The sequence below is a fragment of the Asterias amurensis genome, chromosome 1 (assembly GCF_032118995.1).
Source record: "Asterias amurensis chromosome 1, ASM3211899v1".
Lineage (NCBI taxonomy): Eukaryota > Metazoa > Echinodermata > Asteroidea > Forcipulatida > Asteriidae > Asterias > Asterias amurensis.
Window position 1 is genome coordinate 31200448 of NC_092648.1, and position 136945 is coordinate 31337392.

At 38.2% G+C, this 136945-nt stretch overlaps 4 protein-coding genes across 7 annotated transcripts; 1 reads left to right on the forward strand and 3 right to left on the reverse strand.

The window, feature by feature from the left end:
* Positions 1–5280: 5280 nt before the first annotated feature.
* On the reverse strand, positions 5281–55717 carry LOC139936681 (TOG array regulator of axonemal microtubules protein 1-like). 3 transcript variants are annotated; one of them, XM_071931559.1, is made up of 22 exons: positions 53495–55717; positions 44285–44429; positions 41696–41833; positions 39342–39404; positions 32042–32305; positions 31427–31674; positions 26603–26835; positions 24043–24338; positions 22375–22485; positions 19102–19277; positions 14969–15452; positions 14097–14256; positions 13180–13362; positions 12319–12511; positions 11886–12034; positions 10855–11013; positions 10072–10198; positions 8882–8991; positions 7556–7754; positions 6770–6986; positions 6293–6379; positions 5281–5744 (listed from the first exon to the last, which is right to left on the reverse strand). In XM_071931559.1, the coding sequence occupies exons 1-22, from the start codon at positions 55493–55495 to the stop codon at positions 5497–5499; spliced, it is 5991 nt and encodes a 1996-aa protein (XP_071787660.1). In that variant the 5' UTR covers positions 55496–55717; the 3' UTR covers positions 5281–5496. The 3 variants fall into 3 exon arrangements, with proteins under 3 accessions (XP_071787660.1, XP_071787652.1, XP_071787667.1); XM_071931551.1 differs by having other exon boundaries at positions 22375–22488; XM_071931566.1 differs by lacking the exon at positions 39342–39404 and having other exon boundaries at positions 22375–22488.
* Positions 55718–57873: 2156 nt separating this feature from the next.
* LOC139936700 (uncharacterized) lies at positions 57874–78321 on the reverse strand. The gene is made up of 9 exons (XM_071931577.1): positions 77899–78321; positions 74874–74962; positions 72687–72817; positions 71859–71949; positions 69755–69812; positions 68310–68462; positions 67646–67795; positions 65097–65909; positions 57874–63681 (listed from the first exon to the last, which is right to left on the reverse strand). The coding sequence occupies exons 2-9, from the start codon at positions 74952–74954 to the stop codon at positions 63383–63385; spliced, it is 1776 nt and encodes a 591-aa protein (XP_071787678.1). The 5' UTR covers positions 74955–74962; positions 77899–78321; the 3' UTR covers positions 57874–63382.
* A 9402-nt stretch (positions 78322–87723) lies between these two features.
* Positions 87724–105061, forward strand: LOC139936708 (kelch-like protein 28). Its single transcript, XM_071931588.1, has 6 exons — positions 87724–87857; positions 88508–88943; positions 89477–89994; positions 98604–99047; positions 99456–99664; positions 100447–105061. Exons 2-6 carry the CDS (start codon positions 88545–88547, stop codon positions 100608–100610), a joined length of 1734 nt encoding a protein of 577 aa, XP_071787689.1. The 5' UTR covers positions 87724–87857; positions 88508–88544; the 3' UTR covers positions 100611–105061.
* Positions 105062–106823: 1762 nt separating this feature from the next.
* On the reverse strand, positions 106824–127478 carry LOC139936715 (uncharacterized). Of its 2 annotated transcripts, none has more exons than XM_071931610.1 (19): positions 127403–127478; positions 125873–126040; positions 124861–125021; positions 124119–124295; positions 122479–122696; positions 121645–121727; positions 120606–120802; positions 118353–118571; positions 117499–117609; positions 116528–116686; positions 115775–115985; positions 115369–115597; positions 114571–114740; positions 113848–113937; positions 112506–112639; positions 111001–111140; positions 110635–110818; positions 110224–110373; positions 106824–108702 (listed from the first exon to the last, which is right to left on the reverse strand). In XM_071931610.1, exons 2-19 carry the CDS (start codon positions 126033–126035, stop codon positions 108466–108468), a joined length of 3033 nt encoding a protein of 1010 aa, XP_071787711.1. In that variant the 5' UTR covers positions 126036–126040; positions 127403–127478; the 3' UTR covers positions 106824–108465. The 2 variants fall into 2 exon arrangements, with proteins under 2 accessions (XP_071787711.1, XP_071787703.1); XM_071931602.1 differs by having other exon boundaries at positions 115369–115600.
* Positions 127479–136945: the final 9467 nt, after the last annotated feature.

Consider the following 136945-nt stretch of genomic DNA (forward strand, 5'->3'; position numbering starts at 1 on the left):
ACGGCAGTGAAACAACATCCTTCTCTGTTCTCTAGTTTTTAACAGTCTATTCTTTGAATAACTTTGGGTTGACCTGTTAAACAAAGGAACATTGACTAGAGCAGGAATTGAACCTAAACCTCCAGATTAACATGCCGGCGCTCTAATGACTAAGCTATCCATCCAACATTTGATTTGTACTGTCTTTCTTCATGAAAGAATTGCATAACTTAAGTCACGCATTTTATAACTTTGTTCCTGTACAACTACATGAATCAAGGAAAGTATACTGATGACTTCGTAATAATAAGACATAAGCCTGAATAAAAAGGTAATAGTTACCCAAGAAACAACACTGCTGACAAGTTGTAAATAAGACAGTACTAAGTTTGACAAAATAGAACTGAAACTGCCATTATCATATTCAAGATTTACACCAATTTACAAGCTGAAATAAACTCATCAACTATTTTTGTTTAGTAACTTACAAACTTTTTGGTACAAAACGTCTCTACAATTTCGTGAAAAAGCAAGCCTCTTTTTGAAAAACACGAGTGATTGAATGGCTTGTAACCATAAACAAATTATATCAACGCCAACTCGACGCAACTCTTCCAAGGCAAAAGTGAGTTCACAATTCAGTTGACTTTTTGGCACTCTATAGGCTGTGCAAATCATGTGCATATTTGAAATATTTACCCGCTAAAAGAGTGATTTTTTTCCCCCATTCATACCTCGTAATCTGAGGTATAAAAAGTGTTCAAATCACCTGTGACTTGGTAGCCTACTAACTAGGATAATAAGTATGATATATAACTCCTCGTAGTTCTACGGAAATTAACTTTGGTTGGACTCAAACCCTACACATGTGTCTGTGACACAGATGGAAGTTGATTCGAATCCAAGCAAACTTATACATCGTTTTACACAACACTTTTAACACTTTTAACACACCACACAGCTACAAATATGAGACTAAACGATACTAGTTAGTTCATCAATACTCACTATACAGTAATTTGCCATTTGTAGAATAAAAATATGTTTTAAATCATAAAGCGTAGATGATCTTTAATAACTCAAGGAGATGCAAGAGAACACAATTAACTGTAACTTAACAAACATGTTCACTTTATCAGGTACTGGTATAAACGGACGGAGGGTTCACAATAGTTTTGTTCGGTTTTCATCATATAACTTTTGTTTTGTCTTATTTACAGAAGTGATATCAGTCACTGGAAAAAAAATAAATACAAATAAATAAATAGCGAATACCAAGGACAACAATCAAGATGATTTAAATCAAAGATGGTGATAGTGATAGAAATTGCATTCATAGATCCCACTTCCCTGGATAAAAAAAAAAAGAAAATTAGTTTTGCGTTTCATGATGTCAAGATTGTGTTGACATTAAACGTTCCATAGAATCCTTTTAGAGATCTTTCACAGAGAAGAACTTACTAATCCTGTTATTACTGATCAATCGTCCAATGTATGACAGAATTAAGTTAGATTCATGTTTTTTAGAGACCATTCACAATTATTCAATTTTTTTTAATTTGGTGTTTTTTGAAGAAAATGTGTGTTGCTGGGTCAAAAAAAATATCACAAAATAATTTTCATTTTCAATAAAAAAAATACCAGAAAATAGAAAGAACAAACAGAAAACAAACTTGAAACTGACAACTGCGATGGTAGGTTGGTCCAACAACGATTCAGGGAAAAACATTGATATTGACATTGATGATTCTTGGAATAATACAATAAAACTGGAAGGAGAAAGAAAATCACATTTAAAAGATCAGATAACAAAAACACCAACCTTTAACATAATAGTGTCAAGTGATTTCAGAGTTAGGGAATATTTGAGGGTTTGGAAATTAAATACATTTGCACATTTAAAGAGTATACTTTCAAAAGGCGAAACAATGAAAAATGTTTTTGAAGTTGCCCAACACAATGGAATACAGTTTATGTTTGTTTTACAGTACTAATTCAATTTACATCAATAAACAGCAACAATTGGAAAAGTCATAGTAGGAAAAATCCATTCAGGAAATTATAACATATATATTTTTGATAAAATCTTTGCAGACGCTTACATTTTTCCCCCTCCATTTCCTTGTAAAAAAATAAACATCCTCAGTCCCTGATTAGAAATATCTATTTTAAAAGAATAAAGACTTGATGATAAAATGCACTGGCCTGAATAAACACTGAATGACCATCACACTGCTGCGGACTGGTAAGTAGGTCTAGCCATTCTCTGGAAGATTCTCTGTTTTGTCTGTGTATAGATAAGTCCCACTTGATGTCAAGCATTGTAAAGTCCGCCATCTTTAAAGGCAATGATCGACCAGCAATGAATGTGCAAAAAACATGTATGTGTTATTCATGATTGCCAGTGAAAAACATAGTAGAACACTTGAGGCTGCTCAGAGCTAAAACCCAAGATGCCCATGAAGATGGCGCGAATTGGGATTTATCTATACGGTGACATTCATTTACCTCATACTGGTAATCTGAAATGGAAACTACCACAAATCCACCAAAATCCATCACCTTGTCATCTCTGATCAACATGGTAAGCACAAACAAATCCATAGCACAGAAACACATTGCTTATCAGAAACAGGTTACCAGCCAAACAAAATAACAGCTGGGGTACAGTTGCAAACATGTGAACAGCATGGCATTTTGGACGGCAAACTATATCTGTTGAGCAAGCAAGGTACATTTGTGCTGGGCAAAGTTTGTGATTTTGAATCTTTTTATAAATACGGTGGATTTTGGAGGACTCGGCCAGTTCCTCGCTCATTTTATAATGCCCTTATTTGTTCCAGTAACACCCTCTTTCCGTCTCTTCCATCCAACAATCCACCTAAATAAAAATTTGCAAAAATTTATATCCAAAACACTGAAAAACAACATGAAAAATTTAATCGGTGAGACATGTTCAGACATGTATAAACGCTGGACACAAACGCATTGGGGAGAATACGTCACACTGAATCACCTTTGACCTTTTATAGACCTTATGCACATGACCTCACTGCTGTGGGGGGACCCTCACCTTCAGGTCAAAATGAGATTTCTCAGTGGCCCATCCTTTGCAATGTGGGTACATAGCTTTGCATTCTTCTAAGATGGCGTCTAGATGACATCAAGGCATAATGGTTCATAAAGCCCAAAGCATACTTCCTGCGAATGCAAAGCGAATATTGAACTGTGCGAACTATCCATTGTGATGTCAAGATTTGTATCGCAATCGCATTTGAAGGAAGTATGAACCGGGCTTTAGACTTCCACCTTTGCGCAAATGAACAGTAGAAAAATCACACGCTACAAAGTAAATGTATAATTTTACTGTACAGACCATGAAACGTTTGTTTACAAAAACAATAGCCTTGTGCATTTTAGAGCATTTTCTTGCAGACAAGACACTACAATACTCATGTGAGAAATTTTATCATTTGTATTAGAATTACTTCATCAGTTTAAAATTGTAAAAAATAGATGGGTCCCTTTTTCTTCTTACCAAAATTAGATAATATCTGTACAGTGCAATGGCTCCATGAAACTTGAGAGTTAAGGCACAGTCACACTGCAGCGATAACGAGAACGATAACGATCACGACGCAAAGAGAACGCATTGTATTGGTTGAATTGCTCCGCGCAGAATACGCACACGCTCCTTCAACCAATAGAATGCGTTCTCTTTGTGTCGATATTGCTGCAGTGGGATCGGGCCTTTAACAGGTTTTTGTACATACTGTACCTGCAGGAAGTGCATGCTCTGTGGCTCTTTTGTGAACATGTAATAGTTCAATGGCTGCCTAACATACCAGGCGTATCCATGCTGTGGACAGAACAACTCAAACTCTGATTAAGTAACAAAAGTGCGCCTCTCCTCATTTCATTGTCTTATAATGCAGTCATCTAGTTCCTCAACAACTAAAAACAAGTATGCAAGGGATATTACTGCCTAAAAATGCTTTTATATAAAAATGTTTTTCCTGCTGTGCACTACTACAAAACTTGTACCAAATACAAAAAAAATGCAAACATTTTAAACACAGTAAAAAACATTTCCACAAATACAATGAAGCATGTCACAATAAAAATGCATTAGATAACTATCCCTTGCATTTGCATAAAGTACTATTACATAATAACAAGTTGCTTAATACGACCCAACTTGGTTTGTGTTTAACGTTGCATCAGTGCTAGGCAAAGTTGATATCTAATGTTTTGTGTTAACTATAAACTAAACAGCTATAAGGCAACTGTTGAAACCCTGTGTAGATGTAATCTCGAACCAACAGAAATACAGACTCTGTTATCACACTAACAAAGCAAAATATCAAACATGACCCCAAAGCTCAATACAAATAAACGCTTTTACTGGGAGAATCAGTTTGCAAAAAATGGCGCCTAAATATGCCTATTATGTGAAATTGTATACAAACGCACATAAAAAAAATCACACACGACACATGTGAAACTATTAGTCTTTGGTTTCTGATTGACCTCAGATTCAAAGTCGTTGCAACTTTTACGCGGATTTAATTATTCAATCTTTGCGTCTTTGAAGGATTGACATGTGGGGAGACGGAAAAATCTCTGTGTTAAAAATTACACCCAAACACCAAGCATCAAATGATGATTTGACTTTAGCGGGTGATCTTTTTATTACGAGGAAAAACAGATATGGCAGTTTATGAAGTATATAACTAAGAATGGGATTGTAGTTCTGATTGGACCCCAAAAACCTCACTGTTTTGTTTAGTAAGCCTTTTCTACTGTTAAGTCTTCTGGAAAACTTAAGTAACAAACTACATGTGTATCGTGACTACTTTCTGTGTAAAAAAAAACAAAAAAAACAATGGTCCCCAAAGGAGCTTGCACACATCAAATTTACTTCCCACATTACATGGTTAATTTCCGTTTTGTTCACTATCAGTTTTGCTAAAATGCATGAGTGGTCGGTAAACCAGAAGAGGCAGGTTCAGGTACGCACCATGGTCAACTAAAGGTCAACTATTTTGAATGGTCCCCAGGCTGGTTGACTACTGTGGTTGACCATTTGGAACCAGCCTCATTATCATGGTTGCCACAGCTAAATCGCTTATAAAGACGGCGACTATTGGGAACTTTCTTCTTACAGAAAAACAGTTTACATGTCACCGTATCCACATGTGAAGTTAAGCAAAACACGGCATGGTACGAACATGGTGGCTTGGTACATGGTGGCTTGGTACTGGGTGGTGGCTAGGTACATGTACAAGGGTGGGGGGGGGGTGTCGGCTAGGTGCAGAGTGCAAATTGAGCAAGGTGACTATCACAACCATTAATTCTCACACTTTCTCTCAAATTTTCTTTCCATATTTCAATACAGGAAAATATTAAATCCAATAGATGTATTGCAATATATAAATATATTTCCATATATAAATGGTTTGATTTGTCCATTTTTTTGTTTAATACTTTACATAATTATCTACTCTTTATTTGGTGTCATACACCAATCATCTCCATCAGTGTGTTATGTTGCCGTGGTGGTAGGCTACTTGCATGCTGGAGTAAGGCATCACCCATCAGGCCATGGAGTTCAGTCGCCAGTGTATTGACAGCGCCCCGTAGGTTCAGCGTTCCCCCCGGGACAGCCCCACTCCCTGTGAGGCTACCCAGAAGGTGCCACAGGACTGGTAAGACATTGCGAACCACTGTCTGCTGTTTGCGTTGATAAACTTTAGTTGAAAGGACTGAGGTATTGAAAGAGAAAAGGGGTCCATAAATGTACTTTGTCGTTTAATAGGTACCCGCTGTTAAATATGGGATTCAAACTGCCTCTAGATAACGGGCAATCTTGTTAGTATGACACTGCTCTAGAACTGCAAAGGTCTTGGGTTTGAATAGTAATGCGAGTAATATGCCTGTTATTTTTCCACAGATCTCGGGGAAAGTACTGAGTATACAGTGCTAACACACATAGGTGTACGGGTTAAACCAAACTAGTATTCTTCCTTGTACTGCTCAAGAATTTCCGCACATAGTGTCTAATGCTTGCTAGATTCAAGTACTTGTATAAATCTTTAGCTCCCACTTAAAATATTTACTGCGGAACAGCTCTATGAAATGCGGCTCAGGTGTTATTGAGCACGAACACTTTCAAAACTATTTTGTTCAAATGAATAGAAATCCCCAAAGTTAACAAGATAAATATCTCATGTTTTGGTTTCTTTATTTTTCACTTTTCCATGGCCAAAGATATGTCTGAGTGTGAACTACGAGGCTATGAGTTGTTACTTACAAGCTAATTTCTCCACCATCTTGGGCTTGACTCTGGCGTTTCCATACTGCGTAGCAGAGGAGAACGGCTGCACTAAGACAATCTTATCTGGAGGAGGCAAAGAAGATGGTTTGGATTTATGAGAAACTTTGCCTTCAGTTAAGAAAGGACTTCAAATTTATAACATCAATATTGTACGGTTTATGGAGTAAAATCTTTGAAAAAGTCTTCGGTTCAAAAAAGCGTGTTAGTTTGTATTAGGTGGTTACAATTGTTTAAAATATCTCATTAGATATTAATTGTTGAAGAAATACAAACTATTTTTAATGAATTTTTTATTTATTTTTTTTAAACTGAGAAACCACAAATACAACGATTATGCGGAGTACCAAATATTTATTTAGATATTTCTATTAATGTCTAAATGAACGACTAGAAAATAAAGCTATTCCATAAAACTACACTATAACAAAATCCAGTAGATATCCCTTTACGTACCAACATTTGCTATAATGCTGTCTAGTATTTCCTCACTAGTTTTGCATATAACAGCATTCTTTGAAGCTAAGTTACCAGACACTACTGGTACCACTCCTGTTACGACAGCAGCTAGGTATTCCCCAAGTCTGGGTACCATACCAACCATTGTTTGCAGTGCAGCTTGGTTTACTTTACTGTTGGAGTCAGTCAGCCGTGGTGTGAAGTTGTCAAAGATCTGTTTACAAAACAGGGAAAAAAAATTCAAATTAGTCTTTTGATGGAGCTCATTTCTTGTGCAATCTGTTAATTATTGCCATGCAATGTCGAGGGACTATGGAGTTTCTCAGCCTCAATATTTGCTAAACACTTAAAAGTATTGCTTCATAGCAGTAACAGGTTCTAGTCAACATGCAATGTTATGTATTGTATGAGCATAGCATGTGGCAAGTTCCCCAACAAATTTAGCTTAGTAAATACAGTCCTTTACGGCGCTATACAATTGCTTCAGGCAGACTCCTGGTAAAAGCCAACCCTTCCCCAAGAGATCGGGCTAAGTCAGATAAATTGCAGCACGAGTAAAAGGATGCGACAACATTGAGGTAATGGTGGGGTTGAACAATATTCTTGGGTTTAGTTCTTGATAATAACAAAAAAGAATTGAACTGTGTTCAACTCCTGTGTAACACTTGCTGTGAAAACAGCCATGTGACATCAAAATTTGCTTCGCACTCTCAGGAAGTACGATTTGGGCTTTAAGCGGGTAAAATTTCTCAAAACCGGAGGAAAGGAGAGATCAAAACAAACCTTGACTATATTGGATGCTACCAGTTCCTTGTTGGTTTCAGCCATCTCTTGTAATTGGTTGATCCCCTGTAATCTCTCCGTCCAATCAGCAGCTGAGAGTGATTTGCACATGTCCTTGACTGTCTCCTGATCCCCCTCGTTGTTACGTGAATTCCGATTGGTCCGTTTCATCGAACTGGACAGTGGAGTTGGAGGATCACTGTTGATAAATACAAAGAGCCCGTCAGATGGATGTTTCTAACATAGGTTTTTTCCGGTCAATTTTGGCAAATAAGCAGTCAATTTAACCACCAAGCTATTCTATTTCGCGTGAAACCGAATGCTACTGCAAAGGGTAGTTCGATTTCATTTTATGATTTGTCAAATAATCATTCAATTTAACAATTCATCAAAGCAGCATTTAAATTCGCAGACACTTCTTGAGGCGTGTGTGTCACAAAAAAGAATGTCGATATGTTAAATTGAACAGAGTGCTAAAGGAATTTGACTCGACTCAAAACGAAATTGAATGGCCGAATTCTCAATTTGAAACACAGCAACAACTGGAGAGGCAAAACAGCTTTAATTCAAACGCATGAAAATAAAATTGGCTGCTCATTTACCGAATTTGACCGAGAAAACCTATAGCATTGTTTTGCTGTTTCATTTTCGTTTCATTTATTATTTTACAGGGTAAAAAAAAACAGTTACAAAAGAGACATTCAAATTACAAATACGCTAAATTGATTACACAAGACTGTACACAGTAAAACTTGTTAACAGCATCCCCCACCCCTCCACGCCGGATTACCAAATCAGAACTAAATCACAATCGAGTGGATCTCCTTATTATTTGCCACAATGTGCTTTAAAAAACAGTCAAAATTGTGTACATGTAGTATTTATTGATACATGCAGTTGTGGCGTTACCTGGGAACTACGTAATTAGGCCAATTATTAATCCATCTGAAGTAAAATTTTATGACTCAATCACTTATCGCAAGGAAATTCCCTTCGCCTTCAAAGTTTGCGCAAAGTACAAACCGCCCTTTAGAGGGAATCAAGCGAGGGAAAATATTACATTCTGGATGTTGGCTGACCCTACCTGGATTTAATGATGAATTGTTTTTTCCCTCTGCACAAGCTAGCGTATCAGGCAGACAAATGCAAATTGCATGCCGATTTGTGCTAATTGCAGGTGATACACACAACATCAACAAATTGTTATTTTTGCTTTGTGAAAATAGATTATCCATGTCTGAAATATTGAAAGACCAAACAGTCAAGACATAGCAACATCCAGCATAAAAGCCATAGCCCTAGCCGGAGCCAATGTTTCATACATACCTGCTGCCAGCTGAGTCGATCTTTTCCCTTGAGGAGGAATTGACACGTGGGTTGGACTGACTACGTCTCACTCGCGCTGACGACGAGTCATGCGGTAAGCCACCAGGACCCTTCAAGATTTTAAACAAACAAAAATATTGAGAGAACAATTCTACGAAGAATTATTCATTTTTAGACACAGAGGGGAGCATTGAAAAACAAGTAAAATTCAAAACTGCATTTATGATAGTGCCAACCCCTTCAGGGAAAATGTCCCTAAATGATTGAAAGAAAACAGAGCAGAGAGAAAACCTCCATGCCTTAAACAGGAATATTTTGAGAAGATTTTTTGTGCCACGTTGGCAGTCTGTTGATGCAATTGTTCCATAATTGAGATTAATTAATCCAACAAACTGAAAACTATGCCCACTATGAGATTTAATGGCATCAGTTGGAATTAAGAGAATATTTTCTTGCTTGCATAGCGGAAGTCTCTTGCCAACATGTATCCTTACACCGATGTGATTAGCACTGCACACCAATAACTTTTGCAGTACCTACTGCTAAAATATAGGATTCGAACTGCCTCTAGCTACCCGGCAATCTCATCGGTCTAGTTAGTAAGACATCTGCTCTACAAAGGCAAAGGTCATGGGTTTGAATCCTACACAAGTAATTTTCCATTGAGCTTTGTCACACAACTCATGAAAGTTCACAGTGCTTTACATAAGGTGTAAGCGTAAACCCCCCCCCAAAAAAAAAAAAAAAATGGGTTCATGTTTTCTTAACTCAGTAGTGAGACAAGCTGATGAGTTTTGAAAGTTATTGGAGCTGTTTTTTTTAAAGAAATCAACATCTAGGAGACTGAATTCAAAAGTAAGGTTGGGACTGTGGTCTGGGGAAGTGAAAGGTTTGTGGAATACACAATTGTGCTAGCCTGGGTCAAATTTCACAGAGTCGCCTCAGCAAAAAACATTGCTTGACAATTTTCTGCCAAGCAAAAATTGGTAGGATACCAGTCACAAATTGCACTTATGACATGAAACTTTGGCTGGTATTCTAATTCTAGTAAGCATTTTATTGTTGTGCTTAGCGAATTTGTGTGCTTAAGCAGCTCTATGAAAGTGGGCTCTGGTCCCAAACTAACACTTCAAGTATTATTCAACGTTCATTGACAACTTCTAGTATTTTATTTACAAATATTCCCTTACCTTCTGCCTGAGATGCTCCAGTACTTCCTTGATGGACCTCATGTCTTTGGATGGTACATATTTCTCAATCAGTTTACCAAAGGACTCGTGTTGCATCATTGAGTACAACATCTTGCGAGCATAAAACCTAGCAAATCATAAGCAAAATCAGTTATTAATTCTACTCTTAAGATTGTACCCCAACAACACTGCATGCAGAAAATATGATGAAAATCAGGAATTCTTTGTTAAAATTATAAAGAATCACCCCAGAGAATGATGTGTTGAACATCTATCTGCTTTGCGGTAATCCATGCAAGCTGCCATTTTAGCTGCATGACATACTTCAGTTTACCCCTTGATTGGTCTGGGTTTTGTTTTTTTGTCACACGGTATTGATACTCCCAAGTCCCCATCTGATATAGAGGACGTGCACAGCGGAAGAAGATAACAAAAAAACTTTTTGCAAATACCCATTGCGCAAGCGCTAACTGTTGTAACTTGATCGCTAGCTAGACCAGCATGCACCTCATTCCACACCTAAGGCACGCGTACTAAGTATTTGCGATAAGGGTTTTGTAGCCCTAACAGCCGACGTCACACATTGCTCCTTCCAGGCATGATATTTGGTCTTTCGAAAAAAAAAAAAGAGCATTTTACCGTTTACAAGGGCTGATGAACCTGGTGACTTTTAAAAAATAGTTTAAAACTTTTTAATTAAAATTTGTTCGCTTTTTCCCCAAAGGCAAAACAATCAAAATTCAACGTAGAAAGAATATTGTGCCTGTCCTATGCAAATCATACCTGGTTTCCTGTGCATTGTCCACAGCTAATCGAGCTGCTGTGGGTAGAATCTTATCAGTGATGTCCTTCACGCCACTCAGTACCCTCCCTGGTCCCATCTTCTCTACTAGCCTGTCAAGGTGCATTGCTGTGGCCTTACGGACATTCGCACTCTTGTGACTGTACAGAGAGAAGGATATATAGATAGTTTTTGTAAAAACTTGTATGTTTTATTAAAGACACTGGACACTATTGGTAATTGTCAAAGACATTGCCTTCACAGTTGGTGTATCTCAACATATATATAAAATAACAAACCGTGTGAAAATTTTAGCTCAATTGGTCGTCGAAGTTGCGAGATATTAATGAAAGAAAAAACACACGAATTTGTGTGCTTTCAGATGTTTGATTTCGACACCTCAAATTCTAAATCTGAGGTCTCGAAATCAAATTCATGGAAAGTTACTTCTTTCTCGAAAACTACGTCACTTCAGAGGGAACCGTTTCTCACAATGTTTTATACTATCAACCTCTCCCCAATACTCGTAATCAAGAAAGGTTTTATGATAATAATTATATTGACTATCTACCAATAGTGTCCACTGCCTTTAAGTCAATTTGACAGTGTTCCAAAAGAACTACTCACTATTGGCTCAATGGGCAACTACTTCATGTTGGGTCACTAGGAGGCAGGAGACGTATCATGCAAAATTAAATTGCGAGGCATTACAAAAAGTTAACAATGTATAAATTACACTTTGAAAACAAAAAACGATAACATCGCAAAAAGTGGACACATAAAAAAAAGGAGAAACAATAAATGGTGGTCTGTATTAATTGCACAGAACTAAAAAAAAAAAACAAGGAAGCCCTGCTTGAATCCTAAGGTTGTTACAAAATGCCTAAATGTCTCATGACAACTGACAAACAAAATTTACAAAACTACCATAAAGAAAAACAAAACACTGATAAAAATCTAAAGAGACAAAATAATGTTGCATTTTTTTGAAAGGAAAAGTGATACAAGAAAAAAACAGTCCATAAAATCTAACCTTGATCCCGCGTTAATGAGTGCGCAGACCGCCCTCTGTGGACTGACATTTGAAACCATGGAGTCCAGGGCTTTGTCGACATCTTCCCGGATGAAAGCGTTGCTCTCTCCTCCCTTGGGCACCAGGATCTTACAGATCTGATCCAAGTCCTGAAACAAACATTTTCATATTATTTTACTTCATTTACTCTGATCGTGTAGCCAAGGACTCAGAAAAGCAAACTTGATCCCTACACAAGCCAAGAACCCACAGTATGACCTGACCTTTACTAAACTTCTTTCAAAAAAAAAATCAAAGTCATGTCAGGATGTGGACATGCTATCATGCTTTCAAAGTAGTATAGCATGACTACAAACACAAAACCCAGAATCCGATTTACGAAAAAATTTGAGATAGTTAAAAGTTGATCTTGGGATTTGACGACTGGACTAACCTTGTCCATAGCTGATTTGAGCTCTTGGAACATTTCAGCCATGCACATAATGGCCAGCTTGGACACTGAGGACCGTAGATTCTTCACTTCGTTCATCACAGCCACGACCACAGTGTGCGTTTGATCTGTGATGACCTCGGGATGAAACTTAACAAGTCTTCGGATGAGATTCAAGCCCTCCATCTTGGTTTCCCTGCACAAATAACAAATAAATAAAACACACATATACCCTTTGAACAAACCATTTTCACCATAAGAATGCTATAAGTGTGCTATGGCAGCATCTAAAAGGTCTAAACAGTAGGAATTATGTTTTATTTTATAATTATTATATATAGAAATGTGGGGTTTTGGGGTGTTTTTTTTTTGGTGTTTTTTTTTTTGGGGGGGGGGATCAGGTTATTGAAAAAACCTCTCTTAGTTGTACTTCCACTATGCAAAGTTTCAAATCCTACTTACAGTAGGAATGCTTGTAGTACTACACGTATGTGAAGCCCAAGGATACTTTCCTTGTACACATTTACACAAAACCAAACGGTCCAGAACCTTCTTCATTATCATCATAAGCATCAGCATGCTAAGACAGCATTTAAAGTTCACAAAAGTACAACAGTAAGGATGTTTGTAATACTACATGGAGGTGAGGCCCCAGGATGCTTTCTTAAAGAACATTTATAATGTACGCAAAACCAAACATATCCTTGAAATCTTTATCATTTTCACCATCAGTATGCTGAGGCAGCATCTCCAGAAGTCAGCATTGTAGGAACACTAGAAAGATACCACAACGCCAAACCAACCACTCAATGAAACCTATTCAACTTTGGATAATGTACACGTAAATGTTTCTCCAGCACATACCAGTCCTCGTTCCCCATGTACTTGTATGCATCTTGAAGAGCCTTGTCGGGGTGGTTGAAGGGTTTCATCTCGGACGCATCTCCTTGGTTCGGTTCATGCGTTGAGCTGAGGGCGCTCGATGGAGGACCACCCGAGATACTCCGCCCAAGGGCGCGGTGCTTGGGAGATTGGGGCTGAGTGGGTCTGTTGGTGGAAAAAAAACAGAATCAGAAAACAGATCAGGATTGATCAAACTTTTTGAATTTGTTTCCACTAGGGACTCATTCATCCAGGAACTTTGTACAGGTAGATATTTGGTCCTTGGAGAAAAAGTAGGAAACGTTGAGACCAATTCAGAACTGACTCTGCGGCAGTACAGTTAATTATTCTATAAGCTAAAGTAGTAGTTCAGTCTAATTTCTATACCATCCGCCCTGGTAATAGTTAAAAGCAGGACAATTCTTTTCAGAACTGAGAAGTCTCCCGAACCTCCGTTTATCTACTCTGCGGCAGTAGAATAAAGCAAGACAGTTCCCTAAGAACAACTCTACCTGGCAAGTATATACACACACGGTGTTACCGCAAACCAAATAAACATAGGACTATTTTGTCAAGTGTAATACAAGGGCTGAACTACATGTACATAAGGTTTACCTTTAATAGACTTTACAAACCTTATTGACAAAAAAAAATCGGGTTTTTCCTTAGGGCATACAAAAGAGGAAAACAGACTTAAGTAGGAAGAATATCATGCCTGTTTGTAAAGATGGGTAAGCACAGCCCCATCCAATGCCTTATTTCACAAGAATTTAAGCAACAAATCTACTAAACGCCAGCTAAAAAAAAATGCTGGAAAGGATTTGGGGGTCTTCACGATTAGTACTTAATTGAATGGTATCTGCACTCCATTCATAAGATCAATCGACACAAATGCTTACGATTTGGTTTTCTTCTTCTTGCTTGCGATACCAGCTACTGGTGGTTTCCCTATGACCTTGGAGGGACTTTGAGGGGCTCCAGTTTCCATATCGATATCTTCAGCTTCATCAGTGGGCGATATTGCTGAGCTCCTCGGATTGGATCCAGATATCTGGAGACCTGACATCAATCAATGGAAAACAAACGTCGTTTATATTTAGATAAACACCCCACACATGTATGTAAAATTTGTTTATTTGGTTTCCTTGTCACACAAGGCAACTTTTACAGGCAACTTGTAAGGGGGGCAACCAAATGTAGTGCATGCTACAGGGCCACTTCAGCACCACGATTTCCAAGAAAAACATGTTGGCATTCAAATGTCAATGGATTCTCTTTTTGGAGATAGCGTGGAAGTGGTTGCCAGTAAATTGCCTCGTGTGACCATGGCTCTTTCACTGATGTGTGTAAAGCACTGTATACTCAGTTCTTTCCCCGACATCCTGTGATAATAATTCCACAGGCACATTACGCAAGTGGGATTGGAACCCACAACCTTTGCCATTCTAGAGACGATGCCAAAGGACTCAGGAAAAACTTAGTATGTAGTGAATACCCTATCACTACCCCTTTGTGAAAACATAATCATATTCTTCATCTGTGATGCAAACTGAGAAGTTTACATTGTTAGTAGATGTACAATTTGCATCAAAGATAAAGAATATTATTATGTTTTGAACTCATTGATGTAATACTTTGCCAGTAAGTTGAAAAACTTAGTAACTAGATTGTCAACTTCCAATAATCCACTGTCCACCCTCAAATCATTGTATTTTTACCCTACTGTAACATTTAAATAGTGATATCCATTGAGACTATATCATAAGCTTACCTATTGCATCTGTACCGGAGTTATTATTATCAATCTCCAGCTGTTTGAGTTTCTCTCTCTCCCGATCACTGGCCCTCTGTCTAGCCAGTTCCCGCTCCTCATCCTTAGCCTTTCGAAGTTCCCTCTCCTCGTCCTTGGCCTTCCGGAAAGCTTTCTTCCTCTCCTCCTCCAAGGCAACACGTTGGGCTTCCCTCCTCTCCTCCGCCTCCTGCCTCTTCTTCTCTTTCTCCTCTAAGACCCTCTTCCTTTCCTGCCTGTCCGCCTCAATCGCTCGTCTCCTGGCCTTGCCCTCTTCCTCGGCAGCTTTGCGCTTTGCTTCTCGTTCTTCCTCCATGACGCGGCGACGTTCTTCCCGCTCCTGGGCGGCCTTTTCTCTCATCGCTTGCTTCTCCGCCCGCTTCAGCTCCATCTCTTTCTTCTGCTCCTCTTGCCGTTGAGTCATCTTATCTTGAAGAGCTTTGGACATAGCGATCTTGTAAGCATCCTGTGATAGGAATGAAACCAAACCAAATCATAACAACATTTATAAAGCGCCTTTTCCTTGGGCTGCAAAGTGCTCAGAGAATGACAAAAAAAAGAAAAAGATGGAAGTAACATTTTGGAAACCAGGTAAATAAAAAACCACTGCCAGGCTCAGCCTTCAGCGCTCACACATGAGAAGGTAGTCCAGCCAAGGCTGTGCTGTCTTTGACAATCATTGAAAACCTGAATGATGAGTTTTGTAAAATACCAAGGCTCTCAAAAATTAGTCGTTAAAAGTTCCTTCTAATGTCTGATACATTAGTTCTAGAAGGAGAACATTAATTGTTTGTTTTCTAAGAAACACATCGTACAGCTAACCTATCACATTCGGTGACTCAATTGCTTGCAAAAAAAAAGTAATTAACAGTTTTATCAGGCAATATTTACTTATTCAAACAAGTGGGTTTTTATCATAAAAATTGAACAAGGTTTGATTCAGCCAATATTCCCCTGCATGGCATGGAACTCTTCAGATCAATTACTGAAGGATCTAACTCCTTTTTGGATGGACTGTTGTAAACAAGTGGTCTAGTGCACCAGACTTAAGTTCTGGTGTTGTCAGTGTTGATTTCACCATCATGGCATTCTTATGTCCTCGAGTAAGACACATAATAATAATTGCTTCGTCCGTTGGATGGCGATGTTGAGCCACAGGTGTGTGAAATCCACTTAAAAGAAACCAGTACACCTATCCTTAAAGAGAAGAGTATTGCCCTGGTGTTTCTGGTGGCACATAAGGTGCAATTATTTGTAATTGTGGCTCACAAATAAAGCAAGGGCCCTTTTCACACTCCACTTTAATCTGGAGAATCTCTGTGTGTTAAGGACAAATTTAACATGGAGACTCTCTGAGTTAAGCGCAGAGCGTTCCCACTACACATTTCAGGGCTAAAATTCCCCAGATTAACAATCCCAAAACTGGCTTAATCCAAGTAAAATCAAACCCTGCCCGGGACTAGAGTTAACCCACTAAAAATGTTGGTGTTAAAAGACGGCTCACTGCAAATTGCTCTGATAAAATTTTAAGTATGAACACACATCAGGTTTTCCTGTTTACGGTGGTGGCAGGTTGAGAGTTTCAACCACCTCCATGGAAGGTGAAGTCGAATCGAAAAATGTATAAACTCCAGTAGCATCTGCTTATGTGGTTAAACCATGGCACTCTTATTACGTACAACCATACACAAAAGAAGACTCCATTGTTTGAAAGGCTTCCTATTTCTATGCAGGCAGTGAATGATTTCCCTTGTGCATCAGAGCTAATATATGCTACACAAATTCTATCAGTTGCTACTAAAAAAAATCATCATTATGTTACTCAATTATAGACCGTATTGAATAACCCCTTTTTGCTATGAAAAGTCGCCATCTTGTAGGGCAAACCGTATGCGCATCCAAACGCGTACATCATCAAGGCACGCAGCACGCAACATTCCCGGTTTGATTTCTATGGCAGTGCACGCACACACGCACAGACACCATCTTGTATTCAATACGGTCTATAGCATTCAGTGTGCACAGAATAAGTCCAGTCTAAATTCTATGGAATGCAAAATTACTGGGCGCATTCATTGCACGGTACTTTACATTTTTCATCAGGATTCCTGGAAGAGAAAAAAACCACAAACAAAGCGGGCCAAAAACGATCAAGTGATGAACTTAAAGTGATGAGTAAAAAGGGCTATAAAAACTGTCAAAATAAAAAATTAAAAACTAAGCACTTTTAGAGTTCCTTCTGGTGTGATGAAGCTGTACAAGAACTGCGTATTACTAGCATTGTTAATATTATATTTCAAATAACAGAATTGTTCACTTCATTTCATGCTCATAGTATACAAATATTGACTGCTTCGAGCGCTATGGTTGAAACTATGACTCTCGAGGTGATCCCCGGAGCGTTCTATTTTCCCGAGGCAAAGCCGAGGGAATCATAGTTTTAACCATTGCACGAGTAAAAGCAGTCAATATTTGTTTTATAACACCCTAAACATTTCTAAATACTGTACTATTAAGTTACAGACCTGAATGCTACAATCCACGGATGACGCGAATACAGATTGCGAAAACTTTTACTGTGCTGCAGGTAGTGTTATGAAATCCGAAATGGTTACAGACTATTAATTCATCCTCGTATCATCCTCGTACACGCAACGGACGTCTGGGTACTGCACGCCGTGTGATAGTCTTCGGACTAGCGCAAGTCAAACCGATGCACTATCACACGGCAAACCGATGCACTATCACACGGCCGTCGTCTACTAAAACTAAGACATATCATGTGACGCGCTCTAAACCAATGAAAAGGCAGAATATTGGTAAGGGGTGTTATAATCAATAAAATGTTGTACTGTGACATTTATACATCATTCATGATACCTTTTCTGCCGACACAATTGGCACCAAAACAAAAAGAGTACAAGCTGCTGCCACAACAGGCTCTATGTCCAAATGACAAGTATTCATTGACTTGAATAAATATTCATTAATTTTCCTTTGAGCAGAAAACGACTTGTCCATGTGGTGCTGACATATTAAACACATGATACAAGAACAGGCCATTAGTCAAGAGACAGAGTAAAAGGGACCACTTTGCATCAGACACTTTTAAAAGCAGTTTTTCCACAAATTGTTAAGTTTTGCGTTCAGTATACTTTTGATATAGAAGAGTTTGCGGTAACACCATGTAAAGTCATTACATGGTGTTACTGCAAACTCTTCTATATCTTATTTCCACCATGCAAAGTTTCAAATCCTACTTATACTTTTGATAATAATAATTATTTTTTAAGGGGTAAAAAGCCAAATGTTACAACTTCTTGCATCATGTGAGTAGTAAAGGTGTGTTAGGCCGTGTCCGAATTGGCGACTTTGGCTACAGCTAGATCAGCGCGTCTGTCAATGTTGAAGAATGGCAGACGCGCGCGCCCTAGCTGTAGCTGTAGCCGAAGTCGCCAATTCGGACACGGCCTTACATTAGCAGGGCAGCCAACATCTTCATACGGCAATCAGGGAGATTTTGTACATTTACAACAATAATGGAGATATTTAGACTTAAATTCAACATTACAGAGAAAAAAAATTCAAATGTTTTTAGAAAAGATTTATTTATTTTCAGGGAGCCCTCTACTGCTGAATAAGGGAGAGTTGGCGGCTGTGTCACTCGCTTTAAGGCAGAGACACCAGAGCTTGATTCCAGTGAGCTCACAACGCATAAACTGTCATGTGTGATGTCTACCCGGTTTAGTTCTTGTAATAAAGTTGTATTTTAAAATAAATATTATTATCCTTTAAAGCACTGGACACTGTTGGTAATTACTCAAAATAATTATTAGCATAAACCCTTACTTGGTATTAAGTAATGTTATTGCTATAAAACATTTGAGGTCTCGAAATCAAGCATCTGAAAGCACACAACTTCATGTGAATAAGGGTGTTTTTTCTTCCATTCTTATCTCGCAACTTCGACGACCAATTGAGTTCAAATTTTCACCGGTTTGTTAATTTGTGCATGATGTTGAGATACACCAAGTGAGAATACTGGTCTTTGACAATTACCAAAGGTGTCCAATGTCTTAAAGAAGGAATAAATGCAGAGGGAACTCTAGACTTACCTCCTCATCCTCTACCTCCTCACTGTCACTCTCTGCTGAGCTGGAATACTTGGAGTCTTGCCTGTAGCTATGACCTATGACCTCGGCCAGAGGTCGCCGCTCCTCTCCGACACTCTTTTTCTTTTGGGTGGCAACTGGTGGAGGCGAGTAGGCTGAGGATTTGCCGTTGAAAACGCCTACAAATTACAAAAAGACAACGCTCTGAGTTAAATTCTGGTTTGTTTCAAACATGACCTTGAGACTTTGATGTTAAGCACATCTTGGGGTGTTTCGTCTGGGTGGGTTTCTGCAGGGGTCACACAGGAAAGGCCGGTTGTGCGCATGGCATAACCAACCATGCCAAAAACACCATGGTGCACCACAACTCTCACCATAGACCTTATCGCAAATACTCGGTATTCAAAAATTAAGAAGTGGAATGGGGGTGCATGCTGGTCTGCTAACGATCAAGTTTGGAGCGAAACACAGGTGATGCGTACCGTAAAAAGATCTATTTAAACTTGCATACAAGCGCACCATAATACAAGCTGTCAACTCGCTAACGAGAATACATCACCATAGTCAAGTTGATTGATTAGGCAATTGATTATTGATGACATCACACCTGAATAGATCATCTGGTTTTCCTTGTAAAAGGACAGGAGAACCTGACGTAGGCGGACATAAATAATTGCTTCTCATCGCTCGTTGCTCAAATGAAAAATGCTCTTCTCAAAGTCGTTATAAAAGGGTTTTTCACCACAATGATGCTAATAAGACAAAATGCTAGTGTACATGTAGTTTATTCCTAAATTAATGGTACGCCAATCAATGGCAATGCCAAAACTGTCAGAAATGCTAAAATTGATCACTATGATAATTTCACCAGCAACAAATATTGTCTCGTAACCGCTCAATCATCCAAAAAACAGCATTTTTAAGATAACTTTTATTATCAGGGTTTAATGCAATTAACTCATAATACATTATAATAGAAAGAAAATGCTATATTATATCTGAGTATAAGGCAAAAGGTTTCTACACAAATTGTTCAAAGTTTTTTTTTTAACTGCATAGTGTAGCATGTTTGGGGCAGTCAATAAATGAGCTAATGGGCACAGGTGGCTGCATTGTAAATGGATTTACCTCTGGAAAAAAATCAGACTTTAGAAAATCAGCATTTCATGATCGCATTACAGCAAAACTTATCAAGGTTTTGACTCCACTTAGCTCTACAAACCAAGGTTTGCATTAAAGGAACACGTTGCCTTGGATCAGACGAGTTGGTCTAAAAAAAGCGTTTGTAACCATTTTTTATAAAATGCATATGGTTGGAAAGATGTTTTAAAAGTAGAATACAATTATCCACACAAGTTTGCCTCGAAATTGCGTGGTTTTCCTTTTACTGTGCGAACTAACACGGTCGGCCATTTATGGAAGTCAAAAACTTGACTCCCATAAATGGCCAACCGTGTTAGTCGACGAGGTAAAAGGAAAACCGTGCAATTTCGAGGCATGTTTGTGTGGATCATTGTATTCTACTTTTACAACATCTTTCTACCCACATGCATTTTATAAAAAACGGTTACGAACGCTTTTCAAAGACCAACTCGACCGATCCAAGGCAACGTGTTCCTTTAATTGTTCAAAAAATTTAGTCCCACTTGTACTAGGGTATAGGGTAAAACTAAATCATTCTCCCTATCGGAAGCTCACATATTGGGCCTAAATGCGAAATTGCGAGCTGATATCACACATTTCGGTCAACAAGAAGGAGAAGAAAAATTACTAAAAAATATATAAAATTCTTAACCTTTTTTTTTTCTTTTCTTTTTTTTCTCTCAAAAACATCAAGAGAAAACCAAATAGAATGGCCCCCCCCCCCAAAAAAAAAAGTACAGTTGGACTTTCAAAACAAGTTAATCACCACAGTAAAAAAACATTCCAAAGACCTTGTTTTACTTCAGCGTTCTTTGAGAACAATTTTTTTAAAGAAAAATTGGTCCAGAATGCCCCATAGTTTTTGGGAAAAACCTAGGTACTCATACACAATTCTTCAATCCCGATGAAGTAATGACTATAACTTACGGGGAGAAAACAAGAAATTAAGGTAACATGCATTCAAGATTTCATACGAATTGGAATTAAACAAGAGCTTTCTTTCAGCTTCAAAAAGAGCCCATTATTTTGTGTCTATTTTCTCTTTAACTCCACTAATTGCAGAGTAGTTTTCAGTGCTGCCCAGACTCAACAACCTTGCTCTAGTTTCCAGTGTGCTGCCTTTCTAGGTAGCCAAGCAACTGACAACGGGAGCGAATTCAATCAATACATTCAATCTATAATGAAACCGCAATAAAGATTGCCAAACTGCCAACATTCAAAATTCATATCTGTCTTAAAGTCACCTGGAAGTGGTATTTTTTCAAAATAAAGCTTTTGTCACTAATATATGTGTTTTGATGAGTGGAATGTGAATAAACAGTTAACTAAGGTTTTAAAAAATCAGTTCTTATGTTATTTACAAATTTAAGAGTAGACCCCGACTCGAGAGGGCGCTGTTCGTGACGTCAATGCCGACCAGGTGTATTGCTTCTGAATGCAGAAAAACACTTTTTGAAATGTACCAACTCATGACTTGGACGTACATGTACTTTGCACGTGTGTTTACTATACGCATTGCAGGCAAAGTCTGCCTCGATTGACGTCACAAAAGGGGTAGGCGGAGTCAGCCCCCCAAACAACTTTATATATTTTTTAAACATATAAATCGTGACAAACAATTACTAAAAAAACTGTTTTATTGTTCGTAAGCATATACTCTTATGTTTGAAAAAAAAAAAATCTATTTCCAGGTGACTTTAAATCTTCCATTACCACTGTGACATTTATACTTGTAAGTTCCATAGTTAGAAGGATTCTTCCTAAAATATACTTTGGTTCATATTTTATTGTCCTTTATTTAAGTGCAAGGAAAATGGTGCAAATAATAGCATGAAGTTAATCAGTATTTAAGCGGCATGATATTTGGTTTCTGCAAAAAAGTAGGAATAATATTTTAGTATAACGGCTGACAAAATTATTCATGATATAGACTTAACCAGACTGTATAGTTTTTCTACTTCAATTTAGGTCAAAAAGAAATAGGAAATCATAAAGGAAGAACATCATGCCTGATTTTAAAAGGAAGTGTTTTTGTAGAGTAGCGTTTTTTTAAATATAGAACCTCAAAGTCTCAGAAATTTGCAAATGACAACCATGAGATGCTATTCTTGAATATTATTGAAAGTAGCTTACTCTTTCCGATGACCATAGACAAGTCCTCTGCCGCTACATTTGCCTTTTCCTCGAAGTCCACTGGCCCAGGATGGTGCATTGATGACATAGACAGGGGTGATAACAAGGGTCCTGCTGAAAAAAACGCAAAGTGGTAATTTCTTATAATAGATGTTAAATTTGCATCGGGGATGAAGAATATTAATTTTGGTTTTTACCCATACACCGATGTGTGTTAGCACTGTATACTCAGTACTTTCCAGAGTCCTGTGAAAAAATATCACAGGCATGTTACTCGGGTGGGATTCGAACCCACGACCCTTGCAATTCTAGAGCAGTGTCTTACCAACTAGACTACCGAGGTTGCCCGGCAGCTAGAGGCTCGGGAAAGTACTGAGTATACAGTGCTAACACACATCGGTGTATGGGTAAAAACCAAAATTAATATTCTTTATCCCCGATGCAAATTTAACATCTATTATATCGTTGCGGTACCCGCTGCCAAAACATAGGATTTGAACTGCCTCTAGCTGCCGGGCAACCTCGGTAGTCTAGTTGGTAAGACACTGCTCTAGAATTGCAAGGGTCGTGGGTTCGAATCCCACCCGAGTAACATGCCTGTGATATTTTTTCACAGGACTCGGGAAAGTACTGAGTATACAGTGCTAACACACATCGGTGTATGGGTAAAAACCAAAATTAATATGGTAATTTCTTGAAAGAAAAACCTTAGCACAGTAAGAGTACACCATTATTGTTATTCCCAAAAAAAGGTTTGAATGAACTTGAGTCTTGAACACTTTGCTGGAAGAAAATTACACTGAATAGTAAAAATGTGGAATCGTAAAATGGGCCAATAGCTTGGTACCCATTCTACATTTCAAAACTACAAATAGATTGGTGAAATATTTGATTTAGGATTAAGCATACATGTAGAACAGTTTACAACAACAGGATTAGAACCGGTCGTTGGTTCCCACTCTAGTCAATCTTTTTTTACCCAGACAGTTTCCCTTGTGGTTTATTATTTGATAAAGTAAAATATGTGTTTAATTTTTTTTCAATAAAAGTGCAATAAATGTTTTACAAGTAAGTCCCTGCAGAGCATTATGTAAATTAATTTTTTTTAGTATAATTTGGTTGTTATAAGTGTATTTAAAAAAAGGTATTTTAAAAATGTACACAGTAGGCTCTCCTTATAAAAAGCACTGTTAACAAGAGGCTCTGCTATATATAATACATGTAAAGAGTACATTCTGAAGTCCTGAGTCTCATTTTTCCTTTGTTTTTCTTTTCTAAAGTCCTTTTGTAAAAAAATTCCTGTTGTAAAGAGGTAATTTGGCAAGTCCCAAGGACCTTGTTTATAAGGAGAGTCGACTGTACATCAATCATAGAAATAGCAGAACGCTGAGTGTGTCATCGTGCGTGCGATTTTGTTGTGAGACCATTTTTATGGAAGTCCGTACGCCATTTTTTTGGCCATACAGTAGATGTCATGAACAATGACCAATGGAAACATGTAGAAACGGTCTATGTGGCGATGCCATTTTTACCATACACGTGTGTCACGCGATGATCATTTTGCCATACTAGCCTATTGCGCGCTATCGAAACGCCGCACCCACATCCGACACAGAGAGTAGCCAAGCTCAGCATTTTCCGGGCTATATTTCTATGACATCAACTCACCTTTTTGTTGCCTTCTTCTTTCCCGTCCATTCTGCACCTTTGCATGAGTTGGGATCGGCGGTGACTGCGATCTGACATTATGACCCTGCCCATTACTATACCCCTGACCGACGATACTGACATCCGACGTTGGCTTATCCCTGAATGTCACCCCAGATGACGGGCTGTACTCATAGGCATTAGGGTCCGACCTCTCCTCTGGGTACTCCATGGAGTTCTTACGGCTACCTTTACCAGAGGATGCCCTGGCCATCCTGGGCTTGCTGCTGAACGGGAGCTCAGAGTTGGGCTTCTTTCTATTGATGGGGCATAAGAGAGTAAAGATTGAATGTTTTAAACTGGTACAAATGTTGATATGATGTTGAACATATAAATTGTATACTCCCAAGGGAGCTGAGAAAGATTAAAGGAATGTTATTGGCCCAATGACAAGGGCACTAATGTTAAGCGCATTCACACAGTTATTGTGAAATGCCCTTTATTTATAGACCATGAAAATATCTTTCTTTACAAAAAGAGTGACCTTGACCTCCATGGTCTTTCTGGCAGGCAAAACACTGGGATTGGTCATAATGGGAAATTTTACGATTTCCTCATAAATTCAAGTGTCATACAGTAACAGGTGCATAAGTTTTGAGGTAAGCCCCCCCTACCCCTTTCTTCATATCAAAATTTTATAAAAAATCTCCATAAAATATGAAACTTCCTGTTTTCTTCAGCTGGGCTGTGTACAAATTGTGCCAATAGGGAACTTGACATGATCTGTGGCTCTTTAGTAAACATGTGATGTCACAGGTCACATGGTCTATATTCAGCCATCATAAGATACTAATAACTCAACAAAATAAGCATAAAGTCAGAAATTGAAAATTCAAGCAATTTCAAGAAAATGTACACCATGCTAAATATGCAGGCAGAGAGTATCTTCCCAATACTCCCATAACACTAATTTCCTTTTTTATAAAAGTACATGTTTTCAACCCCCCCCCCCCCCTCCAACCCTCATGAAAAACCACTCAAGAATTCCAGATATGTCCAGTCCACATCGACGACACAATAACAGGGGTGTGCCACCATGCCTCGTATTGAGCAACAAATGAACAAATGTTGTTATGGTAGCAAAAAATTAGTTTTCTGACGTACACATTGTCATTGAGTTTGTTCATACAAGATTGTACATGTCCCTGAGTGCTCTTAATTTTAATTGGCAGTCAAGACACGAATTATTACAAAAGCACTCGTAACCTTTTCCATCACTCTCTAGGGCTAAGGCCCAATTTCATAGAGCTGCTAAAGTTGAAAATATTGATTGACGACTTTCTACTAAGCAGTAATGAGCAGGATACCAATCACAAATTGTACTTGTGACATGGTAGTTTGGCAGGTTATCTTATTCTGGTAAGCAATATGTTTCGATGGCCATTTGTCGAGGTAAATGTACACCAACCAACCAAACCCAACCCAAACCAAACCCAAACAAACCCAACCAAACCCAATCAACTGCAATCAATGTCAGAAGGGAAAACCAAGTTCAATCACAGCATCTTTAATCAATTAAATCAGCAGTGCATTTTTCTACAGATGTATTTCGTTATTTGATTTTTTCGTAACAGGATCTACAGAGCTCTTCTTGAACTTGATAGAAAAAAAAACATATAATAATAATCTGGACTTTTGTGAGTTTTAATGTAAACTAAGGTCCAGTACATGAGCCATGCTATTCAGAATCAACTTCCAAGTGCCAGATTGGTTACAAGATCATACATTAATGCAGTTAAACAAACCAGCTGCAACCAATGCTAGCATTTTAAACTTCAATATTTGTAAAAATATTCATGGCAAAAATCGGGCTGGTTTTTTTTCCGGCTGTGTATTTTGAATCACAACAAAATTGAGTTAAAACTCATAAATATGAAAATAATTGTGTAAAGATTTCTCACTCAAAGACTAGGAGGACAAATTTGATGAGTTAATTTTCTTTAAAGAAGGTCACTCAATAAGCTTTTTTGAGATATGGCGGACACAATGCTACAACACTATTAGGTTTGGGTAAATTGGTGTGTAAACACCCAAACTAAACAGTGCACTCCTGTTGCGTCCGCCATACCTCAAAAAGGCATATGGTCCTTGGATGAAATTTATTTTCACGTAACAGATTTTAATTTTGTTTTTTAACCCACAATCTGCTGATCAAAAACACCAGAGCTCAAGTCCACTAGACCATGACATAAGTCAAAACCGGTTCAGACGGGCATTTCAGGGTTGCGCCGAAACCAAATATCTTAGGAGCGACTACAGGTCGAACCAAATACATTTTGGTTTTATACAGGCGAACTCAACTGTTACATTAGGTTTGTCTCATAACAAGATCTACGTCTGAAATCAAGACGCTTCAGAATCATCAAGACGCTCCAGAGCGCGTTCAAACTTTACATGTACTTTATTAAATAATTTGGTTCGGCGCGACTCTAGAGTGCCTGTCTGAACCAGCCACAACGTCATCACTAAAAGCCATGTACAAAATTATTTCAAAACTTCATAGTGGTCCCTCTCCACTCACCCTTTCTTCTTTGATAGAGGTTGTCTCTCCAATGAGTCCTCAACCCCACTGTTCATCGTTGAGAACATACTAAAGAAGCCGCTCTCATCCACCTTAGGGGAGACCACCGAGGATGAAGAGAGATTGTTGTTGGATTGAGAGTGTCTATCCAAGTCCCTCGTGATGTGTTTCTCCGCTCTCTTCTCAGCCCGCTTCTTGGCAGCGCTGCTGCGCACTTTCTCCAAGGAGCTCATCTGTCGAGAGAGAAAAAAAATTGATAGAAAATAAAAATTACTACTGCTCGGTAAGGTTAAGTTCTGTGTGGTGTAGTATGTACAGAAATGTATTCAGTTTGTGGTGGAGAAACAAACGAAATTGATCTCTCTATTAGAAAAAAAATTTAAGTAAAAAATTAAAATTAAAAATAGGATTTGAGATAGTTTTTGGTCTTAGCATTATGAAGAGTACACTGTACTCAGCCTACTGCAGCCTGACAGCATTGGAGCACTCTATTGTTAATCGCCGAAGGATCAGACCAATACACCGTCCGTTATTTTACTGACCTAAAGCATGTCATTAATTCCCTGTTCCCTTCTCTTGCCTCAACATTTCTCAACACAGTACCAGCATGAGAAACTGGCAAGAAATTCTGGACTGGTAAGAGTTTTTTCTCAGAATAGCATTTGTTAGTCTTGAGGGTATGGCTCAGTATCTGCTTCCTAGTAGTGAACAAACACTGTGTACCAGCTGCTGGTTAGTGTGAGGTCAGTCCTTTCTCAACGCTGGACAGGCCTCAGGGAAAAACAACAGATTTTGTTCCTTTGTGAACAGTCATTCGCAAGAAAACAAATACACTGCTTTTTTATTTACTTATAAACTGACAAATCTTTTCATGTGAAATGGTGGATTTTATGGACATTTGTCTAAAACTTTAGGATGATTTTGGTTGCTGTCTTTGGGCGGATGTAAGAAACTAAGTGTAAAATTATCAATATTCATTAAATAAACAAAATAGCTGTGTTTTGGGGTTTTTTTCCCAGCAAGTTGACTAACCATTTGCAACCACTCAACTGCAAAGCTTGTGTATGGTAACAAACAACTGAGGTACCAAATCGCATGTGTATTGTGAAGACTTATTCACCGCATGATAATTAATTGCAGGTTGACAAAGTTTATTTATCATTCATAAACTACAGGCGATGACAATTGAGTGGTACAACAAGTAGGAGGGTTGAGTCTCTGTAGATGCATTTACCACATGATATCATATTGCACGCTGGGCTAGTTTATTTATCATTCAAAACCTTGACTGTGTACTGTGTACATAGTTGAATCCACCACAGCGTGGAGTTAAAACAGTGCAATGGACTGGGTGTGATAAAAGCCATGCAACACAGGTTTATATCAACCTCTTGTTGCTATGGGCCGACCAATCAGAATTGAGGATTCAATTTGGCTTAAAATAGTTATTATCATTATTATTTTGCTACATTGACTGAAGGAATAAAAAACCTGTTTCCTTAAATGATTTTCCATATCCAGTCATTTGTTCACAAGCGTTTATTTCACCGCTGTTCTTGTCCAAGTCCAAAAAAATCTGCCAGAATTGTAATTTACGATTACAATGTAACTTGAGTGCCCATGATATTGGTTCACCTTAACCCTGAATAGAAAATAATTGCAAAACCAAAGGGCAAACATTGTTCTTTTTATATTTGGTTTGCAGAAACATCATGAGTGTATCTACACTGAGAAGTCACGTGAATTCCGAAAATCTACTCAGCGGTAGTACAATATAAAGCACAATAGTTCTCTAATAACAAACTCTACCTGGCAAGTAGATACACACATGGTCTTACCGCATACAAATATATATATTGTAATTGATACCTCACCAAGCAAAGCCTCAAATCCCATGGGTACTTTTTGCTAAAATAAATCAAAGCCCTCATTTATAAACATTGTTGAAACTGTCTAAAAATACACCACTTCCCCAACAGACTAAAATAAACAAATACCTTTTATAACATCTGCATCTATATGATCTTAATCACATGAATTCGGTTATATATCTTCTAACCCACATTTTAATCAAGTCCACTTCCTGCTTGAAGCCCAAGCAGTTTGATAACGAATCTTGCTTGGACTAATTAAAACAGACAGGCGTACGATATCACACTACAAGATCTTTCCCCCCGGGGGCTAAAACGCCAATCCTGCCGGTCTTGTCAGTATCATAAACTGACCTTCCTGATCCTCCCTACATGACTTCACAGATCAGAGGATATTTTGTAACAAGCTGAAGAAGAATTATGAAAGTGTGTCTTGAAGGAGGTGACTCAACTCAACCCATCAGCGTGAATCACTTTTTTAGATCATTAAAAATGCAGGGTACATTCAAGTATGGTTCAATAACCCTTCATTCAAGTTCTCATGTTTCCAAATTGATATCATAAAACCAAACCTGTAGGTTTTGATTTGCTTGTTGTAAAAAAAAATAATAATAATAATGACCTGAGGTTTCGACCCAGCACAGTTGTTCACAAAGACACAACACAACAAACAAGAACAGCTATAAAGTGCACTTGTAATATCTAATGCATCAGCTAATTCTATTTTCTTATTGTAAAAGCAAATGAACAATGTTGAAATAAAATTGTGTATTTTGTTCTCATCAACCTAAGTGAGCTTCCAGCTTAGTACCATTTGATCATTCAGGAATTGCCTAATTTCAGATGTCATACCTTATCTTATAATCGAAATAACTGCACTAAAGACACTGGACACTATTGGTAAATGTTAAAGACCAGTCTTCACAGTTTGTGTATCTCAATGTATGCATAAAATAACAAACCTTAGAAAATTTGAACTCAATTGGTTGTCAAGCTGCGAGATAATAACGAAACATCCTTGTCACACGAAGTTGTGTGCATTTAGATGGTTGATTTCTAGACCTCAAATTCTAAATCTGAGGTCTATAGATCTAATTCGTGGAAATTACTTCTGTCTCAAAAACTACTCCAATTCAGAGGGAGCTATTTCTCACAATGTTTTATACTACCAACTTCTCCCCATTACTCCTTACCTATAAAGGTTTTAGGCTAATAATTATTTTGAGTAATTACCAATAGTGTCCACTGCCTTTAAGGATAAAGAATAGAGTGTCGACATTTATATATTTTGTCCCGATAAAACCAAGTGGGCCTTCAGCTTAGATCTGTTTGAATAAAATGAAAATATATAATTTCAGATGTCATTCCTAATCTTTGAATGAAATTTGGTTTTAAAATATTTGATGTGTGATAAGCACTTTATACCAGTGCTTCTCCAAGTTCCACAAGGAAACATCCACTTAAGCTTCTTGGATGCATTCTACAGCAGATATCTTATACTAATATGTTTTGTGCCCACTGACTGCTAATATTTAGCAATCAAAGATGATTTCTGATAGCAACTGATACAGTTAGCGCAACACTTTGTAGTGTTACACAATGCTTTACTAAAGCAAATGTAGCTCATAAAAATGCTCCTTATATTCCCACTTGTTATGATTAATTGTTTGTTTTATTACAGCACCACACCTTAACCCCTGGGCAAGCATATCCTGGTTGACTAGGGGGGGGGGGGCACACGTTCTGATCAGTATTGAATTTATTCAACCCAGAATCTTGTTTCCAGAAGGAATAAAAAGGGATAATAAAACCATTAAAGTATCATTAAAGAAAAATCTGGGGGTCAGGCTTGATACAGGCATGATATTTGGTCCCTCCCAGGCGAGATGAAGTTCATGACTTTATGAAATTCCAAGAATGTTATGTGCACCCGGTGTCGACTTTAAAAGACTATTCAGGCTATTTCATGACATTTATTTTTATTTTTCCAAGGGTAAAAAAAAATCAGAAATCAGACTATTGTATAAAGAATATCATGCCTAGCTTGAGCTGTTTTCCATGGAAACACTTACTTTATATAGAATGGGCTGACCTATGTACACACAGTGAGGAAAGACTGTTCGGGCTAGTGATGATTTTTTTTATTTTTATTTTTTTTTTCAAGAGGAAAAAAATAATCAGAAATCAGACTACATATACATTAGGAAGATTATCATGCCTAGATGCCTAGGTTTCCATGGAAACACTTACTTTATATCGAAAGGGCTGACCTATATGTACACAATGGTGTAGGCTTTAACAGCGTTCTCAGGCTAGTTTAAGCTAATTTTCTGATATCCCAAGGTCAAACAAAATCACGAGTCAGACTACAGTAGGAAGAATATCATGCCTAGATTCAGCTGGTTTCCATGGTAACAATTACTTTATATATATTTCAGGTGTAATGTTCAAGTTTCTGGGTAGTGTTCAAATTTGCGCGGCTGATTAAATTAAGTCAGTCAGAGATACAGTGTACTAGCTAACCCCTACCTCAGTAACAGGGTGTTGCTGACCCCTAAACACACCTCTGATTGAGGATAATTTCTCTCCAATTACAAGATGAAGTTTCCAATTAGGGTAGCACTTCATTCTGATCGGAGTATAGGAGTAGTTTGGATGTCAATGACTCTGAGAACACGCAGAGAGCTGCAGTACTTTCCTGATAACTTGACTGAACGCCTCGCTGTCTTTAAAAAAGGTCTCCCGATTGGGAAGAGCTAATACCCCCATTGGGAGTAGAATTATATAACGTTATATCTCGCATAAAAAATGTGCAAAAACAAAACTCGTTGCAAACTTCTTTTGTGAGAAAGTATGTGCTATTTTGAGAAACTCGCATGTAGATAGAGCTATTTTGGGAGAAACAATATTTCAGCACTGACACAACAATAATGCTTGTCGACAAAGTACTTACATCAGGTCCGATGTCTTCATCATCAGACATTTCAAAATCATCAGTATACGAGAGGTCTGAATCAATGATGTCATCCACCCCTTTGAATCCTTGGTTCCGCTCCAGTGGGTCTAGGATGGGCCTCCCTTGTCCCCTTCGACCCGCTGACCTTGCAAGGGTGGGTTTTAGAGGGATGGGCGAGGCTGGGACCACACCCTTAGATTTCTTCGGCTCGTACTCTGGGGACCAGTCACGCCGAACTGCTGCATCTGAAAACAGATGAATGATTAAAAAATGACACAGACTGTATGTAGAGAAGAATTTTTTTAGAAATAACGCATAAACTGACCACCAGGGATTTTCCTTAAAACTAGCCTGTGTACATTGTCTAGCAGACACCACTTCTCAACTTGCCAAAAGGGCTACTAAAAACTGTGCAACCTACTTGCCTGTAGGCCTCATACATCTTTCTTTTCAGATGATATTGCTACCATTGACTCATCTTATATGTACATTTATGACAATACAAGCTCAAATTTGAGCTACTAACACTTCCCAGGGGCAATTAAAATGCAAAGCTTACTAGCCGTGTGGGCTACTTTTAAAAAGGCTCAAGCGCAAGGCCTGCCTACTTACCTGGTAGAGGCTCAACCTTCTTCTTGCCCTTTGACCCGTCATCAAAATGCGCCTCTGGCCATGAGCTGGATAGATTCTTCCTGTAACCTCTTCCTCCAATACTGCCGTTCTCCTTGACGTTAGCAGACCCAAAGGAACTCACGTATTTATGGTCTGCATGTGGCTGTCGCACTTCGGGGTCCTCGGACTCCTGTCTTATTAAACTGTTACTGTTACGCTTCTTGAGGATTGTGGCTGTGTTGCCAGCAAATGGGTCGTGACCTCCTGTGAAACAGACACAGAAAGTATATATATATTCTAAACCTTTCATTTTGGCAGCATTTTTAGTGTGTATTTTAATCCAAGAATTGCGTCGCAGGCCCGTTACTTCACGAATGCAATGGAGGCAATTGTCCCCATGCCCCTGTTCACCTCCGCAGTGCCCCTTGAAATGTTCCAGTAGAAGGTTACATTTCCCCTCAATGAGGTGCCCTTTATCACAGAGGAAGAAACGACCTTGCCCTTTCAAGAATGAAGTGTCAGGACTATAGGTGAAATAGTTAATAAAATAGTAGTGTGTTGTACAGTATGACAGGAGACGGAGTAAAATGCACCACTTTGCATCTGTCATATAAGCAGTTTTTCCAATGGTTGCCATTGTTTTGTTTATCGGAAACCACTCAAAAAGAGATTCTGTATGTGAATGGACATGCAGGCATACTGAAAATAATATATTAACTTGATTTATTTTAACAGGATCACTATTTCGTTAAATTGTTGATTGAAATTTAAAGGTGATTTGAAAGTTAATCAACTGTAATCATTTTCAGTAAAAGTCTGCATGTCCACTCACATGTTGAAACGTTTTTTGGGGGAAGGTAAAAATTGCAACTATTGGATAAACTGCCAACATGACGGATGCAAAGAGGTAACCGACTCCCCTTTATTGTCATATGTAAAAGGAAAACCATGTATGTATACACAGGTCTTTAAAAGCATGCAAGGGAACTTTCAATTGAAGTGGCATTCCCATTTAACAACACAAACAATAGTGCAAAAACATCAACCACTAACTTGAAATCCAATGTGACATAAACTCGGCACACTCGCGTAACAATGTCTGATTTTTGGTCAAGTTATTGATGCATACTACAAACCTGGGAATCACATAAAACATTTTGTTCTGTATCAATAACAATGTTGCAATCTGGCTTTATATTACCAACAAGGGTAGACTCACTATGGTTTTATCTCCTTGCCAAGGTAGATGCACAAATAAGGGAAAACTTATTAACAAATGTTCAAAGACTATGTTTGAAAACGTGCCTCATTGAAGGACAACTAGACAATTATTCCTAGTTTGGCAAGAAATGACTCTTTGGTTTCTCATCCGTAATGAAATATTGATACAGGAGATGTCAGCTCTAGTATATACTTGGTACCATGGTAACTAGGTTGGCATTAAAGGCAAAGTGTACCTTTGTTTTTTGGAACCGTTCAATTTTTTTAATCCTGTAAATTTAGGTATACAGAAAAACGTGGTAACATTTTTGAAATATCACATTGAATTGCGGAGCTATTACTGATCCATACAGGAAGAATAATTTGTAACTGGAATATGCAGTTTGAGAAATCTTACCTTCTCAGATTCAAATTTTGAGGCATAAAAACTTACTCTCTTTTTACACAAGCACATTACCTTGAAGTGAAATGGTTTTAAAGGGAAGGTACACGTTTGGTAGAACTGTCAAATACCAGTCTTCTCACTTGATGTATCCCATCATAAGCATAAAATAATAAGCCTGTGAAAATTTGGGCTCAATCGGTCATCGAAGTTGCGAGAAAATGATGAAAGAAAAAACACCCTTGTTGGAGGAATTTGTGTGCTTTCAGATAGGAATAAAAGACTTCTGGCTAGAAGTCTTTCATTATTTGAGTGAGAAATGACCTCTTTCTCAAAAACTACAATTTTTCAGAGGGAGTCGTTTCTCACAATGTTTTATACTATCAACAGCTCTCCAACGCTCGTTACCAAGTCAGTTTTTAAGTTAATATTTGTTTGGAGTAATTACCGAACGTGTACCTTCCCTTTAAAACATACTTTATACTATAAAAAGCTGCTGTAGGCTTCAAAACGATTACCAAACGATACCTTCCCTTTAAATGTCTTTAATTGCTCACACACAAAAGTCTTCTCCCATAACTTTACCAACAAAATGTGCCAAACCTGCAGTCTATCAATTGTTAAGACTTTGAAAGGAAAAGAACACAGCACATATTATATTGATCTTTTCTGGAAAATGAAATCACGCTCCAACAAATTAGGTCTCGGTATGAAACAGAATCACCATGGCAACCGCATCAAGGGAGATTACAATACAGGCAAGTGAACCGGTGCTTTGCTAATAGGAAGGAACCTGTAATATCCCGCCGGTACCACGCACTGAATTTCTCATCAGGATCTTCTTGACAATAGTTATTTGATACGTATGTGGGGAGGTCGGAGCAAATTAAACTGCATGAGGCTCGTAATAAAAAATGCAACACCAGGTACATGGTAATTTCATCTGTCTGTAAAAGGGTTGTGTTTTATAAAGTCAATTTTGCAGTAACGATTTTTTTAGTCTAGGCGGTGTAAAATATGTCTAAATTGAATGAGAGCATTGAAACAGCTGCAGTCAATGCAACACATAATATGGTACTCCCATTAATTTTCGACAAATCGATGTTTATTTTAAAGTGAAGAAGGCAACATTGGGATAAATGCTCTAAAAAGGTAATAATAAAAACACATATCTGCATAGTCTCTGGAGACTTAATTCTCTTATCATAATGAATGCACATCAACTGGTTCCGTCTTCAACAGTTTAGAAATAATTTATATATAAACTGTGCAATTCTTGTGCTTATTTAATTGTTCAAGAACCAAGCTGGTCCCAGCCATATGGAGTTTTAGGCGTGCGTCATTTAACTTCTTCAAATATTTCAGCTTAACATGGTTTATGGCTATAACAATTATACAAGAATTAGGAAAGAAACGAAGAAACCTGAGATTAAGACTTGACCCGAGTTTCTGGTTATTTGTAAAAACTATTACAAATTTGCCCAACTGATGTTCAAGTTTTCATTAAACCTATTATGTAATGGTCACCCAAATTCAGGCGTGATTGGCAAATGGGGTATCTAAAAAACAACCACCCTCATTCCAACTTCGAATTTTGTTTCAATGTAAATTTGAACACACTCATTGTAACATAGATATTGAAATTCTATTTATGTATTTTTATTTTCAAGATTTTAAATAGAACTAAAAAAAAAAAAAGATTTCAGACTATATTTTTTGTTTGAATGTTTTTTTCTTCTTCAAATTTGATACGCCCGAGACTTGCACAATTAAGTGGCATTGGCAACTTGTTAAAAAACAATCTTTTCTTCTTTTGTTAAGCAAGAACCCCATTTAGTTTTTGCTCCCACAATTCATTATTAAACTAAACATAATAAAAGTTTGAAAACATACATTTGTCAACAAAAATAAAAGAGTACATATACTCACAGCCTGCATACTCATGCATGCCATATAGGCCTAAGGGAACAGATGTACTGTAAGAGGTTTTTGTTTTATCAGTCAATAAAAATATCAGCTTATTTTCAACCCAATACATTCTGCCGCTGAGAGACAACTCTACAATTTATCCTGGTAGCTTCCTCAATCTTCTTGCCCCACATCCATGGAATCAGGTCAAACAATACACAGATACAACATCCCCCCCCCCCTCTCTCTCTCTCTCACATTGGTAACCGGCAAAACTGTCACCTCAAATTAAATAAAAAAGCTTCTCCAGTGGGGAACGGGAACGGGGAAGCCACCGTGAATACAGAATAATTCTGGAGATGCCGATGGATGAAGGAGCTCTCTGTCAGTATCAAGAACCTGATTGTCTGAAGGACTTTTTTGGAGATGTGATAGTATCAGAAATAGTTTCTGTGGTTTTTATACTTTTATTTTTAGTAGTTTTAGTACGAGATACAATAAAAGATCGTCATCATTGTCAAGAACCCAATTGTCTGAAGGACTTTATACAGAGATGAGATAGTATCAGAAATACTGTCTGCGGTTATAACATACTTTTTAAAGTAGTTTTAGTACAAGCATGGAGGTAGAAAGATACTTCACAGATTCAAAGATATCTGTCGGGGTCAAGAACCTGATTGTTGACAGAGACGAGATAGTATCAGAAATAGTGTCTGCGGTTATAACATATTTTTTTAAGTAGTTTTAGTACAAGCATGGAGGTAGAAAGATACTTCACAGATTCAAAGATATCTGTCGGGGTCAAGAACATGATTGTTGACAGAGACGAGATAGTATCAGAAATAGAGGTCTGTGGTTATAACATATTTGTTTAAGTAGTTTTAGTACAAGCATGGAGGTAGAAGATACTTCACAGATTCAATGATATCTGTCGGGGTCAAGAACCTAATTGTTGACAGAGACGGGATAGTATAAGAAATAGTGTCTGCAATTTAAATTTTTTAGTTAGTTTTAAAAGTAGTTTTAGTACGGAATACTTTATAGAATAAAAGAGCTTGCAGTGTTTGAATACAGAGACGAGTAAGTATCAGAAATGGTTGTGTGCGGTTTTTATCTTTATTTTTTAGAAGGATAAAATAAGTTTTATTTAGTTACAGCAACAAAAGATGAGTGAAGTGTGAAAGCATTGCTGATGAAAGATGTTAATTAGTTTGGTATTTACAGACTTCTAGTTTAAAAGGGTAGCTGCAGTGTTTTTTAAAATAATTTAAACGATTAGACATGACTTTTTAAACCTGAAATATTTTTTTACATTTTTTAAGTAAATGCGCAAGTATTTTAAAAATGGTTTTCAAGAGATTAGGGGAACCCACCCTGCCCCTAAAAGGGGCATAAACGTGACGTCATGTCGGGAAACCGAGCCGTCGGGCCCCCTGGCTGTGTGCATATAGAGACGTGTGCACTGTGTGGCCTGGTACCTAGGCGCGTGTAGTTAGGGACCAGACTCTTTTTGCCGACGATATGTTTGAATTCCCGACGTGAAATCGATGGTAGGGGGGGGGGGCGGTAACAATCCACAAAAGGGGGGCATGACTTATTTGCTAATTGCGCAAGTGAGATATGTCGGGGAAAAAACAAAACACATTTTATTGAGGTTTAATACATATATCAGAAATAAATGACAGCAAAATTAACTACACAACACTCAGTACATGTATAATGTAGGCTTATGTTGTCAGGATTACCATGCTCCAATGTATTTCAACCTGATGCAAATTTGAAGTCCCTGTTTAACTGGTTATAAATCCAGTTCAACAGACTAACAAACTGGTTGTCACATTACTGTAGCTGGTTGTAAATCCAGTTGAACTGGTTGTAATTCTAGTTCACTTGGATGATAAACTGGTTGTCACATTACTGTAACTGGTTGTAAATCCAGTTGAACTGGTTGTAATTCTAGTTCACTTGGATGTTAAACTGGTTGTCACAATACTGTAACTGGTTGTAAATCCAGTTGAACTGGTTGTAATTCTAGTTCACTTGGATGATAAACTGGTTGTCACATTACTGTAGCTGGTTGTAAATCCAGTTGAACTGGTTGTAATTCTAGTTCACTTGGATGTTAAACTGGTTGTCACAATACTGTAACTGGTTGTAAATCCAGTTAAAATTGTTGTAAATCTAGTTCAATTGGATGTTTTATATATATAACTTTATCATGTAGATGTAGGATGCCATGCACAAAACCCACTAGTTGATCCATTTCACCAAATGTCATCTTATCCGCAAGGTTGCATGATTTCGGGGAATCCGATTCCTCTTTGTGCCGCACATGTGCATTTACATGATTTAGGTGACTTTCATGTGGTGAAATGTGCACCGTGTGTATTCACATGCAAGTGATAGACCATGTGCAGGCAGCAGCCACCTGAGATTGTGACGTCAGTGTATTGAGTCTGTACCTGTGATACAACCTTCAATTTGCCGGTTTTCTTAAATTATGTGAAAGAAAATCCCATGAAAGCTGCCGCTCAAAAAAGTCTCAAGGAAATTTAATTTTTTTTTTACTACTGATCAGCAAACAAGATGTTAGCAGTGTGATACATATTAGCATAATATGTGAAGACATGTATTCTACAATTCCAGATACCCAAACTTTGTATTCCTTGACAGGGAATTGTAATATAGACAGCGGAAGATTACGTTTATTTCGAACTCCATGGTTTTAGGGTGTTTTTTTTTTTTTACTGTAGCAATGATATACTGACTTCTTAACTTAAAGACCATAGATCATGCACTTAACATGCTTAACAGGGCTCGGTTGAGTGGAATCTCGTGGTAAACAGTGCCATAAAAATGGGCCCAGTGCTAAAACAGGGACCAATTTTGTTGAGCTCCTTGCGGCGATTGTTTTTATGCTTATCTGTGCGATGTCCATTTCATACCACTTCTAACTGTGCGAACAAGAGAAAGCAACTTACTTTCCCATTTATTACCATCAGTAAATTTAAAAGTAAACCATTCAAATCCACAGTAAAGCGAAGTTGGCCACCTTTTTTTCTTGCCAACATGTGAAATAAGCTAACGTTGCTAAGCAGTTAAGATTTATACAGAGTTAAGGTCAATCTTAGCGCTTGGTGAAAATCGGCCGACAGGCCCCAATTTCATGGCTGTGCTTAAGCTGTGGGATTATGCTCTTAGGAGCCCATAGATCACGCACTTAACAGGGCTCGGTTGAGTGTAATACGGTGGTAAGCAGTGCCATGAAACTTGGCCCAGTATTGAGCTGCTTCACAGCTGAATTTTTGCGGAGAGGGCAGCTTACATGTATATACCTTTTCGATTTGTTGCATGAAAAATTCATGGTAAACGTGCCAAATTGGGTACTACAGTTTAAAGCATTTTTTTTTCTGCTATAGTTAACACAAAAACTGTTCATACCGTTAAGCAGCACTATCAAATTGGTCCCTGATATAAGGAGAGAGAGGGGGGGATGGGTGGGGGGAGAGAGAGAGACAGGCTTGGGGAGGAGTGTTGGGGAATGAAGGGGGTCCATGCTGAAGGGGGTCCACGCCTAAGAGAAGCCCGGTTCACACTTCCTGCCAAGCGAATTTTGGTGATGCAATAATCGCTATGCACTACCCTTCCAAACGGTCGCAACAAAAATTTGCTTCTGCTTTGCACGAAGCATTCGCAGGAAGCATAAACCTGGCTTTATGTGTTAATGGAAAAGAATCACACAATGATACACGGCATTGGTTAAGTCTACATGGTAGAATGAGAGATTACCGAACAGATTGTGATCTTCCTCCGCCCTGTTCATTTCTTCCTTGATGCGCCAGGGACTCCAGTCTTGGAGATACAATAAGAGTAGTCATGGAGAGATCATTGGGAAAATTGTTAAATTAAACTGTGTGTCTGGGGTTGTTATCTTACACTAATTTAGTTAGATTATAGGCCTGTGGTTAGGATACATTCAACTCAATGGGAGAATTAACAAAGATGGCTCAACAGAGTTTTCATAATAAAATCCAGTCACAAATCAAATTTTGTGGGGAAAAAAATAATAATAATAATTCATACAGTTGTTCAAAGTCTTTTTTTTTTTTAACAAATGATTAATGAGTATAGCAATATGTAGTTAAAGGTTTAGTCAGTGAGTTTTACAATCTTCAGAAACTCATATCTTTCTGTCTGCTCTGATTTTTCATTTTTGCTTCCAGAAAAGCTGCTTATCCTGCAGCCTGATTTCCTCAAATGCCCAAAAACCTGTCTTGAATGAGCATTTGACAGACAAGCGAGTTTACTCCAGACAAGCACATGATGTTGATTTATTGGGAAACCACTCCACTTTAAAACAAACTCCGGTTGAATCCCAAGTGTACTTGTGGAAACCAAGGGGGAAAGGGACATTTTACAACACAATGAAATAAACTAACTACTGAATCGCTCCCATGTACAACCCTTAAAAACGACACTCTTTGCATTCTCGTCTACAAGGAATTAAGCCACTCAGTTTACAAGTGTAGGAACTTATGAATAGCGAGAAAGCAACTTCCTATACAGCGCAATTAACACCTATGAAGGTTACAAACAGATGGACTTGAAGTAGGTTGCCCGAAGCTGTCAGTGATTTTAATGGTTAAAATCGATTTGAATTCTGAAGCAATCAAGTATTAAACAAACAACCTTCAAAATGACAGAATGACAGGCCTTTGGGAACAGCCGCCCCATACAGTTCCAGGACACAGTGATTTATCACAAATAGAAAAGCCTGAGTTTGAAAAAAACTCACAGATGTATCAATGATCATTTTTGGAATTGCGTTATAAATATGAGAGCTGTCATTATTTATAACTATTATTATTAGCTTAGCATGTTGCCATAACAGTCAAAGACCAAATCAGAGTCAAAAGCAAACAGAATAATCTGCACTTTGTGTCAAGTGGCAAATAGAGACAAAAGAAAATAGTGAAAACATGTTTTAAATCAAACCCCGGTTTCACTTTTTTCGAATATCAGGTTTTGAATTTACAAATTCAATTGGTTTACTAATTTCCTAAAACTAAAGCATTTTATGCAAACATATTTCAAAGGGAGTTTTTCACTTTGACATCCCTTATACCCCGTCCTTATACATAAGGACGCATGTGTAGGTTTAAATCTTTAAACAAAAACTTTAATTTTACCATAGTTGTAACACAACCTTTTAAAGGCACTGGACACTATTGTTAATTACTCAAAATAATTGTTAGCATAAAACCTTACTTGGTAACAAGCAATGGAGCAGCCCCACTTGTGTGGCAAAGGCTAGCTGAATCCACACAAGTGGGGCTAGCAATGGAGAGCTGTTGATAGTGTACAAATATTGAGTGGCTCAGAGTGGAATGGGAGGAATATTATCACAAGGTAAAATTTGGACTGTTCCATTTCACGAGGCGAAGCCGAGTGAAATGGAACAGTCCAAATTTTACCGAGCGATAATATTCCTTCCATTCCACGAATTAAAGCCACTCAATATTTGTTTTATATAACTGACATATATATAAATCCTTGTCATTTGATGTATTTTAAAAGTATAAAATTATGAAAAATCACACAAATTACTGACAACCAAAAATCATATAGCGCCGCGCAGCGGCAACAATGTACAAATCGGATCACAACCTTTTGCACAGGTGCTCCTTTGTTTTAGCAGCGGCGCGGCGGCGCTGTACTGCTCAACAACATTGGGAACAAGGATGATCCTAACTGTTGAATGGGAAATGCTATTCCCCATGGGCGAATAGGTCTTTTTGATCGCCGGTGCGGATGGGAGTAATAGTGAATGTCATGTGAAGTAACATAGTTGTGGAGAAAGAAGTCATTTTCCACTAAAATATTTTAATTTGATTTCAATACCTCAGAATTAGATTTTGGGGTCTCGAAAACAAGCATCTGAAAGAACACAACTTGGTTTGACAAGGGTATTTTTTTTCTACTTTTATTATCTCGCAACTTCGCAGCCAATTGAGCTCAAACTTTCACAGTTGTTATTTTGTGCATATGTTGAGATCCACCAAGTGAGAAGACTGGTCTTTGACAATTACCAATAGTGTCCAGTGTCTTTAATACACAAGATTTATAGCAAAAACAAAACCTACCTCTGTCTGTGGCTGGAGCGCTAAAGCTGCCCTGCTGCTGGTCATCAATAGGGCTCCCTCGTGAGCCAGGATACGTTGCCAGCGACTGCCGTTTCAGTTTATCCAGATGAATTTGCCGATAACTAGTTGGTCCATAACCTTGAAAATAAACAATGGAAAAATATATCATTATTCATACATAACAAATCAGAGAGACCCACTGTCGTCAACCTCTCAAACCTAGCTGTAATTTGGAATATTTCATTTCAAAAACTAAAAGGCCATCAATCAAATATACAAGATGATTGCCATAACTTACATGTAGAACATAAATTAATCTACATGTTTTTTACTTCTACAAATACAACCAATAATACCAATCACAAGCACATATATGAATTGCAAGTACAGCATATATGAGGCAAACAATATTAATTTTCAAACAATTTCTGTCCAGATTTGATGCATTTCATGTTTTTTTTTTTTTTTGCGTGTCCCCACTCTATAGTTCTAATGACACAAGTAAAGACACACAGTACAATTATAATGAACACTAGCTGCATAAAGTGACTGAACAACAAGGCAGTAAATGTTAATGAACATCAATGACAGCTTAGCGACAGCTATCTTTTTCACAGTACAAATTAGTGTAACTTCAACAGGCAATCTCTATCGCTACGAGGAGCAGTATCTCACGATTAAAATGGCGGAATCAGAATGTCCGCCTGGCTTGTCTTGAGAAATTATAATTAGCTTGATTTATTCCGCCCAGACTTAGGGTGTTATGCTTTCTGCCAATTGGACACAATTCTGATGTGCAAGGTTTTTCATGTATAATGAGTTGAGGTTTACACTGAGGTTGGGGGAAAGGGTTGCAAATAACAAAACTATTTATTTCTAAAACACTGTAAATATCCAAACAGATAACATTTGTTGATTTACCAGTTTATTATAATTAGGAATATTTTTGTACAGGAAAATGAACATTCCAGACAGAAATTATGAGCCAACTTTGACTAGAGCCGGATTTGAACCAATGACCTTTAAATCATTGTGCCAGTGCTCTGCTGACTGAGCTAGTCTAGCCCTATGTTGGCCGTCTCCCTATGCTATATGTTCCAGGTGCATGTCTGATAGTTCATCAACTTGAAACCATTCAAGTGAAAAGGGAAAAAAGCAAAGGAAACTTCTATGATTGTTTTAATTCTTCTGTTAAAGTGTTTGTCCCAAATAAATGTATTGTGGTTTTGCAGAGATTTTCCAGGAATTTGAGTTAAGTGCCTAATCTCATGGCTGTTTGTCCTTTAAAATGTGGAACTCTGTGCTTCTGACTCAGATAATCAAATGCTTCAGAGGGCACTATACTAGCACAGAATTCTGTGATAGCAAGTGCCATGAAATTGAGCCTGGATTTCTGTACTTGTTTGTGATGATAAAAACCAGTTTAAGTTGCGATAGCATGCAAAACGTATCTGGTTGTGTTTCAGTTCAGTGACGCCGGCAACAGCTACATGTACGGCGCAGTTGCAACATCAGATAATTGGTCTTGTAAGTGATCTGGCCATAACGAACCCATTAATTCGGAACATGGCCTTATCATTCAGTATTTATGTATATAACACTCACACGTAAATCAGCTGGAAAACATATCATCTCAGAAACTACACACTCTCCCAAAGGGCAAATGTATGTATTTAACCTTTTGACACCCCAAAACACCATTCGCCAATCCTAAAACACGTTTTTACAAGCAGGTCAACAGGAACAATGTTGACTTTACAATTTGAACTTTACCAGCCACAGGACAGCATTTAAAATTTAAACATAACATCCACATGAACAACGTCTTTTGCAAATACCAATTGCCATAATTCGTGCAGTGGACAGATAAAATGACCATTTTGTCAATATTTGAATATTCTCTCATATCATTATAATAATAACAGTCTAGGCCCTACCCATACAAAGGCAAAACAGCAGTCTTCTATACTAACTGCATGCTTTGAATACTGACAAGTTGTTTCAATAGTATGGAAAACTATTTTCTAAATGGGAAAAAATATTTCAAAATACACTTTTCTCTTCTTTGCAAAAAGCACAAGTATGATAAATGGATTTATTATTGTGCAAATGAAACACACATTGTTTTACTTATTTACATATAAAAAATTTACTTGACACTTCTTTATATTCTCCAAACTACATATTTGTTGCCATTCAAACAATGACTAGGCCTTGTGTCGTGACAGTACATTTTTATTGCAGTTATAGTTCACATCAAAAGGAAACCATGGTAAAAACAACAACACAAATCGTGACAAAACAAACCAAAGGTGGTTACAGCGGATGGTCGAAACTCCCAAAACCATTGGTCTGTTTTTTCATCAAGGCGCAGGGCCCAATTTCATGAAGCCTGTAACCACAAAAACTTGCTAAGCACATAACAGTCTTGCTTAGCAGAAGCAGGTTACCAGCACAAAATTACATAAATGGTTCATTGGGTGACTGGTGCCCCACTCAATAATTGCCTAGCAAAGATATTTGTCAAGCAGTATTCTGCTTAACAGCTTTATAAAATTTGGCCCTGAGAGGAGAATGATAAGAATTTACCTGTGTCAGGCGATGGATCTCTGGGTGCTAACTGTAGGTTAAGATTCCGCCGTCTGTCTTGATGTGGCACATCGGCAGTATCCTCCCCTCCTTCCCAGGTATTACGAGCTCTGATGGGAGGTGGTCTCTCTTCATCTCGTTTCTTCTATAAGACATATCATGAAGAAGGCAAAAAGTGATAAGTCATGCAATTTTAACTGTCACAACAATTCTGCACTTGAACACACAATCACACAGAAATAAATTTAACGTTGAATACCAAATAATCACATTGAGAGGTACGCAATATTAGCACCCAAATAGCTTGCATACTAAAGCCTGTTTCTCACAAGGTCTCTAATCGATCGTGGTTTGGAAAATCCATGTACACTTTAGTGCCCCTGTCGTGATTCGAACCAGGGTCCTAGCGGAGGAAGGCATGGTAATTATACCACTACGCCATGGCCAACCCGACCACCCTAAAAATGAGTGCTTGAATGTTTGAGACTTCTCTACACATGATGTAACATAGATTGTGGAAGAGAAAATATTAAGATATTAATTGTTTAAAGGGAAGGTACACGTTTGGTAATTGTCAAAGACCAGTGTTCTCACTTGGTGTATCCCATCATAAGCATAAAATAACAAGCCTGTGAAAATTTGGGCTCAATTGGTCTTTGAAGTTGTGAGAAAATGAAGAAAGAAAAGACACCCTTGTTGGACGAATTTGTGTGCTTTCAGATAGGAATAAAAGACTTCTAGCTAGAAGTCTTTTATTATTTTAGTGAGAAATTACCTCTTTCTCAAAAACTACGTTACTTCAGAGGGAGTCGTTTCCCACATTGTTTTATACTATCAACAGCTCTCCAATGCTCGTTACCACGTCAGTTTTTAAGTTAATATTTGTTTTGAGTGATTACCAAACGTGTACCTTCCCTTTAATTTACCAAAATATATGTGCAATATCAAAATATTAGGCCTATTAGTTCTGTTCACTTGAGACTCTTGCTTTTGTTGTCGGTATAAAAAGTTGAATTATGTAAACTTATAGGACAGTAACCATCACTAAAATATCCCTTTTAAGGTGGGCCTGTTCAAACACTTCCTTTGTTTGACATACATTTTAAGAATGTTATGTTTGGATACATTTCCCCTGCATCATTGCAATTTGACATTTCAATGGACACAAGTTCTACTATCTTTTGTCATCTTCAGTTAGCCTGGTTTAATATTCTCTGTATTTTGTCATCAGCATTTTGTATTGTCATTGTGTGTTTGTCTTGTCCTTGTTTCTTCTTCGCTGCTGTTTGTTTGTTTGTTTGTCTGTCTGTTGTCTACAAGCCTCGGCTTACTCTAACAGCCTCATGCTCTCGCTCCTCTCTTGTACATAGTTAAATCCTAGTTATTTATTTATTATTTCCTTTAAGGTTATATTGTTTCTTGGTAATTAAATGCGCTTTAGATTTTGTTACATTTCTATGTGCTGTTTAATTCCCACAATTGGTTTTTTTCTTCAACAATCACAAGAGTAAGGAATAAACGTATTATTGAATTGAATTGAATTGAACTGAATCAACAAGAGGAAACCTCCACAGCAAGTAGTACCAGTATATAAGCTACACTATGTACAGTGTATACAGCTACCACTGGATACAATGCTCCCTCCCATTCAAGACACTCAATAAGTTAAGCAAATGGTGGAGAATACACTAAGGGCTAACAAGAGATCAACAAACCATAGCTACGGGTAACTAAGTGCTGCTACATGTACTTCACAATTGGCGTTTACATACCATTAAGTCTCCTGTTTGTGACAGTGCTTCCAATACTTGCATTGCAATCATGTGCATAATCACCAGTTTGTATTCTTTTAAATTATGTTAAAATACAAAATCAAAGTAAAGAGGGATAAAAGGAAGTACACTGATATTATTCTATTTTTTTCAACTATGGAACTCAAAATTTCTTTCTTAAATAAAAGGGTTTTTTGTCAATGAAAAACTTCTAATATGAGGACCAGTCAAGATTCTCTCCAATTGAAGTGGTCCAATTGACTATGTAGTTCGGTGTAGAAAAGGCATTCCCCACACGCTTAGTGTAAAAATGCTGGTGTACTAGTAAAGTTGCAAGCTAACTGGTCCATGTGGCTGCATGTTGTAATGCATGCTGCAACATTTCAACGTGAATCTCACAACTGTTTGATCCCATTGTTAAACCGAAGCACACTTGACATGTTTTGCGACGTTGTTTGGCAACTTGCAGTGTAAACTACACAGCACTCAGTGCGTGTATAATGTTGGCTTATGTTGTCAGGATTACCATGCTCCAATAAGCACTTTTCAAGGACTTTGATCAGCGAGGCATTTTCCTGGTCATAAATTTGAAAATATTTTCTGTGTTCTCCAGAAAAGATTGTGGACTTTTTATCAATTTTAAGTTTAACAAAATTGTGAAAACTCAAAATGTATCCTCAAATATATTAAAATGTGAGCAATTTTTACTTGCATGGAATCAAATTTAAAAGATAACAAAAGCGGTCTGTCCTTGCATCGGACCATGCATGATTTTGTATCTAATATATAATTTTCATATAATTCCCATATAATACTAATTGCGTGGATTCAAATTTACAAAAATAGTATATAAACAAAAGCGGTCTGTCCTTGCATCCGACCTTGTTTGATTTTGTTTCCAATACATAATTTCTAACAAATGTTTCTTTTTATTTTATATGAACAATTTAATAGAGGTATAGTACGTATCACAGTGCATTGACTCAGTGACTTAATAGACACTAACTAATGGACCAAAGCCAAGGCTCTGGCCATAAAACCAGTCACCCCAAAAGCCATTAGCTGCTGGGCAGTGAGAACAAGCTATGCAGGAACACCGTAGGGAAATTACGTTTTGTACAATTACACTCATTACTACAAAATTGTAAACAGAAACTAAACTTCTATACAGGCATGGAATTGTGCACAAAGGCCAGGAGGCCACGGCCTCCGTTGCCCCTGGTCTTTGTCTTGGCCTTGGTGCCCTTCAAAAGCTTCCCATTGACTTTAAGGTTTTCCAGTGGAAGTGCCCTTTGCGAAATGGAATTGACCTTGCCCTCTCAGCATGTTCAAAGATGAAATTCAAGGCTTGTAAAAAGGTAATAGAACATCTATGGAAGTGAATATAATTCAAACTTTCAAAAGTTGCTTTAACAATTCAAATGTTTGAGATAAAATTTGAGGCCAATGAACAATTGTGCCTACCCATCCTTAGGCCTGACTTCATGGAGCCCCTTGGTCATTGACTTGGTGCCCTTTGAAAAGTGGCATTAAAGTAGTGGATTTCCCTCATACAAGGTGCCCTTTATGAAAAGAAAAACTGCCTTGCTCAAGAACAAGGTTTCAGGCCCTGCCTCCTATCATCTATCTTTTAAAACTTTGCATTCAACTCATACATTGTAGGCAAAAAGAAAGATTCGGCTTGCAAATAGTCAAACATTTTGAAAACCAACATTCATACACTGTTTAATGTGTGAATATTTCTCTTAACACTACTGTCAGACATATTGCATTTCTGATGATATGTACATGTACATGTACATATACATGTACATAATATATGGTAAATGTTAAATTGTAAACAGCGCCAGCAGCTAATAATGTAGCATTTAAACTGATCTCTTCACCAGTCTTACTTTGTGGTTTCGCAGTACGTACATTGTAAGACATCTGCTCTAGGGAATGCAGCTGGGTCAAATCCCACCTCAGGAGCAGAGTGGCTGGCCCTGGTTTTCATAATGTCCCGAAAATAAGACTGACACCTTCATACAAGTTTGTAACAGAACTCATTCAACTAAAAGTTGCAAGCCAGCCAGAAGCCTCTGATCATCTAATTACACAGAAACCAAATGTACCTGTAATACCACTTGTGAGAGCATGCATACAATGCTGTATTATTTTTAAATGATTTAGTTAATTTTGTTCCTGTGTCCCCGAAAGCACTGAAACGCAGCGCATTAATCACACGCTGGTTCTTTATCAAGCAATTTTTACATCATGTACCTGTAGAGTCACGTGTAATCTTGTTCATAAAGTTGAAAGAACTACTTCATACTACAAGATACCCCCATCAATTGATATCCCCAAGGATCACGAAAATCAATCAAGTATTTGCTTGGCCCTACTGGTGCCTTCAATTGCAAAAGGTCCTCAACTATTGTAACTTATCTGCGTGTAGTGATCCCTAGATCTAATCTCTATTGATTGACATTGTGTACAGCGGAACATGTCTGTTCAACCCTTTACATTAAATGTTGAGTTCAATACATTTATTCCTTGTTTTTTGTATGCAGGTCTCTCACTAAGCTAAAGACATGAAAACACAATTGATCCACCTACATGTACATGTACCGTGTGCACTAAGTACAGCAAATGTTTTACCAATGTACATGTACATGTAAAATTAGAGTCAGTATTAATCCAAACGTAAAAATGTTTTTGTTATGCAAATTTATTCATTCATTAAATACATGTAAAGGAATGACAATAGGTCTGGGCGATTAATTCAAATATCCGGTTAATAGCTTTTCCTAACCGTAACCGCGAATACCGCTTTTGACCAAACCGGATATCCGCAAGGGGCGAGGATACCTATTAATAAACCAGATAGTCCTCTAATTACAACCAAGTAACCGGACTCCTAATATCCATGATCATAGGAAACTTCTATTAGACAGCATAAAACATCATAAAATAAGTATTTAACTATATATGCTAACCTCCGTAAAGAGTTAAAACAGTTGGACATTTCCGATGTTTTTTAATGAAAGATTTCAAAAGTTTTCCTTCTATAGAGTCAATCAAGATATCCCTAAAAAAAGTAACTCGCCATCTTTAAATTAGATCCGGTTAAAGCCATTGGACACTTTCGGTAAACAGTATTGTCCAAGGCCCACACTTCGTGTATCGCAACTCATATACATACGTATACCCGGTTTCTTAGCACACGAGTCAATGGGTAACAAGATCTCATTCAAAAACGAACAACCACAAACAAATACCACCCTCTAGCGGCCGAAGCACTCACTACCTCAAGCACGTAAGTACTGGGGAAACAAATATTTGAATATCCAGTTAATTTTGGATAGTATGATAGTTGGCCAGCAGTTAACCGATTACCAAATTTCACTATTCGCTTAGCACTAAATGACAACATCTGCTTTTTTTGGTACTGCCATCTTTTTTTTCCATACAATGAATATCATCAAGGTTTGTACATAATTTCTACAGTAAATGTATCATAATAATATTTTTCAATTGTTTTGCACCATTTTCTTGAAATTATAAAAAAAAACATTTTTAAAACACACAGAATGGAAGGAAATGATGAAAAAAAGCTAAAAGTGATGTGTCCAAAATGGTCCCGCGCTCGTGTTGTTTATTCTACGAATTTGCACAATTTGCAGATTTGGCAGCTCGATTTTCAGTTTTCACAAATAGTAACAAAGACCTTTCTCTGTACAGCTGTGTACATTAAGTATCAATGTTATGAAATCATATTGTACATTAAATACACCTCACAGTAATTTCAACACTAACTTTACTGACACAATCACCTGCCCTAAGTTAGCCGAAAAGCCCAAACGTGACTACTAGCCTTTTATTACCTTCATACATTTTGCAATTATTAAAACCAAATCGATTAATTTTCAGCTCTCTCCAACCCAAGGTCGTTTTGTGTATAATTTTGGTGGCTGTTTCCATGGTGACCACCAAAGCCTGCATTTCTGTGTCATGGCAACACACTTCATTACACGTAGCCTTGCGCAAAGCAATACTCTAAGAATATATTGGTCATTAATTAACATTAGACAATTACAAGGCAGTAATGAATTTTGACGGGCGTAATCAGTTTAGATGCATGACCCGGTTGTTTCATTCACTTTACTTTCAAAATATTTTCTTCAATTTTAACTTTTCATGAAAATTTGTCATGAAAAAACTCCACAAACAACAAGTTTTACAGTAGTTTTTTTTTTTTTTACTTGGGCTTACGTTTTGTCCATCATGCACTTCAGTAGTTCTCAACCAATAGAGTAGTATTTCATATTGTATGTAGACTTAAAGTCTTAAGGGGGAATAACTATTGACTAAACGTAGAATTGTGATTGGGAGAATCTTTTTAGAGTTTATGGACACAAACTGAGCACATTTTAATAGCCTGCATAATATGTGGGTTAAGATGATGCATACTATACATGGTACAGGGTCTTACGTGTATAATTCACAGCTACTTACAAGTACCACTCAGCACACAAGAAAGAGGTGTCTGTGGGATGGGGGGCGTGGGGTTGGGGAGTTGTGGTATGGGGGAGGCGTGGGGGTGTGGAGCGGGGAGGCGTGTGGTTGGGAAGGCATGGGGGGGGGACATTAGTAGGCAGAGGTGTGGAGTGGGAGAGGCACAACGTGGTGTCGGAGGTGTGGGACAAGGGGAGCAGAAGATGTGGTTTTGTTTAAACAATATCAATTGTTTGCAGTTTGTTTACAATTGATCATTGCTTCAATGGTTGCGCAGGCCAGGTACATGTACTTTGTACTATAGACCACCATCTTGTGATTGACTATACGACAATGAAAGTCAATAAGTCTAATGAACTTACACAGTATGTATCTAGTACAAAAAGGTTCTTTTTCCCCATGGGATTTTGAATGATGTTATGATCATCAATGATTAAAGTGATCTTTCTAATTGAAACACTGTTTGTTTGTGGAATTGTATGCAGTTAGTGTTTCTCTGAACAACTGCTACCATAAAACAGTTTTAAAGTATTAGCATTCAGATTAAATAAAAAAATAATAATCTGACCAATCCAGTATGAAAAGAATTCTCAATATTTTTCATACAATCATCTATCATCTATACAATCTATAAAATGTAACTTGGTGACATAAATATTATAGAAACTTGTCACTTGAGGTTCACTGGTGATGTTGTGCTTAAAAGTTGTAAGGATTAAAAAAAAAAAATTGTTTTGTCTACAATTGTAGCACACATGATGTACATGTGGAAACACATACATGTACCTGTCATAAAGTTTCCTGACTAAAAGTTTATTTATGACCCACTCTGTGAAAATGAGTCGGATGTTGCTCAATGCATTTTAAGCTATGAACAGTTTAATGTGGAAAGTATAAAATATTTTTAAAATAAAATACTTTTTTTTTTTTACTTTTTAAGATCTATATTTGCATGGTAAACCTTTAGAACACTTTTAGGCAATAAAGCTATGAATACAAAAAATTTGTGACCATACTTATGTCTAATTTGTATCCTTTTGCACAAAATGGTAGTTGTAAACATCACTTGCAATTCGTTTTTCACAAAAATGGTGTATTGTTGGCTAATTTCAAACGGGAGTAACTCAGCAACACGATACACCCCAATTCTTAGACATCATACCAAATTACTGCTGCTGGTGTGTTCTTTCCAGCCATGCATATTTAACTCAATTCTTGAAATAGTCAACATCTGACTCATTTTCACGTAGCGTGTCACATTTGTTGTCATTCATTGTGTACATGACATACATCATCAACTGGTCATAATGTCAATAGTTTTGAACACACTTTTTACTGTACATATCTTTTCTTGTTGGAAAATATTTGCAGGCCGTGGTTTGCCTGAATTTTAGAGCAGCCATTGAACACGTTCTAAGAAAACCACATTTATAAAAAACATATATTTTGATCAAATAAGGCTTTGAGACGAAACATCCCAATGATTTGTACGATTAAGTAAATGCACTTGACACCTTTGGTATTACTGGGTAAATCTCAACATGCATAAAATAAAAAAACTGTTAAAACTTGAACTCAATTGGTTGTTAAAGTTGCGCATGGAGGAAAAAATACCCTTGCTTGTCGTACAAGTTGTGTGTTTTCAGATGCTTGAATTCAAGACCTCAGCTGAGGTCTCAAATTCAATTCAAATCTTTTAGTGAGAAATTACTTCTTTCTCAAAAACTACCTTACCGGTACTTCAGCAGCTTCTCACAATGTTTTTTAAACAGTAGGTATTTCCAGGACCTTTAAGTGCATAAATATTTATATTTGTGTACAACTTGTGTGAGCTGTGTGAAGTGTCAGTAGGTATCAATGGAGACCATTGGACTGTAAAGTATAATCCAGCAAGGTGTCAACAATGACATGTGATTGTGAAAGTGAACATGTTGTTGTATGAAGTGTACCTTTGAGGAGGTATTTTAAAATAAATATTGTACAAGGCACCAATTCAAAATTTTTACAGATCGTCGATGCAGTTTGCTTTAGTAAATTCTTGCAAAATATGCAGAGTTAAATGCAAACAACAATAATAATATATTATATATTTATACCAATTGTATGAAATATTTTTTTACAGACAAGCTTGACTCTGGGAATAAAAAAAAAATTACTTAAAGTATTACTTTATTATTTTATTATTTTACTTAAGTTGCCGTTTTGGACACTCAATGGGCATGATGGGTCTTTAACATCCATTACTGCTGGTCAGTCAGTCTAGCTCCCGTCCGTATTGATTGTCTGCAGGTGGTGGTGTGAATATAGGCGCACTCGCTGTCCAAATATTTGAATGTCTGCTTGTTTGGATGGTCATTAATTTCTCTGGCAATTTTAAGATCAATTGCTAGGCGAGTGTTGATAGATTACTTTTATTTTGTTAGTCAACTAAAGCCAGTCAAAACTTACAGTTGGTGAGGCACGTAGGTCACTAGTTAACGATGCGGGATAGTGGACAGGGAGGTCCTGTCAATAGTACATGGATTGCAATAGACGTCACCGGCCACCATACTTGATGAATTGTGAAGAGCTACCATTGGCTGAGAGTCACACGCAGCATGTATACATGTTGGCGTGCATTTTTCCTTACATTGTTTTTAATCAAAGATGGTGGTCAATGACTTGTATTGCAACCCATCTATAGTTAGTACCCACACTCTTCAGTCTTTCAAAACATGTTGTCACTTTAAAATAAAACAATAGTCAAACAATAATTGCAAATCTCCTTCCTTAAAAGATCTACGACTGTGTGGAGGATACACCCCTTAGGAGGATGGAGGGTTACGACAATCGCAACTTGGTAGTGACTTTGTCTCCTGTTTACAAGCCGTCTACAAGTGCGGGTATAATTTCTTTGCTTGGTAAATTCTTTAATTGTGTTTAAAAATCTTAAAACACTGACCTGTGTCGGCGCACTGCTGATGATGTGCGTTCGGCTCACACTGTTAGTAACTGGAATATTGTCCTCATGTTCTAGACTGGAGTCTAGCTCATCCTCCCAAGGGAGTTTAGATCTTCCCTTCCCCGCACTGTAGTATCGTTTCGGAGGAGAAGATTCTTGATTTGATGTTTGCGCAGGAATGGCACGTGTTGGTGATGGCTGTGATAGTTCTAGACTCCGTGGATCTGCGTGACTACGCTCTCGGGCACTACCGGTAGTTATGCTTCCGGTGCCTTTCATTATCCATTGAACATCATTTTCTTTTGATACTGTCGGATTGTTTCTGCTCGTTGCCGATGTAGGAATCGGGGTTGCATATTCCACTAAGCCATCGTCATTTAGTCTTGGTAGGCGTCGGCGGGCGAGTCTTGCCTGTACAGCCTTCATGACGCCATCCTCTTCCATGTTGAGTTCCACCTGATCGACAGCATGGATGAGGGGACTTATTCTACTCGGTCCCATGGCCTGTGCAAGAACTGCAAATGACTCAAGGGAAGCCTGCCTTACCCTTCGTTTGACGTCTTTAAGTGTGGGAGCCAGCATCTGGCATAACTGTGCAAGGTCAAAGTCATAGCTTGGGAACGTCAGCAGCGAGGCGATAATAATATTAAGTGCCTCTTCACGCACACCTGATTTGCGGTGTTTCAGACTGTCACCAATCGTGCTGACCACTGCTTGTGGGGTCAGGACATGCATCAGTTGCATCAGAACTTTCATGTTGGCCTGTCTGATGACCACTTTATTGTCCCCGAAACGTTTTGTAAGAGCAGAAATCAGGGGTTTCAGAAACTGCTTCACCCCTGTGTTCAACTTTGAGACTAGCACACCATAGATTTCAAGAGTGAGTAGAGTTACCTTGAAGTTGACATCGTCTAAAAGATTGCAAAGAAAGCTAATAAATGCAAGCATGTGTGGTACAATACGAGTCGGATCCTCCACCGACAAGATAATTGACTTCAATTCCTGTACCCCATTGGCCCTAGTTTTCCACTGTGTTTGGTCCAGTAATTGGTCCATAACATGCTTTGGGATGACACCAAACTCAAGTCTCTCCCCATTTTCATTGTCCCCCTGCCATCTTGAATTAGGGGTAGACCCAATTTTCTGATCCCTGCTATAACCAGAGTTTGAATCTTCACGTGACGGTTGGCTGATTTCTGAGCCTCTCCTATCTGCACTGGTGACACGTTTGTTATATGCATTTCTATCTCTTGAGGGTAGCTGTTGTATATATACATTAAACTGTTGTTTACCAACTAAGGTCCTTATTCTTTCTAAAGAAATACCAGCCGTATCGGTGAGGGTTTCGTCGTTATCGTTGTTGCAAAATCTCTTTGCAAGGGCATGTGTAACCGTAGACAAATCTGCTGTTGCAAACTCACGAGTAAGCAGTACCGGCAGTTGAATCGTTGCTTCCATGCGCACCTTTGGGTCTCTGCTCTGCAGACCGTGATTCACTAAGATGGAGAATATTTGTTGTACGTTGGTCGTGTGCTTCATATGAATATGCAACGTCTGAATGACGGCTTTTCGTATGGCCACTTTCGCATCTCCTAAATTTTCCACGATCTTTGGAAGGACAATAGCCATGCAGGAGTCCAGCTCTGGTCCAAACTGGGGGATGAGTTCGCAAATGAACTGGATGCATTTTAATCTTACTTCCCAATTCTGATCCAGTAACACAAGTGTCAAGCCCCTGAAAAGAGCATGTCTGTTGTCAAAAGGCAGTCGGCCACCATCTCTTCGAACTTTCTGGGTGAGATCATCAAGAATGTAGGCCCTCTGTTCAGCAAACCTGTCATCTTCTAGCTGTGCCAGAATGTCATCTTCATCCATTCTTTGCGAGGATGCCCTTTCAGTATGCTCGCTGTATTCTCGATCCCCTTCCCTATTTTTCACCGATTGGACTTGGAGGTCATGACTGAAATTGTGTACAGGCCGCTTGGCAACCGTCCCTGCCATCCAAGCGTAACTCGACCCAACGTTCTTGTTCTTTCACGACGGTTCTGCCCTAATAACAAATCCACTGGCACTTCAAAGTTCTGTGGATATGAGCATGATCTCTCACATAACGAAAATGGCATAACAACTTACGGAATCACGGACACAACAGTACGAAAATGAAGCGATAAAATGTTGTATTTGCTGGCCGTCGTATGTAGCCGGTCGGTCCAGTGCACAAGATGGCCGAGCTATCCTCCGTGCATTGTATTGTGATCACGTGACACCTCAGTCGATTTATCGATGGTTTCCCGCTGATTGCTTATGTTGTATATGATACAGTGGCAAACCCACGGAATGGATTGGTTTTCAGAGAAAGGGAATTCCGCCCGCTACAGTTTAAAACCAGACATTGCTACATGTATTACTTTTCAACAGAATTGTTAGAACTGGGGGCAGGAACAGGTGTATACATGGAGGAATAAATTATTCCTTATTGCTGGAGGAATAAATACATACATGGAGGAATAAATTATTCCTCCATGGTGTATACAAGCGTGATCAGTTTCGAACTTCAATAAACCAATCTCACCCATCATACATTTTATTATTATATTATACATGAGTTCCAGAGAGGAACTGGCAAACTAATCTCGAAATAGAATCAGGCATGCAAACTTCCTATTTTCAGCTGATTTCCTCTTTTGGGGTTTTAAATTTTCTCATATTCCTTCACTCGATGTGTACAAAAGAATATTGTCTTTTCCTTGTTTTTTGCTTGCCTGATTTCTCTTTTCCTCGTCTTTCATGAATAGTTACTAAAATGCCTGTGAATTGATATGCAGGACGTGAATATGGAGTGTGTTTTTTTGTTACAATGGCTATTAAAAACAGCTGATCACAATGAAGACAAAAAGGAGATAACAGAAAAGGTGTATCACCAGAAGTTAATTTATGCCATAGGGGAATGGTTACTCTTTGTAGAACAAATCATAGAGAGAGGAAAATCATTTGGAAACTATACGGATATTACGTAGATTGGTTAATCACTGACTGGATGAAAGTGGTGGTCAGTGCATGGGGGTAGTGATTGGAATAGAATGGAAGCTTCATAATGGGTAGCCTGAACATCTGACGTCATACTTCGAGGCTCGTGAATAACGCCAGAGACCGGCCTCCAGTCGCTGTGATCCACCTTTGACCCAGTTTCAATTCACAGTCAAATTCTACACAAACATTACATGCAAGTACATCAGGCATGTACATGGTATAAATAATGTGGACGCAGTTGCAGACAACCGAAAGTAGGCTTTCCATATCTGTGTTTGGATTGGTCGTCCGAGGTGACCTCAGACCAATCAAAACAATACGGTAGTTTTTACTCACTGCATTTATCCAATGATATCATTGTATCCAATGGAATCACTGGATCTGAGTAGCAGGTACCTGTCTTCATGCGGATAAAGACAGGGGCCCAGTCTACATAATGGGAGACTTTAGAACGCTAGGTGGCAGCAGACTTACCAGGTAAATTTCCATTGTTTACCGAGTTCTGAGCATGCCCACATTACCAAGAACAATAGAATTACATAGACCTTATCATTACAAATACACAGTACGCGCTGTAGGCGTTGAATGAGGTGCATGTGCTGGTCTTGCTGGCACTCAAGTTTGATTCCTAGTTAGACCAGCATGTACCTTATTCAACAGTTTGCACTTTGCGCACTGGGTCTATGGTCAGTTTACAGATGCTGCCACCTAGCGTCCCAAAAATACCCCCATTGGAGATCACTGCGGTCATGGTTGGATTAGGGAGGTTTTGTTTCTTGGAATTTTTAAAATAAAACAAACATGGCTAATGACAGCTGGATATAGGGGAATACACTACCATGAAACTTCTCCTGAAACATAATTTATTTTCAATACCAGTGTGAGACATGAAACAATTTCTGCCAAGAATTTGTAAAACAGTCATAATGTAAAAAGTAGAAGTACTGGTAACTCGGGCTGTTTACAAACGGCTTACAAACCAAAAGGACCTAATGGGATGAATGCAAAAAAAATAATCAAAGGCCTGCCGTCGATTTCACACAACTCTTCCCAACTTAAAGGAACACGTTGCCTTGGATCGGTCGAGTTGTCTTTCAAAAGCGTTTGCAACCATTTTTTATAAAATGCATATGGGTAGAAAGATGTTGTAAAAGTAGAATACAATGATCCACACAAACATGCTTTGAAATTGCGTGGTTTTCCTTTTACCTCGTCGACTAATACGCCGGCCATTTATGGGGGTCAAAATTTTGACTCCCATAAATGGCCGACGGTGTTAGTTCGCACAGTAGAAGGAAAACCAAGCAATTTCGAGGCAAACTTGTGTGGATCATTGTATTCTACTTTTAAAACATCTTTCCAACCATATGCATTATATAAAAAACGGTTACAAACGCTTTTGTTTTGACCAACTCGTCCGATCCCAGGCAACGTGTTCCTTTAAGACTAATCTTAGGACTTAGGACGAGTCCCAACCCTGCACTGTAGCATGCAGAACTTAAGATTGATCCTAAGTTAGGACGAGTTACTCGTCCTAACTCGAGATAAGACGAGTCCTAACTCTTTGTGAAATCGACGGCTGACCTTTCCTAATACCAGTGTGAGACATGAAACCATTTCCGCCAGTGGAAACTAATTTTGTTTGCACCATAATGTAACAGTCCTGTATGACTCACAATTTTCTTAACATTTGATTCACATCTCTCCTCTATTCTTTACTATACTATACTGTTGAAAAAAAAACCATGAAACATTAAACTTCTACCTTGTCACTGGGCAGGATCCATAAGATAGGGCATAACAATGAAGAGCAATTAGAGTAGAGTGTCTTGCTCAAGGACTTAAAGATGCTATGTCAGATTTTTGGCCGATTTGACCCAAAAATTTTGATTTCAAATTCAATAGGTATTTTGATGGGGGTCGAGAAAGTTGCAAGCTTTCATTTGAGCCATTGCTCGAAAAAGTCCGCCAATTTTTAGTAGCAGTGAAATGAAGTGCCGACAATATATCACGTGACCAATTCTTATGTGTTTTATAAGAAACGTTTTAAATTTTTGTCATGGTGCCTGACCATTAAAAGTAAAAGTTAAACTTTTTTTCGTTAGAGCGGGTGATACTAAAATACACAAAGATAGAAATGTAAAAAATAACACAATTATTTCTTTTTCCCATAATTGTCCAGCAATATATACATAAGCAATGCAATCAATCCTTATATAAAAATATTTGTTTGTGTAATTTAATGGGGGTTTTTCATTAATTTCATTTTTTATTTGTTTTAAAACCCATGTCCTGCCAAATTCAAAACTGGGTTTATTTTCTTATAAAATACATGACAAGAGTTTTCAAATAACACCTTACTGGGGCCTTTAAGGTGTGTCAATAGAGAAAGGACTCACATCAGATAGAGTCCCAACTTCACTTTAAGTACCCAAGGAGCCTCAACAATCCATCCGACTAAAGGCCCGGTCACACAGGCCCCGATAACGAGAATGAAAACGATAACGATAAAAAAGCACGCCCTCGATTGGTTGAATGAGCGTGGGCGTATTCTGCGTGGAGCAATTCAACCAATCGCGAGCGTGCATTTTTATCGTTATCGTTTTCGTTCTCGTTATCGGGGCCTGTGTGACCGGGCCTTAGTACAGAAAGAACCTTTGAAGTTCTACAGTTGCGACTCTCTAGGTGGTTCCTTACTCTATTGTATTATTCAACAACAATTGTACACATTGATATCAGCTGCTTAAGAAGGTGAGGGCTAGCCCCTCGCTAAGAACCTGTAACTCTGCCATCCAACAAGCAGACATGATGAGTGGGTTCGAATCCCACCCGAGTATGAGATTTGTTTTCACAGAACTCGGGAATGTACAGAGTATAGGGCCTATAGACGATGTGACCTATGTTTACATTCAAACCACCCTCTGTTGACAAAACACTATATACGTCATGTTTCGCCGGGCACTGAGTTGCGTAGTCATAGTAAGATTGCGTACACTTTCTAGCTGGCTGCCAAAACACAAAGGTTTTGCCCGGCGGTATGCGCGCGAATCATGTTATGGTTTTCGTGTGACGTCCGAGGTCACATCGTCTATAGTGCTCACACACATCAGTGTATATGGGTAAAGCCAAAATGAATACCCAGAAATAAGATTGATTTAAATAAGCACTGCATATCAATCAGTACTGTGTAAAATCCCAAAGCAAAATTAGTACTTTTTATGCAAATCTATTTGTGAACTTTACAATCCAATAATAAAAGATGAGACATAAGGCACTAACTGGAGTTTCCAGTACCCTTTTGTGAATACTGTGGTTCGGCAGTGCAGGCTCACTCAGGTAAAAGTGTTCTATAGCCCAGATCATCAGGTCCATATTGTATTAATTTATGTCTGGTTCAGTGCTTCATCTAATATGCATTGCAAATAATTTGCAACATTAAAAACTCCCCCATCCCAGACAACTCCACCCCAACCAAAATAAAAATGTCTTATTAAGCTTTAGACCATTATATTAATTTTATCAAGGCTGTTGTCAGTTGCAATGCTAAAGCCATTTCAGTTTTTTTGTGAAGTATTAAGTACTTTCATCTCAAGAAGGCTGGACCACTGTCCACTTATTAATAATTTAAGCATTGGGTCATTACAAAACTAAAAAATTCCTCTAAACACCCACTGTTACAACTACAAAATATATATATTCCAAATCTAGCAGTCTAACAATCTGTGCAAGATAACAAAAACTAGTCTGTATTGCTTATAAAACCATCCTTAACCATATAAATATTTTTGGCAATTTTCTATTTACAAGATTTCAGTTTTCAGTATATAATACAAAATAAAACTCTTCATTGTTTACGAGTAACGGGAAACTGAAGCGTGCATGTTATTTTAGTTAACAAAGTTCGTTCTGGTTTGGCAAGGTGTTGTGCTCACGTGAGTAACTTTATGAAACAGCCAACTCAAGAAAAGAAGTATTGTCTTTATTGGAATAATTACTGTTTGTACACATTTACAGGAGAAAATATTTTATATTCGAATTCCATTAAATGACAATTACAAGGGGGCAATTTATGTTTAAATTCCTTAAAATTGAAAAAAAAAACTTTTAAAACACGGCTGACCGCTAGGAAAAATAAAAACAATGATTTTGGTTGTGATTAACACCCAACCTTTGTATGATAAATAATCAAGCACAAGGTCAAGACCAGGGCAAGGTGGTCATGACCTAATTTGATGACCTTTTTGAGGACAACCATTAACATGTCCAAACCAGTGCCCAATTTCATTGAGCTGCTTTAAAAGCACAAAAAGTAGCTAAGCACAACAAAATTATGCTCACCAGATTATGGTTACTTGTCATTTGTCACAGAAATTTGTAAAGCCATAAACAGAATCTCTTTGAAATATGGCACAGATTTTAGAGCTTTTCAAAATTACTAAGACGAGAGATATATATATATAGGTAGGAAATATACACACAACATAATAAAAAATTGCAAAAAAATTGCACTTGGCATAAAAATACAGCAGTATTTGCATTTAGCAGAATACATTAGGGGCTAAGGTTAAATAAGTTTTGTGATCCATTAGACAAAAAAAATTGTGTAAAATGCTTTATTGTATTTTATACCCTTCTGACCAAGTTCAATCTTTGTCAAAATCCCAAACCCAAAAATGGTGTCACATTACAAAAATACGGTCCCGTACACTTTTGTACGTTTTTTCCCAGCTCATTCCTGTTATTAGATGTTGTTCAATCAAAACAGAATTGAGTTTGACCTTGTGACTGACAAAAATTTCCTCTTAGGCAATGTACAGTCCCATTTGTTTTTGAGTTCCAATGACATCTTGTTTCAAATGTGCCTCAGAAATGGTGCTAAATAAAATGACAAAACAAACCATTTAACATGAGGTAAGAGACTGTTCAACACTTTTCAACACTTTGATTCGATGAGTAAACGCATACACGTACTTATACTTACACACAGCTGAGGTGGAAAAGTAGCTAGAACGAGTAGAGTAGCGCAAACAAAAATGAAAACGATCAAATACAAAATGTGTTTAATATCCTCCAAAGCCTTGATCAAGGCTAATGCAAGTCTTGTATGTATTTGAACTTTTTGGGGATCACTTTAGTCTTGAAATCTAGACTACACTCTGCAAGCTACCAGAGTGTAGTCTAGATTTCAAGCCGTCCACGTAACTAAATCATACCGTGGCAGGTGCGATTTGGCGATTCAACCGCGCGTAGTACACTATCCAGAATCAAGCACCATTGTCTTGGGCCAAGACTAGGATCACTTTGGTCCCATGCACATTGTTTTAATGCATTAAGGGTAAAAAATAACGCACTTTGAAGAGCCCAAGATTAGAATATGCACAAATCGTTTTTCTTTGAAAGCGTCGAATCGATGGCACAAATGGCTCGATATCTCATAAACATTCTGCACCCCTGAAAACGCGCACCACACAATGAGTGCAGTGATACAGATAGCCATTTTAGTCTGATAGATAAAATATGGAAGGCAGTAATAGCAATTAAAAGACTAACTAATTACATGCAAAAACTGCATAAGCTTTTGCAGCAAAGAAGTGGAAAAAAAAGCTGCTGAAATGGCTCTTTGTTCTTCATCTCTGCAAAGCTAGAGTGTATGGTAGCCCTAAATAGGACTCTTTCTCTGTACACAGATACAGAGTCCTAACTATTAAGGCCCGTTTCTGGGGCGGAAAATTTTCAAAGCTTCACAACTCAAATCTTGCCTGCAAGAAGCCACTAATTTCAACAGATTCACATTACATGGCAGCATACATTTTTCTGCGGTGGGTTTTAATCCTCATATATTCCTCACAAATCCGTCATTTTCGTGAAATAATGCAGCTCCCAACGTTAACAAATTCCTGTTTTGATCGTTTTCTCACAGTGTTGTCTGTTGACACGTATATATTCGCGTGCAAGATGCATGATGCAAGATGCATGCATTCTTGGTCACCGTATCTTGACTGCACAGCGTTAACACGCAAACGCAACGCACGATTTGCGCGTCGTGCGTCTTGCGTACACACGGCAGACTGTGAGAGTACGATACGAGGATCAAAACCCGTCGCAAAAAAATATATGCTGCCATGGAATGTGAATCTGTTGAAATTAGTGGTTTCTCGCAGGTAAGATTTGAGTTTTGAAGCTTGGAAAATTTTCCCCCACAATAATGTACCCTGATATCCAGGGCGTCACTTTAGTACAAGACAAAAGTGTAAGGCCGCCAGGGCTAGAGTGAATGGGTGAGAACAAGCGGATTTGACTGTGGAGCAAGCAACAACACGTTTCCTCTGAATGTGATTAGCATATTTCATGGGAAGGGTCCATTCCTGCGCAGCCTAATTTTTAACTCTCCGTGAGCAGTGCTCACCCAATCATAAATTATTGTTGGACTTTTTGGTGCCATATGAAAGTTCAGACCATAAGCTATCCATACACCTAAACCTTTCCCCACAGAATCATATACTTTTACTTCAGCAGCCATTTCAAAAGTGTATAGTTGTTTTTGAGACACAGGGTATATAAAATTCATATCAATATCACCATAGTGAGATTGTGACATCACACGTCTTACCAATGTAGATTAATTTTAGCTCTTAAGTCTAATGGCCACTAGCTAGTTCCTATTCAGGTGGTAGTACGGCCCAAGAACCAAAACCGACAATATCTAACATGGCTGAAAATTGGCTTGTTGTCTATCATATTACAGATTATGTCGTTTTAAACATAATAATTTATGTTAAGCATCACTTTGTTGTATTTTTCTTTCAAAAGCTGTGTCCTTCTGCTGATCTGGTCTCAGTTGAATCAATATTCTTCCTTTTACTTAATCTGTTTCACATTAAATTTCTTCTTAAACTCTCTGATGACATCGGCATTTCCGCTCTCCTTCAAAGCATTGAATATCTTTACTATTGGTTGTTCCTCCTGTGATTGCACCCACCAACGAAGAACTGCTCGAATTTGTTCTCGTATGCTGTTAGACCTACTATTGTCATGGAATATTTCTTCAACTTTTTTGCTTGGAATGTTCAGCTCGTTAAAAAAACTTGTATGTTTTGAAATAGTGACTTTGTCGCCGACAAAGTTTGTATGCGATTCTTCACAAAAGGTTGTCCGGCCTGTGGATAAACAAAGAAATAATCATATTAATCAACATGTTAAAAGACATGGATTGCCTTTATGGAATGCATGTACTGTCCCTTCCAAGGTTGTTCCATAACCTTGGGTGTTATCCCTTGCTATATGGCACTTACGTGTACAAGTTGTATGGCTTCTAACTGGTACCCCCGAACAAAAATATTGACAACAATATGGCTAGATATCTCAGTTGATACTGAGTTATACCCATAGAGCTATATATATTTACTAAAGCGCTAACACCCCGCTATACCACGCACTGAGGTTTTGAAGCCGTGTGGGCCCATCCATGTTTATGTACAAACCAATACAAAAGCTTGAAATTTTGTATGGCAATTGTACGGCTATTTGCATGATAGTGCGTTTGTTTTTTTCTATGTGTCATCGAACCAAAAAATGCAGCAAATGTGAACGCACAATCTGCTGACGAGCGTACAAACTGTGAGCGTCATGTGCATCATGTTAAAAAAAAAGGCGCATTTTGTTTTTTTAAGTACGTCAATCAAGTCAAACTTACGGTTTTCGTAGCGCGGACAGATGCGAATTGGCAGTCGCGTATGAAGCGCACACGCCGAATGTAAAAAAAATGCACCAATGTGAATTAAAATCGTTCCATAGTCAGGCAACACATCAAACATTTCTGCACCTAGAGTGGCTTCAAAACGCAGAGCAAGTTAGCACTCTAGTCAATATAGCTCTATGGTTATACCACAGAGTGCTACATGGCACTTACAAGTTGTATGGCTTCTAACTGGTACCCCCGAACAAAAATGTTGACATCATAAGGGCTAGTTATCTCAGTTGATACCGAGTTACACCGCACAGGGGTCACTGTGTCCGCTTTGTCCTATGATATTTGCCGGTGCATGACGCTTAACTTAGCATGAAATAAAGTGCAACATTGTGCCTGGTTTTTTGTGTTGATTTTTTTCTTTTCATTTGATTTGTATTTTCACTTTTTATTTTTTGTTCACAACCTGTGGGTGCCTACACTGAGAGCCCTGAAACACACACGGTTTCATCATTCCAATAAAGTTTTCAATCCAGCACTTAACAGAGCCATCTGTGTCTAGCCTTGAATCACTCCCAGAGCTGTTATTGTTAATTTATTTTCACAAAACGAAGAGAGTATCCTCATATTCAAATGTTTTATCATCTCACACCAAGCCCAAATTTCATGGCAATGCTTAGGCCTATAAGAAAATTCTGCGCTAAATAAAATTCTATGGATCAAACGATGAAACTGGACCAACTTTCTTTCTAGATCCAACACTTCTTACTAGAATAAATAAATTATTGCGTGGTCATGGTTGCACAAGGTAATTTTGCATATTGATACAATATTTTTAAGGACTTGTTTGTATTTGTAATTGTCATTCAGTACAAAAATCCTTACCGCATAGTCTTTTTGTACTTTCATCAGCTTCAATAACACATGAGCTGTCATATCTTGATATTGGTATACTTGATGCATCTTGTCGTCTTGACACTGAATCTCCAGATTGCAAATCATTTGTCTCACAACTAGAGTTACTCAGAAGTGGCTGCATACTGTCACTTGGCTTTGATGATCCCGTATTGCGAGAGCCTTTCCGTCCATTCTCAGTCTTAGCGTTCCTATTGGAACTCTCAAGGCGTGGGGAATGTTTTAAAAGTGGCTTTGTACTTGGTGTGTTTCCGCTGGTATCATAACTACCACTGTCCTCATTGGATGGGATACTTTGAACATTCTTAGCTGGTTCTATAGACCCTGAACTCGGACCAGGATTTAGATGACCTCCAGCAGAAAAAGAGTTGCTCCGTGGCTCTGGCGCTTTATCCTCCCCTGGGGAAGATATCCCCGAGTCATTAAGTCTTTGGGCTGCAGGCTGAACTTCACCAACGTCCATCTCATTTTGTCCATGGGCTTCATTTTGCTCTTGCCTTCCAAGACCATTTGGGGGATTTCTATTCTCGATCTCATTTTGTTCGTGAGCTTCATCTAGTTCTGGCCTTCCACACTCATTTGGGAGATTTACGCGTGTGTTGTTCATATCATTTTGTCCATTATTTTCGTCTGATTCTTGTCGTCTATGCCCATTTATGGGATTCAAGTTACCCAACTCGTGACCTTCACCTGGCTCATTTCTCTGACCCTCATTTGGAGGATTTCCAATATTCCTTTCAAGTTCTCCATTATTGTCTTTTCTTTTACACCGTTCACAAACCTCTGTTAAACAAAAAATATTATGATTCAAAAATACTCTGTATGGAAAGGTTTGCGGTAACACCATGTAATGACTATCTCTAAATGAGTTGAGGTGGTTCTGAAAAGAACCAGCGGTTTCAACTTGACGTTTTATTCTGTGTGCTCTGATCGTCTTCTGGAGCAAGAAAAGTTTCAAAGTTTCAAACCCCACTTAAAAATACTCTGATAACTTCTAAACTTCTTGATATTTCAACTGTAACAAAACCTTCAAATAAAACAACTTGTTAGTGTAATTTTCAGAGCTTACCTATTTATTAAAAAAAAAAACACTGTTGCAAAACATATTAAGTGGCCTGATGTTTCGACCTTAACAGAGTCTTTCTTAAGGCTCAAGTTTTCCTAGGAACCAAATCTGAACCAAATTTCAACAAGATTTTTATACTCTGACATAGTGTGTGCTTGTCACAATAGATTTGTATAATTTTAAGATGTCAATTACAAATCACTAGGGAGATACTGTCAACTCAGGGCTTGAAGTTTACACTGACCAAGGCAGGACCAAGGCAAGTGTTATTATCGACATCTAACTGTGCAGGGATGAAAACTAGCAGTCGCCAGGCCGCCAAAAAGTCACCAAATGCAAGTGAAAACAGGTTTGGGTGAGTCCAAACCCTTCCTTTACTAGTCTGTCGGGCAAGTCAAAAAAGGGTTCAAAACTTTGCTAGAAATTTTAAAACTCTGGTGTCAAAATTTTACAAGGTTGTCCAAAAGACACCCAGACACCCTCTGGATAACATTATGCCAATAGCCACTCTTGGAAAGGGGTACAAGAAAATATTTAAAGGGACACACCGGCTCACCGTTTACGCAATTTAGGGGTGTAGAATCATAAATAATGTTTTTATCATAGATGGTTGCTGTAAAAAAAAATCATCAAAATGTCACGTATTTAGCGAAAAATGATTTTAAAAAACCAAAGCGGCCATATAACAAGCTTCCGTTACACGGACTCTTTGAATGTGAATATTACGTTAGATTTTTCACCATTATTTACATTTTGCAGCGATAATTTGAATACATGATCTTTTTCGTCAATTATTCATAAATAATTTTGTAAAACAAAGATTTAAATTTGGTTAAGTAAGTTACTTTTAGACGGCTGAAAGTAAAACTAGCCCGGAAGGTCACATGATTGTTTGTACCACTTTTTGGTTAGAACAATCACGCGACCTGCGTTTTTGTCTTAAAATGCTCAAAAACGGCTAAATTTGATGATTTTTTTTAAGACTGTTCTTCTTCATTCCTGGAAGACCGTTGAAGTCATATCTTAGTCTATTTTGTAGCCCAAATAGCCCAATTCGGCCGGTTTGTCCCTTTAAGATGAAAATAACTCGGGGGAGCTGTTAAAAGAACATGTTTAACAACCAGCTTCCCTAAAAACAGGGAAGCAGGAGGGGCTTTTATTTTATTTATATTTTATATTTACAAGACGGGTGCCTCTCCATTCCACTTTTTTCACAAAAATAAATGTAAATGTGGAACACAACAATAAATTGTTAACCGTGTAAAATCGTGTTTTACTTTCTAATGTATCAATTTCATTTTAAGGTTTTTTAAAATCTCATTTGAATTGGTAAAATAGAATTGGTAAAATTTGAATAGAAAAAAAGTTGGCGGGGACACCAAACATGTATACTTGTTTACTTCAACCTTCAACAAACATGCGCCAGGTAAGAAGTTACTCAAGAAAATGTTACCTTGTTTTCTCCCTCGTCTTGTTCTACATATTATGCAGATCAATGCTACTATCACCAAAGCAGCTACCACAAACGCAATGCCAAAACCGATGGCCATCCACTTCCAATACTCCTCAGCCGCTGTCCGAGGACCAGGCACCATTGCTGTATCTAACAACAAAAAATAGACATAAATTATCCACAGAAAAAAACACGATAACAATCTACCCTTCAAAGGGTTTGGGTACTTCTTGCATGACCCAGATTTACCTTACACACTTTTGGAGACGCATGCTAAACTGACATCCCTATCAACTTACCGCAACCGTGATGTAAAACTAACAAAGCCTTCTATGCAGCCACCGTAACTCTCAGGGTCGCAAAACAGTTGGGAACAACTACCTGCTGTAAAGCTACCGCGACCACGCTGTAAAACGTTGCGAAGTACAAGTCCAGAATAGAAGGCACTGTACAATTACACTAAAGTCCAATGGGAACACGGCTTTACCGTGTGTTATACTGTGTAGTTTGAGTTATTAGGCAGCACAACATGTACACGCTTACTTTTTGACAATTTTTGTGCATACAAGGTTTACACACACCAGTGAAAGGATAAAACAAAATCAAACACAAATCTAGTGTATCGCCGGTGCAACTATGATAGAAAACTGAATTAAAATCGTACTTGCTACAGATGACATGGCAGTAGTTGTTGAGCTGTCACTGATTTCCTGACCACTGGTGTGTGGGTACACGTCCGACGGACATTGTGGGCAAGTTGGGCAAGTTGGACATGGTGGGCAGCTGCTTTGTGTTGGGCATTGAGGAGCTGGAGCAGCTGGAAAAAAACATACAGGTAGTTTTAATCAGTTTTGCTACTCCTACATGTATTGGTGGATCACATGGGGGTGTTTATAATGACCAGCTGGATATGTTTATAACTGGCTGGCTTCCGCATATCAGGCGCGCAAGATTATCACGCAGAACACAATTCATAGCTATAAGTAGCAGTGTGTAATCTATTTCTAAGCGTGCACGCGTATTACACATTCCATGCGCATCAAACAGAATCTTCACAAAGTTTTTGAAAAAAAATATTTCAAACCTCAAACTTTCATTTGTCAAAGTGTCTATAATTGTAATGTTTTTTAACAAAAGGGCATTTATGAATGGGAATAAAAGAGTAGTGACTCGTTCTTAAACATCCGTTTAAAACCTTGCAGGGTCGTTGCCGTGCAGTTAAAAGGCTCTTACCTTCGGCTCGGGCCTTTATTACAAGGCAACGACCCTGCCGGTTTTAAGCGGTTATTTAAGAGCTCGTCGATACCCTTTTATTCACTTATTTAAACACAACAGCGTGATGTGCTCTCCACCAATAGGAATAGTGAAACTGTGGGGTATTTATGAATGAAGACTTCAATTTGACTGATCCCCCCCCCCAAAAAAAAAAACAAGGCGTATGAGTTTAGGTTCAACTACACAAAGCAAAATTCCCTGCTTCCGTTAGTGCTGATTCTTTGCTTACGGTAAGCAGAGCCATGAAATTTGGCCCAAGTCTTTTGCTTTGCACAAGTGTTGTGATTGTGAGCAATCATTGCCAATCTGGGCAGTACAACAAGTGCTTTATAGACCTTTATCATGGGGCAGCCATCTTGAATTATTCCAATTGATATCAATCAATTCAAACGGAGGCTGGAAGAACAAAATAGCCTGGTTTACGTTTGCAAAATGATTATTAGCATTCATTATTTCTATACAATACAAGGAACATGACCAAGATGGAGACATCATAATAAAAGTCTATTGTCTGTGGTTTCCCACAGTCAGTGTGTAGTTTGGCCATTAGGTAGGTATCCCCATTTGATATAGGTATCCCACTTCATAAGTACCCTACAATGACAATTTCTGATGTGAAGTCTAATGCAGAAGACATAAGAAACACTTGATAACATCACAATGACATCTGCTACTTAGATTCAGGATACAGAGTTTAGCATTGACTATTCGGAGCATTTTACTCCTTTTGGAACAACCAGATTGGAGTGCTCACAAACATTGTAAATTTCACAGTTTTAGTGTATTTAGCATTATGTAGATTGACAGAATGCACAATTTAGATTTCATACATACCAGTGGTGGGTTTTGGAATGCATTCTCTGTCAGAAGTGGAAGTTGGTGCTTTACTCTCCTAAATTCAGACAAAATAGTTTATAGCGAAATAAATTCCTTTTAATGATAAAAAGAAAGTCAACCGAATAAATTGAAAGCGTATTAAGATACATTCTGCAAGTTTCTATTTTGTTTAATGTAATATTTGGCACTCAAGTTATACAGTGTACCCAATATACACATATTGACTGGCAACGAGGTAACTAGTATACGTCTATTCCCACGAGAGACTTTGAGTGACCAGAGGAGCGACCTATTTACCGAGGCCGAAGGCCAAGCGAAATAGGCCCCTCTTCTGATCACTCACAGGCCCTAGGGGGAAAAGACGTACATGTACACTAGTAACCGAATTACGCCAGTCAATATGTGTTTTATAACACCAGTCAATATGTGTTTTATAACACAGCTCGGTCTTAAATGTCAAATAAGAACAGAAAAAGGAATGTTGTAGTTGTTGTTCATGGTTCAAGTCAAGAGAGGGCGCTGTTACCGAGGGGCACTATATTCAAAGACTATTGCCCGCTCTGGTACTATTCCCGCAAAACACGCGCGCGCGATCACTAGCCTGTATTAGTTCATCCCACGTAACCGTGTTTCAGCCAACCAGAATTGTGAACAAGCAAGAGGTGTGTTATAACACATGTTATCCCATCTTTTGAATCTACTGGTCAATGGCTTCAGTTTTTAAACCCTTTAAGAGTAAGATAACTATGAAAGATGTACTTCAAGTTATAGAAAATTAACTCTAAATTTAAAGGAGACATGAAACTTTGTGTGGTGTGGAGACAGTTTTAAGTGGGGTTTCTGTAGCATGAACCTTTAGTTCCCATGGTCTCTGACAAACTCCAGTGGGGACAAAATCTTTACCTATTCACAGGATCAAGTCCATATTTGAATCATTACAACCCACTAGACAGTACTTGGGTAGATGACAAAGATCAGAGTAGAATATTTGTAATAGTATGAAGTTTTACCAAATATAGAAGTTTATATGATTGGAGGCATTGCATGGTGAGGTATCAAAATAAATTTGGTTTGCGGTAACACCATGTGTGTTACTACTTTCTAGATAGAGTTTGTTCTTTAAAGAATTGTCTTTCTATATTGTACTACCGCAGAGTAGATTTATCAGATTGTTTGGGAGACTTCTCAGTTCTCAAAAGAACTGTCCTGCTTTTTAACTACTACCTGGGTATTGGCCCATTTCACCTGACGTCATCAGCAGAAAAATCTTGAATACGCCATACTGGCGGGCAATTTCACTGTGCGTTTTTATATATAACTCTATGCTGCACGTTATGCAGTAAAGTGTGCATTTTAGGCGACGCGGCGTTAATACACGTAAACCTAACTGCCCACCAACATGGTGAGCGTGGCATTGGTCGCGGCGCGTGATGCGCGTGCAAGGGGTCAATAGAAAATTGGCTGGGACTTCAATTAGCTTATAGGATCGTTATAAACTGCACTATCGCGAAATGAGTTCTTAAATTTGTCTCAACGTTTCGACTAGCTTGCTCTAGTTATCGTCCGGAGGAACTTTTCTAGGTGCTGAAAACCTCCGATATTAGTCAACATTTTTCGTAATAATGGTATTTTTTGTTTGTTTAATCCTTGCAAGGTGAATGGTTCAATTGTCTTATAAACAGAGTAGAGACAAAGCAACTTAAAGGAACACGTTGCCTTGGATCGGACGAGTTGGTCTATAAAAAGCGTTTGTAACCGCTTGTTATAAAATGCATATGATTGGAAAGATGTTTTAAAAGTAGAATACAATGATCCACACAAATTTGCCTCAAAATTGCGTGGTTTTCCTTTTACTTTGCGAACTAACACCGTCGGCCATTTATGGGAGTCAAAAATTTGACTCCCATAAATTGCTGACCATGTTAGTCGACGAGGTAAAAGGAAAACCGTGCAATTTTGAGGCATGTTTGTGTGAATCATTGTATTTTACTTTTACAACATCTTTCTAACCATATGCATTTTATAACAAACGGTTACAAACTCTTTTCAAAGACCAACTCGACCGATCCAAGGCAACGTGTTCCTTTAAGTACAAACTTACTGTTTCATTATCCTTGCATTTAGTTGTTATTAGGCATGTTGTACAATAGTTGTAATTAGGCATGTATGTTTCCTCCTCACATGGTTTGCATCTAGGGATACAAAGAAATAATTTATCAAATATTATTTCTAGCAGAGATTGGGGTTAGGCCTATAACAGACCATTAGCAAATGATGTCACGTGAGTAGGGCGCCCTCGTCAAGAGGTCAAAAAGAGGTTGACAAATCATCCTGTAAGCTACAAATCTGAGGGTTTTATTGTTTGATAATCGGTTTACCCTATTACATCAATGATGCCAAACTAGAAAAGTAACACCTGTTTCAGACAGACGTGCCAGAGTCGCGCCGAACCAAATAAATTGGTGAGTGACTTTAGGTCGACCCAAATATATTTTGGATTCTTAACATAGCATTTACATTAGGGTTCGGCACATGACAAGATCGACGTCTGAAATGAGGCTCTCCAGAGTCGTTCGAACTGACTGCAACAGTCCATCTTTCGACTTGAGCGCACCATGTCGCTTCTCCATGTAGCTGTTTCAGACATCAAATCTCTCATGTATTTAATTCAGAATTTGGTTCAGCGCCGATATAGAGGTCCTGTTTGAAACGGGTGCAATCGGGTGAACAGACGATATTAGCTTGCCTCACTTCGCTTCAAAAACTAGTCAACCTCCAGAGAAGCTAATGGACTGTCCACTTTCAATCAAACATTGTTATGTAATGTGTAAATTGTCCATAAAATTCACCTTGGTAATTTTAGAGTAAGGGCTAGTCCACAGTGCTGTTTTTTGACATGACAATCGGACCCTTGTTGATAAGAACTTACGTATCGGCAGCTGATCCTAATCCTTCACAGTGAATTGTGGACACCTGTAAGTACTGTCCTCTTCTGCATAGATCTTTCTGCTCACCACCACATCTATCCTCATATGTAATTTCCCCATCCACAGCTTCACACTGTTACGAACAATCCAAACAATACACACTAATTAATATTTGAAAGTAAGTAAATCACATCCCCTTAAGGTGATTCTCTGGCTGCGGCTTCCCAGGTTGTATCATAATTTGGGTGTGATCCCTTGCTACAGGGCACCAACAGTTGTATGGATTCTGGCTGCCACCCCAAACTAAGATAACGACTAAAAAGGGAGACCAAGAGCAAATTCGGGTGGCGACCATTTATCAACCACTGGTCAATGTTCCATGGTTACCTATGCATTCAATACATCCTGGGTACCAGGCAAAATCAACCAATGGTCTACTATAGTCGACTATAGTGCCTCACCCAAACTTACTCCTAGTTAGTAGAGCGCTGGCACCTTAATCCAGAGGTCATTGGTTTATAGTCTTTGTTCAATCCTAAATCATAAACAATATACTGATGCACAATTTATTTGACGAGTCAATAATACTTTAAATAAAAGCCATTTCTGAAAAATAATATGGCTTATAAATGTTGGATGCCTTCTACAAGCTTTACACTGGACAAAAAGGTGCATTTTAAACTTAAAACAAGTTAGTTTGGTAGCATAAATTCACAAAGCTAAATTGAACTGACCAATAGTTTGAAACCATTCTATAACAGGTTTAGCATAGCTACACACCTGTTCACCAATTTCATAGAGCTGCTAAGCACAAACAATTTTTTAGCATTAAAAGATGTTTGTCTTGATAAAAACAGGGTAACCAACCAATTTTTGATGTGATTTTCAGGATTTACATTTTCTTTTTTTTAAAGTCATTTAAGCGTCAGTTTCGAATGTCGTTTTGACAGATTTTAAGTGACGATCGCCCAAAAATTGACAGATTTGCATTGTTCCAGAAAATAGACAGAGTTAATTGCAAGATGACATTCTAGACTTTATTACCTTTGCGCAATCCACATCAAACGTACTTGAACAGAAGTTGATTTAGTTTCCAAAAACTAGCGTTCGGAAAGAAGGTATTTCCATCGTAAATATTCTGAAAGACGTTGGTTTTTTTTCATCTGGAGCTGTCCGATGGATTCCCAAACGTTAGTAAATGCCTCACGTTATTTTCTTGACAGATTTATTTTGCATGAGTATAAGATTGCGCAGAAAAACATGTGCTTATCGTTCGTTCCAAGAAAACCCAAAGGGTGCCTGACTTCATGTCAAAGGGTAACTTACAGGCCAAGCGGAAAATTCGCGAACGTACTGTTAAAACATTAACCGCCAAGGAGACCGCTGGAGATTTGAAACACCGATTACTCTTATTGTTGACCAGGTATCACATCAATCATTGTTACAAAATAATTATTATTCAAACGTGTTTTCATCGCATTTTTTTCGAACTTATTGAATGTTTAAAAAAAAATTAATTCACATGTTCCTTATTGTTGACAGAGAAAAATTACGATAGGGATATTAACTTTTTTTTTTTTTTTTTTTTTTTTTTGCTGTTAAATTATTTGTCAACATCCCCACCACCTGCACATTCAAAAGATAATATACCCCTGCAAATATGAACATTTGATCATTTAAATACATCAATTATCTATGAGGTTGTTGAGGTCTGTCAAAAATGCTACTGTTAGGGACTCAAAATCTTCTACCTTGACTTATTTGTTTGGCATGATATCTTGCAAGGTACCTCTTAGTTTATTACAATATAAATAAACAAAATAGCTTTCAGTTATGAAAATATCAGGTTCCGAATTTCAGACTTACAAAATGGTCAATATAATGCCCTAGAGAAGCAAACAACAGCTGAATACCAGTAACAACGCAACAAATGGAACCCTGTCTTTACCAAGGAAGAAATTTTATGCTAAGCAATTTTGTGTGCTTAGCCCCTCTATGAAACTGGGCACTGTGCACAGAAGAACTACATATTGTGCAGATGCATTCACCACTACAGTGAAGTCCTGGCCCATTGCACCTATCAATTCATTCAAAACCACAGTTGGATGATTTTGAATGGTTACGACAGTAGGAGGGTTAACTTTTTAAACTATGTAACACTATATAAAAAAAAGGATCATTACACTTACCAGTTGCTGACTGTTGCATCTTGATATACATGCAATTGCAAAAATTAATGTAACTCTCACACAACCCAAGGCATTCATCATTTCTCAGTCTGAAATTACAAAATACATTAAACAAATAATTGTGAATGTTATCCATCTCATTTGTAAACAAATCCCAAAGTTACCCAAATCAGCCAACTCTAAATTTAAGCACAATCATCAATTTGAAATCATCGTCGTTACACATTTTGAAATTGAAATTATGTTTACGTTGCATCCAAATTATAAATTCCTGAACAGTACTAACACTTGCTTGGTTCTTTTCAAGTCAAAAGTTTTATTTATTTTGTAGGTAAGTTTATGTTATAAAAAATTATAATCTTATAATGATTCCTTTACCACCCACTTCACAGGTTGCTTTTATTTAAAGGCCGGTTTATAGTCAGTCGCGCGATGGATATCCTGACGCTTGATCCTAAAAAAACACAGTTTATAGTCATCGCTGAGGCTGCAGACATATAAACTGTGTTTTTCATGGTGTGACCATCGCGCGACCGACTATAACCCAGCCTTTACCAATTTTGCGTCATATACCTTTTAGCAACCCTTCTTGCTAACTCTCGAGCAAAAGTATTGACAAAACATGAACACATAGGGGCTTAGTGCTCAATAACATAGTTGGTAGAGCACCAGCATGCACGATAATTTTTACTGCTGTTCGTTTCACTATTTTTTTGATGTGATATTTGTATCAATCCTAGTATTGGTGCTTGCACTTTTTGGATGCTGTAAATAAAAAATTGAAAAAAAAAAACATAAAGATAAAATGAAAAAACCTGAGATTGCAGGGTCAAATCACGTTTTAGCAAATTTTGTTATCTCAAAATCAATTTAAATTACCCTATACCATGTGGTTTATTACATGTATTTGAGGTTAAAAATGATAACTTCCCAGGTTAATTTCTTTTTCTTTTTCGGAATGGTTATAAGTCTTAAATTACGTGTACAAACCATGAGAGATGTCGTAATCTAACAAAACAGTAAACATGACTAAATATGACTCAACCAGAAAAACAATATTTGTCAAGATCATTCAGCCTGATTGACGGAAATAGGAAACAACCACGTCCATTTCCAATAGGATTTGCAAATGGTACAAGTTAACAGCCAGGTATTCAAATACTAACATTAAAGGATTCTATTGTATAACACACAAATTAGCTCACATTTTTCAGTTGACTGTTTTTAGTACAACCAAAACTGTATAAAATCATGTCGTGCTTTTGCCACTTTGTACCTTGGTCTCACTTTGGTCATTTCGTACCGTCAGCCCAATCACTTTGTACTGTCAGCCGAGTCACTTCATACCTTCTGTAGCTGCTTCCGTCTACAGTGGGTAATTAAATTTTGGCGGTGTTATGTCACTTTGGCGTTGTGATGTGACTTTGGCAGCATGACAATGCGTTTATTAGCGCTACGATGTTTTGTCAAAGAATTTCTACATGTAGCTCTATACTTTGATTGATTTTGATTTGTTATGATTTCATCAACATCTTCTCCCTAACAGTAACACAATATAATTGCATGAACCCCACAAAATTGGGTCAAAGGTAATTGAGGGCCTACAAATTTGTGTTAGTTTGTTGCATGAATTTTGGCCTATTTAGTGTAGCCTGCCCCCGATTTTATCAAACTCATCGCAAGAAGCAATACACTTTTCAGACACGTTGCGGCTTTGATAAGTTCTACAATCCGTTTCACCATATACACAAAGAGGCAACTCAAAACCAATTTCCACTCTTAATAAAAACAACTTTTTGGCAAGGATGAACTGCTAAAGTTGTGTGGATGTTTTGTAATGTTTAGGCCCTAGGCCTACAACTTGGTCGGTCATATCCATGAAACAGTCATACAGTTCACGAAGATGGCAGACACTCAGTGGCGTTTCACGCACAATGGCATATCGGCGAGAGATCATGGCAAATGAGTTATAGACAGACAGACCACTCTAGTTCTTCCTCCATGGACAGACCATGGAGAAAGACAATTTTCTTCCTCCATGGACAGACAGACAGACAAACAAACTACTGGAGAAAATGACAATGACAAAGTATGCAAAAACTTAGAGAACTGTTGCTGAATGATCGACCAGAAGCCAGCATGAAACAGAAATCCGAGAATGTCAACATTTCGAAAAAAAGGAGTACAGCGCCCCAGTTACTGGATCTACTCATGTCATACTAAGTACGATGGTACGATACTATTACTAGTCGTAGAAGTGAGAACTATGAGGTTTCGTTCCGCTGGCACTATCGTCTCCCGAAGAACGAAACCTAGGAGTAGTGGCATCCGTTATATAGTTCTATGGTCACGGTGGCATTACAAATCAGACTGAAATGACCAAGCAGCCGGAAAAGTTTCCGTATGGCACCACCACTTTTTCATTCGATATGAAATAATATCTAATTTACCTCAATGAGATATCCCTTTTTGTAAAAATTAGTGAAAAAGTGGTGGCGCCATACGGAAAATTATCCAGGCCGTGTCACTGGGGAGCCTTCAGGAAAAGTTTCCGTATGGCGCCACCACTTTTTCATTCGATATGAAATAATAAAGTATCTAATTTACCTCAATGAGATATCCTTTTTTGTAAAAATTAGTGAAAAAGTGGTGGCGCCATACGGAATCTTATCCAGCCTTCATTTTGTAAAGTTTCTAGTTAGAAGTAATGTTTCCAATTAGACCCAGTAACTGGGGCGCTGTACTCCTTTTTTTCGTAATTTTGACATTCTCGGTCGAACCAGTACGACTGAGAGTGTCCAAATTTCGAAAAAAAGAAGTACAACGCCCAATTTACTGGGTCTAGTTTTCAATATAAACTCACAACAATTGTCAACAAAACTTCAGCAGAAACCACCGATCCTGCTTAATATAATTAAATCATTATCGACAACACTCAACCATACAACAGACGTTGTCTAAAAAAATACATGAAAGAAGTCCAACATGTCCAATCCAAGAACAACAAAAAGGTAATACAACTTACCTTATTATTTTAGAAAGACACTGAAAAATACTGGACAACTCCTCGTTGCCCTCACCCTCTCTCCTCCAAAGACACTTTTTTTTTAAAGATACCGCATGATATATATATACCGGTATGTCGAGCACATACCATGATGGTTCAGCCTACTAGCCTTTACCCATTGCTCTATGCAGTAATGGAGATCAATGCTTTTGTAGCATATCAAATTGCGCAATATTCCGGGTAGATGTTTCCAAACGCCCCAGGAGTCGATCGTTACACGTGAAAAGGACAATTGGTGCAAGATATGTGAACAGATTTCCTATGGTACATGTACGAGTAGGATTCTACTCTACTCTACTCACTACATAACTGGTACTCTTCACATGGCTGTGTTAAACCAATGCAAAAATAACTGAGTACCAGCATACACCATACCATACACATACACACATACACACATACACACATACATAGTGTACATTACATGTACGTCCTAAGAACGCTTTTAGACTTGACCAAGTCCGTGCAGCATTTCTCGTGTTGCGAGTGCAGGGGTACATACGTATCACTCTCCACGTTGCAAAACTTCTCAACACAAACGTACGTTATCATTCAAGTTAAGGCCAACCAAAGACTGGTCCATTCCCTTTCAGTACACAAAAGATTCATCTAGTTCTGCTGATTTTAATATTTAAGACCGAGAGTCCCCCTAAATTGCTTCATATACTGTGGCAAGTCACTTTGCCGTGCGTACAGTTTAAGAATTCATTTTATCATAGTTTGATAAAGCTCCATTGTATTTATTTGAGATTTTTAAAAATTAAAGACCACGCGTGTCCCTTTGCAGCTTAGGCTACTGTGCGTGTGTAAACAACGTTCACCGCTGTGCGCACAATTTAAGATTTCATCAACGCCACGGGTCGATTTGAAAAACGGTTTATCAATACGTTATCATTCAAACGAAGCCAATCAAAGACTGTCATTAACCAAACAAAGCATTCATGTAGCATTACTGATTTTATCATGATTTTATGAGGCTCCGTTATATTTATTTCAGATTTCTGAAAATTACACACCACGAGTCCCTTTGCAGCCTAGTTTGCCTGTTTACACCGCTGCTGTGCGTACAGTTTACAATTTCATCAACGCCACGGGTCGATTTGTAAAACGGTTTATCAATACGTTATCGATCAAACGAAGCCAATCCAAGACTGTCATTACCTAAACAAAGCATTCATGTAGCATCACTGATTTTATCATAATTTTATAAAGATCCATTATATATATTTCAGATTTTTTAAAATTACAGACCACGAGTCCCTTTGCAGCATACTGTGCGTGTGTACAACACTGCTGTGTGTACAGTTTACAGTTTACGACGCCACGGGTCGATTTGTAAAACTTTTTATCAAAAGGACCCGCCCTTTGATGGTTCTTTCGGTTATGTCGTCCTACAACTTACACGAATGCAGAAAAAGATAGCTGGTGATGGACCGGGAGCAATGGTTTCATGTATTCAATTTCAAGTAATGAAACAAACAACTTCACTTATATCTAAACTGAAGACACGCTTGGTTTAAAAGTTGTTTCCTCTATAATGTAAAGGCAAACACTCTTCACACCTACGCAGTTGAACATCTGCCAAGACTTCTGTCACACAATACAAAATCAGGTCTTGGTCAGTTTCCAATACATGCCCCCCCCCTCCCCCAATGAATAAATATAGGTTTTCTCGGTCAAATTTGGCAAATGAGCAGTGGAATTAACTTTCATGCACTGGAATTAAAGCTGTTTTGCCTCTCCAGTTGTGACTGCGTTTCAAATTTAGAATTCGGCCCTTCAATTTCGTATTGAGTCGAGTTATTAAAATTCCTTTAGCACATCAATTTAGCGTATCGTCATTCTTTTTCGAGACACACAAGCTTGAAGAAGCGTCTACGAATTTCAATGCTGCTTTGTTGAATTGTTGAATTGAATGACGCTGTCCCCGCAGCATTACAGTTTTTGACTAATCATAAAAACGAAATTACCCTTTTCAGTAGCTTTCGACTTCGCGCGAATTAGAATAGGTTGTTGATGGTTAAATTGGCTGCTAATTTGCCGAAATTGACCAAGAAAATCTGTAAATAAATAAATAAATAAATAAAATAAACAAATAAAATATATAATGAGTAAGGTATAAATGGCCTTAGCTTTCGATCCAAACAGGACCTTCTTCGGAGGCATAAAGTACAAAAAGAATTAATAATTAAATTTAAAAAAGAAAAAGAGAAAAAAAAAATAACACCGTATGGGCAGGGGTGTGATAGGTTGTTGACATCGAAAAATAAACTATGTGCAAAGCGTGAAGCCTGCGAGCGCGAAAGCATCCGAATGCGAGGCATTCTTACATTCATTTTCTTTGGTTTTGAAAGCCCACAATCTGGGGTGTTTCATGTGGTTTTTATCTAAGTTAATTTTCTCATGAATTTTATCTTAGTTATAAAATCTATTAATTGAAATAAAAGAGAAAAAAGAGGATAAATCACACCCTGGTAATGGAAATATAATAAAGACAATCAGATTTAAAAGAAAGTACGGAACAGTTGCCTACAAGTTTTTTTCAGTCAATTTTAGGCCATCACGACAAAAAAAAATCGTCTGCTTATTTGTCAAAATTGAGTGACTTCACTAGTGACATTCATACTATCGCTCTAAATATGTTAGTTTTTACAGAGAAATTAGCAACTACCTGATTTTTTCCCCCAGATGTACTTATGGTAGTCCCGAATAACATGTGAAAGTCGTCAATGGTAAAACTTGCAAAGTACAAGTTGTTTTAATTAGAAAATAATTATTGGAAAATAGCGAAACTGGATAACTGTGCACAAACAATGGGCAAATCACCATGCACAAAAGAATTGGGAAATTATTTAACTGTTTAAGTTATTTTGGTGTCTTTCACGGTTTACAGCACTTTCCGCCAATATCTCAATTTAATTAATACCATTTTAATTAATTTTAGGCCAAAACTTTGTGCTTCAAATATTTTATTACCGCTATGGACAGTCAGGCGGGCTTGTCGCGGGACCTGTGTGCTCAATCTGTCACCGGTCTGGCCCGGACATTGTTTTATTGCCTCGCCGTTTCGTCCAATTGAGTGCCTTGCATTCCTTGATAGCCGGTCTGTGCTGGCTTACTCACTTATATCATAGATGAAGGACAGCCTTCCTCTATGCTTTATCAAACCAAAGTGTTTCTGTGTCGTATGTGAAAACATTACTTCATTCCCCCCTTAATTTTAATTCAATTGTTTTAATACTGTCACCAACAAAACTTTCTGAATCTAATTTTGGTCATTTACTAAGTTTACGGAGCTAAGACAGGCCATTTAAATTTGAACTAAATGAAGAACATTTAAGAGGATATTGTATGGAAGAGCCACACATTTTTATTTCTCACTGATTTTTGTTTGTTCCTTCCTTCTCTAGATGCCACTTTCTTATGATACAATATTCAAAAATCAGAAATAAACAGAAAGGAGCATTATACAAATGGGATAAAATCAGTAATGCTAAATAAATCCTTTGTTATCGTATTGATAAACCGTTTTACAAATCGACCCGTGGCGTTGATGAAATCTTTAACTGTTCGCACAGCAGTGTAATACACGCGCACAGTATGCTGCAAAGGGACTCGTGGTGTGTAATTTTCAAAAATCTGAAATAAATATAACGGAGCTTTATAAAGTTATGATAAAATCAGTAATGCTACATGAATGCTTTGTTTAGGTAATGACAGTCTTGGATTGGCTTCGTTTGAATGATAACGTATTGATAAACCGATTTACATATCGACCCGTGGCGTTGATGAAATCTTAAACTGTTCGCACAGCAGTGTAATACACGCGCACAGTATGCTGCAAAGGGACTCGTGGTGTGTAATTTTCAAAAATCTGAAATAAATATAACGGAGCTTTATAAAATTATGATAAAATCAGTAATGCTACATAAATGCTTTGTTTAGGTAATGACAGTCTTTGATTGGTCTAACTTAAATGATAACGTGTTGATAAACTGTTTTACAAGTCGACCCGTGGCGTTGATGAAATTGTAAACTGTACGCACAGCAGTGATGTACACCATAAAGTATGCTGCAAAGCGACGCGTAGTGTGTAATTTTCAAAAATCTGAAACAAATATAATGGAGCTAATAAAAATATGATAAAATCAGTAATGCTACATGAATGCCTTGTTCAGGTAATGACAGTCTTTGATTGGTCTAATTTGAATGATAACGTATTGATAAACCGTTTTACATATCGACCCGTGGCGTTGATGAAATCGTTGACTGTACGCACAGCAGTGATGTACACCATAAAGTATGCTGTAGAGGGACGCGTGGTTTGTAATTTTCATAAATCTGAAATAAAAATAACGGAGCTTTATAAAAATATGATAAAATCAGCAATGCTACATGAATGCTTTGTTTAGGTAATGACAGTCTTTGATTGGTCTTATTTGAATGATAACGTGTTGATAAACTGTTTTACAAATCGACCCGTGGCGTTGATGAAATCTTAAACTGTGCGCACAGCAGTGTAGTACACGCGAACAGTATGCTACAAAGGGACTCGTGGTTTGTAGTTTTCAGAAATCTGAAATAAATATAACGGAGCTTTATAAAATTATGATAAAATCAGTAATGCTACATGATACTTTGTTTAGGTAATGACAGTCTTTGATTGGTCTAATTTGAATGATAACGTATTGATAAACCGTTGTACAAATCGACCCGTGGCGTTGATGAAATCGTTGACTGTACGCACAGCAGTGATGTACACCATAAAGTATGCTGCAAAGGGACGCGTGGTGTGTAATTTTCAAAAATCTGAAATAAATATAATGGAACTTAATAAAAATATGATAAAATCAGGAATGCTACATGAATCCTTTGTTTAGGGAATGGCAGTCTTTGATTGGTTTAATTTGAATGATACCATACAGATAAACCGTTTTACAAATCGACCCGTGGCGTTGATGAAATTGTAAACTGTACGCACAGCAGTGTAGTACACACGCACAGTTTGCTGCAAATGGACTCGTGGAATGTAATTTTCAAAAATCTGAAATAAATAGTTTGGAGAGTTATCAAATTATGATAAAATCAGTAATGCTACATGAATGCTTTGTTCAGGTAATGACAGTCTTGGATTGGCTTCGTTTGAATGGTAACGTGTTGATAAACTGTTTTACAAATCGACCCGTGGCGTTGATGAAATCGTTAGCTGTACGCACAGCAGTGATGTACACCATAAAGTATGCTGCAAAGGGACTCGTGGTGTGTAATTTTCAAAAATCTGAAACAAATATAATGGAGAATTTTAAAATTATGATAAAATCAGTAGTGCTACATGAATGCTTTGTTTAGGTAATGACAGTCTTTGATTGGTCTAATTTGAATTAAACCGTATTGATAAACCGATTTACATATCGACCCGTGGCGTTGATGAAATCTTAAACTGCGCACAGCAGTGCAGTACACGCGCACAGTATGCTGCAAAGGGACTCGTGGTCTGTAATTTTCAAAAATCTGAAACAAATATAATGGAGCTTTATAAAAAATATGATAAAATCAGTAATGCTACATGAATGCTTTGTTTAGGTAATGACAGTCTTGGACTGGCTTCGTTTGAATGATAACGTGTTGATAAACTGTTTTACAAATCGACCCGTGGCGTTGATGAAATCTTAAACTGTTCGGCAGCAGTGTAATACACGCGCACAGTATGCTGCAAAGGGACTCGTGGTGTGTAATTTTCAGAAATCTGAAATAAATACAACGGAGCTTTATAAAATAATAATAAAATCAGTAATGCTACATGAATGCTTTGTTTAGGTAATGAAAGTCTTTGATTGGTCTAATTTGAATGATAACGTGTTGATAAACTGTTTTACAAATCGACCCGTGGCGTTGATGAAATCTTAAACTGTGCGCACAGCAGTGTAGTACACGCGCACAGTATGCTGCAAAGGGACTCGTGGTGTGTAATTTTCAAAAATCTGAAACAAATATAATGGAGTTTTATAAAACGATGATAAAATCAGTAATGCTACATGAATTCTTTGTTTAGGTAATGACAGTCTTTGATTGGTCTTAACTGAATGATAACGTGTAAAAATATGATAAAATCAGCAATGCTTTGTTTAGGTAGTTACAGTCTTCGATTGGCTCCGTTGGAATGAGAACGTGTTGATAAACTGTTTTACAAATCGACCCGTGTCGTTGATGAAATCTTAGCGGTGTAATACACACGCCCAGTATGCTACAAATGGACTCGTGGTGTGTAATGTTCAAAAATCGTAAATAAATGTAATGGAGCTTTATAAAAAATATGATAAAAACAGGAATGCTTCATGAGTCCTTTGTATAGGGAAGGGCAGTCTTTAATTGACTTCATTTGAATGATAACGTATTGATAAACCGATTTAAAAATCGACCATGTTTAGTTGATGAAGAGTTCGTATCCTGTGGATACGCATTGCTTTGTTAAATCTTGAAAATAAACTTTACAAATCAGCAAAAAAACATGACCTTTTTGTATATTAATGGTAGTGAATAAAAATAAATTAAACAAATGTCTGAACTAAAGAACGAAACTCCAAAACATCGATTTATCTACCATACAAAAATACACAAACAAATCTTAGGGAGAAAAAGCTCAAGGAATTGTAGCGAGTCTATGTATTACTGCTCCGTTTGACGACTACCGATTACATCGGATCCTTTCGAGAAGCAATCGACTCCTGGCGTTTGGAAACTAAGGCCGTGTCCGAAACGACGACTTCGGCTACAGCTACGTCTAGATCAGCGCGTATACCAGTGTTGAAGAATAGCAGACGCGCGCGATCTAGCCGTAGCTGTAGCCGAAGTCGCCGTTTCGGACACGGCCTAACATCTGCCTTGTGCCCGCCGGCCACTATTTTTTTTTAAATAGCGCCTGGTTACAGCGCCCTCTCTTGACGTGAACCGTGTCACTAAAGAAATTATTTTCTTTTCCAAGTGTCTTTACCACCACAGTGTGTTAATAAAACACATATTGACTGGCATTCGGTATGTCTATTCCCCCGGGCCGCCTGTGGGTGATTAGCGTCCCCCGAGACACAGTCTCCTATGATAAACTTGTCTCTTGTTATAGGTTCCTGTCCGCCGCGCTCGGAGAAGAGATTTTGTGTTCCAAGATATTGAAGTATACGGTTGGTTACTATGGGGCGCCGTCTGTCAATTAACTGTTTGGCATTTTAAGGCATGTTTTTACCATGGTTTATAGCAATTAGATGTAAACCATAGAAAGTGTTGCCAAATCCTTTTTATGGTTTACATACCAGTAGTACTTGTTGTGTGTAAGTTTATGGTTTACAAACCATGAACATGCAACAAACATTTGTAAATCATGGTTCATAAAACATGGTTTATAAACCAGAAAAAATAAGCATCAAATTCATGGTTTACAAATCATGGTTTATAAACCATGAAAATTGGGTCATCTTAAAAACATGGTTTATAAACCATGAAAATTGAAGCATGAAAATTAGCTTGAAATAACTTTGACCCCATGTTAACCTTTACTTCCGGGTCAACCGGAAGTCACGGTGACCATATCTCAAAAAGTACACAGCCAATGTTCAAACTTTTGTCAGTTATATACTCTTAGGCAATAAATATTAACTTTGAAAAACGGTGACCCCAGGTTGACCTTTACTTCTGGGTCAACCGCCGGAAGTGGGACCATTATACACAACCGATTTTTAAACTATTTCAGTTATAAACTCCTTGGGCATTGCAGATTAGTCTTTGGTAGCTCACGTGTCGCCATGTTGACCTTTACTTACGGGTCAACGTAAGTGTTACCATATATATCAAGGGGTACCGGACACTTCGGCACCTTGCAAACTCGGCACCAGCAAACTCGGCACCTCGCAAACTCGGCACCTCGCAAACTCGGCACCCACTCGGCACCAAGAATGTCGGCACCAAACAAACTCGGCATCGGCCTGTTTTGGTCCATCAAACTCGGCAACAAACAAACTCGGCACCGGCCTATTTTGGTCCACCAAACCAAACTCGGCACCAACAGCAAATACCACCCGAAGAGTAGTATTAACACCGTAAAAACTGTTTGAATTTAGTTGAAATAATTAGTAGTTATTCTAGCTTATATGACCATAAACGCTTCCGAACTTTCGAAAAATTGGCATCGGAGATTATATATTTTTTTTCCCGGAAACTTTACGTCCGCACGTTCAGTTTTTTTTTTTTTTTTTTTTTTTTTCAATCATGTTGGTGAAAGTGCATCGCTATTCGTTGATGTATTGGGCTTTGAAAATGTTCGCGTTTTGTTGACAATGACTTTTTGATTTTAAAGAGAGTGTGATTTAGGAGCGCGTTTTGCCTACATGGCGGCCGTCGGCCGTGGGGGACTTTTGCCCCACCGCGGCGGCGGCAGCGACAGTTCAGCGTGCTCACCTGGTGTTTAGTGGAATCGTGAAAAAAAAAAACAGTGCACGACATTCTGTCACAGAAATTATTTACACGTATCTCTTTATTTTGAATGAGTGTTTTTTTACTGGATCAAAGTGAGTTTCGTGTAAATGTTCCCAAAAAACACTTGGACATCGAAATTACTAGTTGCGATAACGTAACCCTCCTGCCGTCGGCAGGAGGGTTTATATCGCAACTACGAAATTACGTACTTTCGACTCAAAAACGTCTTCAAAAGTTTACACAAAATACATATTAATTATTTTGATACAGATCTTTGAAAAGGGCGACCTCACCACGACAGTGAAAAATACATATTAATTATTAGGTATGTATCGTCGGTACGACGTCGAACCCGCCGATACACACGTCGAGGATCGGGCTTTATTTCAATTTCCAACTGGGTGCCGAGTTTGTAACCGTGGCAGATTGAACGTTTTCAACCAGGTGCCGAGTTTGTGGTTGTGCATGTGCCGAGTTTGTGGGTGCCGAGTTTGCAAGGTGCCGAGGTTGTGGGTACCGAGTTTGAGAGGTGCCGAGTTTGCTGGTGCCGAGTTTGCAAGGTGCCGAAGTGTCCGGTGTTCATATCAAGAGCTACACAACTTTTTTGAAAATCTTCTTTCAGCAAATCCCAGCAAAACATAGCCTTGCTCAAGGCAGTCGAATTATTCACTCCGAAAAAAGACCGCCGCTGTATAAAAACCCACCCGTATTCACTGTGCGTAAAACCCACCCGTATTCACTGTGCGTGACACGATGCCCTCGTACACTATCCGCATGTGGTGGCCTCCGCATGCGGTTAGTGGTGTACGAGTGCGATGACTTGTGTGAACAGTATTCGTGCGATGTGACAGTGTGTATACGGGTTGGTCATTCGGTGTGATCGCACACACCATGCACAGGGTATACGGCGGGTGGGTTTACGGCTGCGTCTTTTCGGAGCGAATAATGCGACTGCCTTGAGCAAGGCTAAGCAAAACAACACGGAACAGCTTCGTGTTTGTTCACAAACACTAATGTGTACTTTAACAATGCACAATATAAGAACTGCGTACAATACTGTTGCTCTTTATGTACCGTTTTTGCAATGGTTGTAAAACCATGAAGGAAGTGGTAAAACGTAACCCGCCGCGTAATAAAATGGCAACCAAAAAAAGAAATATTGATAATGGTGGCGCACTCACAGACGTCCGGTTCAAAATAAAAAGAGCAAGTCTACCAAATCCCAAAACAGAGCACCAGACTGGAACAAGTTTAGGCTTTAGACGGGTTCTGCTCTACACATTGGAATGGTTCATCGAACAACCGGTACACACCATTTCGTTGCAATTCGTTGAGGTACATGACCAAATGTGTGAGGAGCAATAGTAAACACCATTTCTTCCGTGCTGGACCGACCCGCGGCCGGCTGCAGCTTGTTGTCGAGAACCCATAAGATCCCATTACTACTAATAAAGGTGAGTCATCTACGAGCAATAGCCTAGCAGTCATAATTCTGACATGAGGACGTTTGTAGTCGACTTTCAAACAATCTGATCAATTTAATAATAATGAATTTTTATAATAATTATTAATTAATTGATAAAAAAAGAAAATTAATTATGTTTACTAAATTAAATCTAACAACAAGTATTAACATGTAAACAAACATTTTGTGCACACTCTGAATCTGATCGACATCATAGATATGTTTGTAATGTACTTTGATTTTCAGGATAACTTTCCGTATGGCGCCACCACTTCTTCACTAATTTTTACAAAGAGGGATATCTCATTGAAAAATTTAAGTAAATTAGATACCAGATTATTTTCTATCGAATGAAAAAGTGGTGGCGCCATACGGAAACTTTTCTGATTTTCATGTGTAAAATAACATGCAACCTCCCTGCGTGTAGTCTTGGTAGTTTGTTTGTTTGTTTGTTTTCCTGTTTGGGTAACTTTCCGTATGGCGCCGCCACTTTTTCACTCATTTTGTATCTCCTTGAGGTAAATTAGTAACTATATTATTTCATATCGAATGAAAAAGTGGTGTTTGTGTTGGCTTTTTTTCTTTTTCCTTTCTGAAGTCTAGATCTGTCCATCTTTCTTTGATATGCTTTTGAAACAGGTCTGTTCATCCCGATAATGAGGTCGCCTTAAGATAAATGATGGACAACATGAATTCTGATGAAGACGCTGCACAAGGAGTGACTGAAGTTCCAATGTATGCCAGTCAGATCCTCCAGTCCCTCAACCAGCTCAGAAAACAGGGTGAACTCTGCGACGTCGTCCTTAGAGTAGGCATGTGCAGGGTGTCCGCCCATCGGGCCGTGTTGGCCAGCTGCAGCCAGTACTTCCGTGCAATGTTCACTGGCTCGCTGTGCGAGAGGGAGAAAGAAGAGATTGAACTCAAGTCAGTGGATGACATGGCGCTGCAGACCTTGGTGGAGTTTGCGTATACAGGGAAGGTGAGGGTGACGCACGCCAACGTGCAGACTCTGCTAGCCGCTGCCTGTCTGCTGCAGCTGAAACCAGTCATCAAGCTATGCTGTGATTTTCTCCAGGTACAACGCATTTTGTTGTTGGTATCTTGTAAAACAACGGGCCTGTCGTGATCACTTTCATATTTTGTTTTGGTATTGCATTGTTTCTCTTGTCCATTCAAACTGTGGCCCACCTTACAACTTCTAGTGACCAAATTGTGAATTTCACGTAATTGTTAGGCGGGTTTAGAAGAATTCAGGTTCTTTGGGCTTTTACTCTTCACTCCCCTCGATAGATTGGGGTTATGTGTAGAAACTTACATGGTATACAAGTACACGTGTAGTTAAATACTTTGCAGAATCTTTTTTGGCTGAAATTATGCAGATTTCATGTAAAAGAATGTTAGAGTCCAAAATCAAATGTTTAAAAACAGTTTAGGAGATTTCACTTTTTTTATGTGACGCCAGTGTTCGAATCAGCTTAACTTTCACACGCTTTTTCTTTATATGCTGGGTCTCACAATAGCTGATACTTGTTTCTGACAATAAATACAACTACCAGTACAACTTCCCTTAAAATTGTTTTTGTTTTGTTCTTTCTTCATGAACACTAGGCACAACTTCACGCAACAAACTGTATTGGCATCTCATGTTTTGCGGACGCTCATGCCTGCACGGAGCTGTACCGCACAGCGCAATGCTTTATTGCACAACACTTTGAGGAGCTCAGCATCAGCGAAGAGTTCTTGCAGTTGGAGCACACCGATCTTGCCAGCATCCTGAGTCGGGATGATCTCATCGTTGCCTCTGAGGAGGCCGTCTTCAACGCATTGGACAGCTGGGTGCGATACGACCCCAATAAACGGCGCTGTTACATGGGCAAACTTCTCCACTGCATTCGACTCCCGCTGATGACCCTGAAGATGCTGACCAGACTCTACGAGGCTAATCCATTCATCAGGGATAATCCGTCGTGTCAGGAGCAGGTCAATCGCGCCCTGAGGTACCACCTGCGGCCGGAGGAAAGACTACAAGTTGCCAGTAAGATGGGATCCAGAGTGAAGACCCGGGGAGAGAAGGGTTTACTGTGTGCCATCGGTGGAAAGAATGGCCTCTTTGCAACTCTAGATAGGTAAGGTTTTTACAAATATTGATTATCAACATTTTAAGAGCTTTTGAGACTTTATGTTATCATTGACTAATCCCTCGCATTGACACACAACATGGCTTAATTACATGGCTCCATGGCCTGCCATTTTTTAGTTCAAATTTTATAAAGCTTAGGTGATCACATACAGGCGCGTACATAGACTAAACTACAAACTTCTCAGTAGAACCCAGAGGGAAACTGACTCCCAAAATGTGGTAATGTAATTGTGTGAATCAGGTCAATACACAATTTCATCAGCATTAGGGCCTAATGGATTTGTATGCTCTAACCAGGGCCCAATTTCATAGAGCTGCTAAGCACAAAAATTTGCTTAGCATGAAATTTCTTCCTTGATAAAAACAGGATTACCAACCAAGCTTCCATTTGTTACATGTTGCTTTTTACTGGTATTCAGCTGGTGTTTGCTTGTCCTGAAAATCGTGTGAAAATTAGGTTGGCATTTCTGTTTTTATCAGTGGAGAAATTTCATGCTTTAAGCATTTTTACTTCCTTCCTCCATGACCAGACCAACACCTCTGTCATGGTTTGGTCAGAACAGCTACTTCACCGGAACCAATGACAGAAGCTTGAAGATGTTTCCGGTAAAGGTCACTAAAATGCAACCCCAAGGCTTTTAGAGAAAATGCAATGTACGTAGTCAAGGAGTCTGGCTTCCTTTTTCTTTCCTTCTTTCTGTACGAGATTTAGGCCCTTTGGGAAATCAATGCTTGGGCTTAGGTTCAGGTTCTGTCTGCCTAGTTGAAGCCCTTTAAGGAAAATGCACATCATATATAGTCTAAATTTAAGCCCAGACTCAAGCTAAAGTAGTTTTTTTTTTAAACAGCTTTGGTAAGATTTAATAAAATTATGGATATTGCATGTTTAACTGAATACATTACACACCAGGACTCTGTTTAATAGATCTGCTTTTAAAAGCAGGAAATAATGCTTACAATTTTCTACTAAGGAGAAATGAGTGGGATACCAGCCACACATGGTAACCTTGTTCGGGTAAAGGGTTTGGGTACTTTTTTGGGACACCAAACACAGTGTGCACAGATTTACATAAAACTTACACAGTTTGAAGATAAAGATAGTAGAAAGCTTCCCTTAAAGCAATCACACAACATCGGTAAACAGTAATATTGTCCAAGGGCCCACACTTCATGTATGACAATTTTGTAAATTTCATCTTTTTTGGTGAAGTCACATTTGCATGCCTGACCTTTCCAGGCTACCTGTCAATTAAAGCCATTGGACACTTCCGGTAAAAAGTATTGTCCAAAGGCCCACACTTTATGTATGACAACTTATAAATATAAAATAACAAACCATTGAAAAGTTAGGCTCAATCGGTCATCGGAGTCGGGAGAAAATAACGGGAAAACTCACTCTTGTTCCCGCACTTTTCGCCGTGTCATGACCTGTGTTTAAAATAAATCTGTTATTTTCGATATCGAGAATTGATAATTGTTTTAATGTTTTTTCAAAAAGTAGAGCATTTCATGGAATAATATTTCAAGGGAAGCCTTTCATCATTACCTTCTGTAAACCCTGTAAGTTATTTGTAAATCTGTGAACTTTTAATTTTTGTTTTGTTCAGAAAGTGTCCAATGGCTTTAATATTACTTGATGATGGGTGCTGTAGCTTTTGAGAAATGAGTAAACTAATGTCACCCAAATAATGTTCGCCTTAGGAGATATCAAACACATCAATTTGTGTTCCAAATTGATATTAGTGGGCAACAGTATGAATATGTTTTCTCTAAATGTCACTCTCATCTGCCGCAGATGAACCAAACTGAAACTGATGACGCACTACATTTTTAACCAAAATATGCGAAAAACATGTTTACTGCACGCTCATGGTGCAATTTCACTATTCATTGGAAGTCTGCTGCATGTGTACTCCCAGCTCCGGAAACAAACCGGTTTAATCAGGAATCCACTAACGGGGATGAATGAGGCATTATTTTATGTTGCCATGGTAATAATGCATAATGCCAAGCTTAAGGCATTGCAGCACCAAATTATTACGATTGGAGAGAATCAGACGTTATCGAGAGATTTCTTTAGTGCTTGAAGGCAATTTACATGCATATAAATTTACATTTTGTACGATAAAAGGAAAGAGCTACATTTTTAGAGCCAGATTTGAAACACACAAACTTTGCAAAAAACACATCGACTCGGCATGTAGTATGCTACCTACAGTACATTGAATTTTACCTTCAAATAAATAAAAGGTCTCATCTGGGTTTTTTTTGGCAGAAAGAAATTATTTGAATTTAAGAATTTTCTATCAGAACAAATTTCGACGTATGATATCATACATAAATTGAAGCTTGTGTAAACAAAGCCGTTTACACAATGCCAGAAATACATGCAACAAGCTGTATAAAGCAAGTATACATGATTTAATGGCAGGATCCCGACAGATTGTAAGTCATTATTAGTTTTTTAACTGACCATGGCCAGTACCTTAAATGAAGGCTTTCAACAGCCTTGAATCTTTAAACATTGAAAATTCAAACCTACACATAAATGAAGCATTTAATGAGATCTACTTAACATGGTAAGTTTATAATAGAAAGAAGTTTGAAGCAGATTGACTAAAATATTCAGTTGTTAAAAAAAACTGACCGTGGCCAGATTTTGTGTGTGCAATGCCTTAAATGAAGGCTTTCAACAGCCCTATCAACAGCCTTGAATCTTTAAACATAGCCATTTAAAATTCAAACCTACACGTAATATGAAACATATGAGATCTACAGGTTTCTAATAGAAATAAATCAAAGCAGATTGACTATAAAACTGTTCAGTTGTTAAATACCATTAGCTCCATCTCTGCTTAGACTTAGGCTAACTATCCATATCTTTGTACATGGTTCTACCATAAATTTGATGACTGTCAAGGGCTGGGCAGTTCTAGTGAATGGCAACTCCACCAGCCGATTTCACAAAGAGTTAGGACTCGTCTTATCTCGAGTTAGGACGAGTAACTCGTCCTAACTTAGGATTAATCTTAAGGTCTGCATGCTACAGCGCAGGGCTGGGACTCGTCCTAAGTTCTAAGATTAGTCTTAATTCAGGAAGAGTTTTGTGAAACCGACGGCAGGGAAATACTACATTGTAATTTCTACTGTCAGTAATATTTCAAGGGGCACTAAGGCAATGACCAGGGGCATCCTGGATGCAAATCAAGCCTGCCATGGTAAAAGCCACCTCATTGAAAGAAATTTAAATTTGTACCTGAAATATTTCAAGGGGCACCTAGGCAAATACGGCCTACCATAGAAATTTTACAGAAGTTTAGGCAAATTGCCTCAATGAATTACATTTAATGCCTACTCAGGACTTGAATGGGTTTCATCAAACTGCCTAATTCGTAGCTCCTGGTATATGAAGTTTATTTTAATGAGAGTGGTCTCCAAAGTAATTATTGACATTAAAGAAACAATCAGTTTGTAAGAAGAACATTTTTTTGGTGGCTTTTGATTCATTTTTTCAAACAATATATATGCATTTTTCGCTTTAAACAAGCTTTTGGTTATTATGAGGATGAATTTGCAATTAATGACCTTGTAGTAGTACTGAGCCGATGATATGTGTATCACGCCTGTTACCATGAACATCCCCTGTCAATAATTTCATGGATGCAAAGATTCATTGTGGCAGTGAGCTGCCGTAGGTTAACTGAATGGTACAGAGGTTAACAATGATGCAGAACTTCCAAACATCTCTTTGTATTCAAATCACCTCAGATTTCCATTTTTTAAAGGCACTGGACACTATTGGTAATTATTCAAAACAATTGTTAGCATAAAACTTACTCTTAATGAAGAGCTGTTGGTAGTAAGACATTGTGAGAAACAGCGCCATCTGAGGTAACATAGTTTTTTAGAAAGACGTCATTTCTCACACAAATATATTTGAATTGATGGTGTGACCTCAGCTGAGGTTTCAAAATCAAGCATCTGAAACTTATATAATAGATGTTAAATTTGCATTGGGGATTAAGAATATTTATTTGCGTTTTTTACCCATACACAGATGTGTGTCAGAAACTTATGCGCCAAGGGCGTTTTTCTGTTACTATTCTTAAGGAAAGTACAAAATGCAGTAACTTTACTTAGTGACAACACATTGGTGTAGGGCAAAAGCCAAATTATACATCACCTAGAAGTACACATCTGTTCCTTTTTTTTGGGGGGGGGGGGAACGTCATTGAGCCCGTATACAAGGAAAATTTTCACCATGTGTCATTGTACATGAAATTCATGTCCAACTTCAAATTACATGTTAATGTACATAAAGCCTGAATGTCATTTTATCTGGATGACAATCAGGAACCTTGTAACAACAAGTTTTATTGGCACAAAGGTCTAAATATAGTCCAATTTCCCAACAAAGATAAAAACCAAGTGGGTCAGTAATGTTGACTACAGACATGACAGGGGGCAAATCCAAAGATTTCTAGAAACTCTGGATTTCTGCACGTAGGCACAGCTGTGCATCATGGTCTGATTGTGGTATTGTTGATTTTGTCTGCAATATGGCTCTAAATTCAAAGGGATTTTAGTAAATTTATATCATTTGGGTTTTTTAAGAGACAACCGCAATCGTTTCAGGAAAGACTTTTATGGGATTGACTGTTCATGATTGATTTCAAGGGTTCTCCCTATTTTTTTTTCTCTTCTCGCTTTGTTAAAGGCAGTGGACACTATTAGTAATTACTCAAAATAATGATTAGCATAAAACCTTACTTGGTAACGAGTAATGGGGAGAGGTTGATAGTATAAAACATTGTGAGAAACGGCTCCCTCTGAAGTGAAGTAGTTTTCGAGAGAGAAGTAATTTTCCACGAATTTGATTTTGAGACCTCAAATTTAGAAATCGAGGTCGATTGAAATCTGAAAGCATATGAAAGCCCTCAACTTAGTGTGTCAATGTTTTTTTTTCTTTCATTATTATCTCGCAACTTCGACAACCAATTGAGCCCAAATTTTCACAGGTTTCCTATGTAATGCATATGCTTAGACACACCAAGTCAAGGTTGTTTTTTCTTTCATTATTATCTCGCAACTTCAACGACCAATTGAGCTCAAATTTTCACAGGTTTCTTATGTAATGCATATGCTTTGACAATTACCGATAGTGTCCAGTGTTTTTTGAAAACATATTCTATGTTTAGCTGAATTTTGTTTGAGCATGGGGAGAACTGTATTTGTTTTTTAAAGACACTTCTTTGCGGGATGTTACTTTGTAACGTAAACAAGCTTTCATAAGATTTGGAAGAGTTCATTCATTTTAATCTAGATTTCATTAAACACATCATACAACCAAACTGTAACAAGCAGGCATAGTACTTCATCATGGAGGCAATTGCCTCTATTGCCCCTCTGGACAGGTGCCCTTTACCAAGGAAAAAAGACCTGGGAACCGTTGCCCTTTCAAAGGTGAAGCATCAGGCGCTTGAACATGTCATCAAATAGATTCAACTTGTTTTTTTTTTATAAGTATGTGGGTTTTTATGTTTTGTTGTTGTCTGCTTCTTTTTTTGCCCTTAAAAAAAACCAAAAAAACATTTGGTTTACTGTCAGTATTTTGTTTGGAACGTCATTCCTGTGGTGCTGATAAGCAGCATTATGAAATGGAAATGGCTCAGTGAGCATAAAATCGGTCGTCAAGCAGCTCTATGAAATTTGGACCCAGCCCAGCACACTATCTAGATACAATAATGTACACTAATCTCTGGCCAAGATACAACGTTCTGAATTAGAGTGCAAAGGCAGTAGGCTTTTTTTTTGATTGCATGATTTGGTTTTGTCTTGGCATGAAGTAAAGCAATTAAGCCCTAATGGACTCATGCTATTATTTCCCAACAGTCATTCCGATAGCAGCCCTGGTCTATTTATATAACCCCGGAGCTAAAAATAGTCTTGCGATAATTACTCTCCTAGTGGCAACAATAGTAGGTTGGCATGGATGATGGATGGGGGATGACATTTATCTGCACCAAGCCTTCACACAATCTGACATTATCTTTCCCAAGCACTTTCGTTAATGGCTGCTAAATTTAGAAAAAGAATAGAGTATGAATGCAAAGAAAGATGCAATTAATAGAATTACAAAACAGTTCAAGCTTTCCATTTTGAATGACATATTATAAGTGTACATAGAAATCATGCGGTTAATACTCATACATGATTGTGTGATACAAAAATTTGAGAAAAGAAATCTTTTTGTGTGTGTGAAAAGACAGCAAAGCTTGGCTTTAACTTTTAATACACTCAAAAAAATCAAATTACTTATATTTTGCTTACTTAATATTTTTTTGTTTACTATTTAATACATTTTTTTTTAATTACTTAAATATGTATACAATATTTTTTTATTTTTTTAAATAGTCTTAGCAATTTCAATGACATAAATATTTATACATTTTTTATTTGTTAAAAGACGTGGACACCTTTGGTAATTGTCAAAGACCAGTCTTCTCACTTGGAATGGTGTATCACAACAATTTATGCCTTAAAAATAACAAACCTGTGAAAATTTGAGCTCAATTGGTCGTCGAAGTTGCGAGATAATAATGAAAGAAAAACACCCTTGTCACACGAAGTTGTGTGCTTTCAGATGCTTGGTTCGAGACCTCAAAATCTAATTCTGAGGTCTCAAAATCAAATTTGTGGAAAATTAGTTTGTCACTTCAGAGGGAGCTGTTTCTCACAATGTTTTATACTATCAACCTCTCCCCATTACTCATTACCTAGTAAGGTTTTATGCAAATAGTTATTTTGAGTAATTACCAATAGTGTCCACTGCTTTTGAATAATTACTTAAATCTGAATACAATATTCATTATTTTTTTAATACACACAACAATATGTAATACACACTCATTACATTTGTTAAATATTCATACAATGTTTATAAATTCTGAAGATAGTTATCTGGGACAAATCCACATAGTGATCAAAACAAGCAACTGTGCTTTCTAGCCCCCCGATGATGAGAGGATAGTTTGAATCCTATAAATGGGCTACTGTGTTATTTCGCACAGTAAAAGGAAAACCACGTAATTTTGAGACAAATTTGTGTGGATCATTGTATTCTACTTTTAAAGCATCTTTCCAACCATATAACAAACAGTTATAAACGCTTTTTATAGACCAACTCGTCCGATCCAAGGCAACGTGTTCCTTTAATGTTCCTAAAGTAGACTAATGTAATAGAGTAGAATGCAGTCAGAAACACTCAAGGGATGAAAAGTGAAAAGGGAACAAAGGAGGGGGGGGGGATATTTATATCCACATCTAAAAAACTTGTTTTATCAATTTGAGTCAACATAGTGCTTGTTTTGATAACATTTGTATTTCATTCGTGAAGTAGAACATTGCTTTATTTATGGAAATGCTAGTTTAAAAATAGTGTCCATATCTAAGGTATAACAGCCCATTTACAGGGGCTATGTCTTCATGTTCAATGCAGGCATGTGGCTGTGCTTGGAATTATCATCTCCCACCCAGATACTGTTTATTTTTGAAACTAAAGTCCACTATTTGAAATATGCAGGGAGTATATTTTATTCAAACAAACCCGGCTTTCAAATAAAATCTTGTCATAACTTGGACAGATTGTGATAACATTGTGATAATATTGTCTTGTGAAATATTTCTTGGCTATTTTTAGACCACACTTTGAAGTACCCTGCAAGGAAGTTGTTATGTTATGTTCATAAAGCACCTTTTTTTAAAGGGAGTGTTGGGTTTGTGGCATTGCATGGTGACTCGGTGAGGTATCAATATATATTTGGTTTGCGGTAACACCATGTGTGTATCTACTTGCCAGGTAGAGTTTGTTTATTAGATAGCTCTCTTGCTTTATTCTACTACCGCGAGCTTTATAATTATATTGTTTTTGTCCACATAATGCTAATTTGTACTAGGCCAAACTAAAAGATACACAAACAGTCACCTGTGAAAGTTTCAGCTGAACACTTGTTGAGAAAAAACAGCAATATAGGGCCCTATTTAGATTTTTTTTATCAAGAATGCGAATCCATGCAAGTTTACAAAGTGACAGCAGGTAAAACATCACGAACGGACACAAACCCTCAGAAAACTTAGACATCGATTCACAATTTTTTTCTTCTTAGACATGCTTGAGTAAACATTATCAAAAACCATAGGTGTGTGTGTGTGGGGGGGGGCTATTACTTGGAAGGGACCCTACCTTTAAGTTAAGATTTAGCATGGGTACATGTAAGTGATGATAAGATTGTGGCTGAAAATTATCATGTTTGTACAACCATGTAGTTGTTATTTCGTTTATTTTGGATTTTCTAAAAACAAAAATGTCAAAGTATTCATATTTAAACTTTAATTGTCCAGGGTGGCTTTGTGACAATTTAACGTAATATTACCTTGATAGATAAATTGTTAAATGTTAATGTAAGAACAAAGTTGTGTTTATTCACAAATTTCATAGGTCTGTGATATTTGTCAAAGTACGTGTACTGGAAGTATTGTCAGAAACATTTCTTCAGAAAGTGAATCTTGTCCATTTTTTCTTTTCTTCCCTTATAGTGTTGAGGTGTATCACCGAGACAAGGACGTTTGGACGGAGGTTGCTCCACTAAGCTGCCGGCGTCAAGAATGTGCTGCCGTGGTCGTCCAACAAACCCTCTACGTCATCGGCGGTGTCGTCTCTGAGCTCCGTAACGGCTCCATGTATCGTCACCATGACAACAGCACTGAATGCTGGACCCCCAAAACGAACTCGTGGAGAAAAGTGGCGAGCATGCACTTAAGTCGTAGCAACCACGGGGTGGCCGTGCTGAATGGGAAGATCTATGCATTAGGAGGGGTTACCGGAAAGTTGTATCTACGGAGCGTGGAGTGCTACGATCCTATGACTAACCAATGGAAGACGGTGGCACCAATGATTAACACTAGGAGTATCTTTAATGCTGCAGTCGTAGATGGCAAACTGTATGCGATCGGAGGGTATGGGCCTAACTATCTCAACAGGTGTGTTACTTTAAGATTGCTCCTGTAACACCTTTAAAGGTTCAGTTTTCTACAGTATCAAAACAAAATAACATTATCAATCACAAGTTAGGGGTACAAAGAATACTACTTTACAAGAGCTAGATGAAAACAAATATGACACTGCAGAGGGATCCATTTTAGTAGCAGTGGTCCTTAAAGACATGCATTTGCATTGAGACGAGTAAATTAAGTGAAGGAGGTGCATGGTCGAGTCGGGATAAGCACAGAAGACAGTACAAATTGTCAGTTTTTACTATAAAGTTAAGTAAGTTAAGGTAATTAAAATAGTTTGTTCGAAAAACACAACCCAAAGTTGGATGGATTCTTAGCTGACATTGACAAACTCCTCACTAATGATTTTTTTGTTTTTGTGCCATTGTCTTGAAGCGTTGAAAGGTACGACCCAGACTCGGACACCTGGGAGATGGTGGCACCCATGGCTGACAAACGAATCAACTTTGGCGTCGGGGTCATTCATGGTTTCATCTACGTAGTCGGAGGCCACAATGGAGAGACGCATTTAAGTAGCGTGGAACAGTACAACCCAACGCAAGAAACGTGGACAACGGTTGCATCCATGAATACAACCAGGACAGGTTTGTATAATTTTATTTATTTGTGTATTTATTTTAAATCTTTAGACATATACATAAAGATTGGTTATTCCTCATTCCTCAAGAGTGGGCATTATAATTACTGCATTTGCTAGCCATTGTAACTGGACCCATGACCAATTTTATCAAGCTGTTAAAGACACTGGACACTCCTGGTAATTGTCAAAGACCAGTCTTCTCACTTGCTGTACAACTCAACACAAGCATAAAATAACAAAGCTGTGAAGGCTTGTGCTCAATTGGTCGTCAAAGTTGCGCGATAATAATGGAAGAAAAAACACCCTTCTCACACGAAGTTGTGTGCTTTCAGATGCTTGATTTATGATGTCTTTAAACCAAATTTGTGGACAATAACTTCTTCCTCAAAAACTATGTTACATACCACAGAGGGAGCCGTTTCTCACAATGTTTTATACTATCAACAACTCTCCATAACTCTCCATTAATAGTGTCCAGTGCCTTTAAGCAGAAGAAAATAATAACCAGGCAGAATAAATCGAATGTATATTGTTTGTGACTGGCTCTCTGCAAATTTGTGCTTTGCAGAACAATATTATTTCCTAAGCACAATTTTCTGCTTTCATGGCACTGCGTACCACTGAATTCTGTGCAAATATTGTAGTGTGATCTAGGAAGACCTGGTAAATTGAATTATTTTGAGGTAGCCGCATAACTGAAATACTGTTGTCCATTACGAGACTCTGATACAACCCAGACTGATTTATAAATATCATTCTTTGTCAACTCCTCCAATCAACTTGCAGGTCTGGGAGTAGCAGTTCTGAATGGCATGCTCTACGCAGCAGGAGGCCACTCCGGCTCGGCCTACCTTGATTTAACGGAGTGCTATGACCCCAACAGCGACACATGGAATGTAATGCGCAATATGATGAACTGTCGCTGTAACTTTGCATTTGCCGCTCTCTGATACAACCCCGATTACGATATCGCACCTTAGCACATTGCAAGGGAGTAACAACTACATGAATTTTTTTTTTTTTAAAGCTTGATTCTTAATTTGAAAAAGAAAAGCAATTTAAAGCTAAAATGCTAAGTGTGCAATGTTTGATAGAGTCCGTTTTGTAAATATTCATCGTCTGCAACTATTGCCATGAACTTTCATGTACTCTTAGCAGTTTCAGACGAAGCATCCACCGAGTGACCATTCCATCTTTAGAATGCATGACAACAACGGAAATAGTTTATCTCGGAAAGATGTGTGTAAAGAAGTTTCAGACATGATACCTACACCGTCCACAGCAACTCTCATGTCTCATGACTTTCATGTTCTCTTAGAAGTTCAGACGAGGCATCCACCAGAAAACCATGCCAGGTTTAGAATGCATGAAAACTATAGAAATAGTCCCCCATGATAGAATTTTGCAAAGAAGATTCAGACCAACAGGCCCACAGAAATTTGTGTGGCTCTTCACAGTCATGTACTCATAGAAGCTTACATGAGGCATCCACCGAACGTCCATGCCATCTTTAGAATGCATGAATACATCAGAAATAGTCCCCCAAGACAGAAGTGTGTTAAGACGTTTCAGGTATGAGGCCCCACAGCATCCACAGCAACTCTCATGTCTCATGACTTTCATGTATTCCTAGAAGTACAGACGAAGGTGTCCATCAAGAAACTATGCCAGGTTTAGAACACATGGGAAATAGTGTTCCTGGACAGATTTTTGTAAAGAAGATTCAGACCAACATGTCCACAGAAATTCTTGTGTCTTATCACTTTCATGTATTCTTAGCAGTTCAGACGAGGCATTCACCGAGAAACCATGCTAGATTTAGAAAACATAAAAACATTGGAAATAGTGTTTCTGGACAGAAGGGTATAAAGAAGAATCAGACATGATGCCCATAATGTCCACAGCAATATATATGGCAAACAACAACTTAATTGCAATTGTACTACAAAATGACTGGTCATATCAACTCAAGACAAAACTAAGATAATGAAAATTGTACCACCATGTTTATTTCCATCATGTAAATACAGTACTTTTTTTAACTCCCTTGTTGAGTTGTCCTGTTTAGCAGTCACCAGTTTGCTTTTAAGCACAATGGTTGGGCTTTTTGGTGATTTGGTTTGCAAGCGCTGTGTTTATTTTCTCTTGCCCGTTGATTAAAGCTCTAAGCCTACTAGGCAGCTCAACTCCTAGGCTGATTGATCTATGGTCACTGCGGTCCAGTGGTTAGACTGGTGGACCTGCAATCGCAAGGTTGTGGGTTTGAATCCTACCAAGCTAAAGTACTAGAACAATTATTTTCTAGTTTTTAAATCACAATGTCTTGATTTGTGCAATTCAATAATCATAGAAGTTAAACTAATGTTTGTCAGAGAGAGAATGGCTGTTGCCAGCTTTGTGTATATATTCCCTTCCTTGGAGTTTGCGGAGTTCCCTTGATGTGAAGATCATCTTCACAAACAAAAAACATCAGTGCCATCATTTTTAGATTCATTGCAATAATCAAGACCAAGATTCCTGCTTTAATAAATGCTTTCCCTATAAAAAATCGAGTGCAGTTTCATTTAAATTTGTGTAACAGTGGATTGCCAATGTGGACATTTCCTTGTAAGCGCTCAGTACAGTTGCATCACTGAATACTAAAGTGGTGAAGGCCAATTAATGGTTAATTGTACTGATTTAAAGTGATTAATAATATTTGAGGCTTTGCATATTTACAATAGAATGAAATTGCAGCAATACATACATTTTTAAAGTGTTAAATATTAAGAATTGTAATATATCTGTAGAGGATGAAAGTGTATTTATTTAAACCTTTGACACTGTGCATGGAGTACTGTGGGTAAATTTTACTAGGAATGAAAAAAAATAATCGACTGGAACGAGATTTGAAACTGTGACTTCCAGATTTATCTCCACATACAGTTAGCAGTCTTTCTATTTTGTCAATATCCTAGTCCGGGGTGCTAAAAGTTTGACACTGCTGGTCTATTTGGCAGATACGATCTGTTAATTGACAAATTGGGTGATTATTCTGCTGGAGGAAGACTATTTATTAGTGAAAACAAAATGAATCTTGCAGACTGTGAAAGTAAAAACCAGTGTTTTATAAATAAATACTTCAATTAATCGTCTAATTGGATAAAAGGTAATTATTGTAAACCGTCGCCAATATTTATGCTTGCATTTCATTTACTGACATTTGTACTGAAAGACAATGGGCTTTTTACCGTTTGTGCCATATATAGTTTGGGTTGTTTTTGCTTCATATATTTGTCCGTTTGTTAAGTTATAAAGGTTTTAGTTGACAGTCAAACCTTTTTGGCTGAATCATTCTGAAGTCATAAGCATTTAAGTTAATGAATTCACTTATGTTTCATTTGTTTAATTATATAAAAGGTTTTCAACTAATACAAAAGCTTGATATGTAATGAATTATGCTTATAGTGTTTTGCTGCACACGTTGACGTATATCAACGAAAACACACACACAACTCCTTATGTATTGGCTTACATACACATTATTATATTATATTAATTCTTATATTTAGAGAAATTATTTATGAGGCTTTAATTTGAGCTTATACATTGTATTTTATGTGTTATAATAAACATAGGAAGAGGAGCAAATGACAACTTGGCATTGTATGAATTGCGTAGCAACGGCAGCGCTGAAATATAAATAGAAGCTTGTCATTATCAACCCCCCCCCCCCCCCCCTGAACATTGAGCAAGTGCACTATGCATGATGCAGCAATCCAAACTGCAGCAGTGTGTGGTTTGCTTTTTATTTCAACTGAGATTTCACTTTATTGGACTTTAAGGGATTTGAGACTGTTTAATATGTATAAGAAATTAGAAAAAGCTGTTCCAAAATTGCTTATCAACCAAAAGGACCTACGATAGAAATTGCAACAAAAAAATGAATTTCATGGCCTGACATTTCAATCATGGCAGAGTCTTCATCGAGGGCTAAATAGACACACAGCACAACACAAACAAAGCAAGTAAATTAGTATATATACACATGTACCTGTTTATGTTGCAATCCTTTGAGAAAGACTCTGCTAGGGTCAAAAAGACAGGCCATTATCAAAAAGTTGTTTTTGTTTAAGATGTACTTATAAAACAACCTATCCACCTGACTGGTACTTAACCCATCGGGTCCTTCCTCGATGCATAACCAAGTAAAGCCTATGTAGAGTTTATTGCTGCATTACAATAAATAGTCATTATTTACTACCTTGCAGATGAACATATATCCCAACAAAATGTATAGTGTTGAAAAGAGTGCCGTATTCTCATTTAATGTAGTATAAATATACACTTTGCCAAGTTTCCCATCTCAGATCACTAGTAAAAAATAAGAATATAAAGAAAGTTGGTCAAGCTGTTGCAAGAAGCAATTATAGTGAGAAAGGATATACTATTTTTATGCTGAAAGGAAAATGAAATTTGAGTTTTCTGCAGGTATGTAAGTAGTTTCCCAGCATTATTGGAGCTACTTGGGAGACGATTGACTGAAATCTTAGCTTCAAGAGACAAACGGGGCCCAATTTCATGACACTGCTTACTGAAGAATTCTGTTTAAAGAAACTGGACACTATTGGTAATTGTCAAAGACCAGTCTTCTCACTTGGTGTATCTCAACATATGCATAAAATAACAAACCTGTAAAAATTATAGCTCGATTGGTCGTCGGAGTTGCAAGATAACTATGAAACTTGTCACAGGAAGTTGTGTGCTTTCAGATGCTTGATTTCGAGACCTCAAATTCTAAATCTGAATTTACTTTTTTCTTGAAAACTACATTACCTCAGAGCGGGGGCCGTTTCTCACGATGTTTTATACTATCAACCTCTCCCCATTACTCGTTACCAAGTGAGGTTTTATGCTGATAATTATTTTGAATAATTACCAATAGTGTCCACTGCCTTTATAGGCGACGCTGTGCACTTACAGCCCATGGATTTACCGGTACATGCTTTACAGGGTAACATCAGCACAGAGTTCTGTGCTTATAATACAGCTAGAATCGTATGCTTTAGAGGGTGATGTACAGCCCATGGACATACATGTAAATGTATAAAGCATAAGAGTTCTGCGGCAAGCATTGCCATTTAGTTGGGTCCCAAGTTTTTAGTGCAGGTAACCAGAGTGATTTGGTTCAAGTGGGATCCTGGAGTTTTTCTTTGATTTTGGTTGATAATTTTATATTTGCTTGCTACTACTCAAATGTCAGTTTTAAATTTATTCACAGTGGTAATTTCCCCATGTATTAAGTGCCATATTTAAATCATGTTTTTAAAATAAAGTTCAAAGTACTTTAAATTATGAGAGTGATGAGTCCAATGGTTTGCTTTATTTTCAATGTATGGTTTGTCTTTCAAGACAGTGGACAGCGACACTATTGGTAATTGTCCAAGACCAGTCTCCTCACTTAACCATCTCATCAAATGCATAAAATAACAAACCTGTCAAAATTTGAGCTCAATTGGTCATCATGTTGCGAGATAATAATGAAAGAAAAAACACCCTTGTCACACGAAGTTTGTGACCTCAAATTCTAAATCTGAGGTCTCGAAATCAAATTTGTGGATAATTACTTCTTTCTCAAAAACTACGTCATTTCATACTACTAACCTCTCCCCCATTGCACGTTACCCAGTAAGGTTTCATGCTAATAATGATTTTAACTAATTACCAATAGTGTCCACTGCCTTTAAGTGAAGCCCCAGGCTTGGTTGGTTCATCAGTAAAGGACTCTGATCGTATTTTTTACTCGAACCTTTTATCTAAAAGTAGCTGTAAACATTACAAGCTCTTTACAAGAGCATAATTAACGGGTGTGCACAACGTCGATAAGAATGAAGAAAAAAAATGTTCACAGATTTCTGGTCATGGTGGGAAAACTTCCCTTGAAATATTTTTGCCTGAAATTATGTAAGTTTTGAAAAAGGGGGTAAACCAAGCACTTTATGCGCTTACAAGTACCATGGGATGTAAGTGCAAATTTAAGCCAAGTACACAGCAACTTAAAGCCATTGGACCCTTTCGGTACAGAAAAACAGAAGAGTTCACAGATTTACAAATAACATACAGGGTTTACAGAAGGTGGTGGTGAAATACTTCTCTTGAAATATTATTCCATGAAATGCTTTACTTTTTGAGAAAACAGTAAAACAATAAAAATTCTCAATAACAAGAATTACGGATTTATTTTAAACACATGTCATGACACGGCGAAACGCACGGATACAAGGGTGGGTTTTCCCGTTATTTTCTCCCCGACTCCGATGACCGATTAAGCCCAAATTTTCACAGGTTTTTATTTGATATAGAAGTTGTGATACACGAAGTGTGGGCCTTGGACAATACTGTTTACCGAAAGGGTCCAATGGCTTTAAATGCACAATTTCAAAGGGGAATGCATTGGACTAGGGAACTCGCAACTTTTGTGAAATTCGCCAAACAGTGTCTTGGAGGTGCCAACTTACAAAGATTGGACAAAGTTAGCTGCAAGTCCATGAAATTCCATAGACCCATACAAATATTCTTATTCATTTATCCATCTGACAATATAACCAGTTCTCAGCAGCCACTGTGATGTCACCTTTCCAGTAACTTTCAGGCATGCAACTTTTCCACGGATCAGCTGATATCCTCTCTTTATTCTCAGTTTTACCATTCAAAATTGAAAAATACTAAACAAAATTTTGTAAATTTCCTCTTTTTTGGTGAAGTCAGATTTGCATGCCTGACCTTTCCAGGCTACCTGTTCATTAATGTCATACGTGTTTGTCTAGTATCTCTTCTTCACTTTGATCTCATAGATGGCCTTGTGCATCATCCTAGTATAGCTATATAGCTCAATAAGATTATCACCATTCAAGACTGAATACCTATAAACAAATAAGTCTATTTGTTTACTGTCAAGATATTCAGTTTGTTATGTTACCGATTGTATTGAACGTAAGCAGTAATTATTATTATTATTTTTTTTTTTTTTAAAGCAAGCGATGAATATTGCCCGTCATGCAGCATGATCATGTTATTATTGTCACTTGAAATTATGTGGAAATTTTGACACAAAATAAAATTTTCCCATAAGACCGGTGTAGCATCTTGTCAGGAATGAACAAGGCTACTATTTTTGTAAACAAAGTATATATGGTTTATTGATAATAGTAAAAGTGACAGTTTTAAGGAAACAAATATGTAAAAAATATATAATATAATTTCAGAGTATATAGATAGCAAAACCCTAACCCGTTTTCTGTTAAAGAATGAACTTCAAATATACAGTATATTGATTTTCATGGTAGTCAAAACACAAGGCAAGGATTGAAGTCACTAACTACATGTATCATTACAATGCATACAAGATTTGTCAGAATTTATGTGCACTTTCAGTGCAGGTAAAAAATCTCACCGGACTTTAGTGGTACAAAGAATGGCTGCAACACAAGTGCAAACCAGCAATTTAGCCTTACTCAAGTTGGGCCTGTGTTATTATATCCAACAAAGTCAGATGATGTCCTGAATTGGATTTTTGAGGATTTGGTAATGTTTAATTCAACATGAGACATGATTATACAATATAGCAATACCCTGAATACTTTTAAAGCATAAATTTGTGGATTGCACACGAAATGCATCCTTTTAAAAAAATACTTTAGAAAAAGAGATACACAATTTAAAAAAAATTAAAAATTCGTTTTTGAAACTCTGCTACATCTACAGAATGTTTTACATTTAATTAAGAATACATTTGATGTAAATAATGTTTTTTTTTAAACTCAGCCTGGTTTTCAAACCTGTATGTGTATACAAATAAAAGAAATTTAATTTAGTTCATTTTTTATTTAATGCTAAAAAAGTAACTCTTGGAGTAAATACAAAGAATATGAATAGGAAGAGAAGGAGCTCGAACGGCCCGCCAAACTGCAGAGTAACAAAAGAAAACCCTGACAATGCCCCTGTCTGACCAGTGGGAAAAGATAGGGGACCTCCTGCAGGACGGCCAATTAGTGAGCGCGATTAGATCTCTTTGTATAGAACGTGCCGTACCGCCACTCTGCATTGTTTCCTGATGATGAATCATTGGAGTCAAGAATTGCAAAAATACACAGTTTTTGCATGTGCAGATGTGTTTTCATTGTCTTTCATGGATGCGCACATGGTACAAGTGTTTGCGTTGTTTTTTTCCGGTTCTTTTGGGGTTTTTTTCACATGAAATCGGAGTTGTAGAAGGTGAATTGTGATTGACTTCTTCATGTTGCATTTGTGGTGTTTTCATGAAAATATCATAGCATTTTTTTACATTTTTTTGCTATTTTCCGGTGGTGGCGGTGGTTCAAAATTAGTTTTTTCTTTATTATATCCATCTGATGCCATAGTTGTGTGAAGAACCAAGTGGACACGCACAAACTCACATACGCCAGGTCGCCCATTGTTTGTTTAAGGAATGTGAGTGATTACGAGGTGTCGTTAAACGACCGCGGTACCACGGGTTCAGCTTTTGAAGGCCCTTCATTCGAACTCCTTCTCTTCCTTCCTCCATGGTCGTACCAACTAGACCACTGGGATTGCCAGGAAGCTAGAGGCAGTTCAAATCCTTGAGCAGTGTCTTACCATTTAGACCACTGAGATTGCCCGGTAGGTAGAGGCCAATCGAAATCTAACATCTATTAGAACGTATTGTTTCACACAAATGTCCCTCGAAAAAGTGTGGTTTTCCTGTAGCTTTGTGAATTATAGCATGGTCTGCCATTTTGTACAAACAAATTTGTGACTTAAAAAAACTTAAAGAGGAAGTGGAATTGGATGATGAGACGTATATTCAGCAACTGGCTTAAACTCAAGATCATAACCAAATGCACGAGGACCAACTACTTCTAAGGCCCTCTGCGTTCGTAGCAGTGGGGGTGAAGCCAGGACCAAGACGGCAACGTGAAGACCAAAGCGAAGCTCCTCGGTGCTGATTGGCTGGCCAGAATCTGCATCTACAATGGTGATGAGGTCAGGGGTCGTTGCTAGGACCTGAAAGAAATGATTTAAAGGGTCAATGTCTATTTTATAGCTTGTAATTTTAAAGATTCATATAATCATTACCAATACTATTATAATTACTATTACTATACAGTTTGTTTAAAACAAATTTAGCAAAGTTAATAGGATAAACAAATTACAATCAATTAAAGACAGAACGGGTAAAATATAAGAGTGTTGAAAGACAGATAATCAATAACAAAAAAAAAAAAATGTACAGCATTAAACATCCTACCAATTCCCATCAAAATAGTACATCAACATCATCGACCTGTACTTCGAAAAATACTCTTAAACTTACGAGTGGAGAAACACTTTGTCAGTAAATTGCACTTCAATTCAATGTAACGTTTATTTTTCATACTCACAATAAGAAAAGACAGAATCATATGAATAAAAATAAAGTATTACAATACAATTATTAAAGAGTAAACATGACCAATGAAAATGATACTGAAAACAAAAACAGTAATATTAAGTTGTGAGTAAGGAGGCTGTTCAAATAAGCCAGGGCTTGTGGGGAACAGCCATAGAAACAATACAAAAACAATAAGCAAAGACATAACAAAACAAAATGTAGACGGGGGAGAGAATGCAAAGGATGCACCGCTTAAAACTGGGGTGTCGTGGTTCAGTGCTCAAGTGCACATGGACTCAAGTTCTAGTGTTGTCTACAATTGAGTGGTTTGTGTCAAGCAAGTCATGGCAAGACACTTATTCATTGTTGCTTCATCCTTCAGATAGGATGTTAAGCCGTAGGTTCTGTGCATTGTGTAATGCATGTAAAAGAACCCAGAATACACTTATTGCTAAGAGAAGGGGTTCACCCCAGTGTTTCCTGGCTGCTGATTGCGCAGCATCACAAGGTGCTGTATAAATGGGTCTCATTATTCAAACATGGCTCTGTATACTTGTCATTAAAACAATGGAGCGTTTTAATATGCCCATCAGGTCTGATTGAGTGCTATATGAGAACTGTGCATTCATACCATTACTAAAACTGTCATGTTAATAAGTACAACAAGTCAAATTGAAAACACATATCAAACAAATAAATTAAAAACACATTTCAGAAAGTTAAATTGAAAACACACATCAAATCAGAGGGACGAAGTGTTTACAGTAATAAAAGAAATATTAAATTCATGTGTATATAATAAAATACAATGTACATAACATGATAAACAACTTATGTGTACGCCACATGGGACAACAGCAAGCAAATATAACAACCACACAACAACAACCATAAAAACAACCAGCCACTGTGTTGTTTGACTCATATTGAAAAAAACAAGGAACATTTTTATAGAGTACAAAGGCTTACCTACGTAGGCCCACACACTGTGTAGGCTCTTATAGCCTCTTTATGCCTTATAAATAGTTTTCAAAGGCCAACAAATCAGAAAACAGTCCACAGTAGGATGAATATCGTGTCTGTCGACTGTAGATTTTAATTGCTTTCTATGGTGGAATGTTTGTACTACATCTAAGATACTTTGTAACTATTACCTCATGATCTCCGTTGTCCATTCTTCTTGCCACCAAGTTCTCGTTCTGAAAGTCCACCTGTAACTCTTGTCCTTTACTCTCTCCGGTTCCTTCAACCCTTAGCTGTCCTCTTGAGAAACCCCCAGTTATCGCAGTCGAAACATCCACAATCTACCAATTGACAAATTATAGTATAGGACCTTTCTTCTGTGGTTTTTATTCAAAAGAAGGAAGCATTTTACAAACAACATGGTGGTAAAAGCTTTTTGAGGTGCGATAAACAAGGGTTATTTGGTATAAACAAACACTGCTTTTAGTCTGAGAAATTCACCACTAAGCATTCACAACTGACCAAAGAAGTCTCTGTACCAGACACATATATTCGAACTTATATTTGCAAAAAAAAACTTTTAAGGTTCTTAAAAATAATACCTTTCCAGTGATGAGTAGAACTCCATTCTCATGTTTCAAGATGGCGTCAATCGGTGGCGTCTTGTCCCTCTTGGCCCGCAGTACGGCTTGACCGAGCTGGCATGCACGGCTCACTGAGTGAAGAACAGTGTGACTCAGGACTGCATCTCGGCTTAAAGGAGATAAGGCTAATGCTCCTTGGCATCTGAAAGAGAGGAAGATGATGATAGGAGTTACTTAGGGTTGGGATGGGTGTAGGGGTGGGTACAGGGGGGAAGTCAGACTTAAGTAGGAAGAATAACCTGCCTGCAAATCCAATGAGATCTACATTTCACAAAGATAGTTCCTTAAGTACGAATCATGGTGACATAGAGAATTTATCCTTACCCCATCTCTCCAACAACTCTCCTGAAGTGGTTCTCTAAATCTTTGCTTGTCTCTGCTCTGAAGGTGACGGCTCTCCGTCTCTTCTCGTCCGTTAAGACACAAGGGTATAACGGATGGTTGAAGATGGCAGGGGCAAACATCTGCAAAAAAATATAAGTATTGTACATGCTAAAATTTATTTTGGTCTCCCGAGACAACAATTATTTTTGTGACATTGGTTTAATCATTCCTCAAAAACTACATCACCACATCAGCAAATAACCTTAAGGGAAGCTTTCTACTATCTTTATCTTCAAACAGAGTAGGTTTAACGTAAATCTGTGGACGTGTGTTTTGTGTCCTACAAAAAGTACCCCAACCCTTTAAAGTCTCAAGTGTGTCCTAGTCATTTGACATCTGCGAAAAGAATGGCAGCCATTTAGAAACAAAGAGCTAAAATAAAAGAGATTGGTGGAATGTCTCCGTAAATGGTTTCTTTCCTCTAGTGGCCGAGCCATTTAGTGCATCGGACTCAAGTTCTAGTTGCTGAGTCATTAGGGTGTGGGTTCGAATCCCGGTCATGAAACGTTATTGTGTCCTTGAGCAAGACATTTAACTGTGATTGCTTCTCATCACCCAAGGGTAAATGGGTACCTGTGAGGGCAGAGATGGTTCTTGTGATTGATTTAGTGCACTACATTCGTGGCAGCACAGGCGATATATTCTCCAAAGAACTCAGATGGTGTAAGGAATGAAATGTTTGGCCCAGTGACCAGGGGTGAAAATGTGTGAAGCACAATGATCAATTGCGCTATATAAGAGTTGATATTATCAATATTATTACAGCTTTTTAATTAGGCTTTATTCTCTGTGTTTTTTAATTATTGATGGTTATGTACAAATTCTATATTTTTACATGTTTACCTTATTTCCTCTTGGGTGTTTTAACTGTATAAATTTTAAAAGGTTTTCTTTAAATTGTTCAGCGCCTAGCTCATTATTATTATTTATTATAAATAGGCGCTGGTCAAGATGGAAAAGAGGGAATTCTCAAGTGGTAGGGAAAGCAAGAGTGAACAGGTGTGTCTTAAGTTGCTGCTGAAAGATGGAGATGTGTATTTCCCAGAGGTTTTCAGAAAGTGAATTCCAGAGCCTTGATGGGTGCTGTGGTGGAAAAACCCCTATTCTGAAGATGGCTAAATCAGACGAGAACAATGAGCATGTTGCTGGTAAATCTCAGACCGGGTCTGTAGGACGGGGAGTCAACAGGTTTTGAATATAGAGTGGGGCTGAACCTTGCAGTGCCTTGAAAGTGAGAATGATTACTTTTAATTTGATGCTTTGTTTGATGGGAAGCCAATGAAGATGATAGAGGATGGGAGTGATAGTTCCAGTCAAGAGACGTGCTCCGAGATGGCATGAGATGCTCTGCACCGTCATAAGAATCCTGGTGTATCGACCATCAAGGAGATCCTGAAAGGAGGTACTCTTCCCCCCAAAAACATTGATGTATTCTACCCTTTTACCTGAAGCTCTGGAAAAGCTCTTCCCATGCCGTCACAATCCACAACCGGCAAGTCCAACTTGGCAGCAACCATAAACGGCACCATGGCATTGGTACCACCAATCTCACAACTCATCACAGCGACCACGTTAGAGACTACAGAAGAGAGTGGAAGGAAAAGCAAGATCAATCTTCATTTTATTATGTTGGTACCACCAATCTCACAACTCATCACAGCGACCACGTTAGAGACTACAGAAGAGAATGGAAGGAAAAGCAAGATCAATCTTCAATTTATTATGTCAAGGTTAGCTCTGTATTTTATAAAGTGTTGTCTCAGTCTACTTTATATTTTGTTTTGCTGTAATGGCTTTTTAGCATGTTTGTAAAATGAGGAGTTGTTTACAGTTTGAATAATTAATTTTTCCTGTGGGAAAAAAAGGGGGGAAACAAATCCTGATCCAAAGAAACTAGAGGAAGCTTGTAAATTTTCATCACAAATTGTCACTTTGTTGCTTCAATCAGAAATTTGTAAGGAAGACAAAGTACAAAACTTGTCAAACTGAAATTTAACCTTCAACATGGTTGTAAAAGAAACCTATTTCCTTTCTTTTTGTTTCATAAACAAAACTGCTTTTGAGAAATGCATAATTATTTTAGTCATAGACTAGCAATTTTCAAAAGAAACAGATTATTCCTTTTGTTTAAAGTTCTTGATTTCAACAGATAGACATTTCTTCTCACTCACAGTTTTCAACCCAGTAAACCAAATACTTGAAATCAAAAACTTGAAATCAAAACCCCTGAATCCCTTTTGTTCTAAAGACCCTGGACACTATTGGTAATTGTCAAAGACCAGTCTTCTCACTTGGTTTATCTCAACATATGCATAAAATAACAAACCTGTGAAAATTTGAGCTCAATTGGTCATCAAAGTTGCGATATAATAATATGAAAGAAAAACACCCTTGTCACTAGAAGTTGTGTGCTTTCAGATGCTTGATTTCAAGACCTCAGATTCTAAATCTGTAGTCTCGGAAAATAACTTCTTTCTCGAAAACTACGTCACTTCAGAGGGAGCCGTTTCTCACAATGTTTTATACTATCAACCTCTCCCCATTACTCGTTACCAAGTAAGGTTTCATGCTAATAATTATTTTGAGCAATTACCAATAGAGTCCACTGCCTTTAAAGCCCTCAATTTCAGAACCAGTAGCAAACACCTGCCGTCAGGGACCATTAGTTTTGTACAAACTCATCAACAGGTAAACCTATTGCCCTCTTCTACTGCTACAGATCCCCGGTTTGAATGTGAATATCAGCCCACACACAATCTATAATTTTTTTTTTACAGTTACACTCACCTGCAGTTGGCCTGCTGCCTGCACTAGCAGTCTCAATAGGATAGTCATCAACATATACCACGCCATTGTCTCTCTTAACCTCAACACCATCTTAAAAAGCAACATAAAAATTAAAGCATTTTAAAACAAGATTCCAGCATACAGGACTGTCTATTATTCCCTCTTGCTTTGTTTTTTTTTGGTATGTAATTCAGTACAGGTTTTGTTATTTGATTTCTGTTACATGTAACTTAAGCATTGATTAAAACAAATAATAAAAAATATAAAATAAAAATTGAGATGCAAAGTCAACAAGAGAATTTAAAACAGTTTTAATAAAGAGAATTTTTGCATAAAGGGGACCATTTTGCATCTGTCACCATAACAGCAGTTTTCCAGTTAATGTTATTCTTTTAAGTGCCTGCAATTACTGAAGCGCGAAGGGGATATTGAAAGCAAAAGTAGCCAGAAAGAAACATGCATGCATAAATCAGATAAAATTGAATATATCGAGTAATAAGCCAGAAGGAAAACTAACTGGGTAAATTTTAAATAATTTGGGGTCGAACAAAAAAAAATTGACAAGAGCAGGATGAGAACCCTAATGAAATTGAGAAATTTGTTCTCTAAATAAAAAGTCCCTTCTTCATACAGTTAAATCTAAATCCAACTCACATCACATCCCCATCTGTCCATAAAGAAAGAAAACAATTAAATGGAAGAAAAGAGGCAAAGATTTTTCACCTATTTTGTCTGGAATCTGATCCATATATCCAGCTTGAAGGACTTGGCGCTGGCATTCTACTGCATCTGTATACTCGGTCCCTCTCTCTAGCTTTTCTATCATGATGCCAGGAGCTCCCATGAAGCCTACAGGACTCACCAAGCCTGTCAGGGCTGGGGTACTACCGATCCTGCAAAACATCAAACATGGAAATAATAGTAACAATAATAACAATAATATGGATTTAAAATGCGCATTTCACCAGAAAACCGATCAAGGCGCATACACAAAAAGAATTTTTTTATAGATATGAAATGATGGATATTATATACTTGTAGTTAAATTAAACCTATGTAAACAGGTGTGACTTCAGTTCCCTCTTGAAGTTATCGAGTGATGTTATTTTGTGGAATGTGACAGGGAGCTTATTCCACAGGACAGGAGCAGCTTTGGCAGAAGCATGGTCTCTGTATCGGATTGTTCTTGGTCCAATCTTGGTTCTTCCAACAAGTGAAATCCTGCAGACCTCAAACCACTCTTAGTCCCTGATAAATGAATACCTACCTGGGCCCAATTTCATAAAGCCTGTAAGCACAAAAATGTGCTTAGCATGAAATTTCTTCCTTGATAAAAACAGGATTACCAACCAAATTGCCACGTGATTTTCAGCTGAATACCAGTATCAAACAACATGCAAAAACAAATGGAAATTTGGTTGGTAATCCTATTTTTATCAAGGAAGAAGTTTCATGCTAAGCAAATTTTTGTGCTTACAGGCTTGGGCCCTGGTTTCAAGTTCCTGACAAATGAACACCTACCTGGTGGGAGCTATAACCCGAATCTTCTTCCCTTCCTTCAGTATCTTCAGGGCATTGAGGCGTCCCAAGTTGGGGCTGCCACCCCCGCCGCACCCTAAGATCCCTGCCCCTATGGCAATGCATTCCACATCGTATTCAGAGAGCAACCATTCACCGGTGATAGGATCAACGTTGGGTTCAGGCAGTTTGCTGGAAGGTGCTGGTGAGGGACTTGGTACGACTGAACTGGCTGCTAACGAATGCATCAAAAATAAACAATGGAAGGATGAATTGTGATTGGGAATTTGAATGAAAAATCAGTAAGCAGAATGAAGTAAACAAAGGCACAAACCATCTGTCTTCTGTCTTCAGAACAAATGTATTTGGAAATGTATAAGCTACATACACCACTCAGTAAATACCTTACCTTGCTTGATTGTTGCATCTTTAGGAGTAGCAGCCTTGCTGTTAGTGTCTAGTATCTTCTTGAGGGACTCAGATGCATTAACTAGTGACGCGGTATCTGTCATCTTCCCAGATGACTCTATGCCTGTCATGAGATCCCCAACTGCTTTGACCTTGATGCGTACTGCGCTACCGGGTAAGTATGCTAAGGGTGTCACGGTCACCTGGGTTATCTGGTAAGATTGAAAATCAAGTAAGTTATGAGTAAGGGGACTGGGTTATACCCCGATCACACCAAACTCATTCTCACTACGTTCTCAAAGTAGTAGTCTTGGTGCAAGACATGGTGATTTACACTATCGCTCAACTATCGGGATCAATCTCCGTTTGCTCCCTACTCGCTGTGCACACTACTATCATCTTGCAACAAGACTACATTTTTCAGAAAAAAAAGAGAACAAGTTTGCTGTGATCGGGGTATTAACAGTGAAGCATTGTTGTACAAGAACTTTGTCAAAACTGTAAATTTTTCACAGGAAACTTTGAGGATAACGGTTTATATATTGTGTTTAAAAAAGCCCTTGGAGCACTAGGCAGCCCAGTTCTATATACTCCCCAGGGAGCTAAGAAATATTACAGGAATAATATTGGCCCAATGACCAGGGCACTATTGTGAAGTGCGTTGATGCGTTGATATGTGATTGTAAAATGCACTACATAAGTTATTATTATTAACCGCAACAATAACACCTGAAGAGAGACTACAGATTCTCACCTTCACAGAGTCCGGCTGAGCACCGTGCTCAACTGCAACCAGTTTGGCTTGCTGCTTAGCCTCCTCTAAAGCCGCTTCTCTGGTAGTTTGATCAAGACTGACCACTGTGTCTCTCACTCCGCTCACTTGACTCAAGGCTGCCCCTACAGCATTTGCTACCTTTGAATTCAATCACAATAAAAACAGAAACAAAATTAGTATAGAGCCCTTGCATAAGACATCACAAGCACGGACAGCGCTTTCACAAAGGTCAAAGAAAGATCCGTCATTGGCAGAGAGTTGTGCGCGGTGCTTTTTTACCGTTTTGCTTCTTTTCTTCAAAGGTATCTATTCATGGGAAAAAAGGTTGGTGACCTTCAGCTCGGTCCATTAACAGCGACCAGCTACCAACCTGCTCATTACCACTGTTATTCCCAAATCATTATTGTATACAGTGACTTCAAGATGAATTTTTAAGGGGTAGGGCTCAGCTATGGCTGAGAGTGCTGTTAAGGATGCGCATGATGATGCGGAAATCTAGCTGTAGCAGCCCTAGCTGAAGCCACCAATTCAGACACAGCCTTAAAGGAACACGTTGCCTTGGATCGGTCGAGTTGGTCTTTGAAAATCGTTCTGTAACCGTATGTTGTAAAATGTGTATGGTTAGAAAGATATTGTAAAAGTAGAATACAATAATCTACACAAATATGCCTCGAAATTTCGTGGTTTTCTTTTTACCCTGTCGACTTACACGATTGGCCATTTATGGGAGTCAAAATTTTGACTCCCATAAATGGCCGACCGTGATAGTACGCGGCGTAAAAGAAAAACCGTGCAGTTTCGAGTGATACTTGTGTGGATCATTATATTCTACTTTTAAAACATCTTTCTAACCATATACATTTCATAACAAACGGTTACAAACGCTTTTACTAGACCAACTCGTCCGATCCAAGGCAACGTGTTCCTTTAATGCTTCCCTGTCTTGTTACCTGATAATGAGGTGGTTTGATGATCCTAGAGACTCCTTTTATTTGACGCTTCTCATCTACAAGAACACTGCCACCACCAACAATGATCACAGGTACATCATCCGGGCTCAGCTGGAGAACAAACAATCAAACATAAAGAGGGATAGATTAGCTCAACTACATGACTGGTGCGCTATTTAATCACAGTCTTGTAGTGTTGATTAGAGCAGGCTAATCAAAACATTGAGATCAATGATTTCCCACTGCATGGCAGTACCCTTGATCCATGTAGCAAAAGTAGCAGTCCTTGGTTTTTCCCATTTACTCCAAGGTTGTAGAAAAACAGCAGGAAAATGTGCTTTGAGAACTATGTCTCCCAGTTGTACTCCACTGCGTTAAAAAAAAAATAGCAAGACAAATCCTTGTTTGCCGATTCCTCAGACTCTCGAAGTAACTGTGCCTCAAACTCAAACTCAGACTCATACTTGGAAAAACAGGACTCAGATTCAGTGAGAAGGACTTCAACTCAGACTCCGGCAACTTGATTCAGGTGTCACTTTTGAATGATTTAAAGATTTAGCCCTTCTGGTTATTTTCAAACCATTAAATCAATGGGTTTCGCCATCAAAATGATCACATGATCATCATATGACACATAAGTTCTACTTTTAGACCTTGGGTTGGAAGCCCTTAAGGCCCGGTCACACAGGCCCCGATAACGAAAACGAAAACGAGAACGATAAAAATGCCACTCGCGATTGGTTGAATTGCTCCACGCACAATACACCCACGCTCATTCAACCAATCGAGGGCGTGCATTTTTATCGTTATCGTTTTCGTTTTCGTTATCGGGGCCTGTGTGACCGGGCCTTTACCTTGACCTGGTCTATCAGATCTTCAAGAATCTCATGAATCCTATCCACAGCTTTATTTATCAGGTCATCGGGGAGGTCAGCTACTTGACCTGGGTCACCAAAGGAGGTCAATCCAGCGGCCACTGCAATGTCACTGCTGGTCAATGTAGCACCACCAAAGACTCTAGACTCCTTGTTGAGCAGGTAGCCTACACTGTCTGGACCAATGGTCAGAGAGATCTACGGAGGAAACCAAGAAAACAAGAAAGCAAGAAAAAATGTATTAATTTTGGTTTTACCAATAATACACTGATGTGTGTTAACACTGTATACTGTACTTTCCCAAGCTCTGTGAAAAAAAAATCACAGTCATATTACTCCGGTGGGATTCGCACCCACAACCTTTGCAATTTTAGAGCAGTGTCATACCAACTAGACCACCGAGGATACCTGGTAGCTAGAGGCAGTTTGAATCCTATATTTTAGCAGCGGGTACCGCAACGATTTAAAAGATGGAAATTTGCATCGGGGACAACAAATATTAAAAATTTTACCCATCAAATTTGAAATTAAATCTTTTATGGATGTATCAATATAATTCAATTTAAAACTTTGTACCATCATGAAGCCAGTCACTGTGACAACACTTCACCACTTCTCAAGAAACTACAACGGCTGCATACCACTCATAGAATTGACATTAAACTTTGTCAACATGTCTTTGAATCCATTGTTCACTAGAGTCACCATCATACAATATCTGACACTCTACAGCCATTTATCTTCAAGCAGTTGCCCAATAGCAACATGAGGTGTTGTATAAACTCACAACACCACGTCCTGCATATTGTGCAGGTTCTAACTCCACATATTGCGCCATTTCAAGGCAACCATATGCAAAACCTCATACACAGCATAGTGCGTTAATCAGTACGTCAAGTATTCTTGAAAAGAAATTCGTGATCACCACGTGCTCATGGAATACAGAAACTATAGGGCAAGTCTGCCTTCAATTTTTACTTTGTAGAAACCTTGATAATTTACCAAGAGAAGTAGGCATTACAAACTTAAATTAAGGTTATCATTATTGCAGCTGTTGTTGTTGTTAGTTCCAAAAATAGTTTATTGCCTGACATTTGGACCCTAGCAGAGTATTTCTGGAAGGCTAAAACAACTCTCTCTTTTAGCCCTCGAGAAAGACTCTGCTAACATTGATACGTCAAAAGCCGAAGGAAACTATTGTAGACTTTAGAAGAATCCAGACAAAGTTGAGCCGCTAAATATTAATGGATCCAAAGTGGAAATTGTTGACTCTTTTAAATTTCTAGGAGTGCACATATCAAATGATCTTAAGTGGGTGACTCATATTGATTCAATTGTTAGGAAGGCCCAGCAACGGTTGTTCTTTCTTAGAAGATTGAGGAGTTTTTGTGTCAGCCAAGATTTGCTGATTAAGTTTTATGGGGCAATTGTTTTGACAATCTCGATCACTGTCTGGTATGGCAACACCATGGCAGATGACCGAAAACGCCTCAATCGTGTAGTCGGCACTGCTAGTTTTGTTATTGGTCGTGAGCTTCCTGCTTTGGATAAACTTTATGCTGCACGGGTTCTGAAGAAATCTAGATCCATTATTTCGGATGAATTTCACCCTGCGAACAGTTTGTTTGAGTTGATGAGAACAGGTAAGCAATTAAGAGCGATCAGAGCCCACTCTAACCGCACTCGCACTAGTTTTTATTCCAGTGCAATAAGATTACTTAATAATTAATACTTTTTAATTTGTTATTGGGAGTTTGCAATTGTTTTACTGTAAATGTCTCTATGCATATTGTGCGCATACTGTTCATTTGTTCGTTATTGTATGCCTATGTGGTTTAAGGCTTTTCTGTATTTTTTGTAATTTTTAATATTTTTAGACTCACAAGCCAAATTTAATAGGCAAGTCTATTAACCTTTTTTTGCTTTTATAACATAGGTCCTTTTAGTTTTTTGCAACAGCTAATTTTATGACACCCTTACAAAAACTCTGCCTTTTCATTTGTTTAGAGCACATCACATGGTAGGCCTACATGTATGTGTTAGTTTTACTAGAAACCTGGCGGTTGTGTGATCTCCGGACCATTCCATTTTCCCTCGGCTGTGCCTCGGGAAAATAGAATGCTCCGGGGATCACCTCGGAAGTCGTAGTTTTAACCATAGCACTCGAAGCAGTCAATAATTGTTTACTATTTTCTCAGTATTATTAGCTATCACTAAAAAAAAGTAACTAACAATTTGACCCTTCTCTTCCTTGTATCTGATACAAGATCCTCCGCCCAGTCCCTCGCAGATAATGTCTGGCATCTGGAAGTTGGTATTGACTCCTCCCACTTTGACTTTGGTCGACGCCTCCTTGGGGAAGCCACCCTGGAGGTAGCCAGCATCAGACGAGGTCCCACCGATATCCACCACTATACCATTCTCAATGCCTGCCTTAGACATTAAATGTTATCAGAAATGCATTTAAAGGCAGTGGACACTATTGGTAATTACTCAAAATATATAATAAATAGATTAAAACCTTACTTGGTATTAACGAGTAATGGGGAGATGTTGATGGTATAAAACATTGTGAGAAACAGCTCCCTCTGAAGTAACATAGTTATGAGAGAAAGAAGTAATTTTCCACAAATTTGATTTCAAGACCTAATAATTAGATTGTGAGGTCGCGAAAACAAATATCTGAAAGCACACAACTTCGTGTGATAAGAGTGTTTTTTGTTTCATTATTATCTCGCAACTTCAACGACAAACTGTTATTTGTTATTTTATGCATATGTTGAGATACACCAAGTAAGAAGACTGGTCTTTGACAATTACCAACAGCGTCCAGTGTCTTTCATAATAATAATAATAATCAGAACAATATAGTTCTTATATAGCACATTTCACAATAATCGTATCAATGCGCTTTACATTAGTGCTTTGGTCATTGGGTCAATAACATTAATCTTTCTCAGCTCACTGGGGAGTATACAGCCACATGGCGCTAGTGGCTTTTCCATACACAATATCTGACGTGCGCTCAGAAGGCTTTTTTAAACCCAATATCAACCTCTACCCTCGCAGGTACCCATTTAGACCCCCGGGTGAAGAGAAGCAATTATAGTAAAGCATTTTGCTCAAGGACATAAGTGTCATGACCAGGATTCGAACCCACACTCTGATGACTTAGCCACCAGAACTTGAATTCGGTGCTCTTAACCACTTGACCATGACAGAAATTTGTCCATAAAAAATTAACAATTGTCATAGTAATCTGAAAACACACCTGATAGTCTTGCAGCACCTCTCATGCTGTTAGTTGGTCCTGACGAGAAGGACAGGGTGGGGTATCTTAGGGCTTGTTCCCAGCTGAAAGACGACAACCAATGAATAATAATTCAACGGCAATTGCCGGATTCTGTTTCTGCAAGAACAACATACCTCTTGCAGTGCCTTCCAACAAAGCCAAGAAATTCTGGTTAGAAATATGTGTTTATCAAAAACGAAACAAGGACACCTTACAAAAGCGTAAGAAATTGTAAGGACCTCATTTCATGAAGATTTTAAAAGTGCAAACATTGCTTAGCAGAGATACTTGCTTAAAGGAACACGTTGCCTTGGATCGGTCGAGTTGGTCTTTGAAAAGCGTTTTGTGACCGTTTATTATAAAATGCATATGGTTAGAAAGATGGTGTAAAAGTATAATACAATGATCTACACAAATATGCCTCGAAATTGCGTGGTTTTCTTTTTACCTCGTCCAATAACACGGTCGGCCATTTATGGGAGTCAACATTTTGACTCCCATAAATGGCCGACCATGATAGTTCGCGATGTAAAAAGAAAACCGTGCAATTTTGAGAGATACTTGTGTGGATCATTTTATTCTACTTTTAAAACATCTTTCTAACCATATACATTTCATAACAAACGGTTTCAAACGATTTTTATAGACCAACTCGTCCGATCCAAGGCAACGTGTTCCTTTAACAGAAACAGGTTACCAGCCAAAATAAGTTGTATACCCCCTTTTTATGAACTGGCAGATTGCAAGTTCAGAGTTAAAAGATTTGCACTCCATAAATTGAGGTCCAGGGTTTCTCATATTCTGAATATTCACCTGAGGATGGTACCATCATTCTGGGTCAGATAGATGGGACACGTCAGTCCAAGCTCCTCCAAGGTGCTAGCAAACGTTGTCACGGTCCTTGCACACAGCGTCTTAAGACACTCGTTTAGAACGGATGCATTCTCTCGCTCTAAGATGCTGAGATGACCCACTGTGTGTGAGAGAGTGACACTCACTGAGGGATGATGGGCGTGCAGAAGCTCTCCGACCTATAATTAAATGAACATAACAGAATTTTGTTTTGCTAGCAAAACAGTTGCTGGTAGTGTAAGCCCATTATGTAGTCCACCATATATACATAAAATGACAAAGCTGTAGAAGTTTGAGATTGATCAGCCATCTGGGTCAATAAAACACTCACTGAGCAATAACCTAATAAGGAAATAAGTTTTGTTTTGCTTTTTTGTCTATAGAATGTGCAAGAGTATAGAGTTTTGCATGTGTGCAATACTGTTGCTTTAATCACACAAAACATGAACACTGTCTGCGACTATTTTGTCAGTTTAATAGCAATGCATCTGTTCTTAAATCACTTTATCACACCAGGGGTCGATTTCACAAAGAGTTAGGACTAGTCCTAACTTAGGACTATTCCTAGGAGATATGAAAAACGCATGGCTAGCCCTAAGTTAGGACGAGTAACTCGTCGTAACTAGAGATAAGACTAGTCTTAACTCTTTGTGAAATCCACCCCAGTGTCCGAAAGAGCTCATTGTTTTATGGACAGCTACACATATGCAAAGCTTTGTTAGAATAATCAGACGACTTTTATGATAGCACCTTGTGATAGTTCTGCAAAGTGTTGTGGCTTGATCTGCAGCCAACCATGCCAAAAAAACACCAGGAAAACCAACTCTTATGGGATCTTTTTTTTATGCTTTACACAATGGGCAAAACATATGGCTTTACCACCCATGCCAAGGATGAAGTAATTATAGTGACAACATGTCTTGCTCAAGGACAAAAATGCTATAACCAGCACCTAAACCCCACACTCTGACAACATGCCAGAGTTTGAGTCTGGTGCACTGGACCGTTCAGCCATGACACTACCACTATTGTGTGAATCATTCAAACTAAAGAACTGAATTACTACAAGCTGCGTTTAGCTTCCTGTTGGTTAATCAAAGAATAATAACTAAGCTTTGGATATCGAGTTACCCCTGAGAGACCAAACTGGCCAAATGATTTGACCCACTTCCACTCAACCCAAAAATGATCTCGCCAAGGTCATGTCCTGAACTGACATTTTTAAACGTTTCGTTTGTTTAATATTTTTCCAGGCATTTTTCAGTTAAGAAATGAATTTAAATTTCGTTGAAAACTAACATGTGTGCAATTCATAATCGTACTCTCATAGACGTTAAACCAATTTTTGTACAGGAGAGACTGGCTGTTGCCATCTTGCTGTTTAATTACCCTTGTGGGAGTTTGGCGAGTTCCCTTGATAGAAAGATCATCTACACAAACAAACAAACAACCATGGTACAAATGGGAACTTGCGAGGTCTGAGGGCGCAGTGTTTATATGGCATGTTTAAACATGACCACGTGATCTCCTCTCGACTAATCAGAATGGAAAAAACTGGCCTGTGTATTAAATGAATAAGGAGTTAATAAAAAGAAACCTACCCTGATTTCTTGGGCAGGGTTGACAGATGAGAAGATGCCACTCACAACCACATTATTGATGCCATTGGCTCTTAGAGTTTGAATGCAGCCAATCAACTCGTCTTCATCCAATGGCGTTATCTCCTCTCCATTGAATTGGTAGCCGCCGTTCACAAGATGAGTTGAGGCACACAAAATCTGAAGGAATTGAAACGTAGTTTGTTGGTTTAATTCTGGCAGTCTATCAATGACAAATGAAGGCTCTTACTTCCCTGGTATGAAATTGAAACCTTGAAAGTTGTAAAAGTCAGGCTTCAAGGTCAAAACTATAACTATCGCACCTTTTGACCTTTCGCACCATCGTTGCAAGCAGCTACTGTCTGCCATGCTTGCCATTTTGAAAGTGCTTATTACAGTTATGGTAAGGAAGAATTCCCTCATTGCATAAAACACAACTACAAATAAAACACAGGGGTATAAATGGGTAACAGTGGCTATTTGTAAAGTGCCATTGTCTGGTTGAACCATTTTAGAAATGGTGCAACAACATTTATTGCGAAGGTGACCTCAGGACCCATTTAAAGCTGTTTAGTAGAAAATACCACTTAGCGAATTTCTATGCTAAGCAAAAAATGGGTGGGGTACCAGTCACATCACTGTCAACTTAACAGACTTTTGGCTGGTAACCAGTTTCTGCTAAGCAATACTTGTCTGTGCTAAGCAAGTTGTTGTGCTTACAGGCTTTATGTGAATTTACACACACCTGTTTAAGATCTTCTGGAAAATCAATGAATGGTTCCATCATGAGAGACGCTGTGCCACAGAGTCTGATAACAGCCACCGGGGTCAGACCTTTCCTCTGGATGACTGCGTTGACAAAGTGTGTAGTTCCGATGTTCACACGACTAATCAAAGCATCTGGACCTGTGTGTCATCAATAATCGGGGGTGAGATTTGCCAAATGTAAACATTACTAAAAATGGCTTAGGCGCAGGCCTGGGGTTGATTTCACACAGATGGTCCTAACTTTGTCTTAGTATATTAAAAATTTGAGGCTAGTCCTAAGTTAGGACGAGTAATTTGTCCTATCTCGAGATAAGACTAGTCTTAACTCTTTGTGAAATCCACCCCTGGCTCCCCCCTGATTTTAGACCTAGACCCATAACCCTCCCTCCCATGTTACAAATCTGTTTGTGCATTACCAGAATCACTACATATACAAGTTTGCACACAATTAAAATGTGGTGACTGCTTTACTTCTGTCATGAAGTTGGAAACTTAAATTTAAAAACATGAAATCAGGAAAAATCTTTAAAAATATATGCAATATTGTCGTTGAAAAAAAAAACCATTCATGAAGGGAAAAGTAAAATAAACTTCATGAAGTGGATTCTTTCTTTATGTTCTCTAAAAAAAAAAAAAAATTAAAGAACACAACAGACAAAAAAATGCACGTCCGGTCTCTCAAGCATGATATTTGGCCTTTGGACTAAAGGGTTAGCTGAGTACAGGGGCTGACCTATGCTGGGATTAAAAAAATAGCAGATTTTTTCTGATTTCTAGCATCAGAAACCCCAGATGTCAGTTTAAAATACAAAGAATATCATGCATGAATTCTCCACACTGTCCAAAATCCTCAACCCACCTCACTACTTTGAGATATGGTGGACACAATACTACGACACAATTGGGTAAACGTGCATAAAGTATACATCCAAACCAAAGTGCACTCCTATATTGTCCACCATGTCTCAACAAGGCTAATGTCTTCTTACCCAGAGAGTCCTCAACATCTCTAAGAATCTCAGCCAGAGCCTGTTTCAATCCTGAAGTCACATTCTCTGTCGTTGGTACTTTCCTCGATGCGACAACATCGATTCCTCTCAAACACACAGCATCTGTGTTTGTGCCTCCCACATCCACACCTATCACCAGCATCTTTCCTGGGAGAAACGATGATTAAATCAGAATTTAAAGCCAGTGGACACTATTGGTAATTACTCAAAATAACTATTAGCATAAATCATTTCTTGGTGACGAGTAATGGGGAGAGGTTGATGGTATAAAACATTGTGAGAAACGGCTCACTCTGAAGTGCCATAGTTTTTGAGAAAGAAGTACTTACCACAAATTTGATTTCAAGACCTCAGATTTAGAACTTGAGGTCTCAAAATCAACCATCTAAATGCACACAACTTCGTGTGACCATAGAGTGTGACAAAGGTGATTTCTTCTTTCATTATTATCTCGCAACTTTGATGACCGAGCTCAAATTTTTACAGGTAAGTTATTATACATATGTTGAGATACACAAACTGTGAAGGCTAGTCTTTGACAATTACCAACTGCCTTTAAAGGGTTTTGATACCTTTTGTTGTAATCAAGTTTTTGGCCATGACATAAGTTCCAACTCACTGTGAATGAAGGATGAATGAATGTGGTATTTTAGAGGGATTAAAAATCATTTCAATCTGAGAAACGTTTTTGCATGAAATGTTTCTCAGATTGTGTGTTCCAAATTCATCCTGCGAGGAAATCACATAACCGCACCAGATTGTCAACAACACCAACACATTTTGAAATGAAGTTTCTGTAGGTTAGTTTTTATTGAGGAAAAGTTTCCGTATGCACCACCACTTTTTCATTCATGATTCATGAAATAACAGTATCTAATTTACCTCAATAAGTATGCCTTTTTGTAAAAATGAGTGAAAAAGTGATGGCGCCATACGGAAAGTTATCCCTACAGAGTTGCGATAACGTAACCCTCCTGCCGACGGCGGAGCCGGAGTCAGCAGGAGGGTTACATTATCGCAACTAATCCCTACACAGCTTTGGCTAGAGTTCCCACCCGTGTTCACTCTACCCCCATGGTTCACTCTACATCGGTCGCGACTACTCCTATGAACTAAATTATTTCGGTTTCGTCCGGCTATCGTCTCCCGTAAGCGATAGCCGGACGAAACCGAAATAGTTCTAGGAGTAGGTCGCGACTATATAATGAGTGACGTTCAATGACAACATGACAAAGAACTATAAAGTCTGTGGTGTTTATCTTGTGAAAGGTTTGACATTCATTACAACATATGATTTCAAGCCTGAGTATAATATAGGGATAACTTTCCGTATGGCGCCACCACTTTTTTACTCATTTTTACAAAAAGGGATATATCAATCATGTAAATTAGATACTATATTATTCTATTTCGAATGAAAAAGTGGTGGCGCCATACGGACACTTTTCCTAATATAGCTCATAGTTTGCTGATAAATAATTGCGGCAACAGCTTAAAAACTAAAGTTACCTTCCTAGAATCAGCTGGACCTGTTGTTCTTTCCCCCGGATCCCCACCACAAAAACACAAGACCAATTTGTTGTTGATGATCCTGTGTGAGCGCCCCCTGTTGTCCGTCTACGTCCTACTTTATTAACCATTCCCAGCCTCCCCACCGCTCTGGTTTCATCATTTCGTGGGCGGGGGATGCGTGACCGGGGGGGGGGGGTTACTGAGCGAACATTTTCAACTTTGAGAACACATTCAGACACTGTCAGGCCACCCATTTGTACAATGCCAATTAGTCAACACAAATAGATGGGGGTTTTCAGACAACATTTTTTAATTGAGTGAAATCTTTTTGGGTCTTGAGGGCACATAGGACAGTTTTTGCTTTGCCCTTCGGGAAAGTATGCCCACCGAGCATGGGCGTCACGCGGGGGGGGGGGGACATGCACCCCCCCCCATCTTTTGGAGGGTGGGGGACACAATATCAAATGCCCCCCCCCCCCCAATCTTTTTGACCACCTTTATCATGAAGCCGAAGTATTGCACGTGATAGACCAAACCCTATGTCCCACATGGGCATTAATCCTGTGGCAAAGGATGACACAACGTTTTGAAGGGTGGGGGACACTATATCAAATGCCCCCCCCCCCCCTCAAAATTGGCCCTAGATTGCACCACAGAGCATCTAGAATGCAAAATTTCCCGGGCCCTTAATCGGGCCCGCACTCAAACCGTAACGGCTTTTCACGCGCATGCTCCATCGTTGGTAGATTTGCACCTCCCCCTTAAAAGAGTGGAAGGGACGTGTCCCCAACCCCCACCTCAGAAGGTTTTACTTCTGTTCACATTTTAAAGGCTTATGTTCTGTTCCATTCTGTTTGCCTCTTATTGGCCTAAGATTGCACCACAGAGCATTTAGAACGCAAAATTTCCCGGGCTTTTAAGCGGGCCCCATGCCACAAAGGTTTCACACTCGCGTGCTCACTCTTTGACAGATTTGCCCCCTAAAACTTGTGTCATAGATCGGCATCTGAAGATGATGTTCACCCAAAAGGTTCTACTGCTGCTCACATTAAGGCTTATGTTCTATTCTATTCGTTTTGCGTCTTATTTGCCTAAGAACGCACCACAGAGCATCTAGAATGCAAAATTGTCCCAGGCCCTTGGGCGGGCCAGGACCCCATAGGCCGTAAAAGGCTTCGCGTTCAGCTCTTTCAGGCTCCATCTTTAATAGATGTGCCACACCCACCCCCCTCCCCTAAAATTTCTTGTCTTGGTCCACCATTGACGACGCTGGTGATGAAAGGGATGAAACGCCGTCTGAGTATTATAATGCAGAAACAAAACGGGTAGTACGAAGCTATATTATTGAGTTGTTTTTTAGGTACAATAACCATGATGATAGCAAATAGGTGCATCATAGCTTGAAATAGGCATTAAATTCCAACATAATGAGAGGGGGCACATCACCTCTCAGACTCCCTAGATTGCACCAGAGAGCATCTACGGCCTAAAAAGGGTCCCGGGGCAACCAGAAAAGGCAACCAGAAACTTGGAAAAAATCTCACAAGAATTGTTCAAACCCTATAATGTAGGCCTACCCCTGAAAGTTGATACCCTTGTTTTGGCGCTGATCGTGTACATGTCGATGTAGCTTTCTACTAGTGTACAGATGTTGTTAAACTAGAAGTTTATATAACAAATTAATATTGTTTAAAAGTGTTTCACAGCCTCAACAAAACAAAAAACACTGTGAGGGGCATGTTGTTCAGTGAACCAAGAAGAAATCATGATTATTAGGCTACAGAATATGAAAATAGGGATCGTGATTGGGTTGGGGCGGGTGGGATATCAATGTGTCTGGGTTTTTTTCAATCCGGGACATCGGACGCACTCATCCACACTGCATTACAAAAAGGAACAGTTTGATGACACAATAACCATTTTTTTAATTATATATTGTGTCTTTTTTACTTTGGCCATTATTTCGTAGAAGCTTAAACCCTGCAAGGACGTGTCAACGCATGCTGACATAATTGCTGGTATTTCCATTGTCTACATCGTACATAGGCCTAATGGTCAGCTCATAATTCTAAGCTGGAACCAAAGCCACGTGATATTCTTGAAAGTAGACCATCACGTCTTATGGGGTGTCAACCAACATTAGAAGGGGCACAACAAGACTCTGCCGGTGTCAGATGCAGTTGTGTCCGCCATGCAATACTGTCTGCTCCGGACACTTTTGCATATGCAATCGTGTCCGGGACTATGCAAAAACCGTCCGCCGGACATGTACATGTGTGCGCTTAAGCGAGCGTGCATGCACTGAACCATTCACGTATTTTTATGATTGCAGCGAATAGGCCTACCCAACGGCCGAACATTTCCCATGGCATTCATGACATGCATTTAGCTTGTAAAAAAGGCGAACGTGTTCCGTCGACCAAGGGCGTTTAATTTACTGCAAGGACGGTTTTGCAAGTGGGTGGACAAAAGTGCATATGCAAATGTGTCCGGGCGGAAACGATTGCATATGCAAAACCGTCCGGCGGAAATTACTGCATATGCAACACTGTCCTCCGGACAGTATTGCATACAGGACATAATTGCATGCGACTTCGGCACCCTAGTGTATATAAAAGTAATAGGTATTTCGGTGAATTTTCAAAGGGTAGATGAACTTCTTTAAAGACAGTGGACACTATTGGTAATTGTCAAAGACTAGCCTTCACAGTTGGTGTATCTCAACGTATGCATAAAATAACAAACCTGTGGAAATTTGAGCTCAATCGGTCATCGAACTTGCGAGATAATAATAAAAGAAAGAAACACCCTTGTCACACGAAGTTGTGTGCATTTAGATGGTTGATTTCGAGACCTCAAGTGCTAAACCTGAGGTCTCGAAATCAAATTCGTGGAAAATTATTTCTTTCTCGAAAACTGTGGCACTTCAGAGGGAGCCGTTTCTCACAATGTTTTATACCATCAACCTCTCCCCATTACTCGTCCCCAAGAAAGGTTTTATGCTAATAAATATTTTGAGTAATTACCAATAGTGTCCACTGCCTTTGAAACGTGGATAACTATATGCAAACAAGTACAACTTAATTTAACCCATTACAGGTAATACCTTGACATGTTAACAACACACTTATTATAACAAAGCATAAACAAACCCTATTTACCTAAGGGGGAAAACGTACCGAAATGGAAGTAAGAAAAGCATAACAATTGTTCCTGCTTACCATGAAAGTACCCAACAATGTCACTTTTACCGTTGTCAGCTGGTTTCCTGTTAACTTTGGCTTCGAGCTGGCAAAATGTATGCAATGTATGCTTCTAGTAAGCAGCTCTATAAATTCAGGCAAGGGGCTGGGTTCTCTTTGTGTCTCGTACAAAACTGTTGATAGTATCACTGTCAGCCAGACAATCAGAAATACAAGTTTTCAAATTCCAAATCTCGTTTTTAAATTGTTCCATTCACCCACTCCAACTTTTCAATTACCTCGATTTGAAAACTTTTTTCTATGTTTGTGTGGGGGTTTCCCCCCCCCCCTTTCAATTTTACTTTACTTTATTTTCCTTGACCAACCCACCAACATAATCGAATTTGGTAAGTAGATATATTTTTTGAATATTGATAGTTTATATAAATTAATAATTAAAATAATTAAAAGAACAATGTATGTCAGTAAATTAACCGCAATAACCTCTCACCCCAACCTTAACTTCCGTTAAATTATGAAGATAACTGCCCACTGCCACTCAGTCCATCAGGCTAGATGTTTTTTTGACTAAAAAAAATAACAAAGTTTGTTAGCCTGCTGAAATAATTTCACATAAAAACATACACCCTTTGTGTTCAAGAGAGTCGAGAATTCCCATCGAACCCATACGCATATTTCAGAGGGTTTTCAGCCCGCAGTGTAATAAAATAAACTTAAAGTTAATTGGCCTTAAAATCCAAATGTCATAAAAGTTTACACCACGCAGTGTCACACGACGACCGTTAGCGTGTTTACCGCTGCTCTTCCGTGCGCAGTCAGGCCTTGTGAACTATGTGTGTGTGTATCATAGAGCTTGTGTGCATAACAAAGACTTGGATTTCATAGCGCAAACGAGTGTTTTTGTCTGATGAATCAACTTATCAAAATGTTGTTCATTTTTTTTGACGTAGGGCTAAGAAGTCAAGGCATGGGTGGGAATGATCTTTCAGAGGAAAGGTCAAACTTTAAGGTCACCGTTGCCTGTATGCATTTATACTTACTTTGAGCATCTTTGAGGAATTGTATTCCGGTTCAAATTCGAATAGGTTTGAGTGATTGATAGAACGCAACACCAGAAGAAGTAATTTTGTTTTTGTGAAAAATTAAATAATTTGATAAATACATACAAATAGTAAAGTCCATTCATACACCAAATCAACTTCCCATGCAGAAAAAAAGACACACGATTGAGAAATACAAATAACTCACAATGTCCGATATAAAAAAAAAATTCCCGCAAAATAGAAGTGTCAGTTTCGACCTTCACCTAGAGTGCTTGAGTATATACACCCGTCTCAATCTAACGGGGACTTTGGGTACATAGGGAGTGTGCAACGGATCAAGATTACGACTGGGTTTATATAACGGTCCGGGGCAATCAAAAGGGGCCAGCACCGGTCGAAACAGCTGTATGTTAATGAGAGAGACGTCCAATACACGGACGGGTCTTTTCATTCATTGCGGTCTATAGAGCACTCAGTCCTGTAACAATATCAAAGTACCAAAACTTCAATAATTATTCCTGGTGAAATCAGTTTTTAAAATGTATAAAATAAACCGTGCTGAAGCTGTGAATTGGCTTTCGTGTGTATGCTCAGCCAGCGGAGACTGCGCTCGATAAACTGGAGATTTTAAAATCAATACGTTGGTTTTTAAGTTGATTCCAAAACGATCTTTTCTTGTTCGTTTGGAATCGATTTTCTTCCTGACTGAGGAATTCAAGACCGATAAATGGAATGAAGCAACAAGTGCAAATGACAGTTTGGTTTAAAGAACAACAATAATATGTCTTACGTATTTGGAGACTCTTTTAAAAGATTCGACAACGAGAAATCACCAAAGGATAATACAACATCATAACTTGCCCTAGTTATTTTACCAATTAATTGTTCGTGAGACGGTGTTAAATATTGTTGTTAAAAAAAATAAACACATATGTAATATATATATATATATTTAAAAAAATAAATAAAATCAAACAGTCTAAAACGTTACAAGTTGGTCGAGTATATTGCAAAAGAACAAGCAGAACTTCACAACCACACGTCAGATGCGATGCACCGCCCTGAACACGCACTTCACTTGATATTTCGATAGTTTTCCCAAGGCTATCGTTAAAACCCAGTTCCCGCCTCTTTTTACGCAGAAACAAATTATCCTCCTCATGTAAATAATAGAAGGCCCAGTTGTTACGTAATGACGTAATTATTATGTAACCGTGTTTTCAAGACTTAACTTGGCGCGGGATAAACATCGCCTTTTTTGTGTCCTTGCCCATTTTCTCATTTCAATCCCAAGAACGAATTCGGTAGCGTCAACTAAGTGCCATTTTTGGAAGGACCTAGACAAATCGCAATTTCTTACTTTATACAGCAATTGAAGTGTTGATGTTTTATAATGTTAAATACTTCAATCCTGATATTGACGCTCGTGCTGTTTGTTTGGATGCTGGAAAAATGGGGGGGGGGGGGGGGGAATGAGCCCGATGTAAACATGGACATCTTTGACAAAATATTACAAATGTTTCCTTACCATTGCAATGCGACCATTAATTTTATTAGTCCTTAAAAGATGAAGGATTGGAATTAATTTCTCTTCTGAAGAATTGTACTTTTTAAGAAAGATGTTATTTTTTGCTAAAATAGTAAAAGACTTCAGGCCTGAAGCATTTTACTAAAAGCCCACACATCTTTGCAACTAGAGAGTTTTTTTAAATTTCATTACTCTGTTGCAACTTCGATGACCAATTGAGTCAACATTTTCATAGATTGTATGCAAATGTTGGGATACACCAAGTGATACTGGTCTTTTACAATTATCAAACGTGTCCATGCTTTTAATTTGTTAACGTTGTCTACATCACTTGGAGCCAAAGCAAACCCATGGATCAAACCTGGTGCCCCAAAAGGGCCAACCGACTGTTCAAGAGTCGCACGCAGAGAGTTTTAGTGCAGTAAACAAAACCACGCACATTAACGTCGAAGTGTTCAAACACACGCGAGACTTGCACACTCATGGTACCCAGCTGTTGTGAACAACGACTGCAGCTGTATTACTTTGTTGTCTCCCATCGCGTCGTGTAATAACCCTCTTCGCATGACGACAGGAAGAGAGAGATGAAGAGAAAGACAGAGTGAGGAGGCCACCTCATCAAGCTATAAGAGCAACGGATTAATGACCCAAGTGATGACATAATCACCATAGAAACCAGCAAGTCCCCCTCTTCACTGTCTATTGTGGTCTCATCATCAGTGCGTCTGTAGCGGGGGGTTCTCACTAAGAAGCACCGCCGTTGAGTCCTTCCTCCCAACCCGGGGTTTTGACAGCTAAATTAACCCCCCGGAACACAACGTTCCCGGTAATGATGAAACAAGAGAGTTAAAGCTCTCTCGTAGATAACCCCCAAAACACATCACATCTGTTGACTTATAACGACGGCACGTTATATATCCCTGATTTTAATTGATGTATACTGCGATTGATCGTTTAATAATTTATCGTATATATAGCCCTATATTTCGAATCCCAACTTCATCTCCTTCCTCTTTGACTCCATATCAGGGCTTCTTTCAACACCTAAGAATTAAGGGGAGCTTATTTCTTAAACCCTCACACCGTGCGAGAAGCAATCTCTGCATATGTCAGCGAAAAAGCAAGTGACTATATTTTCTCAACACTTTGGATGAAATCAGTTGGGGGTAGGAGCACTTGTAGATATATTTCAACATGCTGTAACATTCTGTGTTAAAGGTATCAGAATTGAATGAGGAACCAAATATGGTTTTAACTGATTGCAATCTGATTATGAAGTTCATAATAAAGAACTAATTGACAGTAAAATATTTCCCTTTGGAATGCAGTCATATTCAAGAAAATGTATCAGAAATCCTTTAAAAAACATCTGCTTACTATCATTTTGTTGCTTCAACTAAAATTAATGACAATGGGTTTACACGCTGAAAAGTGTGCATTGTTTTTCACTATTTTTGCCTGTTGCTCACATAACGGAGTCGGACTAAGCCAAATGTCATAGAGTTGATATGTCAAGAATAGTGGTTGATCACACAAAACACCGACTAATTTGTAGGGTCTATACAAATTATGTAAAAATAGCTTTAAAATGTAAAGTCACGTCAAAAAAAAACAAATTATGTTATTTTCTACGAAAATAATTTGCATTTCTCTTTTTTTAATTACTTTAGCTGTATTTTGTCGATACAAGGACAAAGCACTGTGTCGCAGTTTTCACGGTTATGAGTTTTACCATACTGATTATAGTTGATTTTCTTAAATTGTGTTAAATTATTTTCTTTAAATCATAACAAACAAACAAACAAACAAACAAACAAACATTCCCAAACGAATCGGAGTTGAGTTGAAACCTTTTCTGGGTAAAGTGATGTTTGATCCAAAAACCAAAGGACATGCATCTCGATTATTGAAACAATCGACCATTCGCAACTGCTTTTGTCCATTTTGTTTTTCCAGAAAACAACTCAAGAGCTAAGCTCAGAGATTTGTAACTGTTTCAAACTCTAGACGAACGATCAGCCATCATATACTGTTCATTTTCTTTCATTGTAAATGCTTTAACTTCTCTGTCCGCTAATACATTTACTTTATGCATTCTGTAATGCTGTGTTAAGTTTTAAATGTAAATTGACATTGGGAAAAAATAAAATTAATACATAATCATTATCTAGAAAGAAAAACAATCCTCAACATGTGGTTTCTGGAATACACACAGCCATTTTTATGGTGGTCTGAATTTCATTGTATTTCATGTTTGATGATGATATTTCATTTCTATTTCAACGAGACCACCTGTTCCATTAAAACGTAAATTGTTGACTGATCACAAAATGTCACTGAAAAAAAAGAAAGAAAACAGCACAAAAAGTCGATACATCAACCGCACCAAAACATTCGCCCGTAGGTTCGAATAATATGGAAGGGGGACATTAACGAACAAAGCGGACAGATACGTTTGAGATAAAGGCTTGAGAGATGCATCGGTTCGACGCGGCTTTGTTCGGAATCTCAAACCGAATCGAAGCCAATTGGGTTCGGTATTTTTGCTTCAAGGTCTCGTTATTTTTAAACAAGGCGTTCCCTAATTCTAGGTAATGTTCATTGTTGCGTTTATTAAAACCGTTAGATTGAGTGTTCGAAAGTGATCGATGTCATTCATATTTCTTGATTGTAGCTAACAAAGCATGTGAACTGGACATAGAAGTCAATGGGTTAATATAACGAGAAGAAAATCGTGGGTAGGCCTTAGCTGCCTACAAATGATTGTATTCATTCAACTTGGTAGTATTCTCATTTAAATGCCCAAAAAGGAAAGTTCAATTACATTAATTTTTCTTTATCCAACATTTCATTGTATTTTGTTGGTGCTGTCAAGTTTCGTTTATACGACAAACTGTTTCGTGGATGCAAAAATAATTACAACATGGACCCTTAAAAAGTTCCCTCGTCACTCGATATAATTTTAAAATCTTTCCAAATATTAAAAGAGGATTGGTGCAATTATTAACACTTGAATGAGTCAAATATCAGATGTGATAACTGGGCACCGTTATGGTCTTTCGTTTCTGTTTGTTATTGCCAGAAATATTTCATATTAAAACCCCAAAAACACACAAATCTGATCAGTTGGTCGGACAGCCATAATTATCTTCAATCCAAGTTTCACTTTCAAACAAAGCACAGTCCAAACACCTGATTTGAGCCCCGCATAAGGAATAACAATTAAGTGATGTTTTCAAATCGACCGTGGTGTGTAGGAGAGAGTGCCTCAGCCAGCCACATTAATATCCCCGTTCCCCATGACCAGTCATATAGCACGGGGGCCAGGCATCCGTGCCCCGCATCGCCGTAACAGGCCTTCTCGATCGATTACAAAACACTCTTATTTCATAAAATTTTATACCACTGCAAGAATTTTGATGATCGCCGTTGCATGAGAACAAAGGAAAAACCGGCTGAGATTTTTGCACTGAGGAGGTACACGGGATTTTTTTTTTCTTCCCTTCGTTTCTCCACTGTTCTTATTGAGTTCCTTAGGGTTTGTTTTGTTGTGTCTGTTGGTTTGGAGGAGATGCAACGGCGAGCGGGACTGAGGAAGAATGCTTAGCCGCGGGGTGCCCGTCTCATTAGCTGGGATACGAGTAGGTAGCTAGGTCTATCATCGGGACCACGATTACAATCCAATCTGCATTGCTGAAAACAAAGAGCTGCGCGTGGCCCATCTCACTGTACATGCACAACCACCACAATCAAACAAAGGAGGAGC

What these genes read in the sequence shown, in the direction of transcription:
- LOC139936700 (XM_071931577.1), bottom strand. Translation starts at nt 74,954, where the DNA reads ATGATGAATGCCTTGGGTTGTGTGAGAGTTACATTAATTTTTGCAATT. An exon ending in GATGCAACAGTCAGCAACTG is followed by an intron (nt 72,818 to 74,873) that starts GTAAGTGTAATG and finishes TGTTCGTAACAG; the next exon opens with TGTGAAGCTGTGGATGGGGA. An exon ending in AAGTACAAAAAGACTATGCG is followed by an intron (nt 63,682 to 65,096) that starts GTAAGGATTTTT and finishes GTTTATCCACAG; the next exon opens with GCCGGACAACCTTTTGTGAA.
- LOC139936708 (XM_071931588.1), top strand. Translation starts at nt 88,545, where the DNA reads ATGATGGACAACATGAATTCTGATGAAGACGCTGCACAAGGAGTGACT. An exon ending in CTCTTTGCAACTCTAGATAG is followed by an intron (nt 89,995 to 98,603) that starts GTAAGGTTTTTA and finishes CTTCCCTTATAG; the next exon opens with TGTTGAGGTGTATCACCGAG. An exon ending in CATGAATACAACCAGGACAG is followed by an intron (nt 99,665 to 100,446) that starts GTTTGTATAATT and finishes ATCAACTTGCAG; the next exon opens with GTCTGGGAGTAGCAGTTCTG.
- LOC139936715 (XM_071931602.1), bottom strand. Translation starts at nt 126,035, where the DNA reads ATGCTGGTGATAGGTGTGGATGTGGGAGGCACAAACACAGATGCTGTG. An exon ending in AATGATGGTACCATCCTCAG is followed by an intron (nt 121,728 to 122,478) that starts GTGAATATTCAG and finishes GTCGTCTTTCAG; the next exon opens with CTGGGAACAAGCCCTAAGAT. An exon ending in GAGCTTTTCCAGAGCTTCAG is followed by an intron (nt 111,141 to 112,505) that starts GTAAAAGGGTAG and finishes ATTTTTTTGCAG; the next exon opens with ATGTTTGCCCCTGCCATCTT.
- LOC139936681 (XM_071931551.1), bottom strand. Translation starts at nt 55,495, where the DNA reads ATGGCAGGGACGGTTGCCAAGCGGCCTGTACACAATTTCAGTCATGAC. An exon ending in AGATCCATCGCCTGACACAG is followed by an intron (nt 41,834 to 44,284) that starts GTAAATTCTTAT and finishes TTTATTTTCAAG; the next exon opens with GTTATGGACCAACTAGTTAT. An exon ending in CAGCATTATAGCAAATGTTG is followed by an intron (nt 6,380 to 6,769) that starts GTACGTAAAGGG and finishes TGCCTCCTCCAG; the next exon opens with ATAAGATTGTCTTAGTGCAG.